General features: G+C 54.6%; 2 protein-coding genes across 2 annotated transcripts; one reads left to right on the top strand and one right to left on the bottom strand.

Annotated features, from left to right (window-relative positions):
* Nucleotides 1-12,000: 12,000 nt before the first annotated feature.
* DRD5 (dopamine receptor D5) lies at nucleotides 12,001-13,380 on the top strand (the record flags this gene model as incomplete). Its single annotated transcript, XM_081106293.1, has 1 exon — nucleotides 12,001-13,380. One exon carries the CDS (start codon nucleotides 12,001-12,003, stop codon nucleotides 13,378-13,380), a length of 1,380 nt encoding a protein of 459 aa, XP_080962419.1.
* Nucleotides 13,381-32,964: 19,584 nt separating this feature from the next.
* Nucleotides 32,965-84,569, bottom strand: SLC2A9 (solute carrier family 2 member 9). Its single transcript, XM_081086903.1, has 13 exons — nucleotides 84,418-84,569; nucleotides 78,306-78,407; nucleotides 72,328-72,426; nucleotides 65,115-65,275; nucleotides 61,927-62,051; nucleotides 59,886-60,031; nucleotides 57,251-57,383; nucleotides 51,372-51,559; nucleotides 46,461-46,571; nucleotides 39,385-39,486; nucleotides 38,724-38,799; nucleotides 36,466-36,593; nucleotides 32,965-34,483 (listed from the first exon to the last, which is right to left on the bottom strand). Exons 2-13 carry the CDS (start codon nucleotides 78,366-78,368, stop codon nucleotides 34,229-34,231), a joined length of 1,587 nt encoding a protein of 528 aa, XP_080943029.1. The 5' UTR covers nucleotides 78,369-78,407; nucleotides 84,418-84,569; the 3' UTR covers nucleotides 32,965-34,228.
* Between the last annotated feature and the right edge of the window lie 23,909 nt (nucleotides 84,570-108,478).

The following is a 108,478-nucleotide window of genomic DNA, read 5'->3' as shown; positions in this document are numbered from 1 at the left end:
ATTTTCGTTTGTGATCATTGTGAAGTTTTTAAAAATACCTATTTTACTGTCTTCTCTCTCACTGTGAGCACACACATGCTTTTTATAGAATGTTTGGACAGGCCAGAAGACCAGAGAGACAGGAATCACCCAGAATGCCACTGGGAAGCAGACAGCCACTCTGACGTCTCGGTGTGTCTTAGCTGTGGGCGCTGCGATGCTTTTCATCGCTGCTACGGTCCCACTTGCCAGTGGCGATGCGACAGCGCCAATTTTGTGCACATTTCCCCCCCTTACCGACCTGCCATAGCCCGCTCTCCCGTTGCTACCCGTGCTCTGTAAGTGTCCTGTTAATGCTGTACGCAGTCTGGCCAGGGAATATGCCATGACTGACTTGGTTTCCTAGTGCTGGCTTTAGTGTCTATCACTTTTTGCTTTTATGAGTGACCCTGTGGAGATTAAGCATATTTGTAAAGCCTCTCCCACATGTAGAATTCTTCCTGAAGGTGTGTACTTACGCTCAGAATGCCTAGTTTAAACGTTGTGGCTATCTGAAAGCCTTGTGAGGAATACGGACGGCTGGGAGGCCTTTGTATGTATTTTTTAATACTTATTTTAAAATTGTAATAAAGTTAGTTTACTTACTATACATATGAACATCTTTTCATCTGAGTGTGTGTGTTTTTGACAGCACAGGCAATGGGACATTAAGAAACACTGAATTTTTTTACACGATTAAAGTACGTTATGTTTATTTTAGGAAAAAAACACAACTGAAAATGGGCAGATATGCTAAAAACAAAGGGAAACATCACCCAGGGCGGTGGCTCTCCAGCGGCTGCAACCTGTTCCCTGGGGACCTACAGCGATGTTTGCATATGTTTCCGTGGCTACCATTAGGGGTGTTGCTGGCATCTAGTGGGTAGAGGGCTGGGGTGCTGCTAAAGTTCTGCAATGCACAGACAGGCCCCCACCACAGAGAGTTATCTGGCCCCAAATGTTCATAGTGCTGAGATCGAGAGATGGTGATATAGCCCGGCCTGTGTGGTTCAGTGGTTAAGCGTCAACCTATGAACCAGGTGGTCATGGTTTGATTCCCGGTCAGGGCATGCTGGGGTCCAACCCCAGCAGGTCCAGGCGTCCCCAAAGGTGTGGACGGAGTCGGCGAAGAAGGAATGACACGGAGACAGCGTTCAGTTGATCAGCAGCCTAGCCAGGATCTCTAGGCAAGTTCTGGTGTTTATTGTCTTGTTACATCTGTATTTATACCAGTTGATTTTAATCCTGTCAATTTCTATTGCAAAGGTTAGGGCGTTTCTTATCTCCATTCCAGAGAGTAAAGATTATGTAGCTTAAGCGTGATGGTTTGTAGTTAAAGTGATTAACTACCTGCCTGGCACTTAGTTAAGGGGTTTTATCCCCTCCCTAACTTCAGGGAAAAATCCCTACCTGGGGAAACAACCTTTCTCGGAGAGGTGACCTTGGTTAAAACACATAGCACTAAGGAGAGCAAACATATCAAGAACAGTATGCCATATATGCCAGGTCCCTTGAAACATAGGCTGTGCAGATGTTTCTTTCCTGCAGCGACTGTGTCAAGCAGCAAGGATGGACCGGCTTCTGGCAAGGGCACATGCCAGGTTGTGTGCTCAATCCCCAGTAGGGGGCGTGCAGGAGGCAGCCGATCAATGAGTCTCTCCCATCATTGATAGTTCTATCTCTCTTCCTCTCCCATCCTCTCTGAAATCAATAAAAATATTTTTTTTTTAAAAAAGAGGGAAATTGTGATATAGAGGTAATTGCTGTTAATCTTGGGCACCTAGTTAACTATTAGCACACACACACAAATGGACTGTGTTCATATATACTGAATTTGCATGTAACTTGCTTTTTAAAAAAATGTTTTGACCTGCTGGCCATGCTCTTCCACAGCAATGCTTTGTACAGTCAGGGCAGAAACACCGGCTGCTGGAGGGAGATGGTGGGTGCAGGAAGTCTTTGTGCGAGGGGCGTCCCAGCTTGAGGATGGCAGGGATGGCACTTTCCTGGGGTCTGATGGGAGTGACAGCTCAGTCGCTCCCCCTCAGAGCAGGCCCTAGGGGAGCACTGGGAGGGCGAGTGGTGAGTGCAGTGTTTTAATGCTCAGAGGGGTGGACCATCTGTCCTGCAGCCACACTATATGAAACACCACCGCAATGATGACAGTGCTAGTTGTCCAAAACATATGAGTTAAGTCAAGTCACCTGCTGAAAGCCCTTCAATGGCTTCCCGTTGCTTTTAGGAATTATAAACGCCTAACCGTGGTCTATGGGGATCTTCACGAGCTGGCCTGGTACTCCATCTTCTCCTGCCAGTCCCTTCCTCTGCCTCCCTCCCCCAGGCACCCATGGGTGCTGCTGCAGCCACACATGTCTCCCTCCCTTCCTTGACCATCCCAACCTCTTCTGTGCCCTGGGACCTTCACACGTGCTACCCTCTCTTGGCCGTGTGTTTCTCTGGCTCTTTGAAACGGATCAGCCTCTTTTTCATCCTTTAGGTCATGTGGGAGGTCCCTACATAGTGAGGTGTGCTCTGGCCATATATATATTTTAATCCTCACCCAAGGATATGTTCCCATTGATTTTTAGAGAGAGAGGGAGGGAAAGACAGATATATCAACGTGAGAGAAACACATCGGTGGGTTGCCTCCTGCACGAGCCCCAAGGAGCCTGCCACTGAGGTAAGTGCCCATGACTGGGATTGAACCCAGACCCTGTGATCTGCAGGCTGATGTTCTATCCACTGAGCCGCCCAGGCTAGGGCTGCTCTGGCCATCTGCATGCACACACTCCCTGTCACATGTCACCGCGGCACCTTTTACAGGAGTAGTTTATTCTGTGTGCTTGTCTCTCCTGGAGAGGACTGTCCACCTTGTGAGGGCAAGGACTTTGCCCCTGTCTCTCCCAGGGTCCCCCCACACGGTCATATGTGGTGCCCTCACAGCCCCGGACTATTGCAGGGCGTGGGGCCGCGCCGGGAACACGGTGGGCCCCGGGATTGGAGAGTTTCCTGGAATAGTCAGTAAGACCTTGGCGGAGACTGCCAGCTTCCGGTGAGCGGCCAGCCCTCCATTCGCCTGTAAGGCACCAGGTGGCGCTGGAAGCCCGGCTGGCAATAAAGAGTTCAGCAGAGCCCGTGGGTGTGGCTCAGCCGTTGAGCTCTGATCTACGAACCAGGAGGTCAGGGGTCCATTCCCGGTCAGCGCACAGGTCCTCAGCAGGAGACAGGCAGGAGGCGGCCCATCAGTGATTCTCTCTCGTCGGGGATGTTTCTATCTCTCTCTCCCCTGCCCTCCCTCTCTGAAAATCAATACAAATACGTATTTTTAAAAAGAGTTCAGCAGAACCATGAGCTAGCACGTGCTCCCCTCTGCTTGCTCCATATGACAGGCGTGGGGCCCATCTCTAGAGGCTGGCGGGGGCTCTGCTCATGTCCTTCGAAGGAAGAACCACCACGTTCCTCCAAAGCAAGATGTCAGACTCCAAGGCTAACGTGGGCCAAGGGAACGAAGCCTGCGGCCTGCGAGTGTGATGTGCTTGTTCCAAAGCCTCTGGAGGGGGACCAGGAGGCAATGTGACCACAGAGGCAGAGATTGGAGCGATGTGGCCACAAGCCAAGGAATGCCGGCCACCGCGGGGAGCCCCCCGGGGAGTGGGGAGAGGTGGGGCCGGAGGAGGGAACACCTTTGTTGAACCTTAACTAGTTCTCATCTTCCCCGTGAGAACTGAGTCCCCCCTGTCCTCACCTGGGAGTAGTGGCAGCCTTTTTCTGCAGCAGGAAGTGAAGATCTGGCAGCCCAAAGTGCCGCCTGCACGCCTCTGGCAGATGTTTCTGGAACAGCAGTTTTGGGAGATTGGTCCCCACCAAGCATCCTAAGCCCGCCCCCTTAGCTGGAGATTGGCACCGAGGTGGGCCTGTGCATAGTTTAGACCAGGTGCTGAGAAACGATGGCCCACGAGCCAAGAATGGTTTGTACATTTTTGAGAAGTTGTAAAAAAAATATATATATATGGCCCCTAAAGCCTACAATATTTACTCTCTGACTCTTTAAAGAAAACATTTGCTGCTCTTGACAATGGACGTTAAGGGCCTCCACTGAACAGCTGGGAGGATTTGAAAGCGATGAGGTCTGCCTTTCTCCCTGCCTGAATGTGACTGTGGGATAAGTCCAGCCCGGGGAGTCCGGGGGGGGGGGGGGTGGGGCGGGGCGGGCAGACAGTGCCTCTCAAAGATGTCCCAGTCCTGTGCCTGGAACCTGTGAGCATGCCCGCTCCGTGGCAGGGGGACTCCGCGGGTGTAAGTGCAGGATCTTGAGGTGGAGAGGTTATCTGGGATTACCGGGGTGGATCCAATGTCATTGGGGAGGCAATGTGACCACAGAGGCAGAGATTGGAGCGATGTGGCCACAAGCCAAGGAATGCGGGCTACCCCTGGGAGCCAGCAGAGTCAGGGGTCAGTTCCTCCTCAAGGCCTCTGCTGGCCCTGCAAACACCTTGATGTAAGTCGAGTGAGACTCATTTTGGGCGTCTCACCTCCAGAAGTGTGAGATAATCCCTTTGTGTTGTTTAAGCCATCAGAACAAACGACTACAAACTCAAGCTTGGCTCCATCCGCTTTTCTCCACTTCTACTCCAACCAGCCGACTTCAAGTCGCTGTCATCTGCCAGTGGGTCTCCTGATGTAGCTTTCTTGTCAAAGGCAAATATGCTCACCCTCCAATCGCTTCTCATCGCTGTTGAGAGAGAGGACAAACTCCTCACCTTGGCCCCCGGGGTCCTGCGTGGTCCTTCGTGCCCACCCCTCCAGCCTCATCTCACATCACTTTGTGCTTCACTCTCCCTCTGTGCACCCTCACACTGGCCAGCTTCTTAGCACTTTTAATGTGCTGGGCTCCCTTCTGCCTCAGGACCTTGGCACTCGCTGCTGCTTCTGGTTCCCACTTAGTTAGTTCCTGCTCAGGTTTCAGATCTCCATCTGAACATCAGTTTCTCAGGGAAGTCACACTCACCTGAAGAGCAGACCCCCTGTCCCTGTTAGGAGCTCTGGCCACACCAGCTGGCTTTCCTTCACCGAGGCCGTCAGACCTTTTAATCGCATACATATGTGTTGGATGGTTTGAGGCGCAGTCCTTTCAATTTTTAAAATTTTTGCCACTTAACTAGAAGCCTCAAGAGGGAGAGACGATGTCTGTTTTGGTCCCCAACTGTATGCCCAGTGTGCGGAGGTAGAGCTGTAATCACTGATGAGTGAATAGATGGATATTTAAAGGTCTTCTGAGATGAAAAATGGGAACTGAGAAATAGTTTCAATGCCATGGAAAGCTCAGTTTAAAAACATGTATTCATTTGATATTTGGTTGTGCAGGTTCAAAAGCTATCTGTTTGCGTTGGGCAAACTCAGGCCAGTGAGGTCCCTTCTCCCTGATGCCATGCTAATTAAGCCCTGAAGGGCTCCCCTGGTCCAGATGCACAGCTGATGGCAGAGTTAAGGGACTGCCCGGGGACACAGACTGTGAGCTCCGGGATGGCCCTGAGTCTTCCCCCCAGAATCCCGATGCTTTGCACAGTGTCTACGGAGCAGGTGTGCGCAATTACTGATTATGGCGCACACTGTTCACTGCCTTCCCGGTAGTGGTTCCTTTGCTTGCTAAGAAAACCCTGACAGCCCTAACCGGTTTGCTTCAGTGGATAGAGCGTCGGTCTGTGGACTCAAGGGTCCCAGGTTCGATTCCGGTCAGGGGCATGTACCTTGGTTGCGGGCACATCCCCAATAGGGGGTGTGCAGGAGGCAGCCGATCGATGTTTCTCTCTCATCGATGTTTCTGGCTCTCTATCCCTCTCCCTTCCTCTCTGTAAAAAATAATAATAATAATTATATATATAAAATAAAACCCTGACTCTGGTTGGGGATGCAAAGCACCCCATCTCAGGTGATGGGTCATGGTTAGTTTAAGCCAAGCCTAGGCTTTCTGTGCCCTCCTCCGCCTTGTACTTGAAACAGTTTACGGTCTGCCTTGTGGCCAGGGGCGGCCGTGTGATTCAGTTCTGGCCAATGAGACAGAAGGTCCGTCTAAGATTGTCTTCACTGGTGACCGGCGAGAGACACCTGAAGGACAGTCGCTCTGACGTGGCTTCCCTGCGTTTTGCTCTCGGAGTTTGGATTTGGTCGTGGTGCCTGAGCTGTAACAGCCACCCTGCGACCAGGGGCACAAAGCTATAAGGTGGAGAAAGCAGAGATTTGGGTGAAAAGCGGAAAAAAATGAAAAGAATCTGGGTCCTCGGTTACATCGCTGAGTTTTTGCACCAGCCCTTGCTTGCTTCCTCTTAATTTCCTGTTACATTAGCGCAGTGGTTCTCAACCTTGGCTGCACATTTAATCACCTGGGAATCTTTTTAAACTCCTGATTTCTGGGCCTCATCCTCCGGAAATTCTGTTTCTTTATTATGGGGTGGGGGCACAACATTAGTAACAAAGAAACAGAATTTCTGGAGGATGAGGCCCAGAAATCAGGATTTTAAAAAAGATTCCCAGGTGATTCTAATGTGCAGCCAAGGCTGAGAACCGCTGCATTAGAGAACTAAATGTCGTTATTGTATAAGCCATGAGCAGTCAGGGTTTCTGGTACTCACAGCTGAAGGCAGTTCTAATCAATATATTCATTTAAGATTTCTTTTATTCTGAGATAATTTCAAACTTATAGAAGAGTTGTACGACCTTCCCAGCTGACCATAGACCAGTAGTGAGAAACAAGTGTTTGTTGTTTTAGGCCACTAGGTTGGGGGGGGGGGGGCTGTTTGTTATGCAGCATTATGATAACAAAACCTGACTAATACCAACTTACCATTTCCTAAGTACAGCATGTCATTTATTCATAATAGCTCTGCATAGTAAATATTGATGTTAGCATAAAAAAATTTCATTTTAAGTTACAGTTGACATTCAGTATTATTTTATATTAATTTCAGGTGTACCACATAGTGGTAGACAATTACATAATTTGCAAAGTGATCCTCCCTATAGTTCAGGTACCCACCTGGCACCTTATAGAGTTATTATAATATTAGAGGCCCAATGCACAAATTTGTGCATAGGTGGGGTCCCTTGGCCTGGCTGGCAATCGAGGGTTATTGGGGGGGGGGCAGCTGGTCAGGGGGAGGGACCCCGGGAGGTTGGCTGGCTTGGGGGAGGTTGGCCAGCTGACTCCCCTGATTGGGGTTGATGGGGCGCTAGCCGGGAGGATGGGCTGTGGGAGGTTGGCTGTGGGAGCCCACTGACCACCAGGGGGCAGCTCCTGCATTGAGCATCTGCTCCCTGTTAGTCAATGTGCATCATAGCGACTGGTTGACTGGTTGTTCAGGTTGTTGTTTGGTTGTAACGGTCACTTAGGCATATGTATGTATATATATATATATTATATATGTATATATATATATATATATATGTATATATATGTATATATATATGTATATATATATATGTATATAAATAAGTAAATATTGACTATATTCCTTATGCCGAACTTTATATCCTTGTGACTATTTTGTAACTACCAATCTATACTTCTCAATCGCTTCCCCCAACCCCTCCTCCCTTTAATGTTACCATTTTATTTTATTTTACTAGAGGCCCGATGCACGAAATTCATGCAAGGGGCTCTGCCCTCGCAGCACCGGCTTCATCTGGAAGGTCGTCCAAATGGTCGTTCCGCTGTTCGGCCGTCTGGTCTAATTAGCATAGTATGTGTTTATTATTATTTTTTAAAAATATAGTTTTTATTGATTTCAGATAGGAAGGGAGAGTGAAAGATAGAAACATCAATGATGAGAATCATTGATCAGCTGCCCCACTGGAGATCAAGTCCACAACCCAGGCATGTGCCCTTGACTGGAATCGAACCGGGGACCTTCAGTCTGCAGGCCGACGCTCTATCCACTGAGCAAACCCAGCTAGGGCTAATGTTACCATCTTAAAGATGAGGAAACTCAGGCTCAGCGAGGTTAAGTAACTTGCTCCGGGTCCCAGAGCTAGTAAGTCAGAGAGGAGGGATTTGAACCCAGGACTGTCTGACTTGTGAGCCCATCTCCCTTCCTCTATCTGCATGCCTGCCCTACCTTCTGGCATAACTGTTTCCGCCTGCCTGACATGGCTGCTCTCGGCTCCCTGTGCTTCTGAGCTGGGGAGGGCTGGGACCTGGGCACTGACCTTGGGGTTTGCCGAAGCCTCGGGTCACCGTCAATCAATGAGGCGGCTTTTCCAGCCGCAGGGTGGATGCGGATGGCAGGTCATCTCAATCCTTCTGCCTGGGCTCCGCCGAGCCAGGCTGAGCATGTCAGCAGGGCTGGCGCCAGGGGGAGCTCAGGGGTGACCTGTCGCCAAGGAACCAGGCCCGTCTGGGTTTAAAACGGCGTGGATTCTTTTGATAGCAGCCAGGGCAGCAGCCACAGAAAATCCTGGCTGTGGTCCTATCGATTTGGCCATTGGTTTCAGGGAGACAAATCCCATTTAAAAAGGAGGATCAATGAGGTTAAACAGAAGAATATTTGCCGACCGGATTAGGAAAGCCCCGTGGGCTAAAACGTCCTTAGAAAATCCCCTTGGTACACTTTTGTAGGAGCCAGGCGTGCGAGGGGATCGCCTCCTCGCTGTGTCCTCAGAAGACAGGGCTCCGGCTGGGACCAGGTAAGCGATAAGGAGTTTATTAGCGCCTAGCTGGGGAGAGTCCTTGACAGCGAGGCTGGCTTCTGAGGCTGTTGACTCTGCCCGGTTCTTCTGAAAACCGTGGAAAAGGGCAGCCACTGCCTTCACTGAACCATCGTCACCCCAAGGCACGCTGCTCCGGAGCCGTCCCGGGAGCAGGGGACAGACATGTGCGGCGCCTGCCTGGCTGCATACTGTTACTGTGTGCGCATAGGGTCTTATCGGCGGAGAGAAAAGTCTTCGAGTTCCGAAGACCCACCCTTTCCCCCATGGAGCTTCTTGCCTCTGAGCCTTTGCACATGCTGTTCCCTCTGTATGGAATGCTTTACCCCCAGCCCGCGTGTCCTCTCTTCTGTGCAGCCCTGTCCCGGCTGTCCACCCAGACGGCCAGTCCACCCCGTTGCTCTCACGCCACCATCTGACTAAGACACCTTGTTTATTTCCTGTGCTAGGCAGGGCTTTTTCAGTTGCAGGTGACACGTGAAACTCAACTCAGGCACGTGTCAGCAAAGGGTGACTTCCTGGTTTTTGTAACTGCAAAGACCGGGCCAGGCCATTTCCTCTCTAAGACACAGGCACAGCCAGAGGGGAAAGGGAGGCTAAGGGAGGCTCAGAGCCACTCGTGCAGGCTCTACTTTGGCCTCATCACACTGGCCTTTGAAACTACTGTGTTCAACCCATTTTGAAGGTGAGGAGACTGAGGCTCAAAGGTTATCAAGTAACTTGCCCAAGCTCCCACAGCTAGGAAATGCCTGTTCCCGCCTGCCTTGCCTTTCCTTCTCCCTGTCTTCCCTTTTGTCCACTTAACTGTGATTTCAACCCAAAGAGGGCCTCCGCTAGGGAAGCCTTCCTTAACGATCTGGCCTCGGCCAACCCCTCATAATGCTCAGTACCCTTCCTTCCCAGCCCTTGGCACAGGGTAACTTTCCCTGGGCGCTGCTCGGGTTAAAGTCTATCTCCGACACTGGACTATAACCTTGAAGAGGGAAAGGCCAATATATACATATATGTGTATATATATATAATACACTCTTGCATTCCCATGGATAAAACAGCATTTGGGACATAATAGGTGCTAAATAAATATTTGCTGAATAAAAGAATAAGAAACTGAAATTCAAACCCCTGTCTTCAAAACCCAGGCTCTTTTCTGACCTCATAAGTCGGTGTTCTGCAGGACAGGAGGAGATGGGGCCATCCGGGTGAGGGATTAATAACCGTGTGACCCACTAGGAAGATGGCGTGTATGCGCGCGCATGTGTAGGACAGTGGCTTGCATCCAGGCTGTCTGTGGCCGAGGAGGAGCAACGAGAGAAGGAGCACCGAGCCAGGGCAAGGTGGTGAAAAGAATAAAAGACCTCACCTGACTGTCTAAGAATCGGGGGTCCCAGGGAGCTCCCAGGGCTGTCCGTCGGGGGATGACGTGCTCGTCGTTATATTTGACAAGGCTCACTCTGCCTGCCGTTGAGCGGAGGGTGGACAGAGGCTCACAGCAGAGCCCAGAGTGCCGGAACCCAGGAGAGTGTCACCATAAAACAGGGTGGGGAGGACACAGTCCTGGACAGGGACGCCAGCGACGGAGAGGAGATGGGGAGACAGGTGGCGAGTGTGACTCCAGGCGTAGGCATCCGGACAGATGGTCTTGCCATCTCCCACAGCAGAGAGCAGGGCAGGGGTGTGTGTGTGAGGGGGAAGGGCTGAGCCAGCTGAGTCTGAGAAGCTGGGGCCCTTAGGTGTGGCTCCAGGTGAAGCTGTGGCAGGCCGATCCCCATTCATTTCTCTCCAGTTGCCTTCCGCTGAGCTTCACAGGCGCAGACCGGGCGGGTCACAAGCGGAACTTGTCCGCGGGAGGCGTGGTGAGATCCTGGAACAGGGCTCTCCTGGCCCAGCCTTTCTCCACCTTTTTCTTTCTTTCTCTCTCTCTCTTTTTAAAGAAATGTCAGGCTCTGGCCTCCCCATTCAACCCTCAGTTCCCCCTTCTGTGCAGCACTGAGGTGCTATTAATCCATCCCTCTCAGGGCGGACAAAGAGGAAGATGGTGCTAGCGCCCTGCAGAGGGGAAGCCCCCACAGCTGGGGCCCCTTCCTCTCCTTGTCTTCGGGTTCTCAGCAACTATGCCCCAAAGCACAGAGGCTCCAGAATTGGGGGCGCTGGTAGGGAAGAGGACTCTCTCAAGGCCAGGTGAACCCCCCAATCTTAGAATGAGTGTGTGTGGAGGGGAGGCTGGGAGGCGTTCCTAGGAGACAGCCTCCTGCACTGGATCCCAGGTGAAGGGAGCAGGTGGGCCTTCCCTGGCCGGTTTCGGGGGCCCTTGCACCACCCGCCAGGCTGGCATCATTGCCCCATTTTGAGGATGAGGAACCAAGGCCCAGGGAGGTCAAGTTTCGCGCTCAAGGTCACACAGCCAGGAATCAAGTCCAAATTGGGACTTAGGTTTGTGAGAAATCCAGAGTCGCCCCGCCCCCCCGCCCCCCCCCCCTCACGTACCCCACAAGCGCTCTTTCCCAGCCTGCAGGCCAGTGCTCCCCCCGCCCTCCGCCCCCCACCCCCATCCCTACCCATCCCTACGTACCCCACCTTCCTGTTTATTAAACATGGCCAGGGCCGAGGCACCGGCAACAGGGCTGGGCCAGGCACCTATTTGTCTTCCCGGGCGCGTCTGCCCGGCGCGCTGCGGGACTCTGGCACTGGGGTGCCTCTAGGACTTGCGGGTTCGTTCCCATACTCCGTCAGACAGGGCGCCGGGAGACCCTGCCCAGGCACCGGCCGAGCGGGTGAGCAGGAGAGGGCGCCCCGGAACCCGTGGGCGGGCGCGCAGGAGAGCGAAGACGCGGAGGCAGGAGCGAGGGCCCGGGGAGCCGCGGGGACCCAGGCAGCGCCGCCACGCTCGCCTCGAGCCGGCCTCCCGCCCCCGCCCCCTCGGTGGTGACTCGCTCCGTGCGTCTCCGGCTCGGAACCAGACACAGCTCCGCGCGCCGGGGCGCTGCGCGTTGCGGGCTCCCAGGAACAGCCCCGCGGCCCGGCGACTTCCTGTCCCCAGCGCCGGCACCGAAGGGGCGCACCGCGGCCACCCACCCGGAGGCGCCGGAGGCGAGAAGAGGCCCCGCGCGCCCCGGAGTCCCAGCGCAGCGCGCGGTGAGCGTCCCCCGGGGGCTCTGGGATCCTTGGCCGCGGGTTCCCTCGCGCTACCCCCGGGTGCCCGATGGGGCCGCCCGGGGGGCACAGGGCCGACGTTTGGAGCGCACGCAGCCCGCCCCTGCCGCGGAGTCCGAGTCCGAGTCCGACATGCTGCTGCGGGGGCGCAATGGCACGGAGTACCCCGCGCGGCAGCAGCTGGCTCCCGGAGGCGCCCCGGGGGGAGCGGAGGGGGCGGCGCCGCTGGGGCCCGCGCAGGTGCTCACCGCCGGCCTCCTGACCCTGCTCATCGTCTGGACCCTGCTGGGCAACGTGCTGGTGTGCGCGGCCATCGTGCGCAGCCGCCACTTGCGCGCCAGGATGACCCACATGTTCATCGTGTCTCTGGCCGTGTCCGACCTCTTCGTGGCCTTGCTGGTCATGCCCTGGAAGGCTGTGGCGGAGGTGGCCGGCCACTGGCCCTTCGGGGCCTTCTGCGACGTGTGGGTGGCCTTCGACATCATGTGCTCCACCGCCTCCATCCTGAACCTGTGCGTCATCAGCGTGGACCGCTACTGGGCCATCTCCAGGCCCTTCAGCTACCAGCAGAGGATGACCCCGCGCGTGGCCCTGGTCATGGTGGGCCTGGCCTGGACCCTGTCCATCCTCATCTCCTTCATCCCGGTCCAGCTCCACTGGCACCGGGACGAGGCAGGCTCCCGGGGCGCGGTGGACCCGCCGCCAGCCGACCTGGCCAACGGGACGGCCTGGGGGACAGCGGGGGACCCAGAGGTGCGGGAGGAGAACTGTGACTCCAGCCTGAACCGCACTTACGCCATCGCCTCCTCGCTCATCAGCTTCTACATCCCCGTGGCCATCATGATCGTGACCTACGCGCGCATCTACCGCATCGCGCAGGCGCAGATCAGCAGGATTGCCTGCCTGGAGAGGGCGGGGCAGCGCGCGCAGAGGTGCGGCGGCCGTGAGCCCGAGCCCGGCCTGCGGGCGTCCATCCAGAAGGAGACCAAGGTGCTGAAGACCCTGTCGATGATCATGGGGGTCTTCGTGTGCTGCTGGCTGCCCTTCTTCCTCCTGAACTGCATGGCCCCCTTCTGCAGCCGCCGCCCCGAGGGCGCCCGCGCCGGCTTCCCCTGTGTCAGCGACACCACCTTCGACGTCTTCGTCTGGTTCGGCTGGGCCAACTCCTCCCTCAACCCCGTCATTTACGCCTTCAACGCGGACTTCCGGAAGGTGTTCGCCCAGCTGCTGGGGTGCGGCCGCCTCTGCTCCCGGCGCACCCGGGTGGCGACCGTGACCCTCAGCAACGAGCTCATCTCCTACGACCAGGACACCGTCTTCTCCAGGGAGACCGCAGCCACCTACAGCCACGTGGTCCCCAGCGAGGTGACCCCCCGCCACAGGGAGGGGGACAAGGAGGAGGAGGAGGAGGGTCCTTTGGATCTCATGTGCCAGAACTCTCAAGCGTCCCCAAGGGTGACCCTGCCGCCCAGTCTGTCTGGGAGCTGGGCTGTGAGGGGAAGACTTCATTAGGCAAAACGCCTTTCGCCTCACGTGGGTTCCGTTAAACTGCGTACAATGCCCTTCGTGGACTACAGAGCTGCCCAGACACTGAAGCACGGGGACACACACACGTCCGGTGTTGCTCAGGTCACCATCGCTCCTGTCTCTGTGTAGTAGCGTTTGTGCTTAGAAACCTTACCTGATTGGTTTGTTGTTGAAAGAATTGGCAGAAGCAATTCGGGCAAACTCGGTGTAATATACCCCAGTCTGGCAGATGCCGACCGATGGTCCTTTTAGAGGTGATGGTTGGTCCTTACAAAAAACTGAAAATGTGGGACTTGGTCTTAAACAGATATCCTCTTCCCCTTTAAACCAATGGATGGCTCAGCGACTTGGGCTCGGGCGGCTTTTTAAATAGGTTCAGCGTGTGTGGTGCTGACGGGGCGGGTGGCTCTGCCTCCCCGGGCCTGTGTTGAAGCAGCTTCTGCGCTCGGTGTCCTCCGACAGCTGAGGAATGCTTCCCCACGTGTCCTGGCGTCTAATAAACACAGATTGTGTGTGCGACGGGTGATTGTCTTGCTTTGCCCGGTTGGTCCGCAGGATGGCTCCTGCGGAAATCATGAAGGCGTCCTTTCAAAGCAGGGAAGACCTCGCTGGGGCTGGAAGCACATGGTCTGTTTCCTGTACGGACAGCTTGGCCTTAAAGAGGCACGCAGGGCCAAGGGATCTTTTCGTTTGTTTGTTTGTTTGTTTCTTATTAATCCTCACCTGAGGGTATTTTTTCCATTGATTTTTAGAGAGAGTGGGAGGGTGGGAGGAGGGGGGGCGAGAGAGGGAGAGAGAGAGAAACATTGATGTAAAGGTGACACATTGATTGGTTGCCTCTGCACACTCCCTGGCTGGGGTAGGGGAACAAACCTGCAACCAGGTACGTGCCCTTGACCGGGAGTGGACCCCTCGACACTTTGGCGTGCAGGCTGATGCTCCACCACTGAGCACACTGGCCAGGGCATGATGCGGCCAGGGGATCTTCAAGAGCTTCTGATGCCTCCAGGATTTTAAAAAAATATATTTTATTGATTTTTTTACAGAGAAGAGGGATAGAGAGTTAGAAACATTGATTCAGCCGCCTCCTGCACACCTCCTAATGGGGATGTGCCCGCAACCGAGGTACATGCCCTTGATGGAAATCAAACCTGGGACTCTTCAGTCTGCAGGCCAACGCTCTATCCGCTGAGCCAAACCAGTTAGGGCTCAGAATTTTTTTTTATTAGACACAGACATCTGGAGTCCGTGCTGAGAGCTAGCTTCAGTGCCACGGCATCAGACACCAACATTTCAAGCCTGAGATTCTTTTTTTATCTGATTTGGAATATTTTTTTTTTTTTTTAAAGAACGTAACACAAAACAACTCTCTGATTCCTAGATGGTTTCTATCAGTTCCGGGAGGCGATCACATGGCATAACAGCGAGATCTGTCTCAGCTTTTGATCAACCGTGTGTTCGGAGGGACGTTGACATGCTGACCTGCTTTGGAAAACAAATCCCAGTTTTAAACAGGGCTTTTTATTTGTAGACAACAAGCAATGAGGGACTGCACTTTAACTAAAATGTAGGAGCGCGAGGCGACATTTGAAGGAACTTGAAAAACCTGTGCCTTGAGGGGCTCCTCCAAATGCCCAGCGAGGCCCAGTCATTTCTCTCCCTCCCCGCCCCGCAGTCTGCACAGGAATTGGGGCGTGGTATTCCAGAACCATCCCGGTCAAGAGCAGCTCACTGCCGTTGGAGCTCAGTATGAGCACTGTTGGCGAAAGCAAATGAAATGTGGACATGTAATTCCATGCCGTCGGCCCCCGCTTTGAAGCAGGTTAATCAAGACCCATTCCATCCATTTGGCTCCTCTGAGGGCTGATTTGATTGTTAGAGTCTCCTGACCAGCCGTGTCTCGCTCACTGTAAAATGTGCGGTGCCCGGCACGTGATGCGTAACAGGTTATTTGTGGAATGAATAAGTGACTATTCGGGAACGGCGAAATGGAAAGCAAATCCTATTTGGAACATTCATTTTCATACATGATTTGGAACATTCATTTTCATGTATGACTTGGAACATTCATTTTCATACATGATTTGGAACATTTATTTTCATATATGCTTTAGTCAAATCGATGTTGGCGTCTGAGGTCTGAGTCCCATTCCTGACCTCCTATGAACTGACAGCGAATTGGATCACTAGGGCAGAACCCGGACGGTGACAGGTGCCTGCTCTGTGGTTTAGGAAGTGGCTGCGTGACCTTGAATGAGTGGATGACGCTCCCTGGGTCTCAGGTTCCCGCTGCATCTGTCCCTTGAGCTCCGCGGTGCAGACGTGAGTGGATGGAGTCCAGGGGGAAAACAAGGCTCCGTGTGCGTTTCCTCCCTGAGGCTGCCTGGGGCGTTCCCTGTGCAGCGAGAAGCCCCTCGCGGGAGAGGATTCTGCGTTGTTTCCCACTGGCTCTGCCCTGGGGAACCCTTGTTAAAAGGGGAATTCCTTATTCCCGGCTCTCCGGGGATCACAGTGTGAGAAACTCCGCTTGATCTGGAAGCCTCGAAAATGCAGCTGTTTTAGGCCGTTAGAAGCCAACGCTTTTGTGGCAAACATTGTTCTAGACCCCAGTTCAAATCATTCCTGTGTCGGGAAAAGTGGATTATGTGAGGATTTTGGAAACCCCTTCTGAAAAATGCCGGGAGCCGGTCCATCCTTGCTGTTTCGGACCCCAGCAGAAAAATATCAACCATTTCGATTATTGACACCACCATGTGGTGGGCACTGTCGTAGGCATATAGTCACCCATCCAATGCTTGGTGTCCTGAGCTTCTTTTTAGGAGGAGAGACAAGCAGATGGCCCGGACTGGGCCAAGCTGGTTGCAGTGCGTGGCCCCATGCAGACTGAAATGTCCCGCCAGGCGGCCATGATTGATGTGATGCTCCAGGAGACAGAGCGAGAGCAGTGGCGAAGCTGTGTTATCCAGGGTGACCCAGAAGCTTCGGAAGAGGCTGATGGGGAGAGACCCAGGTGAAGAAGTAGGGGTTGGAGCAACTCTAACGCCAGGAGGAAGAGTGCGCCAGGCGGAGGGACTGGCTCCAGCCCAGGCGGGAATGGGACGACGCTTGGCACCTGGGAGGAGAGAAAGGCCGCCCCTGTGGCTGAGGGCCCTGCCAGGTCGGCTATAAGGCAGGCCCTGTCTTCACCAGCGCGTTCAGTTGATGCTCAGCCCCGGGGGCAGGCACTTTCATTATCTGCTCACAGATGAGGCAGTGAAGGCACGGGGAGGCGGACTCACTTGCCCGGGACCGCAGAGCTTAGGAGCGACAGAGCTGGACGTGAACCTGGCAGCCTGGCCATGGAGTCTGCACCGCCCGGCAGTGGTGAGAGGGGCCGCGGGGCATCCCCTGTCAGCTACCGCACTAGCACCTGGACCGGAACATTCCTCATTCCCGTGTTGGGTGCTGGTTAACTGCGGCATTCCCATGGCCACCTTCCCCGCGCACCTGCATTGGGGGGCAAGCAGCAGGTGGCAGTGGGGCAAAGAGCCACGTCCTGAGCCCATCTGTGGTGGAGCCTCATATTAACCCCACGTGCTAGGATTTTTCCATCTCACAGATGAGGACCCTGAGGTCCAGAGAGGGTAGTTGCTTATCCAATGTCCTATCACTAGGAAGTGGTGGAACCAGGGTGTACACCTGGGCCAGTGGTTCTCAACTGGGGTGACTTTGTCCTCCAGGGGCCTTTTTGCGTTGTCACAACTGCATGTGGGGTGCTCCGGCCATCGAGTGGGCTGTGGCCAGGGATGCTGCCAAACACCCTGCTGTGCACAGGATGCACACCACCACCCCCCGCCCCCCCCCCCCCCGCCCCACCAGGACTAGTTGGCCCTGAGAGGGCTTGACCCAGGCTGGTGGAGCCCAGGTCCCAGCTGCCTGTCCACAGCGCACCGCCCAGGCTTGGACATGCCACAGCCCCCCAAATTAAAACCACAGTGAGACGTCACCTCAACCTGCCAGAATGGCCACCATCAATGCGTCAGCAAACAGCACGTGCTGGTGAGGGTGTGGAGAAAGGGGAACCTCGTGCACTACTGGCGGGAAGGCAGCCTGGTGCAGCCCCTGTGGAAAGCAGTGTGGAGGTTCCTCGAAAATTAACAATGGCACTGCCTTATGACCCAGCCATTCCACTTTCGGGAATTTATCTGGAGAAACCCCAAACACGAATTTGAAAGAATATACACACCCCTATCTTGATTGCCGTGTTATTCACAATAGCCAAGATGTGGAAGCAGCCCAAGTGCCCATCACAGACGAGTGGATAAAAAAGTTGTGGCACGTTTACGCAAGGAAACACTACTTGGCCATGAAACAAAAGGAAATCTTACCCTTTGTGACAGCATGGATGAGCCTGGAGAGCACTGTGCTAAGTGAAATAAGCCCGTCAGAGAAAGACAAGTCCTGTATGACCTCACTCATATGTGGAATCTAATGAACAAACTGAACTAACAAGCAAAACAGAGACAGACTCATAGATAGAGAGCAGGCTGACAGCTGTTTTTGGAGAGGGGGTGCTGAGTGGGAGAGTGGAGGGATTGAGCAAAATAGAAAAAAAAAAAGAAAAAGAAAAAACCTATGGACATGGGCAATAAGCGTCGTGATTGCCGGGGGGCGGGGCGTGGGGGCAGGTGGAGGAGGGTATGGGGCATAAATGGTGACAGACGGAGACTTGACTTGGGCTGGTGAACACACAATAGGGCAGAGAGGATGTGTTGTGGAATTGTGCCCCTGAAACCTGTGTAATTCTGCTAACCAGTGTCACCCCGATAAATCCAATGAAAAGAAACAAGAAGAAACTCGGCAGCCCCAAGTTCAAATTTCAGCTCCCCCCATTGATTGGTTGTTTGAAGCTGGGCACCGCTCCTAGCTTCAGTTTCTTTACCTGAGAAATGGGCTCATCAGCCCCAGAGGTTTGGGGGAGGATTAAAAATGAATGTGTGAAACACTGAGGTCATGGTCGTGTTGTTCTCTTCTCTTTCCTTTTCTCCTCTCCGTTTTATAAGAACTCTGTGGTTGGATGCATTTGATGGAGACTTTGGGGTTCCTAGCCTGGGGAGAGCTACACTGTCCCGGAAGCTAAGGGCCGTGACAGCCGAGACCCGTCTCCGCTCTGCCCCCTCAGCCTAGAACAGTGGTGTCTGGCGCTGAGTAGGTGCTCTCTAAATGTCAGCCTCTTGCCCTCGGCGGCACACACACACACACACACACACACACACACACACACACACACGAAGTGACAGGTGACCTGGGGAGGGGCCCAGAGGGCTTATCAGCCAGAGAGACTCCCCCTGCATTTGGGGGTGGCCTTCTTTCCCGCACCCTGTCCAGCACACGGGGCACAGCAGGGACATGTGAGCAGAGGAGCAGGTGAGCAGGGAGCACTTCCTTAAACTCACTCTCTCCTCACCCTGTTCCGGGCTCCATGTGATGGCAGGAATGACCGTCCCCACGTGGGGAAGGTCCACGGGCTGGTTGGTGAGACATGAAGTGGCAACTGATAAAATTACGCTCCGTCCTAGGCAACAGCGAGGGCCCCTCAGCCATTCCCGCCTCCCGGAGGCCCCCCTCCCCGCGACCCCTCTTCTGTGGGGGCTTCAGGGCAGGTGGGCTCCTTATAAGGCCTCACAGCTCACAGGTGTGCACCCGGGGCCGGGGGAGCCAGGTGGGCCCTGTGTCTCCTCTGTGACTGGCCTCTGCGAACCACAGACGAGAGGCCCTGAGGCCAGACATTGGTCCAGGGAACACATCAGACCCTGCTCCTTGATGGGAGGGGTGTCCAGGAATTCGCAGATGTTTTACATTTTCTGTTTATTAAAAAATTATTCTGATATAATATCAGACTTACAGAAAAGTTGCAAAATCTTACAAAGGAATTTCTAAGTGCCCTTGATTCAGGTCCCCCAAACATTAACATTGTACTATGCTACTCTCTCTCTCTCTCTCTCTCTCTCTCTCTCTCTCTCCATTTAAGACACAATGTCCATTTACTCCCAAATATTTCACACTTCAGAGCATTTTTTCTACAAGCAAGGAATTTTCTTTCTTTTTAAAATATACTTTTATTGATTTCAGAGAGGAAGGGAGAGGGGGAAAGAGAGATAGAAACATCAGTGATGAGAGAGAATCCTTGATCGGCTGCCTCTTGCACACTCCCCACAGGAGATGATCAAGCCCACAACCCGGGCATGTGCCCTGACCGGGAATTGAACCCGTGACCTCCTCAACCACGGAGCCACGCTGGCTGGGCAGGAATTTTCTTATCAAATCTGCAGACCTCATTCAGAGTTCATGATGATGTCCTTCAGAACAAACCCGACCCTGCTGCACTGGGCTGTTAGCGTTGCACTGAGCTGTGACGTCTCTTTAGACCAGGGGTCCTCAAACTACCACCCGCGGGCCACATGCAAATACAAATATTGTATTTGTTCCCGTTTTGCTTTTTTACTTCAAAATAAGATATGTGCAGTGTGCATAGGAATTTGTTCATAGTGTTTTTTTAAACTATAGTCCGGCCCTCCAACGGTTTGAGGGACAGTGAACTGGCCCCCTGTTTAAAAAGTTTGAGGACCCCTGCTTTAGACTGTCTTTATTCTGAAACAGCTCCTGCCCATCTCTGATGACATTGACTTTCACGAGAAACACCCAGCCAGGCACTTGGGAAAATGTCCCTAATTTGGGTTTGCCTGCTGTTTCCTCCTGAGGAGAGTCTGAGCCTTTGGGCAGGGACCACACAGAGCGAAGCCGAGTTCCTCCCAGAGCATCGTGCTCGGGGGTGCGTGCTGCCAATGGATCTGCCAGGAGCAGTGCTAGCCCCCCAGAAAGCTGTATTTACCCTGTGCAATGCATGAGTATCCTTTGGGGAGATACCTGGAGGCTGTGGAAATACCCTCTTCATCTTCCCACTTTCTCCCGTTGGTTTCAACATCGATGAAGGACCCTCCCCCGAGTCACTGATGATTGTGGTTGCCACATGGCGTTTTTGAAAAATTCCACCATCTTTTTATTGTTGGTTTTCTACTGTTTCTAACAGCAGTGGAGCTTCTGGCTTCTGGGATTCCTGACTTTTTCAGTAGGTTGTGACCCTTTACTCTCCATGTTTATCACGATGTCTAGATGGTCCCAGGTTTGGCCAGTGGGAGGCCTTTGCAGTCAGCTCCTGTGCCCTTCATTGTTCTCCTGGCCGTTTGCTGTTTCTTGGTACGAGACACCTTGTGTATCCCCTGCCTGAGCCCTGGAGCCGGCCATGTCTCCAACACACCGATTGCTCTCAGCAGAGGGAGGCACGTGGGAATCTAGCCCTGGGCACTGGGGTGTCACTGCTCCTGGGGTGACATTGCTGGTAGGCCCCCTCAGAGGACAGAGCTGGGAACCAGACACATTCCTCTGTGCATCTGCTCGGATCCATAAGCACCCGCGCCAATTCTGTGCCTCGCTGTATACGCATATTAAGTCCCATGGGTTCATTCTGATACTTTATGGACATATTTTGAAAGAATGACCCCTGGCTTAAATCTTTACTTCCTTAATGTCTTAGTTCACGAGACCAGGAAGTTAAAGGGATTCAGTTACCTGCCAACGTGTGTTTTTCCCCTCCCATATTAAAATGGGGGTAGGAACTTGTAGTTCGTTGGCAGGGTTATGTGACATGACACGTGGCACGTGTGAGGCTATGCACGCAGTGAGAATTCGGAAACCGTCAGCTGTGTGATCGGGTCTCTAAGGCCCGAGACCAAGGGCAGGCCCTGTCTGTGTCCGTGTAGCCCAGGGCCAGGAGCTCAGGGGCCAAGATCTAGGCGAGGGAGAGAATGAATCAACAGCAGCCCAGACTCTGGCCACACCTGGAGCAGGAAGAAACAGGACGAGATGATAAGCTTGATAAGGAGATAAACGGTTGGGAGCAGGGAGGGGTAAGAGGAGAATGTTCTGTTCTTCTTTTTGTTAAATTTGTTTATTTTAGAGAGAAAGAGGAAGGGAGAGAGAGAGAGAGAGAGAGAGAGAGAGAGAGAGAGAAGGAGAGAGATGTGGATTTGTTGTCCCACTTATTTATGGATTCATTGGTTGCTTCTTGTATGTGCCCTGACCGGGGATTGAACCCACAACCTTGGCCTATCGGGACGATGCTCTAACCAACTGACCTACCCGGCCAGGGCCTAAAGGAGAATGTTCTTGAGGGCAGATGGGAGCCCTGGAGCTCTAGGCCAACTTGAGAAGAACTCACAGGAACATGAGTGTCCCTACTCCCAAGTGGGCACAGAGCTGGTACCGAAGTGAGAGGAGGCATGTAGGGAGGGGACACATGCTTTTTGCTTGTAGGAGGGACGTGAATGGTTGCATGCGGAGGACAGACTGGAGGCAGCCTCCGTGAGGGCCTCCAGTGATCGCTGCCTCCTGTCTTCTCCCTGTGCAATTGCCTCCACTTGAGTGTGGCTGAACCTCATGGTTTGCATCTCATGAACAGAATATGGCAAACGTGATGGATGGATGGCACCTTTGAGTTTAGGTTCCGTTATTTCTGGCCCTTTCTCTTTCTCTTATTTATTTTTTTTAAAATACGTTTTTATTGCCTTTTAGAGAGAGAAGAAAGGAGAGGGATATATAGAGAGGAACATCTATGAGGGAGAAACACCATGGGTAGGCTGCCTCCTGCATGCCCCCTACTGGGGATTGAGCCCATGCAACCCGGGCATGTCCTCTGACCAAGAATCCAACCAGTGACCTCTTGGTTCCTGGGTCCATGACGCTCAACCACTGAGCCACACCGGCCAGGCGCCCTTTCTCTTTCTTGTTTGGATGGTCTGCAATGCTGTGAGCTGTCCTGTGGGGAGGGCCAGTGGCAAGAAACTAAGGGAGGCCTCTGGCCAACGGGCGCCCAGGACCCGAGGCCTGCCCTAGCCACGGGGATGAACTTGGAGTTGGAGCCTTGGCTGAACCTGTAGCCCAGGCTGGCACCCCGACGGCCGCCTGGAAGAGGCCCTGAACCAGAACACCCAGCGAAGCGTGGCCGGGGCTCCGACCCACGGGAACAGTGAGATGATAAACTCTCGCTGTTTCAGCTGCTACGTGTTGCGCTAATATGTTCCTGAGTCATCGATGCCTCGCTCAGAAGACGAGGGAGGAACGTGCTGTGCGCCTTTGAGTTGGGGGTGGGGGGGAAGGGGGCTCCCTGTCCTCGGACATCCGTTTCCAAAGGAGACCACCCGCCCCCAAACGCTCCTCCCAGTGGTTCCTCCCATGGAAATGATGCTGGTGACATCTATGCCTTCCCCACCACACCTCGCGGTAAGATGGAACATCGTTCACTTGCTTGGGGATTAAATATAGATGCTCGGGGACGCTTAGCGCTTGATTAATCCTGATGGATAGGAGTGTGGAGAACGGTAATTTACAACTGACAGCTGTGAGCTCCCGGGAGGGCAAAACAGCCTTGCAAAGGCCCGTCTGCGCGTGTTTTCGGTAGCCTGCGAGAGACAGCGGCTTTGTTCTGTTTTCTGTGCAAAGTGGCAGGAAGCCATTTTCAACGAAGAGTGAAGGGGGAAAAGGAGGCCTCAAAAATGAACTGAAAACAAACTCAGAGGCACTGGGTCTTCATCACGGCAAACTCCTGCGGGGAGAGAGGCTGTCCAACCACGGTCCAGAATCGAAGCAACTTCTGATGAAATGACCGGGACATTTCGGGCAACACAGAAGGCATGTCGGGCCAGGAGGCGAGAATTTGGGGTTGAGACTAGTTGTGTGATTTTTTTTCATTTTTATTTATTTACTTAATATGTTTATAAAAGATTTTTTAAAAATTCATTTTTAGAGAGGGAGGAAGGGAGGGAGAGCAAAACATCGAAGTAAGAGGGAAACATCAATCGGCTGCCTCCTGCCCGCCCCCTACTGGGGATGGAACCTGGGTTACGTGCCCTGACGGGAATCAAACCGGCGACCCCTTGGTGCATGGGACCATGCCCAACCAACTGAGCCACACCGGCCAGGGCCCCCTTGTGTGATTTTAAGTAAATGGTTCAACATCTCCTGAGTTTGGGTCCTCGCCTCTAATAATGAAAACCATCATGCCGACATCCCAGGGCCATTATTAATGTAAAAAATGCCTATTTCCTAGAGTTTACCCCACTACCAGATGCCATGCTTGGACCTGTGCCCAGGAGTCCCATGGGTCCTGTGGGGGTCAGAACAGGTCACCCCAAGTGCGCCTCTGTGGCATGTGGATGATTTTGAGCCAAAGGCAACCCCAACCCTGTGGCCTCAGGAGAAGCGTCCGCCCTGTCCCCTGACTACCTGGGATAGTTTGATCGGGCCTTGCCCGTCATAAGAGATGGTCAGAGATAACCCTTTGAACTGTCTCTATGGTAGGGCAAACTACAAATTACTGCACATCTGTTCTCCTTATCATTATCATCCTCCCCTCTGAAGCCCGAAGGTGCCTTACATCATCCTTAGCTCCAATGTCATAGACACCTCGTTTCCCCTTTCTGGCCCTGAGCCTGTCAGGTATGTGGGGGTCCCATACATATGTACACAGTTACATGTGGTTACTGTTCTCTTGCTAATCTGTCTCATCAGAGCAGCTGAAAGAACCTCGGCGGGTAGAGGTTCCCACAATCCTTTGCAGCAGCTTGCTGTGGTCCAAATGCGTGTGTCCCTCCATTTTATACATTGGCATCCTAACCCCCCCAGTGATGGTATTAGAAGGTGGGGCCTTTGGGAGGTGCTGAGGGCAGGAGGGCAGAGTCCCCGTGATTGGGATTGGTGCTCTTATAAAACAGAGCGGAGGGAGTTCCCATCCCCTCTGCCGCACGAGGTTGCAGCTACAGCAAACACAGGGCTGCCTTGGAAACGAGCTCTCGCCAAACACTGAATCACCAGCACCTTGACCCTGGAGCTCCCAGCCTCCACGCTGTGAGGGATAAAGTTCTGTTGCTTATAAGCCACTTAGTCTGCGGTATTTTGTTATGACAGCCGAGTGGACTAAGACACAGCCCAGTGCATAGGTGTGCCCATTCCCATTGCACAGCTGACGATGCCCTACAGAGAGGGTCAGAGAGGTGATGCTGCTTGCTTCCGGTCACGCAGCTAAGAAGTGGCGACGGCTGGCTTGACACTATCCCACATGGTAAGGATGTGACGTGAAAACAAATTGCAAAACCAAACCAAACCCATGAGTCCCAAAGACGTCCTGCCCTCCTGCCCTCCTGCCCTGTGCCCCGTGCCAGGAGCCCGGAATTAAAGACCCATTGGCAGCGTATTTTGTGGAGCCCTCAGTGGTGCTGGAGGAGGAGCCTGGTGGTGGTGGAAGGCGGGCTGATGCTTTTAGACTCAGCTTCGGACTCGCGTGGAAGCTGCCTGAGGGCCACCCAGGTAGGTGCATGCGGTGGGGACCAGAGCAGAGGTCTGGACCTGGGCCGCCGGCACCAAAGATAACCGCCAACATCGATTGGCCGCTTGGTTTGTGCTGGGCACTGTGCCGAAGGTTTCGGGGTGTCAACCCATTCGGTCCTCACAATGGCACAGGGACATGGCTGCTCTCCGTGTCCCCGCGGTGCAGAGCAGCGAGGGGACCTGCTTCTCAATCACATGCAGGCAAGAGTGAAAACCTCAGGGCGAACAGTCTCGTACGTCCCAGGCCTTCCTCTTTGGGGGTTTCTGGCTCAATCTTGCCCTCCAGCTCCCGTGTCCCCTCTACTCGAACCACGTTCGGTCTCTTAAGAGCTCCCCACCGCCCGTTGTTTGCTTCACGTGAAGCCTCCTGGGCTCAGTGTGGCCAGCAGTGTTCTCCCTGAGAGCGGGGAGGCGTCTCTCTGGGGGTTGGGCTGAGGGACCCCCAGGAGAAACCTTCGCATGCCAGGAGGAGGGCCGGGAGCCTCACTTCCGGATCCAAAGGCAGCAGGAAAGGGTTGCCACCCGGATGTTAAAGGAGGCGCTGACTGCCGGGTCCTGGCACAGGCCCTCGCCCCGCCTTTAGTTTCCCTGCACAAGGGCAGGCCATGTTTATGCTCTCCGTCCCCAAAGGACCTGAGGGGCACGAGAGAGCGCCCTGATTGATGGTCATGATAGCAGTGATTTATTGGGTCCGTGCTGCACGCACAGGCTGCGTGCGAAACTTTCTATAAGCATTAATTCATGTGATGCTCACCACAAATCCAGGAGGCAAGTACAATGAATAGGACCGCGTTGCAAATGACAAGGTTGAGGATTGGGGAGGGTTAGTGACTTGCCCAAGGCCACACAGTGGGTTCAGGCCCAGGCAGTAAGACCCCAGAGCCCAGTCTCTGCACCAAACACCTGCCTGTCGTGGCTCATGCTCCTGTGGGGGAGGGGGAACCCCCCTTCTCCTCTTGGTTCTAATGGCTGGTCGAGTAATTAAAATAACATACAGTGGATTAACCGGAAAAAAAATGCAATGTGATACCTATGCACAGGGAATTCACATGAATATGACGAATTACAAAGACAGTAGATGTCCCAAAGGCAGACGGAGGTCTCCGTGTCATTCTGGACTAAGGAGAAGGAAGTAAGGCAATTTACAGGGAGATGAAGAGGGTTAATGTTTAGTGAAAAATGTTTGCTGGGCCTTGTGGAGACAATGGGCTCCAGAGAGGACTTTGATCAAATGGGCCTGTCGAGGCTCTCCCCCGCCTGCCACACCTAGTTCAGGTGAGACTGCAGTTACGGTATCTACCGCGATAGCTCCCGCCTTCCATCCACATTCCTTCAGGCAGTTAGGGGGGTGGTCAAAGGTTCTTCCTGAGCCTCCTGGCCCTTGAAAAGAACCGCTTGAAAGAATCGATTTTCCAAAGAGGCATATTTGGGGGTGGCCAACTCTGCTCCCCATTCCCTCCCTTAGGCCCGAGTCCTGGGGGCCCAGGGGGACCCTCAGATATCCCATCCGGGCACATCCATCCCATCTTTTCTTGAGCAGCCCTGGTCACAACCCTTTGAGGTTGGTAAGAGCGTTTTTCTGACCCTGCCATTGCCACCTGTCGCTGCTCCCAGACCATTCCCGTGCCCACGGCTGTGCTAGGCCCGTGAGTCGCATGAACGCAGGGGCCCTGGTTCACTGGGAGGCACCAAGTGCAAAGGGATGACATGAATGGGGTTGACCAGATGCCTCGCTGGAATGTGTGTCATCTGTGGGCTCCTCGGCCACCCCACAGGAAGTCTGGGGCGTTGACCAGCTTTGTCCTGCAGCTGTGCTCCTTATCTCTAGACCTGAGGTGGGTGGTTTTCCTGTGGTTCTGAAACTCTGCCCCCACGTGCCTCTGGGTTGTCTGGAGGCAACAGAGAGCGCGAGGAGGTCAGTCTGGCTGGAGTGTGAGGTGCCTGAGGAAGTCAGCCCAGGAAGGCAGGGGGGGCTGAGTCTTGTGGGCTCCATGCCAGCCCAAGAGGTCGGGACGGGGGGAGCTGCGGGAGGCAGCTGGACAGACAAGCAGAGCGAGGATGATGGGCCAGGTACAGAAGGTCACCAGGGCGGAAAGCCCCGGGTGCCTAGCAACAGACTGTTGTAGGTGGGACCTAGCCCCCAGGTTGGCCTTTCCTCCCCGGCTTATCACTGGTGATGCGGCGTAGACCCCTGACCTAGGCTAGCATCTAGGTCTCCGTTGTGTTTCAGCTCCAGGCCCAGAAAAGAAGCAAAACCAGACAATCAACTCCACGGCTGACCTCAGATCCAGCTGCATCGGATAATGACCCCGTGCCCTGGCGCCGACCAATCATCAGTGGAGACCCTGACCCTGAAGGACCCACCTGGGAAGCTGCTGAGTATTCTATCGAGAACTTCCCCCGGGACCTCCCCTACACTCTCCACCCTTAAAGCCTTAGGATGAGGACCCAGCGTGCTGCTCTCCCTCCTGGGAGTTCACCTGGCCTGTGCCTTCCTTTCTCCCTCTTCCTCCTCCCACCTCAGGCCTCAATTTTACCTTCCTCACTTCTAAGCTCCAAGGGCCCTTCCTTTCCCTCTACAACTTATTTCCTGGACCCATTTCTTCTACAAATTACATCGTCTACCTTTGCAATTTTCTAAGTAAGTGTTTGAGTCTTGGCTCTGAATTCTTTCCCAGCCAGAACTCAAGTACCGAGGTTGCTGAACCCAGGGCCAGTCTGACCCCGCCGGTCTAACACTTTGGTGCCTTTCTCACCCCCCCCCCCCCAACAGAGGGTCAGGCAGCAGGACACGCACAGCATTCAGATTCCTCTTCAGGCAGATAAGCCGAGCAGGGCACGCAGACGACCGAACAGAAGAGTAAGAACTAGGACGATGGAGACTGTCCCATTGGCCAGATTGACTTCCTGATGGGGCACGTGATGGGAGGCTGCTGCATGTCAGGGCTGAGGACATAAGAAGCCTGGTGGTGCAGAGGGGATATGCTGACATAGCCTTGGTTACCGTGCAGGCCGAGTCATGGGCCCTAAAGATGTTCACATCCCAGTTCCCAGGGCCTGTGAATGGTACCTTCTATGGCAAAAGGGGAAACTTCATCAGATGTGATGAAGTTAAGGATGTTGGGGTGGAGGGATTATCCCGAGAGGCCAAGTCATCCCCAGGGCTGAGCCGGCATCTGCTGGCTGGCTCCCGACTCTACACACTGCTGCCTCTGATGGTGCCGCAGGCTGTCCCTGTAATATGACCGGGACGCCTGGCCCGGCTGGGGTGACTGCGGAGTGGCTTCTCTGTCCTTGTAGCCCTCTTCCCAAGCTTCCTTTGCCAGAGCAGTTGGGTGCCATAAAGCAACAATAACAAATATGAGACCCCAGAGAGAAGTCGCAATACACCACTCAGAGGCATGCTGCCCGGCTGGCTGGTTGGCTCCTTTAACTCGCACAGGTCTGTGGGGAGAGGCTCCGTGCCCTGACACCCAGGTCAGAGAGTCGGATTCCCACCAGCTCTCACCTGCACTGCGTGCCTCTTCCCTCACGCCTCCCTCACCGCTGCCTCCTGCCATCGCAAAGTATTCGTAGCCAGAGGAGACGGCAACTAAACATTCTATATACGCCAGCTTTCCTGTCCCTCACCTTTCCTTTCTTTTTTTAAATCCTCACCCGAGGACATTTTTTCCCATTGATTTCTAGAGAGTGGGAGGAAAGGAGGAAGGAGAAGAGAGAGAAACATCAGCCGGAGACAGACACGTCGATTGGTTGCCTCCCCAGCTGGGCCCAGGGAATTGAACCTGCAACCCAGGCATGTGCCCTGGACTGGGAATCGAACCCATGACCCTACTGTCTGCAGGCGGATGCACTCACCACTGAGCACACAGGCCAGGGCTCCCCTCACAGTTCTTTTTAGTTATGTAGACATGCACTTGGGCTGGAGTGCCCGCTCTGCCTTATCTCCTGTTGGCCTTGGGATCAGGCAGACGCTGTGATGAGCGCCCCCGGTGGGAGACACGCCCAGCTCTTTTAAGGTAACCTTGCCTGCCTCCCACTGTTCCACAGGAGGCGGTATTCCAAACACTCCAAACGCTCACAGAAATAGTGTGTGAAGGAGGCAGGCCCTGAGCTGGGGCTGAACAGAAGTGTGTGGAAGGAGAGAAGGAATGGCGGGGTCGTAGAGGCTTGCTGAGTCCACAGAGGGCGGGCAGCTGAGGTTTAGGTTGGTCCCCATCCCCTTTGGAGGGACTTTGGGGGAGGGGACTTTGGGGGAGGGACTTTGGGGGAGGGGACTTTGGGGGAGGGACTTTGGGGGAGGGGGCTGTGCACCGGAGCACCAGTGTCCCAAGCTGCAGGGCAGGCAGTAAGGCAGCTCTGGGGCACCTCAGGACACTGTGGCCTCGGCCGTCTTTTCCCTTCTGAGAAGTGCCCTTGGTGTTTGCTGTGTCCTACCTGCTGCGTTAGCGCAGATCCTCCACTTACGCCCGCAGCCAGCCCAGAGGTCAGAAGCCGCAGCTCCCAATCAGTCTCCAATCAGTTGAGAGCGTCTGCGCCCTCAGAGGCGGCCACGATGTCCGATGCCCCGCATCCCAACACCCACCACAATCAGGGCCTGCCCAGGAGCCTGATTTCCTTGGTGGGCTATTTATAACCAAATCAGGGTGGGAATCTTTAGGTAAAGAGGGCCCCGCTTCCTCCCCCGGTTTGTCAATCTCTCCCCCTCCGGTGACGCTCTGGCTGCAGTAATCCGACTTAATGAATGGACTCGTGCATTGGCAAGTGCTGAAGGCAAAGGAGTCTGACTCATCGTCCCCTTCCCATGCACAGAGCCTGCCTCGGAAGCGGCCAGCTTCAGTTTTGTTATCTGAACACACGGTGGTCGCATCCTCTCCTCCTCTCCGGTTCGCTCCGGACTCCCTCCTGGCCGCAGAGGGCTCTGGAAGGGTTGTCAATCAGTGCCCTGGGTCCCGCCTACACTTCTGGGTGGAGCATATGAGCAGCTGGGCCTCTCTGCGACTTCTCTGTGAAGTTGATGCCTGCATTTTGCAGGTGGTGGGCTGTCTGCAGGGCCGGACACCGTCACCCCAAGCTGGCCACGTGACTTTAGATGCACCCCAGCAGGAGGTGAAATCTATTTCCCTTCCCCCCTAATCTGGGCTGGTCCTAGACTTGCTTTGATCAGGGGAGGGGTGCTGTGTGAGTTCCCATCTTCAGCCTCTAGTGCAGCGGTTCTCAACCTGTGGGTCACGACCCCTTTGGCGGTCGAACGACCCTTTCACAGGGGTCGCCTAAGACCACCCTGCATATCAGATATTTACATGACGATTCATCACAGTAGCAACATTACAGTGATGAAGTAGAAACGAAAATAATTTTATGGTTGGGTCACCATATGAGGAACTGTATTTAAAGGGCCAGAAGGTTGAGAACCACTGCGCTAGTGACTTTGCAGGTTCTGCTCTCACCCTCTTAGAACGCAGCTGCTCTGTGATGGCCAGGGGGCCCTCCCTGACACCGAAACCCTTCATGCAGAGTCCACGCAGAGCGGGCCCTGCTGTTCTAGCCATCCCCGTCGGGGCCCCTGACCTGTGAATGGGGCCACCTGAGGCCACCCAGCCTCCAGCTGATACCACCTGACCACAAGTGCCAGGGGGGATCCAGAAGACACTGCGTGCACCCAGAGAACTGCCCGATTTGCTCACCCACAGAACCGTGGGTAGGAAAATGCCGCCCCTTTTAAAAAAAATATTTTTATTGATTTCAGAGAGGAAGGGAAAGGAAAAGAGAGAGAGAAACATCATTGATGAGAGAGAATCATTGATCAGCTGCTTCTTCACACCCCACACTGGGAGTCGAGCCCACAACCTAGGCACGTGCCCTGACTGGTCATCGAACTCTGACCTCCTCGTTCATAAGTCGATGCTCAACCACCGAGCCACACCGGCCGGGCTAAAGCAACAGTTCCTTCTTTCTTGTGGACTCACCCACTCAGCTGCATCCAGGTGGAGGCCCCCTGGGGTGGGCTCGGCCTCTCTGTGGGGTCTTTCATTCCCAAGGAGGCTGGCCTGGGCTTCCGCATACAATGCCATCAGCGTCTAAGAGGGAAAGCCCTAGAGCACAAGCGCCCATCAACTTCTGCTTGTGTCACATTTTCCGACGTCTCAGTGGCCAAAGCACGTTGCATGGATTTCATGCGATGGAGGCTGACACCAGGGCTGTGACGCTTCGGTCCACCACAGGTCGCGGGTGGCGGGCTGTCACGTGGAAGGGATCCATGTCCGGTGGGGTTCACGGGTGGAGATGCATATCAGAGTGGTTGTTCTGGAGGCAGGGGGCTGGGCCAAATGTCTGAGGTGCTGCAGAGCAGTGATGGGAACAGTAAACGTGGCAGGACTCAGCGGGGGGAGCACAGGGTCTGGATCAAATGAAAGGAATCCAGTAATGGTTACTTCACGGGTTTTCTCTAGTCTCATAGGCCATACCGTGGAGGCATTTTGCAAACTTGAAAAGAAGGGAAGTTAGTGTTGTCAGGCAGAAAACCCAGGTCAGCACCCAGACAGCTCCGAGGCACCGCAGCTGCACCCAGACGACCCGAACAAGAGTCCCTGCCTCTTCGCTGGACGCACCGGGCCCCAAGGAAGCAGCTTGCCCGGTGTCTAGACCACTGGATCGGCTTGATACATCCTCATCTGTGGGCTCCCTCCTGTGGGGACTGTATGAATCGAGTTCAGGTTTGGTCACGAGTACAAGAAACCCCAAGTAAGAGAGGCTGTGACTCCCATGAGCAAAGGCCATTGCTTGGCAGGTCGGGGCGGTCATGGCCCCTCTGCTCCAGGAAGTCCAGGCCCTGGATCCTCACTGCTCGCTGCCCCGCACCCGTAGGGGGCGCCCTTCAACTTCCTGGTCTAAGGTGGGTGGCCAGTGTGCCTGTCACTGCATCCACATTTTTTCATCGGCCATTCCCTCCAATAAAGGCAATTTTTCTGGTGCCTAGTATGTTCCAGAAAGAGGCTAAAGCCCGGCCGGTGTGACTCAATGGTTGAATGGTGACCTATGAACCAGGAGGTCATGGTTTGGTTCCCTGTCAAGGGCACATGCCTGGGTTGCGGACTTGATCCCCAGTGTAGGGGGTGCAGGAGGCAGCGATCAATGATTCTCTCCATCGTTGATGTTTCTCTCTCCCTCTTCCTTCCTCTCTGAAATCAATACAAACATTTTTTAAAAAGAAAGAGGCTAAAAGGTCTTACATGTGTGGCATCAAAAAGTCAGCATTCGCCCTAGCTGGTTACGCTCAGTGGATAGAGTGTTGACCTGCAGGCTGAAGGGTCCTGGGTTCGATTCCAGTCAAGGGCACAGGACCGGGTTGCGGGCTCGATCCCCAGTAGGGGGCGTGAAGGAGGCAGCCGATCCATGATTCTCTCTCATTATTGATTCTATCACTCTCTCCCTCTCCCTTCCTCTCTCTAAAATCAGTAAAAATGTTTTTTTTTTTTTTAAGTCAGCATTCTTGGGATTCCGAGGAAAAGAGGAAGAGAAAAGCTCTTTGAGATGTCGTGCGGAGAAGCCGCCAAGATGAGCCATGGCTAGTCTGGGCTGGGCAGTGTTTGAGTCAGACACAGGCTACCTGGTTTTATCGTGCTTCAGAAAGATTGTGGGTTTTGTTTGTTTGTTTTGTTTTTGCAAACAAAAGGTTTGCGGGCAACCTCCCATCCGCTTGTCTATCGGCACCATTTCTCCTGGTGGAGATGCCGTGAAGATCATTGAAATGACAGCTAGAGATTTATAACGTTTAACAAACTTGGTTGATAAAACAGTGGCAGGATTGTGGGGGGACTGAATCCCATTTTGAAAGAGGTTCTACTGTGGATAAGACACTACCACCCGGCATTGCACGCTTCAGAGAAATCGTGCGTGACAGGAAGAGTCCATCGGTGTGGCAAGCTCCACTGCTGTCGGAAGAAATTGCCTCCCCAACCGTCTTGCCTCCCCAGCCTTCAGCCACCCCCCCCCCCCAATCAACCACCGCCCTCAGCCCTGAGGCAAGACCCTCCACCAGCAAAAAGACTGACTGGCATCTGTAATCACCACCACCACCACCACCACCACCACCACCAAGACTGCGACTTGCTGAAGGGCTCAGAAAACGGTTAGCGTTTTTTTTTTCTCCAATAAATAGCTTTTAATTAAAGTATGTACATACTCCAGACATAATGCAATTGCACACAAGATAGACTACAACAGAATGTAAAAACAACGTTTAGATGCACCAGGAAACCACATATTTGTGTGACTCATTCATTGTGAGACTTGCTTTCCTGTGGTGGCCTGGAACGGAGCCGGCAGACTCTCCGGGGTGCGCCTGTGTGTATACTTCTGTGCCTCTGGGGAGCCCTGACTGACACGCTGTCTTTCAGCGAAATCTCTTCCGGGATCGGCAACCACGAAGCACCCTTGGGGCAGACTGCACCAGGCAATCACCCGTCCTCCCCTCCACGCCTGTGTGCAGCCTCAGAGTCATCCTTAACCTTGTTTGACGGCTCCGACGGAAAAGCGTTCGCTTTGCAGGGCCTGCCCCACCTCCTGTAACGCTACTTCTTGTGTCGGCCTCTCTGGCTCTCCCACATCTGGGTCCTCTCTCTGTTCTCTGGGACCTGTCTGGTCCGTGGAGGTGACGGTGCTTCAGGGCTGGAGGCCTTGAGCCCCATGGGACAGAGCCAGGAAAGGCAGAGCAGAGGGGGGGTTGGCACCAGGCTCCCCTGAGCCAGAGATCCACAGGACAGAGCCAGAGATGGGAGCCAGGCATTTGCCAGGCGGTCTGAAGAGTCCTTCACCCGAGTTCTGGACATCTGCACCCAGGACCCAAGCCCAGGTGCACTGGGGACTCAGGATGTGACTGGGGGCAGCTCAGGGCTACGGCAGATAGAGCAGGGGCTGCGTTCCTTCCAGAAACCATTAGGGGGCTCCCTCCCCGATTTCACCTCGGAACCATGGGCTCAGACACGAAGAAGGCAGGCGTGGACCCGTCTAGGAGAATGTTGGGTCTGCTAACACACGGGGTGGTTGTTTCCAGCTTCCAGAAGAGTTTGCGGGGCTCGGCCATACATGACACCCAAATGGTTGCAGTATTAAGTGAGCAAAGTCTCATTTTTAAATACTTACTAATGTTCAACGTGTAGGGTGATCTTCGGTTTTCTGAAATGGTGAGACCACCCGTGATGACCGGGGCGGGGACCGTCCGGACCGGAGGCTGTTAAAACCCTAGGAACCATGTGGTCGGGCCCTGCCAAGGCATCAGGGTGAGTTAATGAAAGGTTCGGCCAAAGAGAACAGGCTGATTTTTGAGTGGATGATTTTGTATGGCCTGAGGATGATGTCACAAATATCCAATGGCTCTTGGCAGAAAAAAATGTCCCCCCGCCCCCGTGGTTTAGATAATCCCACTTTTGATGTAATTGTCCAGCGTGGAGGAGGCCTCTGGTTTCGGCCTGTTCGTGGCCTTTTCGTCAGTGACGGCTGAGTCTGTCTTCTCCGCTGGTGGGAAGGCCTTGTTCCTTTTGGCAAATGCCTGGCTGATTTCGGCGTGGGTTCGGTTTTTGGTCTCAGGGAGGACGAAATATAAGTAGAGAGCACCCGCGGAGCAGATGGCGGCAAAGACCAGGAAGCAGTAGGTGCCCAGGCTTTTCTGTGGAAAGGTGGAGACAAAAGCGTCAACCAGACAAGCACCCACTGGCCATGAAGCCACTCTGAGCAGAATGTTCTTTGTTAAAAAAAAAAAAAAAAAAAAATTAAAAAAAAGTATTTCAGAGAGGAAGGGAGCGAGAGATAGAAACATCAATGACAGAGAATCGTTGATCGGTTGCCTCCTGCATGCCCCACACTGGGGATCAAGCCTGCAACCTGGGCATGTATGTGCCCCTGACCAGAGTCGAACCCTGGACCGTTCAGTCCACAGGCTGATGCTTTATTCACTGAGCCAAACCAGTGAGGGCTGGACTGTTCTTGATGGTCCCCATTCATCATCCAACATTCCCAGGTGCAGCTTCGCACGCAAATGTGCCTTATAATCGTGCACAGGAGACGTCTCCCGTGAGGCATGAATCAATCAGCTTCAAACCCCAGGAAAGATGAGGAAGTGGCAGTCTTTATTTATTACTTTTTTTTTTTTTTTTTTAAGTAAAGTGGGCATATAGCCCGACCGGTGTGGCTCAGTGGTTGAGTGTTGACCTGTGAACAGGAGGTCTCATTTTGATTCCCGGTCAGAGCACAGGCCCGGGTTGTGGCTCAATCCCCAGTGTGGGGCGTGCAGGAGGCAGCCGGTCAGTGATTCTCTCTCATCATTGATGTTTCTATCTCTCTCTACCTCACCCTTCCTTGCTGAAATCAATAAAAAATTAAAAAGAAAAGTGGGCATATAAAACTTAATCATTGTGAAAGCCAATTGCTATCTAAGGTTATCCTTTTTAAAAAGTATGTTTTAAAAACTGGCATCGAACTTGACCTCCTGTTCATAGGTCAATGCTGAACCACTGAGCCACACTGGCTAGGCTAGCTAACGTCATCTTAAGTTCATATTTTCCATGAACCACATGCTTCCTTCCCTCCAATACACACGTGAGAAAAGTGTGATGTCAAAAGGAAGTGAAATTCCTCAATTCACAAGAAATATCGCTTTTTCTAATATGCAAACGATGCAGCTCACTGGCGGTTACTCTGAGGCAGCTTTGCACAAAGAAGGGAGAAATGCGGAGTGCGGTCCCTCACGTATCCTGGTTATGGCGGCGAATGCTCGGATGAGAACGGCCCCTCCGGCTGCACTAGACCAGCTGCACCCGTCACCTCGGCAGCTCCTGTGCCCGCGGAGCCTGGTGCATGCAGCTGCTCAGTAAATGTTTGTCAAGTAAAAGGCTCTCAGAGTTCCAGCTATTGGGGGCTGGGCCCCCCGGACGTGCCTCTCCTCTAGGCGCCCTGAGACCTGTTTCCAGAGGATTCCCCGGAAGGGCTTGGTGACCACCTGGGAGAAGCAGGAAGGGGACCCACGCATTTTATTGGGGTTCCCTGTCCTACACTGAGACCCGCCACATCCTCAGTGCCTCCTTGTCACAGCCCCTGTTTCTCAGAGCCCAGCAGCTTTTCATGGACGCGCTACACTGACCCAGGGGATCCCCGCAGAGGGGCTCTGGCTGGAATTCCTCCCCGCCTCTTCCGAACCCCCCTCCCCCACCCATCCATGTTTCTTGTGTGGCTCCTGGAGCTCCAGCCTAGTGGGCACCCGCCCTGCTGAAAGTGAGCCCGTGGGAATGAAGGTGATCCCCCTTGCAACATGCTGTTACTCGATGCATGATGGTATAGGGATCGCACAGTGACAGACACAGCAAAAACAATGGGCAGGTTGCAGGTTTGAGGTTCTACCCAGGTTTGCTTGCATGCCCTCCACGACAGGAGGCTCACTCCCTCTGAAGCAGCCCTTAGCATTTAGGGGTCGCTCCTGGAAGGTGCAGGAGGGAGAAGGGTTAAAGGCTTGGGCCGAGCCACACTTCTCCCTTCCTTAGGCCAACGGCGCGAGTCTCCAGGGGTAGGCCAGCCTCTGCTCTGTGGATCGGTCCTCACTCTGAGGGCTGCCGAATCAGAGGGTACCCCTGGGCAAGAGGCCCCCGCCAGCCAGACCTGGATGAAGGGGAAGAGGAGGCCCACGGCGAAGTTGGAGAGCCAGTTGACGGTGCCTGCCACGATGAAGGCCGCCGGCCGCTGGGACTGCTGGAAGAACTCGCCAGTCAGGACAAAGGGGATGCCGCCTGCAGGGAGAGCCGGGGCGCGGCATTAGTCACCCGGAGGAGGAGGCCATGCCGCCAGCCTCCATCTCCTGTGGCAGGGCAGGCGGTGGGAGAGCCCCTCTGCCTGTGTGAGCAGCGGCCTCGGAGTGGGTGCTGGGTTACAGCCCAGAGCCCAGAGGCATGAACACCATCTCTGACCTGGCTCATCTGAACAAGAGGTGCCCCGCCCGCCCCCCCCCCATTCCCCCCCCTGTGCCCACCACACACACACACACACACACACACACACACACACACACAGTCCCCACACTCTCCGAGTGGCCTCTGAAGCCAGCTGGGCCCGCCACGGTGGAGGACTGCATGTGCCAATTTGATGATGCGGCAACTGACATTTACGGAATAGGTGCGTAGGAATGCTTATCATTTCATCTCTGGGACTATTGGCTACCATGTACCTGGGGTGGGGGAGTGCGGGGGTGTGTGGAGACTGCAGCCCAGAGAAGTGCCCTCACTTACCCAAGGTTACCCAGCTCTGAGGGGCAGAGCCAGGACTCAGGCCCTGACTTTGGTAGGAGTTTGCTCAGGCATCACAGGTGCTGGGAGGCCTTTCCCTACAGCCTCGGTTAAAATGCGCCCCCTACTGTTCATCCTGTCCCTCTTCATCCCCTTATGTCGGTCGCCTCCTCCCCATGGGACTGCCGTTGCCCTGGCTTTATATTTATATATTTCTTGGCCGTGCCTGGCTCCCTGTCTGGGAGTGTAAGCTCTGTGGGGGCTGTTCTAGCAGCTTCTCCCAATATCTGGGTCACAGCTGGGCACAGAGTAGGAGCTCACTTACAGGGGCTTTTCGGTCCCGTCCCTGTGAGAGCGGAGGCTTCTCGGTCCAGGGCCTTCACTTGTGATCACCGTGACGGGCTGAATTGTGCGCCTGCCCTTCCCCCGACCCCCACTACCAAATCCACATGTTGAAGTCCCACCCTCAGCACTCCAAAATGTAACTGTGTGTGGAGATGGGTCTTTAAAGAGGTGGTTAGGGTAAAGGGAGGCCATACGATGGCCCTGATCCAGTCTGACGGGTCCTTAAGAAGAGGCGACTAGGCCAGGCCGCGTGGCTCGGTGGTTGAGCATCGACCTATGAACCAGGAGGTCACGGTTCGATTCCCGTTCAGGGCACAGGCCTGGGCTGCGGGCTTGGCCCGTAGCGTGGGGCGTGCAGGAGGCAGCCCATAAGTGATTCTCTCTTATCACTGATGTTTCTCTCTCTCTGTCCCTCTTCCTTCCTCTCTGAAATAAAAAAAGAAGAAAAAAGAGGCAGAGGGACTTTGGGACGAGCATGTGGAGGAGCGGCAATTTGAAGGCAGGGACAGAGATTGGAGTGAGGGAGCTACAGCAGCCTCCAGGAGAGTCCCCCAGAGCCTGCCCACAGACACCAGGGACACCCCCAGAGAGCAGTGCAGGGGCCACACCACCCTGAACCTCTTCTCAGTTTACCGGGGACACGGACACAGAGCCACGGCAGGGCAGGGCCTCAGGCTCATCCACACGGGCCATTTTACAGATGGGGAAACTGAGGCTCAAGGAGAGGCGAGGACTTTCCCACGAGGGCAATGCCCGAGCTGGGGCTGGACATGAGTCCTGGGTGCACACACCAGACTCCACTCTTGCAGGCACTGCAAGGTGGTGGTTAGGGGCTGGAGTCTGGCATCGCCATCCTGTCGGCTCCGGGCAAGTCCCCTCCATCCTCACCTTCTCTTGAGCTGCCACGGGCCTTGCATGAGCTAAGTATAGCATGTGGTCAGTGATCAATAAATCTTAGCCATTGTTATCATCATCATCATATCTTCCGCACGGAACTGTAACTCGTCCATGCACGGCCACAGACCGCACCTTGAGTATCATTAATTCATCCCAAACTCGTGTGCCTGCCTCACGCCCTCACAGCCGCGAGTTGTATGTTATAACTAATGTGTCTTTGGGCGGCACATTGCCCACCATCTATGGGATGGAAATGAAGGCTGTCACTGAACTTGAATGGCTGGGAACTCTCTTCCCCCTCCATCCCCAATCAGGCCCTGCCCCTCCCTGAGCCCCTGACTTCCGTGGTGGTGCAGCGAGCCCTGGGCCAGCTGGCGCAGAAGGGGGGCGCCCTACCTGGGCCGCTGCAGAAGGACGCAATGATGGCCAGGATGCAGACGATGCTCAGGTAAGGGATCCAGGGGGCGTGGTCCTGCGAGGGAGCAGCAGCGGGCAGGTGAGGAGGCAGGCGCATCGAGGACCCGGGTTCCCACCCCAGCCCCTCCTCCATCCATCTGTGTGACCTCGGCCTTACTAGCAAGGGAAGGGGGCTGGGGGGCTGGGGACCGGCACAGGGTCATGGTTAAAGGACGTCTTCGACCTTGTAAAGGTCACTTTATATCTATGGGCCCCGTTTCAGCGTCCAGAAAATGGGGGTAATGATAACCCCTAAGCCATTCCAGTGCCTACTTTACAGACATGAGGAGCAGAGAGGTTGAGTTGCCGAAAGTTTTGCGCGAGGAAGTGGAGCAGAGGGGATTCACACCCAGGTGGGCTGGCCCCAGAGCCCCTAGAGAGGGGATGTGACCCCCCAAGGTCACACAGCTCATCAGGTCGCTGGTCTCCTAGGCTCAGGCCCCATCCCTCAAGCCTCCCCAGCGGCTTCTGGGCTGAGATGCCCCTGGGGGAGCCGTGTCTGCAGACAGTGCCACCAGCCCAAGCCCAAGACCCCGGGCACCGAAGCCGAGAGCCAGCTCCACGCCGAGCTCCTGAGGGGGAGACAGGCACGTGCTCTCACCTGCAGCGTCAGCGTGGCCGTGAGGATCCCAAAGAAGAGGGTCATCAGCCCGAAGCCGCCGATGAGCAGGGGCCTCCGTCCCAGGCGCTCGATGACCAAGCCCTAGGTCAGGGGCAAAGAGAGATGGTTACTACTAGCAGCAAGGGAGGGGGTGCGGGGCTGGGAACCACACGGGGTCATGGCTCAAGGACGGCTTTGACCTGGGACAGGCAGGTGACTCTCTCCACAGCTGCATCCGGGGAGGCAATGACCTTGATGAGAAGGAAGAAGGAAGACAGTCCCGCATATTCACACAGTCACCTTTCCTCCCATCTCCCTGGTTAGGGGGCGTGGGCTTATCTGCTGGGGAGTCTGGACGAGGGGCTGAAAGGATGTGGCTGCCGCAGCCCTGCCCTACCCCCACCCAGGAGCCAGGCTGCCATGGAGTCACGCTCTCTCCATTCCTCTTCGCCCCCATGGTGCCGATTTTAGAGGCGAGGACCCAGGGGCGGGCATGGGGCTGCCGTTTTCCACACTCGGGGTGATACCAGCGACTGTAGCCCCGGAAGCCGCACCCCAGCCCAGCTTCCTGGGGCCGTGGGATGTCACTGACCCCCACTCGCAGCCCCTGTGCCTGCCTTGCAGTGGGGCTAGGGCAGGGCTCGTCACTGAGCGCCTTCTAACGCCAATGACGCTGAAGAATGTGACTGTAGCCAAGTTTCAGGGACAGGCTGGGTTGGCGGGCACACCTTCCTCCAGGCGGCTTTCGTAATGAAGCACCGAGGGACCGGGTGTTTGCTCTGGGCCAGCGCCCAGCCCGGAGGAACGCACGAAGGCCAGGGGTGGCAGAGGTACAGTATGACAGCGGCTGTCCCCATTTCTTTAAATCTACTATGCGACACACACACGTGCCCACACGTGCATGCATCCGGGAACACACTCCGAACACTGGAGCGAGATGGCACCGCCCAGGTGGGGGCCAGCGCCCAGTATTCCAAACAGCTGACCTTGACCTTGGCCTTGACACTGTGGGGTCCCTGAGGAGCCTCGCCGCACCAGCCTGAGGGACTCTCCCGGCAAAAGTGGGTTATTGCCAAAGCCTGAGCTATGGACACCTGGGAGGAAGAAGGGGAACGGCTCGGCGATTGCTGGTCAGCTCTGCCTTAGCAAAGACAGCCAAGGCGATGGCAGAAGAAATGCCTGCTTCCTTATCCCTGTCCCCTCTGTGACGCTGCTTTGAACAAGCAGGCGTTCATCACTGCTTCCAGGAACTTCTGTCTGAGGAGAGGCCGAGACCTGGGAAGGCCATGGTTATTTTCAAGTTAACAGAGTTTTAAAGTCTGCAACCAGGGGACAGGGCCCCGGAAATAATTATCTACTCGAGACAGCGCTCTGTAAACCGAACCTTAAAAATAATTCCTTGAAACGTAAACTTTGCTTGGAAATTTCTGTGTAAAAGAAGAATGTGTGTGAGAACCGTATATCTTTTGGGGCCAAAGGTATGAGAAGTGGAAAAGTTACGTTTAAATGACTACCGTTCCAGGGTGGCTCATGAACCCTAAAGATAATAAACGAAAGCGGCCTGGAGACATGTCAACCCAAGTGTAAACGCAGACGGGGAGTGTGGCCAACTGGCCGGAAGGCAAGGCTGCCGGAGCCCGGGCCCTCCCGGGCTCACTCCTGGGAATCGTCTTCCCTGGGGCCTCTGCAGCCCCAGGGGGACACCCCCACCTGCTGCCTGTTTGAGAGGAAAGGTACCTCTTAAGAAGTTCATGATCACAAAGTTACACGGTTCTCAATTTGGGGCACGTGGGGAAAAGTCAGCTTTTAAAGAAAGCTCTTGCCCCAGCCCAGTGGTCGGCAAACTCATTAGTCAACAGAGCCAAATATCAACAGTGCTTCTTCAAAATAGACTCGCCCAGGCCGAAAACCGACTTCTGCACATGGGCCACGAAGTTTCAATTGCACTGTACGTGCGCGCCCGCACGTGGTATTTTGTGGAAGAGCCACACTCAAGGGGCCAAAGAGCTGCATGTGGCTCGCGAGCCGCAGTTTGCTGACCACGGCCCTAGCCAGTATGGCTCAGTGGATCGAGCGTCGGCCTGCGGACCTAAGGGCCCCTTGTTTGATTCCGGTCAAGGGCACGTACCTCGGTTGCAGGTTCCTCCCCGGCCCGGGCCCTAGTCAGGGTGCATGCAGGAGGCAACCAGTTGATGTGTTCCTCTCACATCGATGTTTCTGTCTTTTCTCCTCTCTTCCACTCTCTCTAAAAACCAATGGAAAAATATCCTCGGATGAGGATTAAAAAGCAAAATAAGAAAAAGCTCTTGAGTGAAGTTGAGAAAGAGACACTGTGTGGACAGGTGACGGAGGAGTCGGCCATTGGTACATGGAGCCGAGAGCCTGGTGGGCAGCTGGCACAAAGGGGACACAGCCTGCTGCCTTCACCGGAGCCAGCCAGGGCAGGCCGGGGACACAGCCCAGCCCCCCCACCTTCTGCTCGGCCGGCTCTTCCACTCTCTCCTGTAACACACGTAGGGGCCGGAGGCTCAAGGGGCCACAGCGAACTCTAAGGCTTTGACTCTGAAACCGCGGGATTGGTTGGGAAGCAGAGGGGTCTATAGACAGTGGGAGCCAACAGGACATTTTTCTTTCTTTGCTCCAGCTGCATGGCGTAGTCCATTCCTGACAGCGACACATACTTCCTGCGATGAGTGAAAGGCAAGAGTGACGCAATGCTGTTTCCCTGGCGGGAGGAAGCTCGGGGTCTCCGCTCCGAGGGACGAGGGAGCGAGTCTCGTGCTCGCGGGCCGCCACCCACGTGGCTGGGATGCTCGGGCTCCCAGGGCCAGGTGACGCCTGTGGGAGCTCCCTCGTCGGAGAGTTAACGCGGCACCAAGACAATCGACGTGGAACCCAGCTGTTTCTGCAAAGTGGCAGCCCTTCCCAGCTGCCCACGCCGACGAGCAGGGCCGGGAGCCAAAACCAGCGGCAAGTCAAAGGAACGAAATGTCTGTCTCACCTGTCAGAGGCCCCAGAGCCATTGTCACGGGCTGTCCAACTCTCAGGGAAAAGGAAGAACAGAAAATGGGCAAGTCCTGTTTGAGAGGCCGCGACCTCACAGCGGGGTGAAAGCGCATCTTTACATTTGGAAACAAGGCCATAAAGCGCTGGAAGGGGCCAGGGACCTACTGCCGCATGACTGCCGCCTGGAGCCCGTTTCCATGGCAATTCTGTCCGGTGGTGGAGTCGGTCCTGCGGCTGCTGGAACGGGTGGCGGCAGAGTGGCCTCAGGAAGCACAGTTATTCTCCTTCCGGTCTGAGGTCAGAGGTCTGCACAGGCTGCAGGGACAAAGCTCGGACAGCCGGAGGGCTGTGTTCCTTCCGGGAGCTCCCGGGGAGGGTCCGTTCCTGGCTTCCCGCAGCTTCTCCAGGCCGCCTGCCTGCCTGGGCTCCCGCCCCTCCGTCCAGCTTCAAAGCCAGCAACCTCCCCGAGGCAGCCTCTGCTTCGTCACCATGCTTTTTCTGAGCCTCACTCTCCTCCTCGCGATTTCACTTCGAAGGACCCTGCCATTCATTGGGCCCCTGGGGGTCAGGAAACCTCCCACCCGGAGGCTGAGCTTAGTCACAGCGGCAAAGCCTCTCTTTCCACATCTGAGACATAGGCACAGCTTCCAGGAGTTTCGACATTTGGGGGCTTGGAAGTCTGCCCACTACACATGGGCACGGTCACATCCATTGAAAAGATGAGCAAAAACATCCTGAGACGTCGGGCAATGTTCCCGAGGCCCCTCAGCTGGAAGGAGGATGAGTCGCATTTGAATTCAGAGCTGCCAGGCCCTAACGCCCAAGCGCTTCCTCCCCAGCACACTCTTCCTCCTCAGGTCCCCAGACCAGGCTGACCTTAATCTCATGATTTCCCAGGGATTCGGGCAAATGCTACCATTTTAAGGAATATTTCCAATAGACTAGTGGTTCTCAACCTTCTGGCCCTTTAAATACAGTTCCTCATGTTGTGACCCAACCATAAAATTATTTTCGTTGCTACTTCATAACTGTAATGTTGCTACTGTTATGAATCGTAATGTAAATATCTGATATGCAGGATGGTCTTAGGCGACCCCTGTGAAAGGGTTGTTCGACCGCCAAAGGGGTCGCAACCCACAGGTTGAGAACCGCTACAATAGACTGTTCTGCATCTCCAGCTCTTTTAGAAGATAAAGTGGGGAGAGGGCAGATGACTGGGGACATGCACACAGGGCCAGGGACAGGCTGCACAATGCACTCACTTCCCTTCTCTAGGCTCACTCCTGCTCCCTCAGCTCTCTGCTGCTGGGTTCCTCCTCCAGGAAGCCCTCCTGGGATCCCTCACAGGAGGGTTCATCCCAGTGTGGCACATGGTGCGTATCTGCTTCTGGGTCTGTCTCTCTCTAGATCATGACAATGTCACTGGTGACGCCCTGGCATGAGCAGGGTGTGGGTGCACCATAGCTGCCTGTGGGCAGACGAGTGCGTGAATAAACACGCACACCACCAGGGCACGGAAGCTGTCCCTCCCAGGTCTGGGCCACATGGGGGCGCCCAAACCTCCAGAGCACACAGTCCAGATGGCAGGGCAGCAGCAGGCATGCCTCCCGAGGCTGCGAGGCCCGGTGCCAGTTTCCGTTTCCCTCCCCCTTTCCCAGGAATGCGAAGCCAGGGACCTCTTCCTGGGACTCACACTTCCAAATACTTTGTCGAATGCCCTCAGCTTTTAAAGAGGATGATCTGCCAGCCAGAGAGTGGGGAGCGGAAGGAGGAGCCGGGGAGACAGAGGTGGGAAGCATCACCCCCCCCCCCCCCGTGTTTGCTCCTCTTGTGAACGGGGGTGAAAACTGGACTTTCAGGAGTGATGTGGGCCTTCATGCGACCCCAGGGAGAGCCCCCGGGGCCTGGGGAGCAGCAGGGGCCCCAGATGTTAGGCTCGCCCCCCCCCCACCCCCCCCCCGCTCCCTCGGGTTCTGACCTACTGGCTGTGTGACCCTGGTTAAGTCATTTCTTTGAGACTAGGGTTCCTCAACTATCAAGACCCTGAGAGCCCCCACAAAAGCCTGCTCTCTGCCGGGTGCTCATCGCAGCCTCGCCGGAAAGGCAAGCCGTGGGAACTTACCTGCTGAGAGCAGGCGTCGCCACCGCTGACTGGGTGCCCATCACCTGCCCGGCTTGCATCGCTTCCTATGTATTCACTCATTTAATCCTCACCCACCCCCAGGAGGCAGGGGCCATGTCCTCTTCTAGAAATGGGGAAATGGAGCCACCGAGCTGTGGAATGACGTGCCCGGGGTCAGGCAGCTCAAAAGGGTCGGAGCTGGGGTCAGAAGCCAGGCAGGTGGCTCTCTCTGCCACCCAGGCTCTGAGCGCAGACAACGGTTAATAAGGAAATTGCCGATTGCCGAGTTGTGAAGAAGGATGGGGCTTTCACAGGAGTTCAGAGGCGATGGTCGGCTTCCCTTCCTGTGTGTGTGTTACACGCTCATAAAACGTGCTCAACAAGAAGCAATAAAGTGGGGAATCGTTCTGACATCCGTTTGTGGAACAAACGCAGGACTAAGGCGAGAACAGTCGGGTCGCTGCGGCGAGGGAATAAGACATGCATCTCTGAATAGACAAGGGCAGCGGGGGGGGGGGGGGGGGGGGATGGTGCCCAACCCATTGCCTTGGGTGTCCCGGTCGCAGGTGGTTTCTTCTTTATTTCTTTCTATTTTTCCCCGAATTTTATGAATCTTCCCTAAAGAGCTCATGTTGTTTTCTTGTTACAACAGAATCCCCGACAAACCCCCAAACAAACCCTATAATGTCCCCATCGTTTCCTTTCCCGATGGCGCTTTTCTGCTGATCCATGTAAAAATGAACAAGAACAGACCGGGGGGAGGGGTCTGGTCTGTAACTCAAGGCAAGGATTTTATAAAACGCTTGTGAAATATTGAGCATTTTCCCTCTCATAAAAAGACTGCGAATTGGGAGGAGAGGGAGACAGAGCACCAGTCTCAACACTTCCACGGAGTCTGTTTTCAAAAGCCGCCTGTGAAACGCCCCGTTAGGATGAAGGAGCAAAAAAGTAAGTGTTCTGTGGAAATGAGTCTCTGCTGGTTTGCACGGCCTCGGCCTTGCCTCACACGTCAGAGCGCGAGTGGAAGAGAGAACAAGGTCGCTCTACCCCTCTGCCCTTTCCTCTGGGAAGGAACTCCATGGTGGACCGGGAGCCCAGAGGGCACCCCTACAAGGCAGAGGAGACAGGAGTCGCTCATCAAAGGGGAAGCTGCCGCCCAGGGAGTGAGTGCCTCATACAGCATCACACGGCCAAGAAGACATGGGACTCTCCAGGCCCCCACTGCCCCGCCCCACACGTCTGTTTTGCAGCCCGGAGGCTGAGAAGGAGTGGCGAACGCTTTCTCCGGTTTTAGACTGTGGCTCATTGTTAAAGCCCCTCTGTGTTGCACGATCCGAAGGGAATGTCTTTCTCCTTCTCTTTGCCTTGCAAACACCTACATACCTGGGCCGGGAAGATGACAGTTCATGGTCTGAAACACTTTTAAGGTCATGACCACAGACCTGAGGCCAGGGAGACATCCCTTCTCAGAGGGAGGCAGCAGCTGTCATTGGTGACGAGGTAAGAGTTCAAAAGAGGGAGCCATTTTTTTAAAGGAGGAAAATGGTGACCCAAAATACCGACGAGGACATTCTCTAGAGTAGCTGTTCTCCACCTTCTGGCTCTTTAAATACAGTTCCTCATGTCGTAACACAACCATAAAATTATTTTCGTTGCTACTTCATAACTGTAATGTTGCTACTGTTATGAATCATAATGTAAATATCTGATATGCAGGATGGTCTTAGGCGACCCCTGTGAAAGGGTCGTTTGACCGCCAAAGAGGTCGCGACCCACAGGTTGAGAAACGCTGGTCTAGATGTTGAGATGTCAGTGATGGGTGGCACGATCAACTCCTCCAACTCAGAACCCTCAGGGGGACCAGGGCGCCCTCCACTATGGGACCTGAGTTCCCTGTGGCCCCGCTGACTCCCTGTGAGTTCTCGGGGATAACCGTCCATGTACTTACAGAGAGCACAGAAGCCAGAGTCTCAATGCCGCCGGTGCTCAGGGTGATGTAGGGGATCTTTTCTGGAGAGATCCCTGCTTTCCCAAAGATGCTGTTGGTGTAGAACCAAATCTGTAGACAGGGAAGGAGAAGAAGGGAGAGGTCAGCGAGGGGCATCTCCCTCCCAAATTAACACCGACACACAACGGCCTCTGAGGTTCCTGCCACAGCCAGAGTGACAGGCCCAGCTGACAGGCCGGCCCACTACTGGCTTCCTCCTCCCGCATCTCCCCCTCTTCACACCAACAGACCTCCCTCATTCCCCCTCTTCACACCAACAGACCTCCCTCATTCCCCCTCTTCATAACAAAAGGTCTCCTCATTCCCCCTCTTCATACCAACAGACCTCCCTCATTCCCCCTCTTCATACAAACAGACCTCCCTCATTCCCCCTCTTCATACTAACAGGTCTCCCTCATCCCTCCTCTTCATACCAACAGACCTCCCTCATTCCCCCTCTTCATACCAACAGACCTCCCTCATTCCCCCTCTTCACACCAACAGACCTGCCTCATCCCCCCTCTTCATACTAACAGGTCTCCCTCATTCCCCCTCTTCATACCAACAGACCTCCCTCATTCCCCCTCTTCATACTAACAGGTCTCCCTCATCCCTCCTCTTCATACCAACAGACCTCCCTCATTCCCCCTCTTCATACCAACAGACCTCCCTCATTCCCCCTCTTCATACTAACAGGTCTCCCTCATTCCCCCTCTTCATACCAACAGACCTCCCTCATTCCCCCTCTTCACACCAACAGACCTCCCTCATTCCCCCTCTTCATACCAACAGATCTCCTCATTCCCCCTCATTCCCCCTCTTCACACCAACAGACTTCCCTCATTCCCCCTCTTCATACCAACAGACCTCCCTCATTCCCCCTCTTCACACCAACAGACCTCCCTCATTCCCCCTCTTCACACCAACAGACCTCCCTCATTCCCCTCTTCATACCAACAGACCTCTCTCATTCCCCCTCTTCATACCAACAGACCTCCCTCATTCCCCCTCTTCATACCAACAGACCTCCCTCATTCCCCCTCTTCACACCAACAGACCTCCCTCATCCCCCCTCTTCACACCAACAGACCTCCCTCATTCCCCTCTTCATACCAACAGACCTCTCTCATTCCCCCTCTTCATACCAACAGACCTCCCTCATTCCCCCTCTTCATACCAACAGACCTCCCTCATTCCCCCTCTTCACACCAACAGACCTCCCTCATTCCCCCTCTTCACACCAACAGAGCTCCCTCATTCCCCCTCTTCATACCAACAGACTTCCCTCATTCCCCCTCTTCACACCAACAGACCTCCCTCATTCCCCCTCTTCACACCAACAGACCTCCCTCATTCCCCCTCTTCACACCAACAGAGCTCCCTCATTCCCCCTCTTCATACCAACAGACTTCCCTCATTCCCCTCTTCATACCAACAGACCTCTCTCATTCCCCCTCTTCATACCAACAGACCTCCCTCATCCCCCCTCTTCATACCAACAGACCTCTCTCATTCCCCCTCTTCATACCAACAGACCTCCCTCATCCCCCCTCTTCACACCAACAAACCTCCCTCATTCCCCCTCTTCACACCAACAGAGCTCCCTCATTCCCCCTCTTCATACCAACAGACTTCCCTCATTCCCCTCTTCATACCAACAGACCTCCCTCATTCCCCCTCTTCACACCAACAGACCTCCCTCATTCCCCCTCTTCATACCAACAGACCTCTCTCATTCCCCTCTTCATACCAACAGACCTCCCTCATCCCCCCTCTTCACACCAACAGACCTCCCTCATTCCCCCTCTTCATACCAACAGACCTCCCTCATCCCCCCTCTTCACACCAACAGACCTCCCTCATTCCCCCTCTTCACACCAACAGACCTCCCTCATTCCCCCTCTTCATACTAACAGATCTTCATCATTCCCCCTCTTCATACCAACAGACCTCCCTCATTCCCCCTCTTCATACCAACAGACCTCCCTCATTCCCCCTCTCCATACCAACAGACCTCCCTCATTCCCCCTCCTCATACCAACAGACCTCCCTCATCCCCCCTCTTCATACCAACAGACCTCCCTCATTCCCCCTCTTCATACTAACAGATCTCCATCATTTCCCCCTCTTCATACTAACAGACTAGGAGTGACAGGGGCTTGGCTAAGTGTGGCAATGGACTGTCAAAGAAGTGTTAAAGGCGCTTCAAGGAAGTCTGGGTGTTTATCCCAAGGCGTTGAAAGCAGGAGCTCAAAGAGATATTGGCACTCCTGTGCTCAACAAAACATTATTCCCAATAGTCTAGATGTGGGAATAACCTAAAGGTCTATTGGTGGACAAATGGGTAAAGAAAATGCAAGATGCTACCTCACGCCTGTTAGGATGGCTGTTATTATTTTTAAAAAAGGAATAACAAATGTTGGTGAGGATATAGAGAAATGGAAACACTTGCATAGTGTTGGCAGGAATGTAAATTTGTGCCACCACCATGGAAAACAGTATGAAAGGTTCTCAACAGATTAAAACTAGAACTACCATCTGATGCAGCGAATCCACGTTTGGGTAATTATTCCAAAGGGTTGAAAGCAGGATCTCAAAGAGATATTGGCACTCCTGTGCTCAACAAAACATTATTCCCAATAGCCAAGATGTGGGAATAACCTAAAGGTTTATCGATAGATGAATGGATAAGGAAATGCAGCCAATACATACAATGGGATATTAGTCAGCCTTGAAAAAGAAGGGAACCCTGCAGGATGTGACATCATGGAGGATGTTCCCCTAAGTGGAATGAAGCCTGGAGGACGTTTCTCTAAGTGGAATAAAGCCAGTCACAGAGGGACAGGTACTGCCTGAGTCCACTTATATGAAACTAGTGGCCCAGTGCGCAAAGTTCATGCACATTAAAAGGGAATTAATTAGAGGAAATATTTTAATATTGCTATTTGCCCTTTCTCTATAATAGAAGTGTCAGAGATGAAAGAAAAGTAGTAAAATGTATATGAAAATCTCCCTCCTGTCAGAGTCTGGGGCACACCATGGGACCCAGAGTCAAGTCTCCGTCCACCCATGCGTGCCTTGAAATTGCGCAAGACCCAGACCCAGTAGGCCCCACCCCCGTCAAGCCCTGTAAGGGGGGGGTGGGGGCACAGCCTCAGGTCCCCCATCAAGCCCCACTGGGCAGGGGGGGCAGCCTCAGGTCCCCTGGCCTGAGGTCCCCCGGCCCGGCCTCAGGTCCCCCGGCCCTGGCACAAGGGTGCCAGGGCAGGAGGGTGCGAGGGCATGACGACCATTTGCATATTAGCTCTTTATTATATAGGATATCTGAAATAGTCAAACCCGTAGAAGCGAGAATAGAATGGTGGTTGCCGGGGGTTCAGAGCAGGGGAAATGTGTTCAGTGTAAAGCTTCAGTTCTGGAAGGTGACAGAATTCTAACAATCGCTGCACATTGAGCCCGTAGGTAATATCACACAGTAAACTCAAACATTTTCTAAGAGGGTGGATCTCACATGGAAGATTCTCACATCAATAAAACATCCATGAAAGGCGATGAGTGTGAGGGGCGCACGTTCCGAAGCGGGGTTCTCCCACTGCTGACTCGGGGAGAGACAAGCTGCTTCCCACCCATGCTCATGCCGCGGGGCCTGCAGCTGCGCCCACGTGGAGTTTACGCAGTTACACAGGGCATGCAGATCAGAAAACTACGTCCGAACGGAGGAGAGAGTGCTGCTTAGAAATACCATGATTCTCCATCTGAATGCCTCACTAAATACAGATCCCGCCTGTGGCTTCTTTGAGTCCAAGTCCGAGCGTTAAGAAACGGATTCATTCTCCCTCTCTGCTGTCTCAGGCGGGGAGGGGCGGCTCTGAAGCCCTGGGGCATGACCTTGACCTTGTAAAGAGGAGGCAACAGCAGGACTGGTCCCAGGTCACACCGGTGACCTAGCCCCTCCCTATTCTGCTGACTTTAACCAAGAATCAGGTAAAGCCACCCTGGCTGTAACTTTCTACGCTGCCATTCTCCCCTCTCCAGATGGGAACCACTGCCTTTCCATATCACCTGCCCTAAACACCCCCAAACCCTCCCTGCCGGCTCTGGGGGGTCGGGGGCCGGCTCATGGCCATTCTGTGCAAACAAGAGGAGCTGTTTCACCCGGGCTCCTTGGAAGGTCGCCTCTGGGCCCAGCCATGGCTCTCCTGAGCACGCAAGTGACCCCAGAGGGCACCGGGTGCTTCTGTGCAAAATCTCCTCTCCACACCCCTGCCACGTGGCTGGCCTGCTGACTTGCACACCTTCATGAATGGGGAGCTCACCAACCCACTGTTTGCCAAAAGTAACAATAATGATGATGATCTCATGGCAGCCTCCCTGTCCTCAGATTCCCAGATTCTAATTCTGGAGCAGGTGAGGGGTGGCTGAGGGCTGGGGGGCTCCCCACCTACGTCAGCTCAGGCCCCAGGAAACGTACCGTTTAAAGCCTTGAGGTTTTCTCAGGCCAAAGTCGCCCACTGAAGCCAGCCCGGCTACAAGCACTTTATTTAAAGAATCTCCGTGTTTCTTCCTTATGACTTCCTAATTCCCGTTTGATGAAGAAATATGACTTTTAAGCATTTCCAGGGACAAGTAATTACAGGGATGGGCAGCCTGTATTAAGGGATGAATCCTCTAGCTGCTGCACCGAACACTTCGCGTGGATTCTTTCTTTCAGTGTTATGTCGTCCCATTTTACAGATGAGGAAACTGAGGGTCAGATGATGTGATTGCCCAAAGGCGCAGAGCTGGGACTGGAACCTGGGCATCCAGGGCCCGAGCCTGACCCACCCCACCCCGCTCCTCCCTCCAGTCCCTCCGACCGTGCAGGACGCTCACCGCATTGAGGCCGCAGAGCTGGTAGCAGGCCATGGTGACCACCACGGTGATGACCTGCCAGCGGACGGAGGGGGTCCTGAGCAGCTCCAGCGTGGACACCAGGTGGATGTTCCTCTGCATGCGGCCCTCGGCCAGGGCCTCCTCCACCTCTCGGGACACGTCCTCCTTGCCCAGGAATGTCCGGAAGGCTGCGCACAGGGACGGGTAGGGACGGTCAGCCGAGAGCAGGCTGACAGTCCCACCACCCAGACACACCCCTTGTCAGGGACAGAGCTGGCAGGGGCCTCTGAGACCATGGTGTGTAAAAATAGGAAAACAAAGTGTGCGGTGACTTGCCCAGGGTCACCGGACCGGCCAGGAGAAGAGCGGGCGAGAACCAGGACTTCCCGAGTGCCCGAGTGCAACGCCAAGTGCGCCCCGGGTTCAAGTCCCGTCTCTACGCGGGGCAGACGAACAGTTTGCAGTCATCCCTGCCTCACGGCGCTGCCCGCTGCCGGAGTGACTGCGCTTTATGTAACACACTGACTTCACGCACAGGGAGCGCTCTTCACAGAGCACAGAGAACCTCCAGTTTGCCTCTGCGCTCACCTCACTGGACGTGGCAGGATGCCGGGCAGCCAGTTCCATGATCGGCAGGAGGACCTCTGGGCCCCTGCCCCATGCCCCCTGAAATGCAGACGCCTGGGGAGACGGTCTCAGAGCTCAGCTTCCCAGCATTCAGACTAACCCATGCGACCTCGGCCTGTCCCATGCCGAACGCGGCAAATTGCCGGCCTCGGCGAGCCTGTCATGTTTTCGCCCAGGCCTGAACTGCGCAGACCTGCGGTGGGTGCGTGAAGGTGGGCTGACCGATCGGAACCCTGCAGTCATCATAACCAATGGTGGGAGCCACTGGAAGGGCAGGTGCAGATGGTCCGCTGTGAGACGCATCCTCCCGCCGGCAAAGGGGCCACCGCGGCTCCGGGGACAGCCCATGGCCTTCACCGTGGGCGTCGGCCTCAGCCACACTGCTCCGAGCCGCGGGGCAGGGGAAATGCTCTTCTTCAGGAGCAGGAAGAAAAAGGCCGTTAAACTTGCTCCAAATTCTCCAAGAGGGCGTGGCATCGGGAAGTGAACTGGAACCTGCCTCAGGAAGTCGCCCCCGTAGCTGTGACCTAGCACTTCCCGCGTTCACTGTGGGTAAGTGCGAGGAGTGGCCGATGAGTGACATCATTCGCTTACTAGGATCCACTTAATGTAAGTGCATGCGGCTATGAACAAAGCTCCTAGCGTCATTGAATTTCGAGGCCCGCCTGTGGTTGCCTTGGCAGGGCCAGACCAAAGGATTTTGCGGGCCTTGTATGGCCCTCGGGCCGGACGTCCCGCACCCCTGCCTTCGCACATCCCCTATCCTATGCTGGTATTTCACTTCTATTCAATCCAGTAAACCCCTCCCCCCACAGTGGGCATGCGGGCTCTTTCCCCATTTTTAGGTGCTGGAAGCTTCCCCTCAACTGACAAGAGCAGCACGAAGAAGTCAGACCCGGCTGGGACTGAGTCCCCGGCCACTCTGACCTGGGGCGGGCGGGGGGTGGGAAAGCCTGGAAGGGGCCTTGGATGGATGGATGGTACTGATAGCCCCCAGCCTCCCACATCCATGTCCTTCCCTCTATAACTGTGTAGCCCCTCCCACTCTGACATGACCGTGTGACTTATTTTGGCCAATAGGATTTGAGCTGATTTGAAGCTTGAGAAACTGCTGGTTTGACACTTCCTCTCTGGGACCTCAGCGCTCACCAGGGAAGGTGCCCAGTGGCCTGCTGGGGGGTGAGGCACATGGAACAGAGGCGACGCTGCCCTCGGTCGGCCAGCTGGCCACCAGGCATGTGAGAGAGCTGCCCAGAGAGAAGGAGAATTCTAAGGGCAGGCCCTACGCAGATGAGCAGGACGTCACCGCTGGCCCAACGCGTGCTAATGTCTTAAGCCAGGGCGTTTGTAGACGGTGTGCTACACGGCGGCACTATTCCAGCAACAGCTAACTGCCACAGGACCCCTTCCTCCCAAATTACCCACAGGCCGGACGGGCACCAAACACAGAACGAGGTCGCGAAACGTGTTTTGTTTATGTTCAGAGCTTCAGGAGCAGCGCTGTCAGGGTTCAGATCCCAGCGCCGCGACGTGCTCGCCCCGATGCGGGCCAGGCGGCCCCATCCTCCGTGCCCTGACTTACGGTGGGAATAATGACGTGGCCCATTTCCCAGAGCTGCTGCGAGGGCTTGTCCCTCTGATAAAGGTGCTTAGCAGTGCTTAGCGTGGAGGGCTCTCAATGCAGATGGGCCGCTCAGGGTGTGCCTGTCTCCCCGGAGGGCTGGAAGGCCATGTCCCGCTCCGTCTTCCCCCCTCACCCCCGGCAGGACGCCCGGCACAGTAAATACCCATGGTTTTCTGGGCGCCTGCGGTGAAATTAGCCCTTTTATGAGCACAGATGCACATTTTAATACTCCCTTTCAACCTAAGCCCAGCAGCTTTGTTCTTTTTATAGCGTGCACGTCTACTATTAACCACTTTTTAGTAATTAGCCTTCTCGCCCACTCCCTACTGTGCTACGAAATAAGTCCTTCAAGCCTTCTCCGTCTGGCATTTACTTACACGCACTTCCCATCCTGACTGCTCTGAATGGAAGCGTTTCTAAGAGTCCTTTCCTGGTAGAGCCAGAGGGTCAAGGGGCACCCTCCCCCACCAGGAGGAAGCACCCTTTTCCAACAGTTAGCCCCTGCTGCTCTGGGGACTCCTCCCCTTGTCCCTCTCAGCCACATCCTTTCCACTGCAGACCCTCCACCTTCTGACCAGCAGCCGCCTTCCCTGAAGCCTGCCTTCCCCACGGGCCCCACAGGACGTTCCCCGGCGCTGCCCACTGAGGCTCCTCTGGGCACGAGGGTGTGGGAGGAAAGGGACCCTCAGGTTCCGGTCCTTCTGTCAGTTGCTGGGTCCCCTGTGGGCTTCTGGGAGAAAGAGGCCTCAAGCCCCACCCCCACCACCAAGCTGCACACATTTGTGTAGAGAGGCCCCCTGCTGGAGGAACACCTGTTGTTTCCATCATATGTTCAAAGGCCTCTGGACACTCAAACCATAGACCACACCCGTGGGCAGGAAATGCCACCCCTGGGAGCCTCCGTGTCTAGAAACACGAAAGTAACGGTAACGTTCTCTGATTTCACGCTATAGGAACGTTGTAAACGGGAAGGTACATCTGAGCCACAAACTGCGAGACAAATATAGGCACTTATTAATATTTCATCATGCCATTTGTTAGTTCAGAAAAAACGCTGTTTGAATTTTAAAAAAATGTTAATTATATGAAACAAGACTGTATGTCTCAACTTTTTTCTTGGGTGTGGACATTAGTGAAATTTAGGTTAGAGGACAGGATCTGGATTAAAAAGTGGACAGAGTTCTCAGTAGTAATAACAGCAAATGATACCACAAACCATAGGGAGACAGATAAATAGGTGATGATAGATAGATAGATAGATAGATGCATAGATAGATGGATGGATGAATGGATAGATAGATGGATAGATGAATGGATGAATGGATAGATGGATGATATATAGATGCATAGATAGATAGATGGATAGATGGGTGGATGGATGGATAGATGATGTATAGATGCATAGATAGATGGATAGATAGATGGGTGGATGGATGGAGAGATGGATAGATGGATGGATGGATGGATGGATGTATAGATGATGTATAGATGCATAGATATATGCTGGGGTCCTGCCCCAGCAGGTCCAGGGGTCCCCAAAGGTGTGGACGGAGTCAGCGAAGAAGGAATGACACGGAGACAGCATTCAGTTGATCAGCAGCTTAGCCAGGATCTCTAGCCAAGTTCTTGTTAGGATCTCCAGCGAAGTTCTGGTTAGGATCTCCAGCCAGGTTCTGTGTCCATGTTCTCTTGCTAGGTTCTCCAGCCAGGTTCTGTAGCCATGTTCCCTCGCTTGGTTCTCCAGCCAGGTTCTGCCCAGGTTCTCCAGCCAGGTTCGGTCACCAGGTTCTAGTCAGGTTCTCTTGCCATGTTCTATCCAGGTTCTGTAGCCAGGTTCTGTCTCTAGGTTCTTCAGCCAGGTTCTCTTGCTAGGTTCTGTCTCTAGGTTCTGTGGCCAGTTTCTGTCCAGGATCTTTTGCCATGTTCTCTCCAGTGAAGTTCTTCTGTCTCTAGGTTCTGTGTAGGTTCTGTGTCTAGGTTCTGTGTAGGTTCTATCTAGGTTCTGTCTCTAGTTGTCTTGTTACATCTGTATTTATACCAGTTGATTCCAATCCTATCAATCTCTATTCCAAAGGTTAGGGCGTTTCTTATCTCCATTCCAGGGAGTAAAGATTATGTAGCTTAAGCATGATTGTTCATAGTTAAAGTTATTAATTATCCTCCTGGCACTTAGTTAAGGGGTTTTATTCCCTCCCTAACTTCAGGGGAAAATCCCTACCTGGGGAAACAACCTTTCTCGGAGAGGTGACCTTGGTTAAAACACATAGTGCCAAGAAGGTGAGCAAACATATTAAGAACAGTATGCCATATATGCCAGGTCCCTTGAAACAGCAAGGATGGACCGGCTCCTGGCAGATATATGGATAGATAGATGGGTGGATGAGGGAGGGATGGATGGATGTATAGATGGATGATGTATAGATGCATAGATAGATGGATAGATAGATGGGTGGGTGGATGGATGGATAGATAGATGGATAGATGGATGGATGTATAGATGGATAATGTATACATGCATAGATAGATGGATAGATAGATGGAGAGATGGATGGATGGAGAGATGGCTCCAAACAGGTATGGCCAGGGTAGATGAGTGGATGGATGGATGGAGAGATGGGTAGATGGATGGATGTATAGATGGATGATGTATAAATGCATAGACAGATAGATGGATAGATAGATGGGTGGATGGATGGAGATATGGGTAGATGGATGGATGGATGGATAGATGGATGTATAGATGGATGATGTATAAATGCATAGACAGATAGATGGATAGATAGATGGGTGGATGGATGGAGAGATGGGTAGATGGGTGGGTGGGTGAATGGATGGATAGATAGGTGAGTTTCTGAGGCTCAGGAAGGTTAAAATAATTGCTCAAGGTCAGACGGCAGAGCCAGGAATGGCAGGAGGTACTGGTTATTCCTGCCCCTCATGCTTACCTATGACACTGTCAGTTTGTCTCGTTTTATAAAACTGAACAAACTAATGCTGGTGCTCCTGCCGCGTGGTCTCTCTCTAGGCAGAACGGTGTTGCCTGTGGGAGGCGCTGCAGAAATGCCCGATTCCGAAGGCCGAGCTTGCCTTGGACGCAACACGTCACCACGCAGGGGCTTCGGAGAGCCGCCTGAGATGGCTCCACGCCCACGGCACATTGTGCTTCTCTCCTGCAAGGGGATCCCGCCCCCCTCGTGGGGGCTCCAGCCTGGGCTGCTGTGATGCTGGCGCTCACTCTGTGCCTGTCATCCCTTCCCTTGCAAGTGAATGTCAACATGGAGAAGTGGGCAGCGAAGAAGAAAAGGAACAGAGGGCAGCCAGCATAAACCGAACCACTAAGAGATCTGTGTTCTGCCATCCCTGCGGTTGGGACACCCCATGGAGACACCACGGCACAGAAATGAGCAGACCTGGGTCCTGTCCTGCTCTGTCCTGGCTTTTCCAGGCTCCCCATGTGGCCGCGTCCCCTCCCTGGGCCACCAGAGCAGGCTGTGGGGAAGATGAAATGGCTTAGGGTGCCCCAGGGCCCCCAGCACCACGCCTGCAGAGAGGGGTGGCCCAGGTCCCTGCCCGCCCTGCGCACTGACCCTGTAGCCGCAGGAGCCGTGTGGGAAAGGCCGAGCCCTACCTTTCTCGGCCGCCGCCTGGTCGTGCTTCTCACACAGCAGGTAGCGCGGGCTCTCGGGGAGGAAGGGCAGGCTCACCAGCTGGACCAAGGCGGGGATGGCGATGGCTCCAAACAGGTACGGCCAGGTGCTCTCCTGGAGGGAGAAGTGGGGCCAGTGGGTAGGCGTGGCGGAGGGAGGGACTTACAGCTTTCGACTCCACCGGCTCCGCGTCAGCCAGCCAGGTGCCCTGGGGAGGGGGGGTGGGTGGCGTGACCCCGCAAAGGCACTGGCGTAGGGAGGTGGTCTCAGCTGTGACTGCGCTGACAGGTGCAGGGAGGGGCTGCTCTCTTGTCAACGCCCCCTGGTGCTCTTTCTGAGCCACTGCAGTTTCCCCACGGGCCGAGCTCTCTCCCCATCTTATTTGTACTTTTTTTGCACTGGCTCTTTGCTCTGCCTGGGATGGTGTCTCCCTCAAGGTCTGCACCGGCTTCTCCAGAAGGGCTCCCCGGCCCTCCCTGCTGCCTCAGGGCTGCTCCGGGCTCCCTGGACCCCGGGCTTCCTACATGGCCACCACGTCCGTTGTCCCTTCCATCTGGCAGCACGATCCTTGCAGGCAGGCAAGGACTTTGTCTACCCACCTCTGTGGGGTCTAGTGCACTGGGGACGCTCAGTAAATGTTGGTTGATTGGAGCAAAATGAGCTGATTGGGACTATACGGATCTAGGAGGCAGAGACTGTTGGATGCAAGTCCTCTGCTGAGGCCCAGAGGTGAGGCAAGGAGGGGTTGAATCCAAGGGCATTGAGGGGAGGGAGAGGGGCCCTGCATGAGCCGGATACTTGGAGGGAGATGGGCCAGACCAGCCGGGAGTGGGAAGAAGCTGGGTTGGGTGAGGATACTGACGGAGGCGTCTCGGGGAAGGGCTAGGACATCGTTCCCCAGGGATCTGCCTGGGCTGCTGGGTCCTTCACAGCGTGCTCGGCCCCGAGGCCTCCCTCCAGGGCCATGCTGTCTAGGACAGGCTCCCTGCCCCCCTCCTTCCTTCCCGCCGTGCTCTGCCTCACATCACCCTCGAGGAGCTAGCTTCCTAGATCTGTGTCTCAGATGTGTGTCCTCCACTGAAATGCAAATGAGGAGCGTGAGGCACGGATCCCTGTCTGGCTGTTCTCTGCTGGGCGGAGCCTACAACAGTGCCAGGCACACAATCGACGTAAGTGTCAAATGAGTGACTACATCAGGAATGAACTAACTGGTCCAAATGAGGCTTGGACGCCCGCCCGCTATGGACGCTAGGAAGTGCCTGATCACAGGCTGGGTCTGGGCACCATGGCCCTGAGCACCCCAAACCTTGAGCCCTGGGTGAGGCGTGCACTGGAGCTTTCATTGGAAGCGCATTGGAGTGTATGTCCCCCGCCTACTCCTCCTGCCCCAGCCTGCCGGGACTCAGCCCCAGGCAGCGGGTATCAGCTGGGCTCTGTCCCAGGGCATTCGACCAGCATCCCTGGTCTCATCTCCTCCCTCCCTCCTGGCCTTCTGTGTAAGTGGGAAGAGGAAGTGACTGCATCTGTCCCTGGTCCTTGTCCGACACTCAGGTGGCAGGTCCTGGACTCATTGCCCCTCCTCTCTACCCCAGGGCCACTGCCTCCCTTCCCCGCCCCCCCTCGCCACACACACCAATCACTGCAGCCTCCTGCCAGGCCCTCTCCTCCCTTTACACCCTTCCCACCCTGTCCCACTCCCAGACCCAAAGCCGCCTTCTACTCAGATCTGGCTGAGTCACTCCCCTGCTCTAGTGCCGCCTGGGGCTCCCCATTCCCCCGGCACAATGTCAGCTGCAGCTCCGTGAACAGGGGCCTCATCTCACGCTCCCCACGTATGCTCTTCCCTCGGCCCCCAGCCACTCGCGATTCTTTCACGGGGCGGTGCCCCACCTCGAGGCCTTTTCTCCAATTATTCCCTTTCTCTGCAATGTCTTCTCTCCAAACCCCATCATCACCCGGCTAACCGCTGCTCACCCTTCAGGGCTCAGTTTCGAGGTCACCTCTTCTGGGAAGCCTTCCTTGATCTCACCCCCGACCCTACGTGAACCTAGGTGAGGTGTGCCTCCAAGGCCACACAGCAAGGAAATGGTTGAACAGGAACTCAAAGCCAGGCCTTTCTGCTTCCAAAACGGAAAGCCAAAAACAGAAGACTGTGCGATCCCATATTTATATAGGAAAGGAAGACTCCAGAGTGAGGGAGAGCTAAGCAAAGCATCTTGGGAAGATGCCCAAAACACCTTAAATGAGAAGCAAGCTGCAAAACGATGCGTGTGGCACGATGCCATTAAAAAAAAAAACTATGTAATTTCATAAAGGTTTGCAAAAGCCTAAACGAATTGTAATTGAGCTGTTCACAATGGCGGTGCATGGGTGGATTTGAACGTGCTGTGAGGTTAGAGTTGGTTATATGTTCCTTATGCCCTTAAAAACCCCCAAACCCAATCAGAGGTACTCAGCAATCACTTTCTCCAATAGTAAGTGGAAGGCTGAATGCTCAGGAATTCCTAGGCAGAGGGACAAGCTTTGTGGGGAGGGCTCCCCTCTGTCTTGCAAAGGGCACTGGGAGCTGAGATGGTGGCTTGAGAAGAGACGCGGTTGGTCAAGAGCCATGCTTACCTTGCCCAGCAGCTCAGGCAGGCCCAGCAGCTGCCCGGTGAACACCCCGATGCAGATGAAGATGGCGGTCACCTGCCCCAGGGAGCCCCGGATCTCCTTGGGCGAAATCTCGCTCAGGTACATGGGGAGCGCGCTGAGGGCGATGCCTGTGGAGGAAACAGGGCACTTGTAAGAGAGCTGTCTCCTCTGAGGAGCCCTCAGGCCATGGAGAGAGCCGTTTCCTTGAGGAAGATGCTGGTCATGGTCCCTTCCTCTGCTTCACCAGGACAAAAACAGCATGCACCCAGCACCATGCCCCGCACTCTGCACACAGCGCCAACGCTGTAACATGCCCGAGTCATTCAGTCCACAGGTGCGGCTGGGAGGTGGATTCCACAGAAAAGGAAATAACTAGGATGGTGACACTGGTGGTGCTGATGCAGGTGATGGTGATGATGGTGATGATGGTGGTGGTGGTGGTGGTGGTGGTGACGGTGGTGATGGTGATGGTGATGGTGGTGGTGGTGATGGTGCTGGTGGTGGTGATGGTGGTGGTGCTGGTGGTGGTGCTGGTGGTGGTGATGGTGGTGATGGTGGTGGTGGTGGTGATGGTGGTGATGGTGGTGATGGTGGTGGTGGTGGTGGTGGTGGTGGTGATGGTGGTGGTGATGGTGGTGATGGTGGTGGTGATGGTGGTGGTGGTGGTGGTGATGGTGGTGGTGATGGTGGTGATGGTGGTGGTGGTGGTGGTGATGGTGGTGGTGATGGTGGGGGTGATGGTGGTGGTGGTGGTGATGGTGGTGGTGATGGTGGTGATGGTGATGGTGGTGGTGGTGATGGTGGTGGTGGTGGTGATGGTGGTGGTGATGGTGCTGGTGGTGGTGGTGATGGTGCTGGTGGTGGTGGTGCTGGTGGTGGTGGTGATGGTGATGGTGCTGGTGGTGGTGGTGCTGGTGGTGGTGGTGATGGTGCTGGTGGTGGTGGTGATGGTACTGGTGGTGGTGGTGCTGGTGCTGGTGGTGGTGGTGATGGTGCTGGTGGTGGTGGTGCTGGTGGTGGTGGTGATGGTGATGGTGCTGGTGGTGGTGGTGCTGGTGGTGGTGGTGATGGTGCTGGTGGTGGTGGTGCTGGTGGTGGTGGTGATGGTACTGGTGGTGGTGGTGCTGGTGCTGGTGGTGGTGTGCACTGAGAGGATGTGTCTCACCTCTTTTACTGAAATACATTAATGTTGTAGCATATAGCTATAACTTGTTCATTTTCACTGCTGTATAGTATTCCAATGTATAAATATACCACAACTTATCTACCCTCCTATTGGTGGACACTTCAGTGCTTTCCAGTTTGGGGTCAATACTAATAGCAACCCATGAACACTCTTGCACAAGACTCTCATTGCACACATATGTACGTCAGTTGTTAAATACATTGTAGTCACAATGTGTGCATGTTCAGTGCTAGTAGTTAAGCCAATTTCCTCAACGTTCATACCAATTTACCTTTGCTCCACATAGTCACCAGTGTTTGGCATTAACAAACTTTTCAATTGTAGCCATTGTGGCTTTAATTTGCATTTCCTTAATTACTGATGCCATCTTATGTACCCATTGGCCACTTTGCATAGGTGCCTGTTCAACCTCTTAGCCGCTTTGTATTGGGTTACTTAGAAACATCCATCGTTGTCCACTGGAGACCTTCCAACGCAGCCAACATGGGCTCGCGCCCCTGGGAGAGTGGGCAGCACAGCCTTCCACAAACACAGCACACCGCTGCATGCCCAGAGCCGCCTGGCCCACCCACAGAGCTGCAGGCTCAGCAAATGGGATTTGCTTTATGCCGTTATGTCTCGGGCTGATTTTTTACTTTTATGCAGTAAAATAAGGCCTAACTGATACAGACAAGGTCATGAAATTAACCCAGGGAAGTGGCAGAAACCAGCAGCCGGAACCCGTAGCCCTGCCCTTACCCATTTACTGGCCCACGTCTCTGAGCTTTGGTGTCCTCACGGGATTTAGCAGCACCCCCAGGAACTGTCACTGCCCCTCCCGGCCCCCGGGAGCCTCACCTCCATCCACGCCCATGATGAAGCGGCCCACGATGAGCATCTCAAAGGCTCCTGCCTGCAGCGAGCAGGCCATCAGCAGCGCGGCGGTAATCGCGAAGATGTTGTTGACCAGTAACGTGCACTTCCTGGAGGGGAAGGAGGGGTTCAGACTTGACTTGGGGTGGCAAACACACAGAACACTCTATAGGTGATGTACCGTAGAATCATACACCTGGCACCGATATAATTTTATTAACCAATGTCACCCCAACACATTAAAAAATAAATAAATTTACAAAAAGGAAGGGTTTGATGAGGAGGCCTGACCACGAGGCTGTGCATCCCAGGAGCGGGGTCCCCTCTGGCCCCCACGGCCGCCTCTGGCTGTGTGATCCGAGCCAGGTGCTCGCTCCCTCTGGGGTCACCCTGGGGTTGATGATCACGCCCACGAATCGCTCTGGGCCGGGGCGGTTCCCACTGTTTTGCGGACACGTCGCGTAGACGCCGTGGCTTAGCAGCATGACCTGTGGGGGGCCTGGGACCAGGCTCCTGCACCCGCTCTCTCTTTACGAGCCGGTGACTTCGCACTGGATTGCTCCGTGTCGTCCTTCCTCGCCTGCAATGTGGTCATCCCCGCTCACTGTAGCGAACCCTGCTCCGTGACCGACGTCGTTATAAGCTCTTTACACGAGTAGCTCCCCTGCTGCTCAAAACGGCCCTCTCAGGCGGGCCGAGGTCCTATTCCTGTTTCATAGAGAAGTTAACCAGGACAGATGAGAAACTTGCTTGAGGTCCGACAGCTGGTGCGTCAAGGAGCTGGGCAAACACCTTAGCCTCTCGCAGGATGCTGTCCCCTGGGCTCAGCGAGTTCACAGGTGGTCAACTGGTATCAGTTGTAAGAAGCTGGGCCCTTGCAAGGGGGCCTTGTTACTGCTCTTTGGAGCCAGAGCTCTTTTCACCATTTCTGACTTATTTCAAACTTGCCCTAATTCCCCCTCCCCTTCCTACATCTTCTTGGAGAATCCCCGACGTACTGACCTATGCAACTCAGCGATGATTCACAGGCTGCTCACTGCCGCATCGTCTCTGATAGCAAATGACGGAGATGACCCAGGGTCCATTAATGAGGAACTACGGAAGCAAGTGATGATGCATCTGCCAAGTGCACACTGTGCAGACACTGAGTCAGAACAACCCTCTAGTCTCCTGTGGAAAGATCTCCAAGTCACGCCGTGAATGCAATGAGCAAGGTACAGCACTGCGGAGACTGTGAGATTATCTGTGTGAAAGGGGTGTGTGTGGGGGTAGAGCTTCGGTGTAGAGATGGGCACAAGCCTCAGAGAAGATACACAAAAAGCAGATAACACCGGGGCCTCCGGAGAGGCCGTGAACTGCGTGAGGCACGGAGACTTTGAGGCATGCGTCCCAGGCCCCACAGCCGTGGGTGTCAGAGTCCAGCGCGGAGCCGAGCCTGCAGCCAGCGCCTGGGCACCAGCATGGCCATCGTCCTGTCTCATGAGGGAGCAAGGGGTCTGTCACTAGAGCCATGCGAGCTGAGGAAAAATGGCCCCGAGTGAGGGGCTGGGACTTAGAAACTATTCTCTATGGACAGACTTCTCCAAGCCCGAGAGTCCAGCAGACACGGAGCCTGCATCTCTGAGACCAGATATTGGGGCGGCTCACACCCTCTTTGTCCTCACCCCTTTCCCAAATCACAGACGAGTTTAACGTGCCCTGGCCGGGATGGGCCCCACGGTGGACCTGCCGGTGACCACGCCCCAGACTCCCAGGATGCCCAGCTCCATCTGAACTTCTCTCCCAGCCCCTCCCGCTGGCCCTGACCCCAGCCCTGCACACCGAGCTCAGCCTCCTCATCCTCCCCGAGGGCCCTCACGGGGGATGAATCATGAGGCCTCCAGCAGCATGGCCATCGACACCATGTGACAGCAAGAGCGGGCTGGTGGCCACACAGACCCGGATCGGAATTTCGGGTCAAGTGCGTTCTTCGGCACCTGGGCCGCCTGCTGGGCCTTGCGGGCCTCCATGCGTCACGTGTAGGAAGCATCGTCGGTCGAGCTCGGCACGTAGCAGGAGGGGGATAGACGGTAACTGTCTTCAGTGCCTCCTGCTTCTCCTCCCCCCGGAGTGACGATTCCAGCCGAGCCTTCACCCCAATTCGGCTTTCACTCTGTCGTGATGCAAACAGGAGCCGGCAGCTGCCCGGGGCACGACAACCCACACCTTTCACCGAATCTCTCCGCCTCCGTCACTTAGAAGTTTAGTGTCTCCCAAATGCGTTTCCTCTTTGGCTTTCCTTTCACTTCTGCGGCTGCCACGCTGCTGAGGCCACCGTCATCGCCTTCGCCGCACACGCGGGGAGAGCGCTGGCCGAGAGGGAGGTGCAAGCCCCACGCCACACGCCTGCACAGTTGGGGAGGCAGGGCTTGCTGGCCCATGGCACCCCGGGCCCAACCCCAGCGACCCTTTTCCTGTGCCATCTTACGGAAGACTGCCTGAGGGCCGATGTTCTCACAAGCAGAGCTCCGCTCACAGGGAGCGATCTGCAGGCACCATGCTGTGCCGTGGCTCCGCCTGCTCCGTGCCCCGGGGCCTGGTCCTCTGGGCCTAACTCAGAACGCTCCTGGTTCTCTGGCTTCCACTTGGGTTAGACCAGTGGTCGGAAAACTGCGGCTCGCGAGCCACACGTGGCTCTTTGGCCCCTTGAGTGTGGCTCTTCCACAAAAAACCAACTTCTGCACATGGGCCACGAAGTTTCAATTGCACTGTACGTGCGCGCCCGCACGTGATATTTTGTGGAAAAGCCACACTCAAGGGGCCAAAGAGCCGTGTGTGGCTCGCGAGCCGCAGTTTGCCGACCGCTGGGTTAGACCAATGGGAGGCGCCGGCAGCAGATTCGGGGAGAGGTGGGTTGGAGGAGAGAGAGGCCAGCGTGTTTCTTCCCGGCTCCCTCCCTGTTCGGACAGTAGAGTTTTGGCCTCCCCAACCTCAGCGCCTGCTGGGCAGCCCGTTGTCTGCGGCTTCCCTGCCCTGTGGCCTCTGGGACCCTATTTCCACTCCTTGCCCTTCCGACATTCAAGCCTCTCCAGCTGAACTACGTGGCATTTCGTTGTCTGTGGGGTCCTGACAGGACACAGATATATTATGAGCATGATGGAGGGGCTCCCCCAACACAGACAGCCCCCACTGACCTCCCACAAAACTTTCCCATCGGCTTCACCATGAACGTCCCCACGAGTCCACCGATGGCGAATATGGACACGGTGACCGACCAGAGCAGCGTCAGGGTGTCGGGGTCGATCGGGTATCCACGCCTCCTCTCCCACGTCTCATTGTAAAAGGCCTTGATGTACTGAAAGCAAACAACACACCATTACTCCCCCTGCTCCCTCCAGCACCCGGAGCAGCTGCGATGAGACCAGCAGCTGCAGAACGCGGTCTCAGGCCAGGACGGCGCTAGGTTCTGCCTGAGCCTTAATCACGGAACCTTCTGACAAAGTCTGTGGATGGGCCCTACTTTTCGTTTGTTTGTTTTGTTAATTCTCATCCAAGGATGCTTTCCCATTGATTTTTTTTTATATATATATATATATATATATTTTTATTGATTTTTTACAGAGAGGAAGGGAGAGAGACAGAGAGTTAGAAACATCGATGAGAGAGAAACATCGATCAGCTGCCTCCTGCACATCTCCTACTGGGGATGTGCCCGCAACCCAGGTACATGCCCTTGACCGGAATCGAACCTGGGACCTTTCAGTCCGCAGGCCGACGCTCTATCCACTGAGCCAAACCGGTTTCGGCCCCATTGATTTTTAGAGAGAGGGAAAGACAGAAACATCAATGTGAGAGAAACGCATCAATTGTTTCTCCTGCACGCGCCCCAATTAGGGCCCTGGGCTGGGGAGAAGCCTACAACCCAGGTACGCGCCCTTGACTGGAATCGAACCCAGGACCCACTGGTCTGCAGGCTGATACTCTATCCACTGAGCCAAGCCGGCTAGGGCGGAGGAAGGGAAAGGGAAAGAGAGATAGAAACATCAATGAGGAGAGAGAATCATTGATCAGCTGCCTCCTGCACACCCCTTCCCGGGGATCGGGCAACCTGGACATGTGCCCTGACCAGGAATGAAACCAGCGACCTCCTGGTTCATGGGTCGACACTCAATCGCTGAGGCACACCGGCCGGGCAGATGGGCCCTATTTTTTACCTCATTTTGCAGACAGAGAAACTGAGGCTCTGAGAGACAATGTGACTTGCTTAGTAAGTGGGAAACCTGGGAATCAGACTCAGATCTGCCTCCAAACCTAGAGTGACCATGATACCCGGGCCTCTCCAACTTCGGTGGCAGCAGAACCACCTGGGCAAGTGTTTGAAACGCACATCCCTCACGTTAGAGGAAAAGCTCTGTCCTCGGGGTGGGCCAAGACACCAGACACAGAAAACTCCAGCCAGCAAAGCAGAACAAAGCGCTTATTTGCATTTCATCGAAATCGATGAGTTCTGTTCTTCAAAGGCCACCTTGACAACAAGGAAAGACAGGCGCACGCTGAGGCCACACATCTGCAACGCATCTGCTGCAGAGGACCGGCACCCATAGTCGGTGAAGAACTCTAACATGTCAATGGGAAGGCAGACGGCCCACTTTAAAAATGAGCAAAAGACTCGAAGAGACGACGGAGAAAACTCAAGTGCCCAGTAAGCTCATGACACGATGCTCAACATCATGAGTCAACAGCGCAACGAGGTGCCACTTGTGCCCATGAGGTGCCCGTCACCATCAGTTCTGATGCTGTGGGTTTGAGATGGGGACGGGGTGAGTCTGATGTGAACCAAAGACGGAGGTCCCGGCCCTGCACTCCCTGAGCGGGTTCCATCCCTGAGATGTTCATAGCTCCTCCTCATAGCACCCCGTTACCCAGGGTGGGCCCACTAGCGTCTCCATAGACAGCAGAGGACATTGTGGAAAAGCCGTAGGTTCAGTCTGCATAGACCTGGGCGTGAATGCCCGCATCTTGACTGGCTAATCATTTAAACCGGCTGGATCTCGATCTCCTCATCTGCACACTGGGAGTGATGACACCGATATCTCGGGGCTGTTGTGAGGGTCAAACAGGAGCATGCAGCAGGGCTGCCCAGGCCTTGGATAGAGCTCGCACAGCCCCCGGGAGCCACTTCTCTGCTGGGTGATCTTGAATAAGCTACTCAACCTCTCTGTGCCTCGGGTTCCTCATCTGGGACACGCTTTCCCTCTGGAAGGCGTTGCCATGGGGATTTAATGTGAGGATGAGTAGAAAGTACAGCGCTGGGTCCATAGAGGTGCACAGTGAGAGCTGGAAGCTGGGTGGCTGCTGGTGGCATGGATGTCAGTGTGTCCGTATCTGTCAGGTCAGGGTCCTCGACGTGTCTATGGCGTGGGCCGATGGCTCCATGAATAATTTACCACCGTCTCCCCAGCCAGTCGCTCAGGGCCAGGCCTGTGGCAGCGCATTGAACCGTGCAGTCGGCAGCCAGGTAGACCGGCTCAGGACACCTCCAGATGATGCAGGAACTTGCTGGACAGGGGAGGGGAGCGACCCTGTAGCCTGTTCTACGATGTTCAGCTCCTTACTGAGTCGCACCGAGCCTGTCGTGACTCCGTCCATACAGTTATCCTTGGGAGCGCTGCGAAGTGCACACAAATAGGACGCACTGTGGCCGGGCCAGCGTGCGCACACTGCGTGTAACACGGCCCAGGCCTGAGGGGTCTGTGAAGACAGGCCACGCGCCTGTGCAGCCAGGAGAGCCGTACGGACGTCCTTGTGAGGGTGCCCACCGCCAGCCAAGCTCTGGGAAGTGAGGGCCACCCCATGAGCCCCGCAGTGCCACCGCAGGTCCCCACGTGGCAGAGCTCAGGCCTCCCCCACCGAAACACGGCCCGAGGCTGCTCTCCCGAAAGGCCTGCTGGCGCCGTGGCCCTGGGCTGGCTCCGGGGGCTGTGGGTCTGGGAGGGCCCCCACCATTCCTGGGACCAAGCAGAGTGGCTCCTGGGCCTGGTCTCTCACAGCCTGGCGCAGGCTGATCAGCTCCAAGACGGGAACTGGGGACTTGCCGAGCGGCTGACAAAAACCCTGATGCCGAATCTCGGATGAGAGTCCCTGTGGACACCTCACGGGTGTTGTCCCAGCTCAGGGTGGGGCCCGAGTGTGCCCCAGGGGCCAAGTGTGCACCCGGGCCTGAGTGTGCGCAAGCGTGCACTGGGGGCCGAGTGTGCAACGGGGCCGAGTGTGCGCCGGCAGCCTCTGCTGAGAGCGCCCTGAGAAGCTGGAACCTGTTTCAGCTTCACACCCACCCCCGTGCCTTTTCCTTTGCTGATTCTGCTTCCGGTCCTTTCACTGAATTAAGTCACAGCTGTGAGCTTGCGGGTGCCGGGAGTCTCCCTGGTGAGGCATCGGACCTGGGGGTGGTCTCAGACCGGACACTCTCCCCGGTCCTCGGGTACCTGCCCGGCTCCAGTTCTGACGGCTCTTCAGTGTGCGGAGCTCTCTCCCCACTCTGTGGCTCCGGGGACTTGGGCTGACTGACAGGTGGGAAGGAAGCTTCTAGAGACTCTAGGCAGCCGAGAATGCTTGGCGCCCACTGCTGGCTCTCACAGTGCTGAGAGAGGAAGCAAGATGCCGGAGATAGCCGCAAGGGATGGACTTGCAGGGCTCTCTGGCCCTCCCTCCCCACCCATGGCCTGAGGGTTTCCTGCTCTAGAACATGAAGAAAGTTCCATTTGCTCTTTGGCTCCAGGTAGAGGCAGGCAGACCCGTGTGTCCCAAACAGCCCGCTTATTAGAACGAGGGCAATCCTGAGCCTCTCTCCTGCTGGACACCCCCCGCCCCTCCCCAGGGAGATCACAGAGCTGTGTGTGTGTGGAGGGCGCGGGGGGGGGGGGGGGGACGGCACATCCACGTGGACATGCCGTTGGCTCTGAGAGCATTTCTGCGCCTCCCGTGGGGCCGCTGGCTGACAGGGACGAAAAGGGCGAATGTGTTCATTCCTGTAAGTGGCTCGGGCTGTTCATATCAGCCTGGAGGCAGCGAGACCCTCAAGGAGCATCCCTTCAGCCCACGCGCAGGGGCAGGTGTGAGCACTGGTCCTGGAACAGCATCTTTGTAGAACAGGAATAATGACGGGGCCTGCAGGTGGGGCTGCGGGAAGAGTTCCACGAGGTGTGTGGCCCTGGCATGATGGCCAGCACATAGTAGGTGCTCATCAAACCCCAATGTCTTTCTCCTGCGGGTCGGAAACCGCGTGTTTCTAGCTGGACTTGTCTGGGTGCGATCACCCAGCACGCTCCCGCCACATGTCCGGCGGCGGCCCCTCAGCGCCTCCCGCTCCGCAGAGCTTCCCGAGCTTCCCCATCGGCACAACACAAGCCTTTTCCCGGAGGAACTTGTGAAATGAGAGCATTCTGAACCCAATGGCAGGCTTCCCAGCTCCACCAAGCTGTCCCCCACCCCCTGCCCCCGCAGGGGGAAGCAGGCAAGGCCAGCACCCACAGTCAGGATTAGCCAGATGCCAGCACCCAGGCCTGGAGAGGGCCCCCCAACTTCCCAATCAGGCAGCTCTGCCAACTCCAATCCCAACCCAACCCAACCCAACCCAACCATGACTCACAGCTCCCAACTTAAACAATGCACAATGTACAGGGGGGCCTTGACTTACCAGTGTCCCGACTAACGAGTGTTTTGAGATACCAGCTGTCTCTCCGCCAATTTTTTGCATTGAGTTGACAGAGTAATTTGAGTTAACGAGCTCCTTAACGAGCTCGGTCTTGGAACGAATTAAACTCGTAAGTCAAGGCCCCACTGTACTTGAGAAAAATTGATAGCAACCTAAGCGGCCACATAGGAAGGCAGGAGGGGCAGCAGCACACAGCGCCGAGAAATCCGGGGCCAGCCCAGCCCCTGTGGCTCAGCGGTTGTCACCACATGAACCAGGAGGTCAAGGTTCAATTTCCTGTCAGGGCACTTGCCCAGGTTTCGGGCTCGATCTCCAGTACAGTAGGTCCTCAGGTTACGTGGGAGATCCGTTCCTACGACGTAACGCGATTTTCGCCGTAAGTCGGAACCCACCTACATAAGCACCTACGTCACTCCCATGGAGCACAGACACAGCAGTAATGAAGGGAAACAGTAAACAAAATTTAAAAGAAAGATAACAATTCCTGACCTTTACTTGTGGTAAATGAATAATAAAAAGCACACAGCACATATGTACAGACGTTGAAATGACAGAACTTTTTTTTTTAATATAAATAAATAGGACATGGTGACGTTGTAGTAGAGCTTGGGAAGTATGTCTCAGCGCTGCGGCTGTTGCAATGTGTGAGCACACTCCACCATGACATGCTTCCTCGGCACAGCAGGAAGTAGCAACGCCTGCCTGAACTAACTCCCAGAGCCACATGCATAGTACCCCAGCCTTTCAGCCATTGGTTACCTGTAGCAACGTGTCTCCCTCTGATTGGTCGCCTATAGCAACGTGTCTCCCTCTGATTGGTCCCCTCATGCTATATATACCCCTGTAGTTCCTCAATAAAACGGATCTGCGTCAATGAACCTGGTCCCCGGGGTCGTGCATGCAGACGCCCTAGCACGTTGGGGCCCCGTCATCCTCACCCCGGAGGGATCCCCTGCTTCAGACGTAACCACGAAACGGCATATGTTGAGTCCGACGTAACCCGAGGACCGTCCGTAGAGGGCGTGCCGGAGGCAGCCCGCCAATGATTCTCTCTCATCGTCTGATTTTTCTATTTCTCCTTCCCTCTCCCTTCCTCTCTGAAATCAATAATAATAATAAAAAAATCCTGGGATGGAGAATTTACAACAACATGGAAAAATGCTGATGATATAAGTATTAAGTCAAAAAAGGATATATAATCAATTTTAGGGGGGAAAAGTATATTTAGACAAAGCCTTAAAAATGAAAAAAATCTATTTTGTAAGATATTACAGTGGTGGACACAGGTCGTTATACATTTGTCAAAACCCATAGAACGTACAGCACCAAGCAGGAACCTTACTGTGAACTATGGACTTTGATGTGTCGGGACAGGTTCCCGGGCTGTAACACACATCTCCTGCGGACAGTGGGGGACGCCGCGTTAAGTGTGTGGCGGGGCCAAGGGGTACATGGGAAATCTGTACTTTCTGCTCCGCTTTGTGGCGAACCTAAAACTGCTCTCGAAAACAAAGTTTATTCACTAAAACAATGTTGGCCCTGACTGGTTTGGCTCAGTGGTTAGGTATCGGCCTGTGGACCCAAGGGGGTGGGTTTGATTCCCGGTCAAGGGCCCGTACTTCGGTTCTGGGTTTGATCTCCAGCCCCACTGGGGTGTATGTGGGAGGCAACCAACCAATGTGTGCGTCTCGCTCTCCTCCCTTCCTCCCTCCCTTCCACTCTGTCTGAAAATCAATGGAAAAAAAAATATCCTCAGGTGAGAATTAAAAAAAAAACAAATAACAAACCACACAACAAAAAACCCCAAATTTGAAACAATGACGGAGCTGTCCCTTGCTCGTGTTCCCACGGTCGTCGCTCCACCCGTGTCATTCCATCCCAGGTTCAAGCGTTACACTCCCTCCTCCGGCCAGGAGAGCAAAGGCCCCCACCCTCTGCTGAGTTTCACTGAACTTTCGCATCCCAGGCCTCTGTGCCTCCGCTCCGCCCTCCAGACACAGCGGGCATCGCCTCCTCCAGGAACTCCCCCCTCACACCCCACCCACCCCGCCCCAAGGGTGGCGGCCGGCCCTGCAGAAGCCAGCACCCCAGCAATGGGGAGCACCTAGCAGCCCAGTGAGAAGCAGGCCTTGCCCTGCCCGGCAACAGGGCGGAATTGCGGGCCTGGAGACATTGCTCCTGACGACCCAGTCTTCCAGGGAAAACAGGCAGCAGTGGACGCTGACCAGCAGGTGCCCGGGTGCCCTCTGGCTCAGATGAAAAGGCATGGACACAAACAGAACAAGGAGGAGAAGGTGGCCCCTCTGTGTCCCCCCAGACTCCGTGCTCCTTGCCCTGGACTAAGACCCTCAGGATCTGCCCCGGCTCCTCCCGGGGGGGCCCCCCTCTAGGAAGGACACTCCCACTTCCAGGACACTCGCCCCGGACACTCACACTCCAGCCTCAAGGAACTGAGGGCCCCACACATGATCTCCTCGTCTGTTTCTGCATCTCCCACCTCCCCTTCGAAGGCGGGGGCCAGCGCTTCTCTCTGCCCGGTCCCCCCAGACCCCCAGCTGGCACAGAACCTGCCTTCAAAGGTTTGCAGCATCCCGCACCACCCAGCTCCAGGGGGTAACACTGTTCCCACTCCCTCCGCCCCGTGCCTCCTCAGCGCCCCCTGTAGGGCGCGTCCCAGGCTGCAGGGCACTCACCGGAGTGGGGGCGTTCACCACGGAGAGGTTGTACCCGTACAGGAAGGAGGAGCCGAAGGCGCCCAGGAGAGAGGCCACGATGAGCGAGCAGGACCAGTTCTGGCGAAGGAGAGGAGAGTACGTCAGACCCGCACGCTGCTGTTTCAGCTGAATTTGGCCAGCTTCCGGCCCACACAGGAGCACAGAGCAAAGCCAGACACCGCTGCCGGCAGTAGCCGCTGGCCCTTCCTGAGAGCCAGGGCCAGGTGTTGTTCTAAGCACTTCTGGGAACTCTGTCCTGGGACTCATAGATCCCTCCAGTTTTATCCGGATTGTATAGGTGAGGAAACAGGCACAGAGCTGCCCCGGGTGGTCTGGCCCAGCCCCACATGGTCACCCCCTCCTGCCTCTTCCTCTGGGCTCGGTGTCAGGACCCTGCGGCTCCTGGCAGCCACGCAGACGCACCCACCCATGCACACGCTGCTCCCAGAGGAAGGGAGGAAGGGAGGGGCCCGTCCCCTAGGCTGGTAGGAGCACCTGGGGACAAGGACCCGCAGACAGAGCGTTATTGTACTTGGCCCAGAGATCCAGGCCTGCCTCCTTGTCAGCCTGCCCCGTGGCTCCCTCCAAGAACGGCCACAGCCACGGCAGAACCACGGAGCAGAAACGTCCGGACCCTTTGGCAAAGGCTGGCCAGCTGACGGGAGCTGGACACAGGGAGGGCTGCCATCCTAGGCTGGCCAGGGGTGTGGGCCACTCGCCAGAGAGAGGGGACCCAGGTGTCCTTGGGAGGCACATTCTCTGCCATCGTTCAGTGTGTGTGTGTGTGTGTGTGTGTGTGTGTGTGTGTGTGTGTTTATGTGTGTGTGTGTGAGAGAATGTGAGAGTGTGAGTGTGAAAGCGGGTGTGTGAGAGTGTAAGAGTGAGTGAGAGAGTGTGAGTATGTGAGTGTGTGTGTGAGAGTGTAAGAGTGAGTGTGAGAGTGTGTGAGAGAGTGTGAGAGAGTGAGTGTGTGAGTGTGTGTGTATGTGAGTGTGTGTATGTGTGTGTGAGTGTGTGTATGTGTGTGTGTGAGTGTGAGAGAGTGTGAGTGTGTGTGTATGTGTATTGTGAGTACCAGCCACTGACAAAGCTCCAGGGACACAGCAGTAAACAGACAGCTGAAGTCCAGAATTCAGGGAACTATGTCGGTCAAATGCTCTTTGAAGGGACCCCAATAGCCAAATCCCTGCTCTGCCCACCTTGTGGCCTCCTCTGGCATGGGCTCCATGCCAGACGGTCACCACTCCGCTGTGGGACCCGAGCCAGTCCTGGACGTTCCTGGGCTCAGCTTGCCCAGCTGTGAAATGGGGCCGCCCAGGGTGGAAGGGGTGGCTGTATTGCTGGATGTGGAAGTTCAGAGTATCGTGTGCACGTGGTGAGTGTTCAGAAAGGGTGTTTCTTCTGTGCTCTCTCCCCACGCCCTTTGACCCAGGCATACAGAACGGCGGCTGCCGAGTGATGTGCCAAGACCTCTCCAGGCCTGGCTGGCGTGGCTACACCCCCCAAGGTCCTCCCTCCCAGAGCCTGCCTGTCTAGGACCCATCGCCCTCGGCTCCGCCCTGAAAGCCCCACCTCCTGGTTTTACATTCATATCTGATTCTACTCCATCTGACTCCCAGCTCTTATCACCGTGTAACCTTAGCCCAGTTACACAGCTGCTCTGTGACTCAGGGTCCTCAGCTGTGAAATGGGCTGATATTAAACCCCCTCCCGAGATATCGTGCGGAAGGAAGGAGTCCAAGCAGGTAAGGTCCTATGTCAGGTGCCCAGGAGTGCCCGCAGCGGAGGCTGGACAGTGGACGGGGCCTTACTTTCTAAGGGTGAACATCTCGCTTCCTGCCCTCTGCTTCCAGGCACTGAGCCTGCTGCAGACAAGATGCTGGTGGTCACAGGGAGGGCGAGACGGAGGATGGGACACAGCCTGCCCTCTATATTCAGGGGTTCCACCTCCGTGGGCTCAACCAACCACAGATTGGAAACAACCCCCCAAAGTTACAGCGTCGCTGATGTGTACGTCCTAGTCACCTGAATGATGGTTATGTCTGTACTAAACACTACGGCCTTTCAGTCTTGTCATTATTCCCTAAATAACACAGTGTAACAACTATTTACACGACGTGGACACTGTATTAGGTATGATAAGTAAACTGGAGATGATTTAAAGCATACGGGAGGGTGAGGGTAGGTTATATGCAAACACTACGCCATCCTATATAATGAAAGGCTAATATGCAAATCAACCAAACAGCGGTCGCTATGATGTGCACTGACCACCAGGGGGCAGATGCTCAATGCAGGAGCACCACTCAGCCAGAAGCCTGGGTCATGACTGGCGAGTACAGTAGCGGTGGAGCGCTAAGGATGTTCAACTGCCAGCTTACAGGGAGAGGGCCAAAGGCATCAGTCAGGCATCCCCCGAGGGCTCCGTGACTGTGTGCAAGAGGGTGCAGGCCGGGCTGAGGGACCACCCCCCAAGTGCACGAATTTCATGCACTGGGCCTCTAGTTTCATATAAAGGACTGGAGCATCCGCAGATGTGGGTGTCGGAGGGAGTCCTAAACAAATCCCTGAGCATACCCAGGGGCGACTGTCTTTTTTCTGCAGTAAGAGCAGCTTGAACTTAACGGGATTCACTGACGGGACAGAATCGCACTGCAGACAGAGCACCATTCCCCATCGCTGTCTGTAAACTCACCCTCTGGGTCCCGGCTCAGATGCCACGCCTCCTAACCCCCCACCCTGGCCGTGCTGGGCACCTTCTCTCCCTGGGCCCCCCTGGCTCCCCCGACCACCACGCCTGCTTGTCTGAACCATCAGAGGGGGGAGGAGGAGAGGGGGAGCCATCTCCCGGAGCCCCCTCCCCTGCATGTCCCCCTGTGCCCACCACCCTTCACCACCATCCCCAGGGGCAGAGGGCACCTGCTGTGGCGACAGGGAAGGAAAAAAGGGCCACCACCCAGCAAGGTCTCCTTACATGAGCACAGTCATGCCAGCAGAAGCTGCTGTCGGCCGCAGGACACTGGCCACAGGGTTGGAGCACCGGTGGCCGGGATGGGATGCCAAGCCCAGTGGCCTCGGGGCAGGCAGTAACAGGCACACACTGCCACCCACACTGTGACCAGAGCCCTCGGGGGGGCGGGGTGGGGGGATGGAGGCCCACGTCTCTGTTTACCTGCTTTCTCCTCCCACCTGGCTTCCCGCTCCTCGGCCAGGCCCCCGTGGGGAGTCCCGGGGGGCTGGGGCCCCATGTGAGGGGCGCTGAACCGGGCTCCTCCCGGGAGTCCATGCTCCGCTTCCCGCAGTGCCCAGGGCATCTCCGAGGGCCAGGAGGCAGAGTCCATGGGAGGGGCGGCCCGGCCGGAAGTGTGGCAATTCTCTCTTGTTTGAACAGGAAATGGGCAGTGATTTTTTCCCCCCTGATCCCAAGTCAGAACCGCAACTGGAGCAACAAGGGAAACCTGTCTTCCCAAGGATCACCCTGGGTGTGGGTTTTCCTCTTTAAGGAGGCCAGAGCAGGGAGGGAGAGACCAGCATAAAGCCAGGGCGGCTCCCTCCGGCAGGGGTGGGAACGTCCGCCCGCGGGCACCGAAGGCCCAGAAATCCGTTGGTCCGGCCCTGACAAGGCGTTAGGGGTGGGCGGATGACGTGTTTGGCAAATAGAGCAGGCGAATGTCTAAGTGGATACTTTTGTATGGCCTGGCCGGCGAATGCTGTTTTAAATATCCAAGTGGCCTTGGGCAGGAAAAAGGTTCCCCACCCCTGCCTTGAGGGTTGGGATGGAGGGACTTTGCAGTAGAAGCCTGGTGGGAAGCCAAGCCTGACTCCAGCCCCTTTTTTCCTCTTTCAATGCGATTGGCACGTATGGAACACACTGCCAATCGCCACTTTGCTGCTGTGCGTCCTCAGGCAAGTCGCTTTGCTTCTCTGAGCTACCATGTTTCCAAGTGCCAAAGGGGAGACGGCTCCTGCCCTGACTGTCCTGCAGAGTTATTCAGGGGCTCGGGGAGAAACCACGAAGTGCATGCACAGATGGGCATGGCTGCCTGCAGCTCTGGACCTGCAGGAAGCAAAGAATTGGCCACGGGGCCATTATCCACCCTGCTCACTCAGCATGGGCTGGGAGGTGCCTCCCTCGTGCCTACCCCCGCTGGGGCCCAGGGGCGGCGTTCCAGCGACCAGACCCCTCATGCCCATGAGGACAGGGTGAGAGTTAATTTGCCTTGTGATCAACCTTTCCCAAGTCAGAGAAGTACCTTTAAACCCTGTTCAGGACAGGCTGCCCTGGCCCTGTGCTCCCAGAGGCAGAGCAGATGCTGAGGCCACAGGCGTGTTTGGGGGACAAAGAACCCCCAGAGGCCAGGGCAGCCTCAAGCCCACAGACAAGAAGCCAGCAGACTGGGATAAATGGAAAGCGCATATTGAGATCAGACGTGGAGCCCCGCAGATCCGCTGGGAGCTTGCCGTGTCACACGCATGTGCGAACGTCCAGCCCACGATGCACAACATGGGGAAGTAGCCGCTCAGTGGGGAACCAGGATTCCAGAGAGACGAGCCAGCCCCCACCGTCAGGCTAGCGATTCCCTGAGCATATGAAACAGTGCAATGGCCATTCTGCATATTAATCCCGCAAGGAGACTCGGGGACTCGGGGAGAAGCAGCCCTTCTGGAATTGATTTGCAGCCCGCCCTGCCCCCCTCCATGCGCCCTTTCCCCCATCTAGGTGGAGCTGTGGTCCAGAGCAGGATGCTGACATAGACACTCTCAGCTATAACATGTAATATGATGGCTGAGAATTCCCCAGGGAGACACAGAGGAAGCACTGAGCCAACCTGGGGCTGAATCATGGAAGACTTCCTGGAAGAGGTGGCTCCTGGACCACTAAACCTGGGGAGTATGCTGGCCAAGAAGGGTGTGGGAGGGCACTGAGCCAAGGCCCAGGGTGTTAGGGGAAGGGAAATAGTTGGGTGTGGCTGGGGCCTACGGAGGGAGGCAAGCACTTCATACCAGTGCCTGCACAGGGGAGCCATGACTCAACCCAATACAAGCCCTGAGAAAAGCCTACGGTGACTACCTGGAGGGAGTGTCTATAGCAGGACTCTGGATGGCCTGGCAGGTGGCCCTCCCCTTCACACCTGTGAGGTGAGGAGAATGGCATCCAGGCTGCCCAGTTCACACTTCCCTGGCCGTCTGGCCAATATGCATGTTGATCTTTGTCCTGCTAAGTAAAGGTTTCATATAAACGTGGACATTTTCTCCCCTGAGTCCTGGTAGCTCCCACACCCATCACAGGAGACCAGGCACACACGGGTGGAGGTATGAGGCCAGCTCCACCTTGAACTGGCTGCATAGCCTTGGACAAGTGGCCTCAGCCCTCGCCGAGCCTCGCTTCATCGCCTGTGAAATCTGGGTGGCGATGCCTTCACCCTAGTGTGGCCGGGAGAAGCGAATGAGAACCCCGGGTGTGAAGGTCCAGCACAGAGAGGGTGCTGACCGGCTCCTGGTTTTTGCATCTGGTTTGGAGAGAGGGCTCAGGGAGTCCTGAGGAGGGGGAGAGAGGCTTTCTAAGTGCTGAGGACTTCCTGGAGGAGGGGGCGGTGACCTGGGCCTGTGGTGGGTGGGGGACCGGTTACAGTGTATCCTGAAGGACGATGCCATCATCCCTCTCCATGTCAGTGTCCCCTTGATCTAGAGAAATGACCTCTGGAATGAGATACCTCCCCCCTCCAAATCCGGAAGGTCACCTGCAGAGAGGATTTTTATCAACCGCAGTGCAAGCCACCTGAGGCCTGTGCCTCACCGCATACACTTCACGGTACTTCCCATGTCACCCTGCGTGCAGCCTCTGTCCCCTGGCCTGACCCCACGTAGCCTGCATGTCCCCGGGGCGGGAGGGCCAAGGAGGGACAGCCCCTGAGTCCCCAGGCGCTCCGGTAAGAGGTAAGGGAGCCAGGACTGACCGATTTCTTTTCCTCCAAATCGCTTTGTTTGTTAGCGGCCGGGTCCTTGTCACTGAGCTTCATGGCTTCTTTCTCAGGTTTGGGACTGGGCTTTTTTTGTTCCTGAGGAAGAAGAAAAAGGAAGCAGCCATTAGACTCCTGCTGCCAGTGATAGGTAACTCAGGGGAGTCGGCAAGGAGCGCTGGTGGAGACACCCGCACGGGGGACCCCTGCTCCTGGGCACCCCCTGCTCCTCTCTGGCCTCCGTGTCTCCATTGTGAGATGGTTGGGTGACTACGTCTGTGTCTGGAATGCTGGCTGGATGGCTTTTAAGTTCAGGCCTCTCCCAGAACATTCTCATCCACACAGTCATTCTCGCGATGGGCACATCTTGTGAACACTAGACTTCCTGTCCCCAAGATGTGAAAATAAAAGCCGGGGAAGTTAAAACGAAGTGGTCCCTCCCCTGTTCAACTGGAAACAGTTGCCCAAATTGCCACCTGGATCCCTGGCAGACAGAGCTAAGGGATGGGGCAGCTGCTCTGGAGATTGGGAATGTTTAGGCCCTTCGGCCCAACTACTCCGTTTGTAGAAGCTCACCCTGAAACAGTAAAAAATGTGCACCAAGATTTCAGCCAGAAATGGCATGGAAACATTTTTTTTTTCATGTTAGAAAAAATGGCATTCACAATAGGAAAAAGATATGGAAGAGGGAAGTTTAAATGAATGACGGTACCTCCCCAGGATAAAAATGCACGGAGCACTTTAAACCTGACGTGAGAGAACGTTACTGTCCTGAGGAAATACTCAGGACTACTCTCACTTGACAAGAAGGGGAAGATCTATGAAAGAATATACATTAGTCAACATACTAACTAGGAAGTAGATGTACTTCCTAATAGCCATTCTTTTTAAAACATACATTTTACTGATTTCAGAGAAGAAGGGAGAGGGAGAGGGAGAGAGAGAGAGATAGAAACATCAATGAGGAGAGAGAAACAGGGATCAGCTGCCTCCTGCACACCCCCTACTGGGGATGGAGCCCACAACTGGGCATGTGTCCTGACCGGGAATCGAACCGTGCCCTCCTGGTTCATACATTGATGCTCAACCACTGAGCCACACTGGCCGGGCTGAATAGCCACTCCTAAAACAACATCTGTACTTAAACTATGCCCATGCGACTTTTAAATGCCAAATTAAGTTTAAAGCAAAATATTTATACATTCAGTTATTTAGTAAACAAATATTCACTAAGCCCCTAGCATCCAGGTGATGGGGATGCAGTCTCGAGAAGGCAGCCCTTGCCCTGCCTGCGTGGAGCTTACATGCTAGGAGAGACTGTTGGGAAGCGCGTGCAGACGGCTCACGGCACGCAGACGGCTCACGGCACGCAGACGGCTCACGGCACGCAGACGGCTCACAGGCACACAGGTGTGAGCGGCAAGCAGATGGCTCACGGCAAGCAGGTGTGAGCGGCATGTCCCAGGCGGGGTCCTGCCTGGACTACAGACCAGCAGTGGACAGGTCACAGCTGTACGTGCTCAGAAAATAAGCGTCCTTGAAGCAGCTGTTCCCACTTGGCCGTGATATTTTAGCCAATTATCCTCTTAGGTATTCATTTTTCTACAGTTTTTCTACACTGGGGAAAAACAAAACAAAAGCACCCACCTCTACAACTAGAAAAATGAGTTTTTACATGTTCTTTTAATTAAAAAAATTTTTTTTGAAGAATTAAGCCCTTATGTTCTCAAGTAGCCAAAAAGATTTAAAAGGTAAAATTCTGATTTGCACGAGAAGAAGAGACAATTCACAGAGCTAGCATTATTTTGCCTCCTGTCTTCAGAGGTATATTCTGCTGTTTTGTGAGACATTAAAAAAAAAAAAAAGGTAAAATTCTGAAAGAATACCGCTCTTACAGAATCCGGAGCTCCGAGGCCCAGTGTCAGCTCTGGCCTGGCGGGAATGTGGCTGGGCGAGCTGCTATTGAGGACCTTCGAGGCTCTCCCCTGCGAAACGCCACCTGCTTCATGCCAGCACCCCCCAGGGACACTCAGCTCAGCACCCCCCAGGGACACTCAGCTCGCTGGACCCCCCCCCTCGGGCTCTCGGTGTTTCTCTAGCTGCCCGGTGGCCGGAGTCCTGTCCTCCTTCCCCGTCTGGCCTGCATGGCTCCCGGCTCAGCTCCGCTCTGGGCCCTGCCCCTCTGGCGCATCTGAGCTGCTTCCTCCCGGCCTCCCCTAGCCTGTCCCATGAGCCCCCAGAGCTGGGCCGACCTGCTGACTGCTTTCCTGTGTCCCCAGTGCCTGGGACGCGTCCTGGTCCTGGTGGTTCTCTGGAGGGGTCCCCTCGGCCAGGCTGTGCCTGTGGTTGGGCACCTGGAGAGCAGGCAAGCTGTCGCTGGGGTTTTTAGAAACGAGGGATGTTCACTTTAAGTAGACCGGGTGACCCGCCGTGATACTGTGGGCGCCTCCTCCCGTCGCCTGGAGGCCCCAAGTGGAAACAGAGGTGCCCGAAGAGGAAGGAGTTTGGCCTTGAGACAACAACAGAGAAATTCTGTCTGTGGTTCCCACGTGAAAACGGCAGCATCTTGGAATTTCTGTGCTGGCTTACGAATCGGCTTGGGGCTTGCCAGCACCCACAATTAAGCAAGCCAATTCCTTAAAATGCCAATCTCCCTCTCTCTCCCTCTCTCTCTCTCTCCCTCTCTCTCCCTCTGTCTATACACATCACTATATCTAACGTACAGATACAAAGACCTTGTTCCTGGGCCACCCTGACCGATATACTCCTCACACTGGGTCACAGCGGATTACCTCTCTGTCCACAGAGTCTGACACAGTGCCTGGCCCCAGAGGCGCCTGGGAAACAGAATGGGCGGGGTGCCCGAGAGGGGAAGGGAGAACTCAGACTGGGGTCAGATGGGATGGCCTGGGGCAGCGGTCGGCAAACTCATTAGGCAACAGAGCCAAATATCAACAGGACAACGATTGGAATTTCTTTTGAGAGCCAAATTTTTTAAACTTAAACTATATAGGTAGGTACATTGTTATTAACTTAATTAGTGTACTCCTAAGGCTTAGGAAGGGCCACACTCAAGGGGCCAAAGAGCCGCATGTGGCTCCAGAGCCACACTTTGCCGACCAAGGGCCTGGGGCAAAGGAGCCAGGAGGAGGGCACCCATGGCCCGCCCGCCTGCCTCTAGGCCTGCATTCCCACCCAGCTTAAAGGCTGTCCCCGCGGAGCTCCAGGGAGTGCCATTTGCACAGGTGACACTAAAGATCCCCCGGAGTCATGCCACGCCCTGGCCCTGCAGGAACCTGAGTTCTGTTTCCTTATCAACCGATCAAGGTAGTCATCATCCTCTCCCATTAGGTGAGGCATCGTTTAGAAAACAGGCCTGGAGGGACGCCCGGCGGTCCTCGCTGTCTAATTACTGACAGGATCGCTCCCTGGGCTGGAGGCCGGGCAGTAAGAGATGTGGGAGGCTGAGTATTTGTGAGGCACCAGGTGCACATAGCGCTCGGGCAGCAGGAGTCAGAGTGGTGCTGGGAGGGATCCAGGGCAGTGGACAGCGTGGGAGGATGGGTCAGGTCGCCAGGGAGTGTGGAGAAAGAGAGGGGCCCTACAGAGCCCCAGCCGGGAAGGAGCAGGTGGGGGTGAGAAATGGCTCAGGAGGCCGAGCTGGAGGAAACAGGGAGGGGGGTTAGAAAGGAGGAGACAGTATCCAAACGACATAAAGAACCCACAGAACGGAGCCCGAGATGGGAGGTGTACCCCGGCCCCGTGGGGAGAGGCTGCGTTCTTCCCAGAAAACATGGGAACGAACTGGGCACCGGGAAGGTGTGTGGGTGGTGGGTTGTGCTTCCTCCGGGGTCCCCCGCTTCCCATCTGTTCCCAGGCCAGCGGGGAAAGGACGGGGTTTGCGAAGTCAGTGAGGCCCCACTGCCCAGGGGAGCCGTGGGCAGCAGCGGTCTGAGACCCCCCATAGCGACCCTCACAGAGCTGAGCATGACCAGGCGCAGAGAGCTTGTGCCCCAGGCAGCATAGAGCCGCGGCTTCAAATCCTGGGCCTACTGCTCACTCGCTGTGTGACTTGGAGGAAGTTACTTAACCTTTCTGGACCTGTTTCTCTAGGGCAGTGGTTCTCAACCTTCTGGCCCTTTAAATACAGTTCCTCATGTGGTGACCCAACTATAAAATTATTTTCGTTGCTACTTCATCACTGTAATGTTGCTACAGTTATGAATCGTGATGTAAATACCTGATATGCAGCATGGTCTTAGGCGAGCCCTGTGAAAGGGTCGTTCGACCGCCAAAGGGGTCGCAACCCACAGGTTGAGAACCCCTGCTCTAAGGCAGCGGTTCTCAACCTTGGCTGCACATTAGAATCACCTGGGAATTTTTTTTTTCAATATTTTATTTATTTTTTTAAATATATTTTATTGATTTTACAGAGAGGAAGGGAGAGAGATAGAGAGTTAGAAACATCGATGAGAGAGAAACATCGATCAGCCGCCTCCTGCACATCTCCTACTGGGGATGTGCCCGCAACCCAGGTACATGCCCTTGACCGGAATCGAACCTGGGACCTTTCAGTCCGCAGGCTGACGCTCTACTCACTGAGCCAAACCAGTTTCGGCACCTGGGAATCTTTTTAAAATCCTGATTTCTAGGCCTCATCCTCCGGAAATTCTGTTTCTGTGTTACGGGGTAAGGCCACAACATTAGTAACAAAGAAACAGAATTTCCGGAGGATGAGGCCCAGAAATCAGGATTTTAAAAAGATTGCCAGGTGATTCTAATGTGCAGCCAAGGTTGAGAACCACTGCTCTAAGGTTTCAACAGAATAATAAATAAGTAACATAGCCTAACAAAGTAAATACAAGCTCGGGAACGAGGTTCTGAAAATTCGAGCTTCCTGTCCTTTTGATCCACAGTAACAATGCCAACATGGCTGCTTTTCAGCCCTAATCCTACGCCAGAGCCTGGCAGTGTGGCCGGGCCCGCTCTGAAGGCACAGGGCTGTCGTACTCACCGCCTGGATACCCACGGCCCGGGCCCCTGGGTGCCCGCCTGCCACCACGATCCAGCAGCTCCCCAGAGCAGACCTTGCTCCCGGCGATCTGATGGGCGCCGCCCAGGGGTTAAATACTTAGGGAACCACCTCCGCTACTCCTACTGCCGCTTCTCCCAATAATGAAGCCCTCACGGGCACCATGTGTGTCTGACACGTGGCCTGTCCTGTTCGAAATAAAGCGAGTGAGCCCAGCTGGTGGGGCTCAGGGATTGAGCGTGGACCCGTGCACCAGGAGGTCACTGGTTCGATTCCCAGTACGGACACGTGCCCCAGTTGTGGGCTCGATCCCCAGGGCGGGGCATGCAGGAGGCAGCCATTATTTCTATCTCCCTCTCCATTCCCCTCTCTCTAGAAATCAATCAAAACATTTCAAAAAAGAAAGAAAAGGAAAGAAAAAAGGAATAAAGCAAGTGAGCCTCGAAGTGTCTTTACCCACCGACCCGTCACAGAGCTCGGATCTGAATCCCGGTGGCTTGAAGTCAGACCCTCACGTACTAGCTTGTGTTATGTAAAAGGACCAAGGCAGAGGATGGGCCCTGACTCATCAATACCCCGCAGAAGGTTGCGACATCAGCGGGCCTTGTTCTCCCACACCCGGCACATGCCAGTGGTGGCCACTTCCCTGCAGGGCCGGGCGCCACTGCCCTGAGCAAAGCCCAGGTTCCAAAGCCGCGGGCGGACACCCCTGAACAGGAAACGCCGTACATACCCTGGTCCCCGAGCGCTTGGTCTGAGTGACACTTGCTGGGGCCTGACTCTTCATTTTCAAGATTCATTCTCTGCTGATTTGGCATGGAGCTATGGCTGACCCCAAGACGAGCTAACGGAAAGGAATGTGGAAAACGGAGCAGGAGAGAGAGAGAGAGAGAGAGAGAGAGAGAGAGAGAGAGAGAGAGAGAGAGAGAGAAGGGGCAGGAAGGAAGGGAGCAGGGAGAGGGTGGGTGGCGGGAGGTTACAGCCCGGGCCACCAGCCGTGGGAAGAATAGCCGGCATTGCTCACGGCCAATGTCATTGTTACATTCGCATCTGCCGGACACCACGCTAGGCACTCACGTGCTTTCCTCATCTCCGTCATCACCACATTGATCTCCAAGTCCCTCCGTTTTCAAGGCCCCCCTTTCACTGTTCGTAGGGGTCCCAGTCCCCCCTGAGACCGTCCCCCAAGCCGATCCAGGACTGCGAGGGAGCGTGGCTTACCTGTCCCCGAGCTTCGCTGGCCTGTCCCAGTCTAAAGAGCAAACAGACAGACCGGCTCCCGGTGAAATCAGATATAAACCTGGGAAGCTGTGAAAGACAACAGCGTTAATGATTACATGGCATCCAGTGCTCCTGTTGCTGTAAACAGGCCGCGAGGCCTATCTGGACGAGCGATAAATGATTAACACACATGCACAGGTTCGGGTCAGCCAGTTCTGGACCCGGAGCTGACGGCAGAGGTGTCCTGGCCGCTTAAGCCCCTGCCGGCTAACGGGTTGACGTTCCTGGGTGCCGGGTCCCTTCTCGCTGATGTGAAGCTGTGACCGGCATAGGACCAACATGCCGGGCTGTGGGGAGGGTCAGGTGAGATGACATGCAGGACACTGATGAATGCAGGCTGGTCAAGCCCTCAACCCAAAGGACCAGGAGGGGTTAACGTCTCCTCTCTGGGTGCAGGAGGACGGTCAGTCGTGGAGAAAACACGAGAGCCATCACTCCTGTCGAAGTGATGCGCACGAGCTAAGCCTTCAGGACCCTGTGGGACAGAGGGCTGGAGAGGCGGACACGGTAGAAGGGACCCAAGAGTGCGCCCGTGCAGCCGGTGCCAGTCCAGGCTCAGCCAAGGCAGCTGCCCAGAGAGCGGTGGGGTGTGGGAAGTGGGGCACAGAAAGATGGGTGCCCGGGAGTCCCCCCAGCACGGGAGAGGGATGCTGGGAGACAGGCTGTGTGGGGAACATGGAAAAGGCCATCCGATCCCCCGGGCATCGACTGAGAGCCTCCGGACAGCCTTTCCCTGCCTAATCTCGTGTCCCAGCGCCTTCATGTTGACCAAGGGGTGGGCCTGGTGAACCGGGAGAAGCCACCTGGGCCCTGGGAGACATCTGCCCGCGATGCCCTTATCAACCCGCCTCAGAGGTCTGACAAGCCACACACCGGTGAGATGGCATTCCTGTGCCCGGGGATGTCAGCTGTGCTGAAGGCAATGCAAACGCACCCAGATGGAGGTGCCCTGGGCAAGGAAGGGCCTTGCTCTCCAATCTTCTCAAGCCTCCCACATGCCCGGCTGGTGCCCACCCTCCTGTGCCCACGCAGCCGCCCAGCCTCGCGCTCGCTGTCTCCTTATGCCGGTGAACGGCCTGGCCTCTCCGACTGCACCTTGCTCGGCCTGCCTCGTTTCCGTAGCCTTTAGGGCACTTGCTCCTGCTTAGCTCAGCGGTTCTCAACCTTGGCTGCACATTAGAATCACCTGGGAATCTTTTTAAAATCCTGATTTCTGGGCCCCATCCTCTGGAAATTCTGTTTCTTTGTTATGGGGTGGGGCCACAACATTAGTAACAAAGAAACAGAATTTCCGGAGGATGAGGCCCAGACATCAGGATTTTTTAAAAAACATATTTTTATTGATTTTAGAGAGAAAGGGAGAGGGATAGAGAGATAGAAACATCAATGATGAGAGAGAATCATTGATCGGCTGCCTCCTGCACGCCCCTCACTGGGGATTGTGCCTGCAACCCAGGCATGTGCCCTTGGCCGGAATCAAACCCGGGACCCTTCAGTCCGTAGGCTGACGCTCTATCCACTGAGCCAAACCAGCTAGAGCAGAAATCAGGATTTTAAAAAGATTCCCAGGTGATTCTAATGTGCAGCCAAGGTTGAGAACCACTGGCTTAGCTGCTTATCCTTGAACGCAGACATAACAAGCATCGGAGGAAGTCTGCTTACGTTTTACAAAAAGAAACAAAAACAGGACAAAACAGAACGCAGCTCCTTGCTCGGAATGGCCTCCCCTGGGGCGATAAGGAAGTGTGTTCCACAATAACGAGTGTTTGTCCAAGGTTTATAGGAACACGGAGACCAAATCCACAGCAACTGGAATCTGTTGCCCAAGAACAAAGTTCGCCTCCCGGCCCTTGCTGGCTGCTCGATGACCGAGATCCTGTCCCCTCCTGACCTCAGTCCCTCCCGCGTCCCCTCCCCTTGACGGACAGAAAGCCTGAATCTGCGCTTTCATCAGCGGTTCTTTGGGAGGCTCATCCACCATCCTTTCCGAATTTCCTCCCCAACACCTGTCACGCGCCTTACTGGCCGTGGTGCGGCGAGCGGCACAAACTTGAACTTGGTTGCATTTTCAGGCGCAGTAAATCGCTCTCTGATGCCAGGATTGTTCAACCGCTGGTTTTGCAGCATCCGGACAGACAGTGTCCGAGGGTGACAAGGAGCCTGGGGTCCAATGTCAGACCTCAGCGCTGGCCCTCCGCTCCCCAGCCACCTCACACCAGGCACGTGCGCTCTATGAAGTAGCGGAGGACTCGCCTCAAGGTCATGTGCAGATTGAATGAGATGCTGCCTGTGGCAATGCCTGCCCTGTCGCAAGCACCGAGTAAATATTCACTGTTGCTATTATGATTGAGAAATCCCCTTTTTAAAAAAATTCTCACTGGAGGATATTTTTTTCCATTGATTTTTTAAAAAATATATTTTATTGATTTTTTACAGAGAGGCAGGGAGAGAGATAGAGAGTTAGAAACATCGATGAGAGAGAAACATCGATCAGCCGCCTCCTGCACATCTCCTACTGGGGATGGGCCTGCAACCCAGGTACATGCCCTTGACCGGAATCGAACCTAGGATCTTTCGGTCCGCAGGCCGACGCTCTATCCACTGAGCCAAACCGGTTTCGGCTACCATTGATTTTTTGGAAAGAGTGGAAGAGAGAGAGAAAGAGAGAAATATTGATGTAAGAGAAACACATTGATTGGCTGCTTCCTGCATGGCCCTGACCAGGGCCCGGGCCGGGGAGGAGCCTGCAACTGAGGTACATGCCCTTGACCTGAATCGAACCCAGGACCCTTCCGTCCGCAGGCTGATTGGTGCTCTTCCCGCTGAGCCAAACTGGTTAGAGCGGGAAATCTCTTTTTTGATCATTATTTTTATTCTTGGATCTTTATTCTTTTTCCAATATTTACAGAGCACTTACTGTGTGGCCATCTTACTGCTGGATGCTGAGAGGGGCACACCCGTTACATCTATTGGGTAATTCAGAGACTGGGCAGAAGATTGAGCCAAGGCAAGGGGACTACGTTCAATAAGCACCTGCTATCTGCCAGGTGCTGGTTGTAAGTAGCCTCACTTACTCCAAAAGGCAAATCCTGACGTTTTGTTATTCCCACGCTATGGCGGAGCACACCTGGGTTCTGGAAGTCAGCCCACTTGCCCGAAGCAGAACGGCTTGTGAATGAGAACTGAGGTTTCAAGTAAGACCACCCATGCCCCGCCGATGTGGCTCAGTGGCTGAGGGTCGACCCATGAACCAAGGGGTCACGGGTTCAATTCCCAGTCAGGCACATGCCCAGGCTGCTGGCTCCACCGGGTAGAGGGTGTGCAGGAGGCAAGTGATCAATGATCATCTCTCATCATTGACATTTCTATCTCTCTTTCCCTCTTCCTTCCTCTCTGAAATCAATAAAAATATATTTTAAAAAAATAAAATAAGACCACCCACTCTGCCAGCCTGACAGGGATCACTGCGGGAGAGCTCCTCCCAGAGGACACCCCCATCAGGAGCCCCAGGGCCTGGAGTTCAGAGAATCTCTCTTTTGTTCTTGGCAGCCCAGCATCCAGACTGCCCACTTTGGAGGCCCCCCACGCCTGGGTTTCATGGGCTCATCCTTCCCACCTTCTCTAGAATTTCTCTCCAGCAACTGTCCTATTTCTCTGCAGCAGCATCCATGTCTCCATCTCTGTTCCAGGCTAGGAACACAAATGTCTGAATATCACCAATAAAAACAAACTAACCAAAAAGGTGAGGATGTGGAGAAATGGGAGCCCTCGGACGTTGCTGGTGGGGATGTAACTGGTTTAGCTCCTGTGGAAAGGAGCTGGGTGGTGTCTGAACAATTAGACACAGGATCCCCATGTGGTCCAGTGACTCCAATCCCAGGTGCACACCCAGACCTGCTGACAGGTGTTCAAGACAAACACATGTGCACGAATGCTCACAGCAGCTCTGTTCACAGAAGCCAAGAGGCGGGGACAGGCCAGATGCCCGTTGGCTAAGGAGAGGATAAGCGATTGTGGTTTATCCACACAAAGGAATGATGATCTGATACATACAACAACGTGGAAGGACCTTGAGACCATTGTGCTAAGAGAAAGGAGCCTGACACAGAAGGTTACCTGTTTCATCATTCCCTGTCAGTGGAATGCTCAGGTGAAACGACAGAGGCAGGAAGCAGCTGAGTGGTAGCCAGGGGCTGGGGGCGGGTGCGAAGGGGAGCAGCTATTTAATGGGGGAGGGGTTTGCTTTGGGGGATGGTGAAAATGTTGGGGAACTAGACAGGTGTGGCTGCACGGCACTGTGAAAGCTCTCGGTGCCACTGAACTGTTCACTTTAAAATGGTTCATTAGCGTGGCTTGGTGGTTGAGTGTCAACCTATGAACCAGGAGGTCGAAGGTTCAATTCTGGGTTGTAGGCTTGATCCCCAGTAGAGCGGGAGTGCAGGAGGCAGCCGATCAATGATTCTCTCTCGTCATTGATGTTTCTATCTCTCTTTCCCTCTCTCTTCCTCTCTGACTTCAATAAAAATATATTTTAAAAAATAAAATGGTTAATTAACAAATCAAATACAATGGTTAGTTTGATAGTAAGGGAGTTTCACCTCAGTTTAAAAACAACAACACGTCTGCTGGCCCCAGGCCTCCTGTGGTCACCTGCTTCCCACACTCTCTGCTCCAGCAAAATCTCCCAAAGGGAACCCACTGTCTCCGCTCTCTCCTCAGCTGCCGCCCAGCGGGGGTTTGACCCACCACACCACTCGCGTTGAGGACACCCAGGATCTGTGGCCAGTAGTCAAGTCCTATCACCCCCCTGCGGCTTGGATGAAGCTGACCACTCTTCTTCCGCTGGGTCCTCCTAGAAACGTCCTTTGCAGCCACTACACGGGCCCGGTCTTCCCTCCGCCTCCCTGGCCACCCCTTCTTAGTCCATTCAGCTGCTCCCCTCGCCTACCAGACCTCGTGGTGGAGGGTCCCAGGACACAGCCCAAAGCCCCCCTTCTGTTCTACCCACACTCTTCCCATGAGTGACTCATCCAGATGGGTAGTAGCCTTAAAACCAATGATATGCTGCTGACCCCCAATTCTGTCCCTCTGGCTCAGACCTCTCCTCCAGGTCCAGATGCACATGTCCACCCTCCAGTCAGTGCCCCCATGTGGCTAAGCAGCGTCCTGAAAATAGCAGGTCCTAAACTATACTTCCGATGTCCATGTTCCAGCCCCTCCAGCCCCCCAAATATCAAAGACGCTTTCCTTCCTCCAGACTCCCTCCTAGTGCCTGTCCAAATGATCAAAACTCTCGTCGCTTCTGCTCTCAGTTCTATCCGGGCAGATGACATCCTCTGTCACCTGGGAGACTGCCTGCCATGGCCTCCCGACAGCTGTCCCTGCTCACCCCCCCACCCCCCCCCCGGACGGTTCCATCCAGCGGCATCTCCAGTGACTTCCTACAGCAAAAACCAGGCCAGGCGACGCACCCTGCTTAACGCCTCCATGGCTTTCCTGGAGTCAGACCCTTTGGCCCGGGTTCAGACCCTCCGCCCGTGCATCAGCGTGGTTTAGCGGGACGGACGCAGCTTTGGCCCCAGTGTGACTCAGCTTCCATCCCTGACTGCCACCAACCAGTGTGTGACCTTGAGCAACTCCGTTGCCCTCAGCTGCCTTACCCGTGTCGCAAGCATGACAATATGTCCCTGTGGGAGGAGGAATAACGTGTGGACATAACACCAACACCTGGCAGAGGCTCGTGAATGGGCCCTATTTTTAACACCGGTAAGTCAATCATTCATGAAATTGAGCGTGTCCAGGATAAATATTTATACTTAGCTGCTCCTTCAGAGCTCCTCCCTGCTTCTTGTTTGGCTAGACCAGAGTTGACTAACAATCCTGCGGGAGGCTTTGGCCGCCCTACGCGGGCCTTAATGACCTTGGGATTCCCGGGGAGACTGGGCACATGGTTTGGATGTCGACGGAAAGGCTGTGGACTGGATCCTGGCCAGCTCGCATCTTCCTTAGACTTGCTCAGGTTCATGGGAGCTACTTCACTGAGCTCCTGCCCGGTCCTCTCCCTTTTCACTGGCCTCCTTCCACGATCTTCTGTGGGACCCTCTCCTCTCCCCCTTCCCTACCTTCTCCTCTTCCTCCCCTCCCCTCTCCCACCCCCTCTTCTCTCTGCACTCACTGCACAGGGTCTCCCATCCCATCTGTATGCTGACCCGCCCCCCCCCCCATGCTATTAGACGCCCCTGCTCCCCTCCAAACCTGCTCCTCTACATCTTTAACTTCCAGGTAAATGGCATCGCCACTCTTCGCACTCTCCTCACCCCAACTTAATCCTGAGATCCATCCAGAATCTGACCACTTTTCATCAAAAGCATCTCTTCCACCCGAGTCTGAGCTACTACCGTGGCCTCTTGCCTCTTCTCCCTGCCTCTGCCCCTGCCCCTCATAGCACCACCATCACCATCACCTCCACCATCACCACCATCATCACCAACATCACCACCACCACCATCACCATCACCATCACCTTCACTATCACCATCACCTTCACCATCACCATCACCATCAGCACCACCATCAGCATCACCACCACTATCACCATCACCATCATCACCATCAGCACCACCATCACCATCACCATCACCATCACCATCACCATCAGCACCACCATCACCATCACCATCACCATCACCATCACCATCACCATCACCATCACCTTCACCATCACCATCACCATCAGCACCACCATCAGCATCACCACCACTATCACCATCACCATCATCACCATCAGCACCACCATCACCATCACCATCACCATCACCATCACCATCACCATCAGCACCACCATCACCATCACCATCACCATCACCATCACCTTCACCATCACCATCACCATCAGCACCACCATCACCATCAGCATCACCATCACCATCACCATCACCACCACCATCATCACCTACACCTACACCTACACCTACACCTACACGGTCATGAAACATAAATAGAAAAAGTAAATGGACAGAATCATGGGTCCCTTTGGGTTTTGTGCTCCACAGAGTTCTGAGTCTGTGGCCTATATTGGCTCTTACCTTGAGGGTCAAGATGAAGGACCCTCTTCCCTGCCAGATGGATGAACTCTCTGAGATCCACTTGACCTTGGAGCCCCAGCTGCTGGCCCACCTTCCCAGCTGAGGTTGTGCGTACAGAGTTCAGGCTGATGCTCTGCCCTAAGGCAGCAAAGACTGTTTCCCTGCCTCACGCCCTGCACCAAGGATGGGGAATGCTGAGGGGACCTTCCTTGCTACCAGGAGCACTGACCCAGTACCTGCTCCCAGGACCCCTCGCTCAGCCAGCTGTCCTTTCTGTGGCCCTGTGACAACTCTTCTAAGTGGGGACACCCACAGCACCTTAGCCTTCCGAGGTGGGCAGTTACTTTTCTGGGTCTGACAAAGCTTGGGTCAGGGCAAGGGGACAGGGAGGAGAAACAAAACAGCAAATACAAGTGCTCTGGGCGCCAGGCCTCTTTCCTTCTGTTTCCTGAGGAGCAGCTGCTGGGGAGGGGACAGGGGAGCCAGCAGAGGATGCCCTCTGTGCCACAGCGTGAGGAGGGCAGGCCAGGGAAGGTGAGTTCTCTCTCCAGGTTGGTGAGGGGCAAAGAGGCAGAGCAAGGGTGGGGCAGAGTCAAGACTGACACCCCCACTGACCTCACTGTTTTGCCCTGGCTAGCTGGACTCAACCACCTTGTTCAACTCCTCCAGCCCCAAATGAGCTCGTGGGACTCTAAACCTTCCAACCTCAGGAGCAGCCACAGGCCAGGCCACACATGGACACCTGTTTGCTGCATTTCGCCAAGCAAACTCTCCTCTAGAAAAGAAATCACCTGTCCATCCTTCCTTCCATCCACCCATCCATTCATCCATCCACCCCTCCATCTGTCCATCCATCCAACCATCCATCCTTCCATCCATCCATCCATCCATCCATCCATCCATCCATCCATCCATCCACCCATCCATCCATCCTTCCATACTTCCATCCATCCACCCCTCCATCTGTCCATCCACCCAACCATCCATCCTTCCATCCATCCATCCATCCATCCATCCATCCATCCATCCATCCATCCATCCTTCCATACTTCCATCCATCCACCCCTCCATCTGTCCATCCATCCAACCATCCATCCTTCCATCCATCCATCCATCCATCCACCCACCCATCCACTCATTCTCTTATTCATTTACTAGAGTCCCGATGCATGAAATTCGTGCAAGAGTAGGCCTTCCTTCCCCTGACTGCCAGCACCGGCTTCCCTCTGGTACCTGGGACCTGGGCTTCCCTCACAGACCAGGCTTCGTCTGGAAGGTTGTCTGGAAGGACGTCTGGTCTAATTAGCATATTATGCTTTTACTATTATAGATTATTTAAAAAGGCTTCCTAAGGACTTACTAAGAGCCAGGCGAGACTGCTGGTTAGTTGCTGGAGACACAGAAATGAAACAGATCAAGTCCCTCCTGGAAGGAGCTCACAGTCATAGGAGGGAGACAGACACACAGAGAGCTGTAACCACGTGGAACCTGTTCCTTCATTCACTCCACACACACTGACTGAGCCTGCTGCCCAGGCACTGTCCTAGGCACTGGGGTGGAGAGTGATGACTCCCAGCCAGAAATTCCTGCCCTCATGGAGCTTACATTCTAGGGAGGGAGACAGACCATAGCACCAAGCACATGCATGAGGGACACAGGGCGATGGACTGTGACAGGTGCTGTGGGAAAACGGGAGAACGGGGCCGGGACGCTGGGTTGGTGGCAGAGATGGGGAGATGTCAGATTTTAAAAAGATCATTCTGGAAGGCCTCCTTGGCACCATGCCAAACCACCATTTCCTCTTGGGAAGAAAAATCTGAACTTCTCTCTGCAGGTGGAGCGCTACAATGGAATTAGATGGGTGCAGAGTCAGGCACTTTGGGGGACCCCATAGGCCTCTCTCCATCCTCTCCAGGGGCCTAAGAGCCTCTGAAAGTCTCACTGTTATCCTGGGTGACATTACTGCCAAGAGCGAAGATTGTTTGTCTTGCACGGGAAGCTGGGTGTTGGGTCTCGTCTGCCCACCCATCCCCAGCCCTGCTGTCCCACACCCACCTCCTGAGACCCCACCCCCACCCCAGCCCTGGGCTGGGACTGCGTTCCTCCTCCCTCGTTCTGCGGCTCCGACATTCTCTTCCCTCAAAACTCAGCCAGAGCCTCGCCTTTCTCAAGAAACCGCCCATACCTACCCAGAAATCTCCCAGAGAGAGCATCCTGTTTTATAAATGAGGCCTAAGCTGAAACCCTCAGTGTCCAGCGCAGGCCCTTTTGCCTGCCGTTTATCATGCAGGCGCCACCTGTTATCATCTGGTTTTTATCTGGGCCCCACCCCCGGGAGAACCCTGCTGGGAGGCGAGTTCAGAGGTCCCCTGCCTGGCAGCAGGGAGGTGGCGTGCCAAGCAGCATCCTTGCCACTGGGCCGGGCTTTTTCTGCTGTGGCACCCAGATGCCTGGCCTTTGCGCCCTCAGGTACCACACACCACCTCTCTCAGTGACTCAGCTCGAGACCGGCTCCAGGCCTCCTTCCCACGCTGCGGCCACTCCCTCGCACTGTCCTCCTTGGCCCTCAGCCCATGCTCAACCCGCCCTCCTGGGGCAGTGAGCTGGCAGGAGCACAGCCCTGGGTCAGCGGCAGGTGTCCCAGCCCCTTTGCTCTGGGCTGCTTGGCCCCGAGCCATTATTGCATCTTTCTGCACTTGGGCATCCACACCTGTGACAGGGGAATGAAAGCAGCAAACCCCAGCTCACGGGCTGGAGCAGGGACTCAAGGATCCTCGGGAGGGCTCAGCTGCGTGGCTGCCTCAGTCTACAGCAGCAGTTCTCAACCTGTGGGTCACGACCCCTTTGGCGGTTGAACGACCCTTTCACAGGGGTCGCCTAAGACCATCCTGCATATCAGATATTTACATGACGATTCATCACAGTAGCAACATGATAGTGATGAAGTAGCAACGAAAATAATTTTATGGTTGGGTCACCACATGAGGAACTGTATTTAAAGGGCCAGAAGGTTGAGCACCACTGGACAGCAAGCGTGTCAAACTCCGTGGGCCGCGTGCCTTGTTTATGTGGCCCGTGTTAGCCTTTGAGTTTGACATGCTTCGTCTACGGGGACAATGCCGTGGATGGATGTGAGCTGTCGCTGTTCAACCAGAACTCACAATTAACCCGGCCCTTTTCACGTTCACATTTTTGTAATACAGGAAAAAATTACAGCATAAAACTCATGATAGAGAAAGGAGAGCTGGCAACGTTCGGCCCACTGCTTGCAGATTGGGTGACCCTGAACAAGTTTCCTTACATCTGAGGCTGGGTTTCCTCGTCTCTGATACTGGGAAGGCGACTCCTAACGCACACACTTTGTGTCGTGGAGCCTCTCTTGCAAGTTCTCACCAGAAAGCAATCCTTGTGTCTGTGCGCTGACGGGTGCTACCTGAACTCACCGTGGTGGTCCTTCCACAGTACCCATGTATACCTCAAGTCATGTATGTTGTATACCTACAACTGATACCATGTTCTATGTCAATTACTTCTCAATCGAAAAAAAGAAGGCATGTACCGAGTGCCCACTCTTTGTCCAGGGGCTCATCTCGGTATCGGGCACACAGGAAGCACCCCATAAACGTGAGCTGAGTGGACGATACAAGAAAGAGGAACCAGTCCCTTATCACAGAGGTTACAGTCTAACCAGGGAGACAGGCCCGGGCGGTAACTTCGAGGCCTGGTGATAAATTTTTTAAAGGGAACACACAGTGCTGAGAAAGCATGTAAAGAGATCGTGAAGTCCACAGGCAACGGCTGAGGCGGGCTCGGCCGCAAGGGCAGTGCTCTCGGCTCCTCTCCTGCGGGGCCATCAGTAGGTGGCTTCCCGCTGCTTGGAGGACACTCTGTCCTGTCCTCCTTTCCATCCGCGCCTGGTGTTTGTCCTTCCCGGTCCCTGCCACCCCTGACCGCCTCCTGCCTGTGGACTGGTGCCGGCTGTCTTCCCGAGCAGGGGCTGTCTGCCTCGCTCGGAGGTACCCCCAGCAGCCGGCGGGGTGTCTGCCTCATAGCAGGCGCTCAGGGAAACATGGGTGATGCCAGGCTGACCGCACCCGGCAGGTTCTCACGGGGACCCAGACACGGACAGTTCTGGCCGAGCACTTCACCCATGTTTCCAAAACATGGGCTGGCGCAGTGCCAGAGGGCGCGGGAAGGAGAGGCCCGCCAGGTTGAGACGACCTTTGACCCTTATGCCAGGGCCTGCTCAGACGCGCGGCTGCAGGTCACTGGCTGCGCACACTCACCCTGCAAACAGGGGCAGAGCCAGGGCCTCGGCCAGGGGTCGGTCCTGACTAATCCACGCGCGTCCACTCCGCGCCCCTTCAGCCACCTGGCGAATGCCTGACACCTGTCATTAACGACGCCCGTCCCAGGCCACCCTCTCTCCCGCAATGCTTCAGGTCACCGCTTTTCCTTTCCCCCACCCCGTCCCTTGCCACCCCCCCCCCCCCCGCATTTGAACGTTCATGTTTAAAACTGAAAGACTGGCTGCCTCTGGAGGGGTGGGGAGGCGGGGGGGAGGTGCCCAGGGCCCCAGAGAGCAGTGGTTCTATTTCTAGGCCCCGTGGCAGGCTCCCCCGTCACGTGCCGGCCCTGGCTGTCTGCTGGAGACAGGCGAGCGCAGAGAAACAAAGAAATAACGTGTGTGCCTTCGCCTCTCTCATCTGATGTCATTCTCTTCCAATTCTTATTTTTAACAGTTCATTAGAGAAACCTATTTTGGTCTCAGAAAAGTCAGTTAAGAAAAATATGGCTTTATTTATTTTTTTAAAAAAATGACCACAGAGATAAAACCCAGTTCCTCTCACCAGGTCCTCAGCCACAGGGACACGGAGAGCCCATGGCTGAGAGAGGGCAGTGTGAGGACTGTGTCAAGGTCACACTGCAAGGACGGAGATGAGGTGAGATTTGAACTCAGAGCTGTCTGGTTCCAAGCCTGGGGTCTCTCCTGTGTCTTTCCTTCCCCAATTCGAGCCCCCAGATCCTCCCCTTTCCTCTACCTGTGAAGGCGCCTGGCTGGGTCTTCCAGGCCCCTGGTCAGCTGGCTGAGCTCACTTTGTCCTCCTGCCGGAGCCCGGGGTCTTAGCCCTCCTCTTTCCTCTTCAATGCAGTCACCCCCCCCCACCCCGAATCCCCAGCCAACAGCCCCTCCTTGGGGTCACTCTGACCATGTGCCAAACACAGCGCCCCAGGGGCGTCTGGGCACCTAGCATTGATCCCTAAGGGAGCAGGTGAGCAATTCAGCGATGAGGAAACTTTGATTACTGTGCAGATGTTACCCCTCCCAACACCAGGAGGAAACACCATCTTTATCCATGTTTTCACAATGAAAACAACTGAGGCCAAGGTCATCCATAATGTGGTTAGCAGGGAGCAGAGCAGGAGTCAGGCCAAGCCCCCTATAGCTCCCATGGATAAAGACACGCACACGCACACGCACACGGCCTGGGCTCCGACGCCAGCTGCCAGCTGCATGACCTTGGGCCAGTCGCTTCCCCTCTCCGGCTTGTTCACCCTTCCTTTGGGGCGTGGAGACTTAAACACCCTCCCTGCTTCACAGGGCCGTCCCGAGGGCTGTTTACTAACACTGACATGAGAAGTTCTCAGACCATGCCTGGCAGTGGCTTCACATAGGTTAGCTGCTCTTTTTCTTTAAGAAGTTTTGTTGCCCTGGCCGGTTTGGCTCAGTGGATAGAGCGTCGGCCTGCGGACCAAAGGGTTTGATTCTGGTCAAGGGCACATGCCTGGGTCACTGGCTCGATCCCCACTAGGAGGCGTGCAGGAGGCAGCCGATCCATGATTCTCTCTCATCGATGGTGTTTCTATCTCCTTCCCCCTCCCTTCGTCTCTGAAGTTAAAATAAAAATATATTTTTTTTTAAAAAAATAAGTTTTGTTATGGGCAGCATGCATCATGGGGGCCAGGTGAGACCTTCACTAAAGTCAGAATTCTAGAAGGTCAAGCTGACTCCGCGGGCCACGCCCGCTAACCTTTTTCAGTAGCGCCTGCCTGTCCTGTTGCTCTTCTCTACGAAGGAAGAAGGAAGGGACACGCAATGGAAGGCTCGTCAATGTGATGGAAAGGGTTCTCTCCCGCTCACCCTCTTCTCATTATAAAGGGGGCGCCTCGTGGACGACACGCTGACGTAGGCGTTCAGCGGAGCCGAAGCTGGCCTGCGGCCTCGCCCTGAACAAGCAGAATGACCCTGACCACGTTACTTAACCTCACAAACATCTGTTTATTGCGACCCATAGGGAGCGTTCCACCAGGATGGAGACCCAGACCCTCCGCAGCCCGGCCGCCCTGCAGGAGCGCCCTCATACCTGCCCTGTCCCCTCGGCGCCTGGGAGCGTGCGTTCCGCTGGCTCCTGTCTCCAGAAGCAGAGTGATCGGGGCTTGAGTAATGACTCTGCTTCGCTGGGGAGAGTTTGCCCCAGAGTTCCCCACACCCGCATTCCCACCGAGGGTACCAAAGGCCATCGTTAGCAGAGAGAGGACCAGACCTCTGCCCTCCTAGCTTCCGCACAGAGCACCCCACCATGAGTTGAACAGCTTGCTCCCCAAATTAAAAACACAAGATGCTACTCACCACCTCTGGTCTCACGCTAAGACTCAGAGAGCCAGACTCCCCGTGGGAGGAGCACAGTTCAAGCCACACGTGGCACCGTGACGTTCCACCGGCTGGATTCTTAAGAACTTCCCGGAGCTCCCTGGCCTTTTCGGCAATGTTTTCCTCCAGCCTGTTCTTCCAGTCCGTCTATCAGACTCCTGCTGCCTTTTTAGGCTCCTCGCTCCTCCCTAAGTTAATTTCCTTAGCAGGTGTTTCCCCATCCAAACCCAGGCTTTCTCAACCTTGGCACCTGCTACACGTTCGGCGGGTGTATCTGATACAGGGGCTGGCCTGTGCTTTAGTTCAGAGGGTGTTTAGAGCATCCCTGGCCACTACCCGCTAGATGCCAGAGGCAAGGCCTCCGGAGTTGGTCTATTGTGCCCTGACCAGACCACACATGCCTCCTGGCGAATGCCTGACACCTGTTGCCATAGTTGCCAACTGTCGCCTGGGATGCCGAATCGCCCTAGGCAGGAGCCACGGTATTCATCCCACTGAGTCCTGTCCCTGGTTATGGAATAACTGCAGGAGATGGTTTTTCCATCTCTGCGCTTCTGTGTCAGTGAGACCAAGTGCCATGTAGCAATCTGCCCTGGACCGGGAACCCCGTGCTTCTAGCCCCTCCTTCTCCAGGCGTGGTTGTCCATAGAAGAATGTGAGTTGGATGTTTATGTATGGCCACGTTCAACAAGAGGCCAGTTTTGCTTGTGGCCCTGTATGAGTCAGGGTTCTCCAGAAAACCAGAACGAACAGGATGCGTGTGTGTATAAAAAGAAATTTATTTTAAGGAATTGGCTCATGCAGTGCATGGAGATTACAAGTCCAAAATCTGCAGGGCGGGCCAGCAGGCCTAAGACTCAGGGCAGAGTGGCTCTGAGTCCAAAGGCTGCTGAGAAATCCCTTCCAGATCAGGGAAAGTTAGTCAGTCGTTTCTCTATCTGGGCCATCAACTGATCGGCTGAGGCCCACCCACACTGGGAGGGTCATCTGCGTTCCTCAAAGGCCTCAGATTTAAATGTTGATCTCATCTCCAAAACACCGTCACCAAAACATCCAGAATAACATTGGACCAAATATCTAGGCCCTGTGGCCCAGCCCAGCTGACACATACAACTAACCATCACAGGCAGTGACGATGAGGTACTTTATGACAAAGCGGGAGGTGAGGCCAGGCTTCCGAGATTACTGTCTGATGTGTCAATGCTGCAGGCGCCACACTGGGGCCACCGGCGGCTCTTCAGCCTGGTCAGAGCAGTCACGTGGGGAGCCTTGAAAAGATCTGGGTGCCAGAGCCACCCTTGGAGAGGCGGGTGCATTTGGTGTGAGGCAGAGCGCAGGCAGCGATGCATCGTGGGAGATCCTCAGGTGGTCCTAGCCTGCGGCCAGGGTTGAGAGCCGCTGGGCTGAATGAATGAATGCATGACCCATCCTGCCCCAGGACAGACCAGCAGAGATGGGCACGGGCTTTGCAGGATGGACTGGGCTTGAGGCCCACTTCCCTTCAGGTGAGGATGGGGTGTTGGGATGGCCATTGTGCCTCCCTCAGCCTGGGGGTGGGGGTGGTGAGAAGAAAATGCTTGGAAAGCACCCAGCACAATCCCCGGAGGTGAGCGGACATGTGTCACATGCCAATAGGTGCCTGTTCCCATCTCCCATCTGGTATGAACAGCCTGGTGTCCCTGCCTGTTGTTTTAAGTCCCTGTTGAACTCTAGTGATACTCATGCTCTCTCTAACATGGATTGAGCTGGGAGAGGACGCTGCTACAGGCAGGCGTTGTTTCATCTTCACAGTGACCCGACGAGGAAGACTCGATGGCAGACCCAGGCTCTGGAAGGACATGGAGGCTCAGAGAGGTTAGGGGGCCTGCCTGAGGCAGGTGCCGACAGTCCGGGATTTACCTCACGCTCAAGGTTAAAGCTCTGTGAGTATCTTGCATCCAGAAGACGGAAGTCAGAGTGATGGTCCCTGGGAAGGAGGAAGCTCCAGATGCCGCATGGTTTCCAGATGTCACACCGCGAACCGAGGAAGCCTAAGTAATAACAATACCTCTTTCAGAACGAGTGTGGCAGTTTACTGAGACTTGGGGCGTATCCAAAACCAGGCACCTTCCCAGAAAAGAGCAGCGTCAGTCGGGATCATGCTTTAAAAGAAAGAGATCCTTCACCACAAGAAGACAGCCATGAAACCCCCATTCAGCAGGAAAGGCAAGGCCTGCCAGCTTTCCCAGGGGATGGAAGGAGGCGTGGCCGTGGAGCGGCCTGTGCACAGGGCAGACAGCGCCAAAACGTCGACTCTGCAAATTAGTTACAGGTAAAACAATTCCTTTCTTTTTTCAAATCAAAAGTAGGCATTGAAGTCAGCTCTCAACAGTTTCAAAGATTTCAGAGTGTAACACATCCAGTGACTCGGGGTTCCCGGCGACTGCCAGTTCAGGCATCCGTCAGCCTAGAACTGTGTCCCCCGCAGGGCTCACTCTGGGCTCCGCCCTGAGGGCATGAGGTTCCTTCTGCTCGCTGTCCCCGCACCTTCATTTCCAGACTCACTCACATGGCCTCACGCTTTAAAAAATTTTAAATTGTGAAACATACTGTCGGTTTTAAAATAGCAATAAAATATGTAAATATATACTTGTGTGATATATTATATAACTATTCCATTTTACACAAATATATATTTATATATTTACTAGAGGCCCACCGCGCGAAATTGCGCCAGACCCAGACCTGGCGTACTGTGGGCCCCAGTGTCAAGACCCCGCCCACCTTGAAGACAGTTGTGGATGGAGAGAAGAACAGTTTCCTGACCGAACCTTTCCTTCTCAGGAGCACTTAAATTGACCTTCGTTGGAAGATGACAGTTGAACAGAGCAACATTTACTTGTTCCCATGAAGAAATCATATGATGCTCAGCAGGTGGTTTTGGCGTTTGGTCGTTATGGTGTGACAGCATCATGGCCACGGGGTTTTTATAATAGGGATTATATATTATAAGGATATATTGCACAATATTATATACTTACTAGAGGCCCAGTGCATGAAATTCGTGCAGGGGGTGGGGGGGCCCTCAGCCCAGCCTGCACCCTCTCCAATCTGATCCCCAGGATCAGGCCTAAACTGGCAGTCGGACATCCCTCTCATAATCCAGGACCACTGGCTCCTAACTGCTCACCTGCCTGCCTGCATGATTGCCCCTAACTGCCCCCCCCCCCCGCCAGTCTGGTTGCCCCTCACTGCCCCCTTGCTGGCCTGGTTGCCCCACACAGCCTGTTCGGTCATCCATTCGGTTGTGATGGTTGCTTAGGCTTTTATATATATAGATAGAAATATATCATATTTTACAAAAATATATTTACAGATGTATTATACATAATCTATATATAACCTGATACATAATCTTTATATCATATATATATATACAATTTAACAAATGATTGTATAAACACCTGTGTAACTACCTTGGCAGACAAACTCTTTTTTTTTTTTTAAATCCTCACCCAAGGATATATATTTTTGAAATTGGTTTTTAAATTGGTTTTTAGAGAGGAAAGAAGTTACCTGGTCAGGGCATGATAGACAAACTCAGGAGAGAGAGAGAGAGAGAGAGAGATAGAGAGAGAGAGAGAGAGGGAGAGAGAAGCTTCAATATGGGAGAGGCACATTGATTGATTGCCTCCTGTAGTTGCCTAGACCCAAAATGAGAAGACTAAGAAAAACCGGTGAAACATACTTAAACCAACGTGAGGAAGTGTCAGCTTGCTGAGATGTAGATCAAGGGCTCCCACCGCATACCAAAGACTAAGAAATTCATACAAGAAGAAGTGAAAATAATAAATACACTTCCCTAGCTGGTTTGGCTCAGTGGATAGGGCGTTGGCCTATGGCAGTGATGGCGAACCTAGGAGGTGACACGCAAACTCATTTTTTTGTTTGATTTTTCTTTGTTAAATGGCATTTAAATATGTAAAATAAATATCAAAAATATAAGTCTTTGTTTTACTATGGTTGCAAATATCAAAAAATTTCTGTATGTGACACGGCACCAGAGTTAAGTTAGGGTTTTTCAAAATGCTGACACGCCGAGCTCAAAAGGTTCGCCATCACTGGCCTATGGACTGGAGGGTCCCAGATTTGATTCCAGTCAAGGGCACATGGCTGGGTTGCAGGCTAGGTCCCTGGTAGGGGGCATGCAGGAGGCAGCCGATCAATGACTCTCATCACTGATGTTTTGATCTCTCTTTCTCCCTCTCCTTTCCTCTCTGAAAGCAAAAAAATATATATACTTAAAAAAAAAAGAATAAATACACTAAAATGATCCCCTCACTCACGCAGATTGAACTGGGGTGTCCTGCTGGCAGAATTGGTTTTTGAGTCATGACACCCAGCCTTGGCAAGGTGTAGTCCTTTAAGAGGAATGCAGATTAACAGGATGCTTTCGGACAGTTTGGCAAAACTTCCGGCATCTTAAAAATGTACATTTATTCTAGTTACCCCGCTTATTACGATTTTTCTCAAACAATAATCCTAAGTGCAATGGTGGATTTAAAACATGTTCAGCAAGACATTTGCACTGGCAAAGACGGACACTGAGTAAATATTAGGAGGATGCTTAAATAAACGAATCCACTTGTTGGGTAAAGGCTGATCGTTAAGGGGATGTTTGCTGCGGCTTTGAATGCCAACGATAAGTTCTGTGGCTGTAAATTAAACAAAAATGAGCCCTCGGCAGCTCTTCAGTGCCCTTGGGCACATTGGGGTCAGCGACCCCACCTATAGGCTGTGGATGTTTGGGGAGTTGCCGAGTCCTTCCGAGCCTCGGCTCTGCTCACTGATCTGTTTTCAGGATCCAATGCGATCACACAAGCACAGCAGCCCTGTGCCTTCCCGACACTCGACGACCGTCACCTGCCTCTTCCTTTTGTTAATTACGCTGAGTGTGGTGGGGGTCAGGGAGCACATGGAGAAGTGGGGGACAGAGTAAAAAATCACCTACAGACTGACTGTAAGTTTGGAACATGCTCGGGTGGCAGGGTAGGGTTGGGGGAGGTGGAGGGATTGTGCAAAAAAGAACAAAGAGAGAGAACTCATGGACCTGGACAACAGCGTGGTGATTGTGGGGGGCAGGGGGTGGATGGAGGTGGAAGGGGGCCTCGAAGGGATGAATGATGATGGAAAAAAATAAAACAGAATGTATGAAAAATAAAGAACAGAAATATGTCTTTCTCCACGAAGACTTAAAAGGATGCAAACAGTTGGTTTTCCTGTTCAGTTTTTAAAGACAAGCAAGAAAGAGGTGCCTGTGCTTCCATGAGAGCGTGGCTTCTGTCTTAGGTGTGACAGCTTAAAGGTGAGAAATCTCACACCAATCTTGTTCCCTAGTGACGGACGTATGAAAGCCTGGTGATACTTCTACCCAGGTGGGCAGTGGGGTCCGGTGTGACTGCAGAGGTGAGATTGGGAGATGACAAAAGCACCGCTCCCGGTGTACACAGCCTGCCACGTGGCCTTCAGTGCACACCATCGCCATCAGGGGAGCACCGTGCAGACTTCAGGCCCCAGCTCAGAGACTCTGACATGAAGCTGGGAAGTGTGTGTGTGTGTGTGTGTGTGTGTGTGTGTGTGTGTGTGAAACGTAGGGGAATTAATAAATACAGCCCTCGCTGGTTTGGCTCAGTGGATAGAGCATCACCTTCTGACTGAAGGGTTGCGGGTTGGATTCCAGTCAAGGGCACGTACCTTGGTTGCAGGCTCCTGCCCCGGGCCCTGGTCTGGGTATGTGCAGGAGGCAACCAATCAATGTATTTCTCTCACATCGATATTTCTCTCTGTCTTTCCCTCTCTCTTCCACTCTCTCTCTCTCTAAAAGAAAGAAAGAATAAAAAAATAAAAAGTGATGTGCCCCAGGTGTTATAACCAGGCGGCTCTCCTTTCAAAACAAAAAAACAAAACAAAACAAAAAACTTAAGCAAAAGAAAGTTAGTAAATATAGAACTCAATGCATATGTATATATCCGTGCATATATGGTATGCCTACCATATGGTATATTAATGTGTAGGTATATATATATATATATATATATATATATATATATATATCTGTATATAAGCATTTTTTCACGTGTGTACATACCTGTGTAGCAACCATTCAGATGAACACATAGGACAGCCTGGCCCTGGCCGGGTAGCTCAGTTGGTTAGAGCATCATCCCAATACACCAGGATATAGAACAGTTCCAACACCCCAAAGGCCCCTTTTCAAGCCAGAACTCCTACCCCCAGGCCAGGTGACATTATTCTGTCACACGGTTAGCGTAGCCTGTTCGTAAACTTCAGATAAAGCGGGGTTGGGAATGTCCCGTTCTAGGGCCTTAATCCTGTGGTCTGGCCCTGCCAACGCATTAGGGGTGAGTTAATTAAATGCTTGACCAAATACAGCAGGCTGATATTTTTTAAAAATATTTATTGATGAGAGTATTAAAGATGTCCTTTTCTCCCCCCATAGCCCCTCTCCACCCAGTGCCCGCCCCACCCAGGCTTTCATCACCCTATTGTCTGTGTCATAGGTGATGCATATACTATATAAGAGCTAATATGCAAATGGTCATCACATCCTCATGCCTTCACGCCATAATGGCTCACTCAACACTGGGGAAAGAGGAATGGGAACCAGTCAGGCATAAATGAGCTCATGAGAGAAAAATGGGGACCATCCAGGCACAAATGAGCTTGCAAGAGAGGAATGGGGACCAGCCAGGCTGTGGCCCTGGAGAGGGACAAGCTGCCTGCCCTGTGGTCCCAGGTGCCAGCGGCTGGGGCTGTGGCCCAGGAAAGGGACAAGCTGCCCACCTCGTGGTCCTGGGCATCTGCGGCTGTGGCCTCAGCAAAGCCACCTGCCCACAGTCCTCTGCAGCTGGCCCGGGCAAAGCTGGCCTGGGTCCTGGATGCCTGTGACTGACCAGAGGAGGGAATCCTGGGTCCTGGGTGTGGGGCAAGGCAGAGGCGGTTAGGGGTGATCAGGCCAGTAGGAGAGCAGTTAGGGGCGATCAGGCCGGCAGGCAGGTGAGCAGTTAGGAGCCAGAGGTCCTGGATTGCGAGAGGCAGTTGGACATCCCCCAGAGGTTCCAGATTGGAGAGGGTGCAGGCCGGGGTGAGGGATCCCTCTACCCCCACCCCTGTGCATGAATTTCATGCACCAGGCCTCTAGTCCTATCTAATAAAGAGGGAGTATGCTAATTGACCCTCATGCTGTTGCAAAGATTGTGGTGCCCACAGCCAATAAGGAGAGAATATGCTAATTGACTGCCATACCCTCAAAGATGGCGGCACCCACAGCCACAAGATGGTGGTGACCAGTCCTCTCAGCTGCCTACCTTCCCCGGGCCGGCCCGAGGTGCAGGCAAACCTCGGATGGCGGCTGCCCAGCTGCCTAGGGCCGCCCGAGACACAGGTAACCAAAGCTGGCTGAGGCTTGCGCTGCTGGCAGTGGCAGCAGCAGAAGTGTGATGGGGCATCGCCTCCCAGCCCTGAGGGCTCCCAGACTGTGAGAGGGTGCAGGCCGGGGCTGAGGGATGCCCCCCCCCCCCCCCCCCCGCCCCAGGCCTCTAGTAGGTATATAAGCTCTTTGGTTAATCTCTCCCTGCCCTCCCTCGCCCCCCTTCCCTCTGAGATCCATCAGTCTGTTCCATGTTTCCATGCCTCTGGTTCTATTTTATTCATCAGTTTATTTTATTCATTAGATTCCTTGTTCATTTACTTTGATTTTTAGATTCAATTGTTGGTAGATATGTATTTATTGCCATTTTATTGTTCATATTCTTTATCTCTTTTTTCTTCCTCTTCTTAAAGAATGCCCTTCAACATTTCATGTAATACTGGTTTGGTGGTGATGAACTCTATTAGCTTTTTCTTGTCTGTGAAGCTCCTTCTCTGACCTTCAATTCAAAATGACAGCAGGCTAGTTTTTAAGTGGATAAAGTGGCATGGCCCGTGAATGATGTTATAACTACCCAAGTGGCCCTTGGCAGAAAAAAGGCTCCTGCCCCTGGTGTAGAGGGGACTGCTCTTTTGTGTCCAGGTTCTGTCCAGCTCCTGTTCTCTCATTCATACGTATGAGTGGGGTTGACGAGCAGCAGGACACGATGTGTTTAGTTCTAGTGGACGCGGCCATGTATAAAAATCTGTATTTTTATAAGGTTCTGGTGCAGGTGGTCTTGGACCGCACATTGAGAAACACTGCAAAAAACCTGGTGATGTGAGCAAACACAGTTCCTTTAGCTCGCCCTTTCCTGGGCCACCGGCAGGGAAAGGCTCGCTTTTCTGAGCTGCTGGCGGGGGGCGTGGGAGCCGCAGAGAATGAGAAGTTACTATCCCATGGACGCCTCTTTGGAACAAATCTTCCCAATTTACTTCTTTTGCTGCCGAGAAGCTGGGAACAGGGGAGCTTTGACGGACTGAGAGGGGAGAAGCCAGGACACTGTGCCCGTCAGCCAAGCCCCTGCCATCCCAAACGCGGGCTAGAATAATGCCCATTGAGGATCATGGCAGGGGCTTTTACCAAATGTGCTGTGAAAGGAGACGGGCGTGGGCCCTTGGGTCAGCCCTGTGGGCAGCGCCTGTCCCTTCGTCTGAAACACGCCCACGGTGGAGCGATTCCTCAGACTCTGGAAGGAGGTGAAGAGATGGCGCCCCTGCTGGGCCGGCAGGGGTGACAGCGGAGGCGAGCGGCAGGGACACTGTCCTCCTTGGCCCACTGGCCATTTTAACAGATGCAGGGCTTCTCTGAGGTGAGGCCGGGGAAACAGGACTCCCGCTGGCCGGGGCTGGGAAGCCTGCTGTGCTGGCCATGCTGGCTTACGGGCCGCCTCAGCCTCTGCCCAGCCTGGTCGCATGCTGCTCTCTGCTGTTATTCACTGAGCACTACAGCCAGCGGCCTGCGCAACCCAAGAGCAGGCAGGCCTCCAGGGACGGGAGGCCCTCACGTGGAGGCAGGCGGGAGAGGCAGTGGAGGTGGCACTACATCTTGAATCCTGACAGGTGGGCTGTCATCCCTGCCCCGACCCACCCCAGGCTGGTCTCCTGTGCATGGTTCAGGCTCCTCCCACAGCTTCCTGGGCTCTAACAGAATCACGTGTTTAAAACCTTTAGCTCACCATGAACGCCTCATCTTGCAGCTGAGTGTGACCCCAGAGCTGACTGTGGTGTCTGGTTTGTAACAGAGAATCAGTGAGTAGGTCATGAACATGAGTGGCTAAGTGACTGGAGTGGACTTGGAGTAAAGAGTGAGGAAGGCGTGTAGCTCATGTAGGGACTTTTGAAGAGAACCAAGCTGTTAGGATCACAGTTCTTCTACCTGCTGCACCCTCCACTCCTACCCCCACCCCTGCCCAGCTCTTCCACACAAAAAGGGCCCTCTTGTCTGCACTGGCAATGTCTGAAGACGTTTTTGGCTGTCACACTACTGGCACCTAAGTGTGAGAGGACAGGGACACTGCACAGCCTCCTGCAAGGTACAGACAGCCGCCATGCAGTGCAAACCATTCCTAGCAGGGAAGTCTGCCAGAGGGGTCGACCAGAAAACCAGACTCCTTGACATCTAGGGCTCAATATACATCAAGAATGCAAGGTTATAGCTGTCCATCTCCACAGAGCAGGGGAAGGGGTCCAAGCAGGAACACTGGATGGCATTAAACCCTGCCTGGCTGCTTCCCAGGACGGTCACGTCCCGAGTCCTGTTTGGCTTTCTGAGCATCGCCCCGGCCTGAGGGACCACCTGCTCCAGCAGGCCTACCCTGCTCACCCCTGGACACGGGCACTATTTGTTGTATAGTACCATGAGCTGGCTAATAACTGTGTCCTACTTCTGGTGTAATTAACGTATCGTTTGCTAATTGCCTTTTACACCAACGATGAGACCGTCTCACACTTCCTGCATGCATGGTGGGATTCCTGAGCATCTCATGCAGCCCCTACGTAGCCCTGAGATGTGCCACCTTCACCCCACTTTACAGATGTGGAAACTGATGCACCGTCATACTCTGCCAATGCCCCAGGAGCGCCCCACCCCTTTCTGCCTGTCAGCTTAGGACAGGCTCACACCGCTCCGTGCACGGGTGGGACAGGTCCA

This window comes from Myotis nattereri (assembly GCF_964212035.1).
Source record: "Myotis nattereri genome assembly, chromosome: 1".
In the NCBI taxonomy this organism is placed as follows: Eukaryota; Metazoa; Chordata; class Mammalia; order Chiroptera; family Vespertilionidae; genus Myotis; species Myotis nattereri.
The sequence above is the reverse complement of the archived record's forward strand: the minus strand, read 5'-3'. Positions and strand labels throughout refer to the sequence as shown.

Excerpts from the sequence above, each read along its gene's own strand:
- SLC2A9 (XM_081086903.1), bottom strand. The coding sequence starts at position 78,368 with ATGAAGCTCAGTGACAAGGACCCGGCCGCTAACAAACAAAGCGATTTG. Across the intron at positions 62,052-65,114 it reads ATGGGAAAGTTTTGTGGGAG|GAAGTGCACGTTACTGGTCA; the intron begins GTCAGTGGGGGC and ends CTTCCCCTCCAG. Across the intron at positions 46,572-51,371 it reads AGCTCTGCGGCCTCAATGCG|ATTTGGTTCTACACCAACAG; the intron begins GTGAGCGTCCTG and ends CCCTGTCTACAG.